The sequence below is a fragment of the Saccostrea echinata genome, unplaced genomic scaffold (genome assembly GCF_033153115.1).
Source record: "Saccostrea echinata isolate AGI-Se365-2 ecotype Australia unplaced genomic scaffold, CSIRO_AGI_Sech_v1 ptg000042l, whole genome shotgun sequence".
Lineage (NCBI taxonomy): Eukaryota > Metazoa > Mollusca > Bivalvia > Ostreida > Ostreidae > Saccostrea > Saccostrea echinata.
The window spans coordinates 2154285-2275780 of record NW_026889791.1 but is presented as its reverse complement, the minus strand read 5'-3'; the positions used below and the strand labels follow the sequence as shown (position 1 = coordinate 2275780).

General features: G+C 32.8%; 7 protein-coding genes, 2 long non-coding RNA genes and 1 pseudogene across 11 annotated transcripts; 3 read left to right on the top strand and 7 right to left on the bottom strand.

The window, feature by feature from the left end:
- Positions 1 to 8133: 8133 nt before the first annotated feature.
- On the bottom strand, positions 8134 to 10695 carry LOC133201148 (putative nuclease HARBI1). The gene is made up of 4 exons (XM_061336931.1): positions 10215 to 10695; positions 9537 to 9649; positions 9204 to 9315; positions 8134 to 8793 (listed from the first exon to the last, which is right to left on the bottom strand). The coding sequence occupies exons 1-4, from the start codon at positions 10660 to 10662 to the stop codon at positions 8402 to 8404; spliced, it is 1065 nt and encodes a 354-aa protein (XP_061192915.1). The 5' UTR covers positions 10663 to 10695; the 3' UTR covers positions 8134 to 8401.
- Positions 10696 to 11109: 414 nt separating this feature from the next.
- On the top strand, positions 11110 to 13418 carry LOC133201019 (uncharacterized). The gene is made up of 4 exons (XM_061336822.1): positions 11110 to 11291; positions 11789 to 11793; positions 12588 to 12737; positions 13044 to 13418. Exons 1-4 carry the CDS (start codon positions 11110 to 11112, stop codon positions 13361 to 13363), a joined length of 657 nt encoding a protein of 218 aa, XP_061192806.1. The 3' UTR covers positions 13364 to 13418.
- Positions 13419 to 14875: 1457 nt separating this feature from the next.
- Positions 14876 to 18349, bottom strand: LOC133201150 (putative nuclease HARBI1; annotated as a pseudogene).
- Positions 18350 to 19862: 1513 nt separating this feature from the next.
- On the bottom strand, positions 19863 to 24124 carry LOC133201166 (uncharacterized). The gene is made up of 5 exons (XR_009723062.1): positions 23967 to 24124; positions 23837 to 23865; positions 23555 to 23692; positions 21435 to 21558; positions 19863 to 19895 (listed from the first exon to the last, which is right to left on the bottom strand). It is a non-coding gene; the product is annotated as an uncharacterized LOC133201166 (long non-coding RNA).
- Positions 24125 to 31968: 7844 nt separating this feature from the next.
- Positions 31969 to 34319, bottom strand: LOC133201152 (secreted frizzled-related protein 4-like). Its single transcript, XM_061336935.1, has one exon. The coding sequence runs from the start codon at positions 34242 to 34244 to the stop codon at positions 33300 to 33302; it is 945 nt and encodes a 314-aa protein (XP_061192919.1). The 5' UTR covers positions 34245 to 34319; the 3' UTR covers positions 31969 to 33299.
- Positions 34320 to 45355: 11036 nt separating this feature from the next.
- On the bottom strand, positions 45356 to 71808 carry LOC133201145 (uncharacterized). 3 transcript variants are annotated; one of them, XM_061336929.1, is made up of 6 exons: positions 65486 to 65673; positions 65234 to 65333; positions 64351 to 64475; positions 57040 to 57152; positions 55263 to 55313; positions 45356 to 46924 (listed from the first exon to the last, which is right to left on the bottom strand). In XM_061336929.1, exon 6 carries the CDS (start codon positions 46863 to 46865, stop codon positions 45726 to 45728), a length of 1140 nt encoding a protein of 379 aa, XP_061192913.1. In that variant the 5' UTR covers positions 46866 to 46924; positions 55263 to 55313; positions 57040 to 57152; positions 64351 to 64475; positions 65234 to 65333; positions 65486 to 65673; the 3' UTR covers positions 45356 to 45725. The 3 variants fall into 3 exon arrangements, 2 of the variants coding, with proteins under 2 accessions (XP_061192913.1, XP_061192912.1); XR_009723054.1 differs by adding an exon at positions 71729 to 71808 and having other exon boundaries at positions 46879 to 46924; positions 55263 to 57152; positions 65486 to 67480; XM_061336928.1 differs by lacking the exons at positions 57040 to 57152; positions 64351 to 64475; positions 65234 to 65333; positions 65486 to 65673 and having other exon boundaries at positions 55263 to 56839.
- LOC133201163 (uncharacterized) lies at positions 58724 to 60326 on the top strand. The gene is made up of 4 exons (XR_009723059.1): positions 58724 to 58904; positions 59541 to 59616; positions 59949 to 60012; positions 60192 to 60326. It is a non-coding gene; the product is annotated as an uncharacterized LOC133201163 (long non-coding RNA).
- A 1716-nt stretch (positions 71809 to 73524) lies between the features above and the next one.
- LOC133201141 (zinc finger protein OZF-like) lies at positions 73525 to 80991 on the bottom strand. Its single transcript, XM_061336923.1, has 4 exons — positions 80859 to 80991; positions 78894 to 78976; positions 76787 to 76851; positions 73525 to 75418 (listed from the first exon to the last, which is right to left on the bottom strand). The coding sequence occupies exons 2-4, from the start codon at positions 78961 to 78963 to the stop codon at positions 74168 to 74170; spliced, it is 1386 nt and encodes a 461-aa protein (XP_061192907.1). The 5' UTR covers positions 78964 to 78976; positions 80859 to 80991; the 3' UTR covers positions 73525 to 74167.
- A 6283-nt stretch (positions 80992 to 87274) lies between these two features.
- Positions 87275 to 113623, bottom strand: LOC133201018 (zinc finger protein 721-like). The gene is made up of 8 exons (XM_061336821.1): positions 113491 to 113623; positions 111572 to 111645; positions 109060 to 109176; positions 102898 to 104409; positions 92790 to 92868; positions 90862 to 90932; positions 89139 to 89255; positions 87275 to 89026 (listed from the first exon to the last, which is right to left on the bottom strand). Exons 1-8 carry the CDS (start codon positions 113555 to 113557, stop codon positions 87878 to 87880), a joined length of 3186 nt encoding a protein of 1061 aa, XP_061192805.1. The 5' UTR covers positions 113558 to 113623; the 3' UTR covers positions 87275 to 87877.
- Positions 113624 to 119300: 5677 nt separating this feature from the next.
- On the top strand, positions 119301 to 120359 carry LOC133201017 (uncharacterized). The gene has a single exon (XM_061336820.1). The coding sequence runs from the start codon at positions 119301 to 119303 to the stop codon at positions 120357 to 120359; it is 1059 nt and encodes a 352-aa protein (XP_061192804.1).
- Positions 120360 to 121496: the final 1137 nt, after the last annotated feature.

Sequence of the window (121496 nt, the reverse complement as noted above, 5' to 3'; positions counted from 1 at the left end):
TGTAGCATCAGTTATTTATAGTATGTGTTGATAGTCCATTTTTATGGCTGAAGTCATGTCAAGATTTGAATTGAAAATAGAAGCTTTTGTACATTATAACAATGTAACATCATACCATTCATTATTGACTTTTCTAACTTTTCGAATAAATTTTTTTAAAGTTAATACAAATGATGAAATGCTAATTGTGATTGCTTACTTCCATTTAAAAACATTCGAAAAGGAACGTCTTGCTAGTGGTACTGCAATTAACGCTGCCAAAGGGGAACTTCTATCTACAAATATACAAATAAACAAATGAGCTTTCCAAAACAGACCTGATTATGAAAAAGTACACGTGCACATTTATGCCTGATTTAAAAAAAATCATCTGTGATTTTTTTTTTATGTGTTATTGTTTTCCCTCTCTAAATGCGCGTATCTAGAGAAAAGGCAATCACTCGATAAAATAAACTTTCAAAATTCAATCTTAATGACTTAATTCAATTTTTAATGAAATTATCACACACACACACACACACACACACCCTCACACATACACACACACACACACACAGAGAGAGAGAGAGAGAGAGAGAGAGAGAGAGAGAGAGAGAGAGAGAGAGAGAGAGAAACGAATTCATGTTATGAGGGAGAGAGAGAGAGATATCATAATCACTTTTTTACATTTATCTTCTTCCACATCTCCCCTTGCTTGTATCAGCTGAAGTAGCACAAAGACCTTAGGAGTAAATAAAATACATAAGCGTTAAGACAAGTTTATGTGTTAAAGAGAGTAAAATTGTACCTCTAGAGACACATGTTCAGACATTATTGAATGTGAAAGGAGTACATCAAATGTTTGATAATTTGAAAAGAAAATTGAAAAGCAAACACATGAACGACTAAGTTCGGAGGATTAACACTTTAACGGTTAGCAAACTATAAGTACACGAAACATTGATATAAAAATAGTACTGAATTATGGTACAATTATTCTTCAAAATTCTGAAAATCAAAAAGCTCTCATAAGTCATATCTGTGGAATTTGAATCGTATGTCTTGAATTTTTTGTATTGGCTAAACGTAAGTAATTTTTGTTAATACTTTGGCAAACTTATAAAGGAATATATCTTTTTTTCGAAGAACACTTTGATTTAAATTTGAAAAAAAAAGCTCTTAAATGCTGAAGGTCGTAATTAGGTATCGATACTACCCAAAAGACATGTATTTATCTTTGTTTTATTCATCTTTGAAACTGGGTTTAAATGTATGATACATTGTACATGCATAATAAAATGATTTTTTCCCCTAATTTTTATTTGCTACTTTAATAAAATGTATTATTTGAATTCTGCACATAGATTTTCTCCAAGTATTTTGAAGAAATAACATACATATTTACAAATATGCATCAGATAAATATAGAGAAACATAAAGGGGAAAAATGTAGATAAGACAGTTACTTACAAATAAAAAGGTGTATAGGTATTGGATCTTGTCCCTTGGGTTTGAAAACAGTTGATGAAAAGCCACGTTCACGATGGCTCCTTAAAAACCATGTTGCTCTAAAATAGAAATTGGATATTATTACACAATGTCTGCAATATTTATAAAAAGAAAGTCTGTAAATAAATTGGATGATGTAAAATGTTTATAAAACAATCCACGCTGTCAGTAAGTGGTCTGATGTTTCCAAATGTAAGACTTCTGTTCTTTACAGATCGCTCAACTTATTTCATAAATAGGATTTCATGACAAAAGAGTCCTTGGAACACTTAAAACATGTGGACAGTATGTCGAATATGAAATACACGGGAAATTCCACCTGTGTTACAATTGAAAAACGCTTACTGGAAAACAACTTTCATTTCATACATGCACATCATGATATATTTTTTTGTACTTGCTGTAGATACTCTTTAACTAAATTTTACTTCTGTAAATATCAGAAAAAGACTCCTTGTCTTGTTTACTAAATTTCTCTTTACTTATCAGCGATTTGTTAATAATAAACCTGTTTTCCATTGTTCGCCAACTTTTCTTTTTGCAGGCCCTTGAGTTCCCTTTAAACAACAAATACCAAGGTTAATAACCACAAAAATGATATTTATAACAAAATTGACATCTTATTTTGGTTTTTCACAGTCTAATAGTATGTTAATTAATACATGCTTGCATGTAACAATCTTCAAATATTTGTTTTAAGAAACGTTTTCTTGGTCGGATTTTGAGTACTTTGATGATTGAATGATAAAATGGAGTGTCTTGATACGAAATTTATTATTCATGGTTTCTCAAATTTCTTCACTGCAAAGGTTATAAAATCATATTTTGGAGGAATTTGCAAATGCATTCGGAAATTTCAAAATAAAAGAAAAGTTTTTATCCGGCTCTCTTAAATATGTATAATTAATTTCACCCACTTTATTACTTCAGAGAAAGATACAGGCTTTTAAAGAGTAATGATAGTCCATGAATATTTAACTTAAATTCATTTTCTTTTCTTATAGTCACGCAATGATCTGGCTCCGGGATCATGAAACTGTCTTAAATTTAAGTCAGACTTTTGACTTAAATTTAAGATTTAGACTTAGCTAAGATCGCTTACTTAAGTGGATCACAAAACGATCTTAGCAAAAACTTAGTTAAGATTTGTCTTAGTTAAAAAACCCTTTATTGTCATAGTAACCCACGCGGTGTTTAGAGCGTATACGGTAAATGTGGAACTCTCCAATGTTTTGGAGATACAATTTTCGTCTGCTTACATTAGTCACGCAATGGATGCAGAAACTCCCAAAAAACGAATAAGAAAAAGTAACTGGGACCCCAGGGAAGAGATTACATTAGTGGAAGAGGTACAGAAGAGGGAGAAGGTACTCTTCGGAAAATTAGACGGGTCAGGGAGGACTTCTGTTGATAAGACAAAGGCCTGGAAAGAGGTCACTGACCTAGTCAATGCGTAAGTGTTGACATATCACATTTTCCCCAAATCATTATACATTGCCACAAAATAAAACTTTGATGAAAACTAATTGAAAAGAAAACCAATGATGTCTTAAAAATCTACTAGACTGTGGCAGTTTAAACGGTGTTCATACTATCAGTAATGCAGCTATATACTGATATATACATGTAGGCCAAGCTGTTATACGACAGCACAACCACTAACGAACTTAAAAACTCGGACTGTGCATTACAACAGCTGATTTTAAGCAGATAACTCATGCATATACAAGATACAATAGTCTCAAGATTTTAAAATACTGTATGCAATTTAGTAGAAAAGCAAAATACACAAAAGGGGAAACCCGAAAGCTATAAATAGATATTGCAAAGCATGTATGTATTCTTTATTATGGAAAATAAAATATTAAAAATTAACCACAATGTAAGAAACATTAAATTTCTATATATATATAGTTTGTTAAATAGATTCATTTTTTTCATAGTGGAAGTACATTTAGTTCGTGCAGAGATGTGAATGAAATAAAGAAGAAATACCAGAACATCAAACAGAAAGGTATGATGCTCTTCTGATAATCTATAAATACATAAAAAAAATATTAGATGTACTTTGTTAAGATATTTAGGTTTATGAGTAATAATTAAAATAAAATATTGATTATATAACAGTGCATGCCCAAGGGATTTTAAGATTAAACAAATTTTCTTATCCCCCACACCAAAAAAAAAAAAAAAAAGAATATATTATAATAAAATAAAAATAATAAATAAACAAATTAAAGAAAATAAAAGCATGGGAATTTTTCAATATTTCTTTCAATTTAATGTCTGATTAGGAAATTCTAATTGTGTAAAATGTTAACATAGAATCTTAAAAATGTTTCCCAGAAACTTTAAATTAACAAAACCTCATATATTTCTAAAACATTACAAAAAAAATTTATTGAACTGAAAGTTGTACATTTTCCCATTTTTCATCAAAGTATGTGTCTTGGTCAAACATAATGTTGTTTATCTAAATAGATATCACTTCTTTAGTGATAGAGGCAACCTATTTAAGCAAATTAAGATACATGTATTTGAATTTTGGAAGGAAAAATTTTGTTTGTTTTATTTATCTTCAACGCTGTATTAATAAATGATGTCAATACTATAAATTTTAAAAATGGGATCAACATTTATTTTCACTACAAAATGTCTTGAATTTAAAACTTTGAAAATTGTCGTCATGCGCAAAATCCCCCATGGGAATTTTCAAAAGTTGGCATGTATGGATTGTCACCATTTAATTTAATATCTCTATTGTAGCAAAAGAAAAGAGAAGTGTGATTTTGAACCCTAAGACTGGGGGAGGGAAAAAACCATCATCTCCGAATGTTAGTGAACAGTTGCTGTTGGACAACTTGGAAGGCAGACCAAGTCTATGTGGCCTTCCGACTGGAAAAGACACTGCAGCTGGTAATGAATAATAATAATAAATGAATAAGCTTTTAATGCACAATAACATTAATGATTAATTTCATTTAGTGTATGGTGAACTATTAAAGTATTAAAAAAAAGATGAATTTTACAGGGATAATTTTTGTTGATAGAGTCATCAATAAAAAAAAAATATGAATGAAAAAAAATCAGATCAATCAATTATCAAAAATCTGAGATATGAATTTGAATGTATATTCAAAAAATTATGTAAAAATATTTATGCCCCACTGCAGGGGCATATTGACACAACAAGTTAAATTAAAAAAAAAAATCATTCTTGCAGAATCAGTTGTGGATTTCTTGGATGACAACCATGCCTTGCATGAATTTGATTTGACTAGTGAGACCACTCAGCTTGAGCATTTGTTTCCACAAACACAGCCTCTGCCCTCCACATCTACCACTTCATCAACAGAGCTTCATTTGAAAGTTACACCAGAAATGCTTCTTCAAGAAGAACTAATCAACATCAAAGAAAGAAGAAAGCTTATAAAAGAACAACAACAGCTTGTCCATCTTCAGAAACAGCATGTAATGTTAAAAATTAAACAGAAAGATCCCTTTTTCAATTTCGAACACCTTATGAATGAAATGTAAATTTTTTTGAATACGTAGTAACAAATACACTGGTTTTTGCATGTGCGATGTGCCTGACATCACAACAGATGTATCAACATCCATGTATTACAAAGCTGCAATGCATGCCTTTAGCTATTTGTATTACTGTAATGGGAGCAGTAATGCTTGGGTGTTGATACATTTGTTGTGACGTATAACATCATAGTTAATTCTTATGAGCTTTTCTGATCACAATTTGTCTGGCGTCAGTCTGTCTATATCTGTCTGTAAACTTTTAACTTCTATTTTGCCTTCTTCTTTCCTGTCCTCTGGCTGATAATTAAGTGTCTCTGTGGTCAAATTAAATTTATTAAGTATGTAAAACGTATTCTTTACACATTGATAACATCCATCCAATTATTCTCATACTGTATGTGTATTTCCAAACATTATGACATCATTATGATATTTTGTATCTACGTACATGCTATAATTGGTTTCTCATAAGTATGTGCATTTGCTATAATAATTCACTGAATGTTTTATTCTTCTTTGTAGAATTTAGGATCTATGACTTTGCATTATTAAATTTGTTTAACACATTAATAGCAATCAATATATTGATAAAATTTTTGACAAGTGGCATTGTATTACTGTACTACTGTTATAACAACTGCAGTATAATCACTAGTACTGGTAAAAAAGGGTTTTCTTGTGGATATGTATAAAAGAGTATCTTCTGCATCAATAATGATCATGTCATTATTCTAGTTGTAGTTTTTGTTACAAAATTTATCAATACCTCATGTATTTTAACTCTACACTGCTTGCACGCTGTATCAATTTCATAATTCAGTGTGATTGTAAGAATAAAAGTATACCATAGAATCAGACCTCATTAGTATGCAGTTTATAGAGGTTCCTTATTTATGAATGATAGTGGCTGTATACTTGCATACATTTAAACTTTTCATGGCATTTTTCAAATATTTATGCCTTACCACCTGCAGTAAAAATTTCTAAAAAGTTAAAAGTAGAGAACTGCATGTATCTTTAGTTCTTTACCATTCATCTTTATTATATGCATTTCTTCTCTCTCTGATGTTGCAATACTATAAATACTATATTTGTACTTTTTTTGGATTTACAGACAAATTGTATACATACTAAATCCATCATTTACTGCTTTGAAATATTGGTAATTCTTGTTGTTGATTCAGTCCACTCTTTTTGTTCAAATTACATTTTAGTATCTATGATATATATGTTTTTGTTTTTCTTGACAATTTTCTTTAAAATTTGCTTCTATCAAATGGAAAGAAAAACTGAGTCTTATACAATAAGCCATATGTTATATCAATTCAGCTTTTGATTCAAGTATCAAAGTTTAAAAAAAGCAATAAGACATATTCAGTGTTTTCTAAAATCCTTCATTGAGCATTGATATCACTGACAATCAACTAACATGATATATGTATAATAAAATTCACAATTTTCCAGTTTGTTTTTTTTTAATTTAACAGATGTTGTACATGTTTATAAATACAGTATAATTAATTCCCATCATTTTCTGTTCTTTGAAATTGTTAAATCTTTAGTGGTATATTTTCTAAAAGTTGTTATTTTAAGAAAAAATATACAAGTTATTATCACTGAGTACAATTCCATATACTGTACATATGTCAGAAACAAATGGGAATATTGAATAAGCTTTAATTTGCTATTAATTGTTATCATTTATCTTGTAATTTTTTTATTTGAACATCTTTCATATAATTATTATTGTTTTGTTTGGATGACAATTTAACTTTAAAAAATGCCCATACACATTGATAGTCAAAACAATATGACAATGGTGATGCTTTAGGTTATGTAAAAAACATAAGGTGCTTATCAATACATTGCAAAATATCCCATTTTAAAGTCAAGAGTTGTTTCCCTTTACGCAGTCATGCATAAGCATGCATGTGCTAAAAAAAAATTGCACTGAATTTAATTAGAATATTTCTCTTATTGAAATATAAAATAATTAAAGTACATTTAATGCATTTGAAATATAAAATAAAGTACAATGCATTGGTGCATGTTAATTGTAAATTGAACTTCATCATGCATCCATTTAGAAACTGTTTAACTAAATTGTTATGAAATAGACACAACAATGAAGGATAAACTTTACAAACTAATATGCTGCATATACACGAATAATCAAATTGATTTGGGCCAATTTTTTTTTTCATAATTCAGTTCAAAATGCAAGATTATTAATTAACTTCATGAAAATCAAATTTTTTTTACATTATTAAGTTACACATTTTTTCCCTCATGTGTCATTTGTTGGTAGTAGATATTTTACTGCATTGTTAATGTTGAAGGAAAGTTAAGCAATCATATTATTATCATTGCTTTCATTGCAATAAATTTGTTTTATTTTCATTATAAGTATCTTGTGTCTCATAGAATGACTCACAGAGTGTCACAAAAAAAAGAAAAAGAAAAATACTACACTGCAAGACAATCCATATTGACACTTGCTGCTTTCAAGAAATATGAGATGAGATATAGAGAGGGAATAATTTTTATGCCCTATAATAAAATATTTAGGAGTATATAGAATATGTCTGACTGGCTGTGTCGCCAAAAATTTTAACTTCATAACTTATGAATGGAGGTGGTATGGTTTTCATATTTAAGATGAATATTCATTATAACAAGACCTTTCTTTCATGTATGACCTCATGACCTTGACCTTTAAGTGTGACCTATCTTTAATGAAAATAACCCACCTCGGCTATAACTTCTGAAGGCTGGTGATAGCTAGCTAGGGCTTTCATGATTCACACATGAATTATTTTTACAAGACCTTTCTTTGGGTATCAGCACTTTTGAATTCATGACCTTGACCTTTGAGTTTGACTTACTTTAACCTCAGCCTTAAGCTGCTTAAAGGGGGCTCCAGTCTTCATAAATCTTATATAATAGGAACCACAAATAAAGGGAAATTTCCTTATTATAACTACATGTAAATAACGGAATATAATATACTGGTTGAACTATTAAGGTAAATATATTTCATATACTGGTAGTTGTAATAATTGCTAAAACGAACACAGAATATTACTATTAATAATAATGATTTATCACACTGACAGATACATACTGAAATGTATTGGTATGTTTGTAACCTTACAACAATACCAATGATGTACTAGGTACAGAGAGTGATACAACAGTGCACTGTGTGATTTAACTGATATTGGGAGAAAACATTAAATAAACTGCAAGCAGTATAAATTTATAAATGACTTCTGCTTTGTGATTATGACTGTATATTATGTAAGAACTGAACAAGTTATAAATTATTATTCTTTCCTAGTTTCTCATGAATTAAGAAGAGAATGGCCTGAGATATTAATTAGTAATCAAAACATTGTCTGGCAATGAGTTCTCTGTATCCAAAACCATTGTTGTTACCGTGATTGATCTCATCCACATCTGGGCCGGCTATGATTAGGTCACGTGGGTCAAGGGACACAATATCTTGCCTCAGGATCCCTATGTTATGCAGGACAACACAGGTTATCACATACTGACAGGCTCTTTCTGGGCTTGTTCTAAGGCCAATGGAAAGGCAAGGGAATCTTCTCTTTAGTATGCCGTATGTCTGCTCGATAAGGACTCGTGTTCTACACAGTGCACTGTTGTATCGCTCTCTGTACCTGACATCATTGGTATTGTTGTAAGGCGTCATTAGATATGTCCGACAAGGGTACCCAGAGTCCCCCAAAAGTATACCATTATGCTGACCTGAAAAATCATGAAATTAATATATTAAAAAAAAAAATAAATTCAGAATTACTAAAAGGTCTGGAAAGCAAAATGACGAAGATTTCAGTATGATTCAGCAGATGTTGAAAATATTTTAACTACATGTACATATACTAAAACTCAAATTGCGTTTATTGTCTGGCCTTTATGGGCCATATGACTTTATCATTTGAAAAAAAAAATACCTTAAATCTACTTTATGTCAGTACATATAATTACTGATAAACATTACAGTTTTTTTCCTGTTCCTTATTTAGTTTTGTTTTATTTGCCATATTTTTCTTACACTTATTACATATATATCTTCAGGGAGGTATAGGAATATCACAGTTAAGTAAAAATATTCTATCAAAATTCAGTTAAAATTAACTGCATGTGATATTATTTACCATTCTCAAACTGCTGACAGAGAACACTTTCTCGGAAAACCCTTGAATCATGACAAGATCCTGGCCACTTGGCAACACAGTTGGTCACCATAAAATTAGCATCACAGGTCATCTGAAATATGATCAAATTAAACATTAATTTATTGTTTGTAAATTTAATTTTCATAATACATGCATGTTATTTATCTTTAAAGTCAATGATTGTGATGGATTCACATATAAGCGGATTTATTGCCTACTTTATTTCTAAATTTAAATCATTGAAAGCTTATTTAGCTCTTTTAATGTTTTTTTTTTTTAATTTAAAATCATTTTGAATCAAAAAACAATTACCATGACATTTAAAGAATGATATCCTTTTCTATTCACATAATCAGGCTCATTTTCAGTAGGAGTTTGGATGCGGATAAAAGTACCATCAACACATCCCAAGACACCAGGGAACCCTACAATAAATAGATTTCATAGATTAATATTTTCATCAGGCCAATAGCAGCAAATATCATAAGTTTTCAATTTGTTTGTGTGAGTAAATATATATACCTTTTGATGATATCCGATTCCCTTTTTATTTTTAAAATCATACAGAAGTTATAGTTATGAACATATCAAAATAGGATTAATTATTTACTGAACATGATAATAAAGTTATGAAGAGTAGAATAGTAAAGATTTCAATGTACAATATGACTGATTTTGGAGTTACCCCCCACCCACCCCCCTTTTCTGTCGCATATTGTATATATACATGTAATTTAGTAACAATACACACTCACTAAAACACACATATATATAATGATTACAATTGATAATGTTCGAGGGATCCTTATTTTTTTCTTAGATGTAAGAAATACATAAATGCATTTAAAACAGTGACTTGAGATATGGGTCGAAAAGGTAGAACCGAAATGCTTATAGAACGAAACGTGTTTACTGATTCAAGGGGGCGCTGTTGTTTGTTTTCAATGCGAAGGTCTCGAAATATGTAAGTGAAAAGCCATGGATTCTTACCTGCGATAGCATGAAACATTCTCTTTACGTTGGTGGCATCCTGTCCAGAAGGAAAGCGAATAAAACGGCCAGCAACATTCGCTATTGCAGATGCCACCCTGCGGATGCATCGTCCTGCCGTGGCTTTGGAGATGTGGATGGCATCCCCCACAAGTTGATGGAAGGCCCCCGTAGCCACAAACTGGAGGAAAACCAGCAGCTGAATCATCGCTGGAAGGGCCAACGATCTCTTGGTAGGATGGGTTATTCTGTCCTGAATGGTGTCGTAAATAAACATTATCGTAGGGCGGCGAAAACGATATCTCTCGAACAACTCGTCATCTGTTCGTAGGTCCAGTGGATTCAACCGATCCCTGAAAAGCCTGGGGCGAGGGAGACGCCGTCTTCGCCGGACAGTATCAACATTTCCCCCTTGAACACGTCTCAAGAAACCAACAACAGCGGCCATTTTGAAAGAACTTAAGATCAATCTTAAAACTTAAGACTGCCCATGAGCAGTCTTAAAATTTAAGACAAAATTCCAATCTTAACTCTAAGTCATTTTTTTGTGATCCACTTTAAGAACAATCTTAAATTTTAAGTGCAAATTTTTGGAGTTAAGTCTGACTTAAGACTTAAGACAGTTTCATGATCCCGGAGCCTGGCTCCGGGATTATGAAACTGTCTTAAATTTAAGTCAGATTTTTTACTTAAATTTAAGATTTAGACTTAGCTAAGATCGCTTACTTAAGTGGATCACAAAATGATCTTAGCAAAAACTTAGTTAAGATTTGTCTTACTTAAAAAACCCTTTATTGTCATAGTAACTCACGCGGTGTTTAGAGCGTATACGGTAAATGTGGAACTCTCCAATGTTTTGGAGATACAATTTTCGTCTGCTTACATTAGTTACGCAATGGATGCAGAAACTCCCAAAAAACGAATAAGAAAAAGTAACTGGGACCCCAGGGAAGAGATTACATTAGTGGAGGAGGTACAGAAGAGGGAGAAGGTACTCTTCGGAAAATTAGACGGGTCAGGGAGGACTTCTGTTGATAAGACAAAGGCCTGGAAAGAGGTCACTGACCTAATCAATGCGTAAGTGTTGACATACCACATTTTCCCCAAATCATTATGCATTGCCACAAAATAAAACTTTGATGAAAACTAATTGAAAAGAAAACCAATGATGTCTTAAAAATCTACTAGACTGTGGCAGTTTAAACGGTGTTCATACTATCAGTAATGCAGCTATATATATAGGCCTAGTTGTGATTATACGACAGCACAACCACTAACGAACTTAAAAACTCGGACTGTGCATTACAACAGCTGATTTTAAGCAAATAACTCATGCATATACAAAGATACAATAGTCTTAAGATTTTAAAATATTGTATGCAATTTAGTAGAAAAGCAAAATGCACAAAAGGGGAAACCCGAAAGCTATAAATAGATATTGCAAAGTATCTACATGAGTACATGTATATATTCTTTATTATGGAAAATAAAATATTAAAAATTAACCACAGCTGGTTAACAGAAATATTAAATTATTATAGTTTGTTAAATAGATTCATGTTTTTTTTCCGTAGTGGAAGTACATTTAGTTCGTGCAGAGATGTGATGAAATAAAGAAGAAATACCAGAACATCAAACAGAAAGGTATGATGCTCTTCTGAGAATTTATAAATACATAAAAATATTAGATATTTAAATTCATAAGTAATAATTAAAATAAAATTGATTATATAACAGTGCATGCCCAAGAGATTTTAAGATTAAATAAATTTTCTTATCCCTCCCCCCCCCCCAAAAAAAAAAGAGAAAAGAATGATAATAAAATAAAAATAAATAAATGAATAAACAAAATAAAGAAAATAAAAGCATGGGAATTTTTCAATATTTCTTTCAATTTAATGTCTGATTAGGAAATTCTAATTGTGTAAAATGTTAATATAGAATCTTATTAAAAATGTTTCCCAGAAACTTTAAATTAACAAAACTTCATATATTTCTAAAACATTACAAAAAATTTTATTGAACTGAAAGTTGTACATTTTCCCATTTTTCACCAAATTATGTGTCTTGGTCAAACATAATGTTGTTTATCTAAATAGATATCACTTCTTTAGAGATAGAGGCACCTATTTAAGCAAATTTAGATACATGTATTTGAATTTTGGAAGGAAGAATTTTGTTTGTGTTATTTAGCCTCAAAGCTGTATTAATAAATGATGTCTGAATACTATAAATTTTATAAATGGGATCAACATTTATTTTCACCACAAAATGTCGAGAATTAAAAACTTTGAAAATTGTTGTCACGCGCAAAATCCCCCATGGGAATTTTCAAAAGTTGGCATGTATGGATTGTCTATATCTTTATTGTAGCAAAAGAGAAGAGAAGTGCTATTTTGAACCCTAAGACTGAGGGAGGGAAAAAACCATCATCCCCGAATGTTGGTGAACAGTTGTTGTTGGACAACTTGGAAGGCAGACCAAGTCTATGTGGCCTTCCTAGTGGAATAGACACTGCAGCTGGTAATGAATAATAATAATAAATGAATAAGTTTTTAATGCACAATAACATTAATGATTATTTTATTTAGTGTATGGTGAACTATTAAAGTATATAAAAAAAAGATGAATTTTACAGGGATAATTTTTGTTGATAGAGTCATCAATAAAAAAAAAATTATGAATAAAAAAAAATCAGATCAATTAATTATCAAAAATCTGAGATATGAATTTGAATGTATATCCAAAAAATTATGTAATTTTTTTATGCCCCACTGCAGGGGCATTATGACACAACAAGTTAAATTAAAAAAAAAATCATTCTTGCAGAATCAGTTGTAGATTTCTTGGATGACAACCATGCCTTGCATGAATTTGATTTGACTAGTGAGACCACTCAACTTGAGCATTTATTACCACAAACACAGCCTCTGCCCTCCACATCTACCACTTCATCAACAGAGCCTCAGGTTCATTTGAAAGTTACACCAGAAATGCTTCTTCAAGAAGAACTAATCAACATCAAAGAAAGAAGAAAGCTTATTAAAGAACAACAACAGCTTGCCCATCTTCAGAAACAGCATGTAATGTTAAAAATTAAACAGAAAGATCCCTTTTTCAATTTCGAACACCTTATGAATGAAATGTAAATTTTATTAAATAGGTGGTAATAAATACACTGGTTTTTGCATGTGCGATGTGCCTGACTTCACAACAGATGTATCAACATCCATGTATTACAAAGCTGTAATGCATGCCTTTAGCTTTGTATTACTGTCATGGGAGTAGTAATGCATGGGTGTTGATACATTTGTTGTGACATACATCATGCGGTAGTTACTATATATAGTAATTCTTATGAGCTTTTCTGATCACAATTTGTCTGGCGTCAGTCTGTCTATATATGTGTCTGTAAACTTTTAACTTTTATTTTGCCTTCTTTCCTGTCCTCTGGCTGATAATTAAATGTCTCTCTGGTCAAATTAAATTTATTAAGTATGTAAAATGTATTCTTTACACATTGATAACATCCATCCAATTATTCTCATACTGTACGTATGTGTATTTCCAAACATTATGACATCATTATGATATTTTGTATCTACATACATGCTTAATTGGTTTCTCATAAGTATGTGCATTTGCTATACATGTAATAATTCACTGAATGTTTTATTTCTTCTTTGTAGAATTAAAGATCTATGACTTTGCATTATTAAATTTGTTTTACACATTAATAGCAATTTAATATATTTATAAAATTTTTGACAAGTGACATTGTATTACTGTACTACTGTTATGGATCTCATTTTTGATTTTGATTTGTTTTTCAATTAAGTATAATTAGACATTTTTATTTTTATACCCCATATAAAGAAAGGGGGGGGGGGGGATTACATTGCCCATATTTTTCTGCAAAGTTTTCTGGTCTATAACTTTGAAAAGTTTTCCGGTCTATAACTTTGAAATGGAGAAACATTGGATGCACATACTTGGAGCAAAGATTGTTTTTGACTTAAAAGTGTCTCCTGACCTTGACCTAAGGTCATTTGGGAAAGTTTAAGGTCACTGGCACGCAAAGTGTAAAAATTCATGTCAGGTCAATATTTTTTAATGGAGAACCATTGGATATCAGTATTTCACTAAAAAAGAACACATTTACTTATGACCAGAGAATGAGTCATATTTTTTATTTTAACCAAGGTCATTTTAGCAAGTTCAAGGTCACATTTACAAAATAAGTGAATGGGCACTGTAAAAACATTGTATAGGGGGATATTATTTTGTTAGCTCGTTCACGGTACCTTTCTTGTACTCATTTTAGGCAGTTGGAAATAATTGCTAAGAAAATGAAATAAATTTAATTTTTGATAATTCTTGAGGACATGATGCTTTATATTTTTACCAGCATACGTGATGAAGCAAATTAGCATTAGTAATTGTGTATTTGTAGTTCATGTGCCACTGCTTTATCAAAAAGTTAATTCATATTCTACAATTTTTTTTAATATATCGGTAGTTGATGTATTAATTTGCAACATATTATGTTATTCAACTATCATTTTGGAAAGGAAAAAAATGATAGCGCTATATTTTTGATATCAAGCACTGTCAAAATCTTTTAATAGGATGTGAACAAAAGTTACAGATTGTACATATTTTCAGTTAAAGAACTGATGAGCAATATATTCTCTGTGACCAAATCCATTTTGGTTCATCATGTGCAAGTTGTCCTCAATGTCAGGACCAGCTATTACTAGGTCGTTAATGTCTGTGATTACAATGTCCTGGCGTAGGATCCCTATACTGTGTAGAGTAACGCATGCCACAACATACATACAGGCCCTGTCCGGGTTGGTTCGAAGTCCTACTGACAAACAGGGGAATCTCCTTTTAAGAATACCATAAGTTTGTTCAATGAGGACTCTTGTCCTACAAAGAGCCCTGTTGAACCTCTCCCTGTAGCGTAAATCATTAGTAGTATTAAAAAGTTTTACAGGGGTAAGCTGAGTCTCCCAAAATTACTCCATCATGTTCACCTTGAAATAATAATATTATTTTTTATTTTGTTGAAGTCTTTAAGGGTAATTTTAATTTTCCCCTTTATTTAAATAAATTAAAATGTTTTTTCACAAGCCTTTAGAAATAGTGAAGGGTAAAAAAAATACATGTACTTAATATGAATTTATCACTGAATTTTACAGTAGATATACATTGTTAATAGTTTTAACTGTAATATGAAAGGCATTGATTTGACCTGGTGATTACAAGAATGTTTGCCATGCAGAAACCATTATATGCACTTTAATTGATTTGTTTATCATTGATTTAATGATTGTTTCAATGTTTTAATATTCTGTTAATTTTTTATGTCCATAGAAATCTGCTGCTTAAATTTCCAATGATTAAAACATACATGGTGAATAAATTGATGTTTGAACTTCTGAGGTGATTTATATACATATGTTTGTTTACAAGCTATAGACCATCACCTTTCAAGACAATTATACTCCTTTCTGTACTGAGGTATTACATTGTATTACCATTTTCAAATTGCTCACACAGCCTGCTCTCCCGAAATATCCTTAGATCGTGACAAGAGCCCGGCCATCTTGCCACACAGTTTGTTACCAAAAAATGCTGTCACATGTCATCTGAAAAATTCAGATGAAAAAAAGATTACCCTATTGTCTTGTCATATCTGTGTTTCTGTTAATTTTTTAAAAATATTTTTCAAGCCAAGAAAAAAAAAGGGAAATACAGTTGAACTTTGGTATCTCAAACATAGATATCCCCAACTACATATTCCTTCAGTATTTTACCCTTGATATCTCAAATACTCAGATATCTCAAAGTTTTTTCTCAGTCCCATGGACTTCGAGATAGCAAGGTTTGACTGTATTCTCATTGTACCTGAACACTCAAGGAATGATAACCTTTCCGGTTCACAAAATCCTGCTCATTTTCTTTGGGTGTTTGTATCCTTATGAAAGTACCGTCAATACAGCCAAGTACTCCGGGAAAACCTTTTGAAGGAAAACCAACACCAGTGTCAGATTATGATCCCTTGGAGCAGGGTACATCAAGCCACAATACTAAGAAGATGAGATCTTTGCATAGGAATACATAGGAATAAAACTTTCTAAGAGTAGTAGGGCCAATTTTAATCACATTGATATTGATATGCAAATATTCCCAAGTTTTATGGGTTGAAGTTTTAGCTCACTTGAGGCAAAAACTTAAGTAAGCTTATCTGATGCAAGAGTAACTGGCATCCATCTTTCTGACTTGTCTAAAACTTTCACATTTTCAACTTATATGGAAATCTGGGCAATTTGCTGGGATCAAAGTTTTGCATAGAAATATATAGGGAAGAAAACTTTAGAAATCTCATGAACAGCAGGCTTATGATTCCTCATATTAATATAATTATTTTTCAAAGGATTTAAATTCATCAAATCACAATATGGGGTCCAAAATTTTATTGGACAAAAATTAATCTTTTTTTTCAGAAAAAAATGCAAGTGTGATGCAGGTGAGTATTATGGTCCCTGGGACCCTTTTTTAAAAAATTATTAGGGTGGGGTTAAAATTAGGCAGGACCATAATTAGTGAATTTAATATGCAGGCATCACAGAAATTGAAAATTCAAATTTGTTTTTTTTTTTTTTGTTTTTAATGGAACCATTTGGAGATAAAAAAAAAATTGCGGGAATATATATATATATATATATATATATATATATATATATATATATATATATATATATATATATATATATATATATATATATATATAACTAACTTTAAAAAAAACTTGCAAGGACCACAACAGAGTAATTTAATTAATTTGCCAATTTACCATGCAAAGATTTGTGAATAGGGGTGTACAATTCTGTTTAATTTTTCTTGGATAAGTCTAAAATGTGGCCCGTATGGGTCTCTTGTTCATAAATTATATTTATAATAATTATTTATCGAGTAAATTCTTATCATGGGAGATATATATGGAAGAAAAAAAGAAAGAAAAAACATCGTATAATTCTTTCATGGAAAAATTCCCGACTAAAAATATAATAAAATATATAAAATGTTATTTTATGGTAAACAATTTCTTCATGCATGGGAGGATTTTGTGTTTTAGACTTAAATGAAAATTAAGTCAATTATAATGGAAAAGGGTCAAACTAGCCCGTTGTTAGAAAAAAAAGGGGGGATCAATTAAATACGCTTAATCTGTTATCTTGTAAACAAGGGACAGGCCCGTAGGAAGAGCCATAACATTATTCAGTTAGAAGTTGAGGGGGGCAGTACCAAAAATTTCCTGACAAGCAAAAAAAAAAAAAAAAAGGTCATTAGATGTTTTTATTGTGGGGGGCACAAGCATATAGTATGTATGTTTACTATAGTAATCTATATATCTGCAAAATTAGTGGGGGGAGGGGGGGGGGTGAACGTCACAAAAAGTGCTTGCTTTATGGAAGAAAAAAGTATAATGCCATTAAAGAGAATTGACTTTTTCCAAAGGTAAACATATTACATGGTTTGCTTTACGAGAGTGTTTACGGTACAGTACATTCTTGCATACAGAGGGCGCTATCGTAACAAATGTGAAGGTCGCATATAATGTTTACAAAGCGGGTTGGATGTGAATTTGGTTGCAGTGTGTGTTTTTGATTCGTGAATAGATTGATACCTGCTATTGCATGGAAATTCCTTTTCACATTGACGGCATCTTGACCTGTAGGGAATTTAATAAATCTCCCGGAAAATCAGTGCACCAGTGCAGCCGCCACTCGACGAATACATCTCCCCGCAGTGGACTTGGAGATATGTATGGAATCTCCTACAACCTGATGGAATGCCCCCGTAGCAACAAAACGCAAGAAAACGAGAACCTGAAGAAGACTTGGCAGAGAGAGGGATCTTCTTGTAGGATGGCGAATGTGGTTGTCAATTAAATCAACAATAAAAATGATTGTTGGACGTCGAAAACGGTATCTCTCGAATAGTTCATCGTCGTCTCTCATTTCCAGTGGATTAAATCTATCCCGAGACAAACGTGGACGTGGAAGTCGCCTTCTATGAGGATTTTGTTGAAAATATCGGCGAATACGTCCAATAAGGTCGGCCATATTTAATGTACTTAACAACAATCTTAAAACTTAAGACTGCCCATGAGCAGTCTTAAAATTTAAGACAAAATTCCAATCTTAACTCTAAGTCATTTTTTTGTGATCCACTTTAAGATCAATCTTAAATTTTAAGTGCAAATTTTTGGAGTTAAGTCTGACTTAAGACTTAAGACAGTTTCATGATCCCGGAGCCTGGAGACCATTTCACTTAAGATAGAAAATTATCGTAAAATGGGATCATAGCTCTTCAGCAAAACTCTAATATTTTTTGAAAATATTAAGATTTATCTTAATCTTGACATCTAGATACCTGTCTTAAGTCTAAAATAAAAATCGTGGCAGGATATCTTTTGGCTATATACCAAAGGATTTATAAAAGAACGGTTTTAATAGAACAATCCTTTTGACTATATCAGGTTAGTCAGAACAATGACCCCCCCCCCCCCCCATAATAATCTTGCCAATAAATACTATACGATGGAAAACATAAAATGTAACTATTTGATAAATGTGCCCCATTATTCTTTTAAGATATTTTTGCTTGGTTGTGCCCCTTTCAAATTGACCCCCCCCCCCCCCCCGAAATTACTAATTATACATGTATGTAAGATCCAGGTATCATTTATAACTTCATTTGAACAAACCTTGCCATTTATCTTTACACATAAAAAATTTATGCAACAGAAATTATTTTGCTATAAATTAACTACAGCTCACAAAATATTGTGTTAAAACACCGATCAAAATCAGAAAAGAAAATCTTATTTTGAAGTACATGTACGTCTATTTCTATATATGTAACTGACTATAAAGAAGGGACAGAACTCTTGTCATAACGGTGAAGTATCGTTGATGGTTAAGTGTAAATCTTATACAGTATTAATTTTGATGCACCAGATGCGCATTTCGACAAATTATGTCTCATCAGTGATGCTCATGCAGAAACGTTGGAAATCCGAAATATTTAAATAAAAAATTTGGAAAAGCTGAAAAAAGGGGTGTCAAAGGCTGGGGCCAAATAGGTCTAAGGATTAGAGGTATGTGTGAGGGAGATAATCCTTAATTTTGAACTTAATTTCTAAATTTTACCACAGCAATAAATATATTTTAGTGCATTTAAGTGCATAAATATATTTTGTGCATTTTTATAGGATTGACTACATTGATTATTTCATTCATCGACAAGTTTGTTTACATGTATAACATGATTGTCAGCACCTCCCAACCTCTTTCCTATTTAAATGCAGATAAATTTAAAAAGACATTTATTGTTAAGCACTCTTCGCATGGGCACTAATTGTTTTTCTCAGTTTGTATATTCCTATGAAGCAGATTTTATTTAAAACTTCTACACAAGAAGGAGGAAACTCTTTATGTGGCATTCAACTCAACATTTAGATATATAACATTTAGATACATCAACAACATATCAATTAACAATAGTACTTTCTTTCATATGTCGCCTACTCATTACAAACTCTGTGTACTCCAAATATAAGACACTACAAATTATGCGCCATCTGTTTCATATTTGGATGTTTTATACCTACAATTTTAATCAAAATTACAAATGCTATCCAATTTCATATAGTATGCAGTCATTTCAAAAAGAAAGGCTGTAGTTAGAAAACATGACATTAGAAGTTCATAAACGTAATGATGTTGTTCATTTATAGTTTTATGTTTCTAATTTTTAACGTATGTTCTTTTTTGATCAATAATAGTGATGACGATATGCTGTATCAACGGTTTTTTGATATCATATATATGCTTCTTTTGTATTCCTGTCGAGAATGTGTTTGTGTTGATTGCTATTTGTAGATTTTGATCAATATCCAAGGAACATATGTCTCATTAATTCGTGCATGCAGAGGATGAGGAAGATGTGTGCCGTAAATGTAAACGTTGCAAATGTAAATTCAAACGTAAATATAAATGTAAACGTTGCGAATGTAAACGTAAATGTGAAATGTTCAAGAAATGGAAGACCACTGATTTGTGATGAAAATCATGACATTATTATGAATTTGGCTTAACGTCGGACAGGGCTGTGTGTCTTGTATGCACAAAGTATACATTTTGATAACATTCTGATTTATTGTGCATTGCTCTGATTTTTATATATTTACTAGATAGATAGTTTTCATACAACGTCTTTCCTCTTCGAGTTATTTCCCTTGGCCGCCATCTTGGTGGTCAACCTGGTAAAAATGTATATTTTTCAGAAAAACAATGCTTCCTACCCCACAATGGCCAGTATAAAAAGTTTAAATTGGTTGAATAAGGAAGGAATATGAGCATGTTGACCTCCAATATGGCGGCCAACGGGAAATAACTCTTGATAATTTGGGCCTACTGAAAACTATCTATCATGCTGTGTATTTAAATATTATCGGACAGACTTAGCAGATAGTTAATGTAAACCCACAAAAGCATGTGTCAACGAACTTTTTGGACTGCCCTCGCTTCATTGCATGTATTCTTACAATATATTAAACAAATTAATATCAATCTCCAGAATTGTGTATGTACGCCTTCTTAAAAATAAGATTGAAGTATTTCTCTTTATGTTCAACAATGCGACTTCGGATTGATAGGATGTTATCAAATATGGTCCCTAGGTTCTTTTTCAATGACTGCATGACTGTCTGATAGCTGCAGATCTGTAGACCACTGGTTCTAAAAATGAAACTGACGACTGCACATTGAATTGAATCCTGTGGCTAGTGCGATACAGATCTGCAGCAAAATGCTTAAAGGTAATTGAACTACGCTGTGACAAATTTCTGTGACTGTGTACATAGAGGAAGTTAATCCCACGAGGAAAAAAAGGTAGATCTACAGTATTCTTTTCTCAAACATTCCCAAGAACAACTTTGATCCTCTATTTCAGCCCAACCCTAACCCGTTGCTGAGGATTTAAAACAATCTTTAATCTAAAATACCTTGGATATTGATCAAAATCTACAAATAGCAATCAACACAAACACATTCTCGATAGGAATACAAAAGAAGCATATATATGATATCAAAAAACCGTTGATACAGCATATCGTAAATAAAATATGAATAATTAATGCCTTACTGTTATTGAGAAAATTTGTTTTCCAAAATATTCCCATGTGAAGTTTTCTCCTTTTGTGGCCCAACTCTATCCCCAGTGGATATAATTTCAATATACAGGGTGTTTCACAATATATGTCACGCACCTAAAGGGAGAAAGAAAACTACAACAAAAGCTACATATACATTTTATATATCATTGTAATCAGCAGATATTCAAAATTATTATTTTAAGTTAAAAGTATCCAACATTCTCCATTTCAGTTTCTATGGCAACGATTTCCTAAAATGTTATACTCCACGTGTTTTCCTTACCATTGTCCTAAATAACTTAAGAGATTCGTGTTCAGAAATTTCTGACTACTGCCTCGTACGTTTCACAGGATACTTGACAGATTTCTTGTTTTATATATAAAACTAAAAAATATAAATATATATCTAGCTTTTTAGAACCCCCGGAAGTGCATATTCATTTTCTTATTTAAAGATGCATTTAAATAAATGTGTCATTTCAGAACTACCGGTACGTGCTGACGTCCACTTCTTTTGCTCTTTCAATCAATTTTGCAAACTTGACCAACTCCGATTGTCAGTTGGCTTTAAATGCTGTAATGCTGAAATCTTGTATGCAGACACACTCAATTTAAATCGAAAATTTCTAAATACACTTGATACACTTGCATTGTCCCAATCCATTTCCCTAAACTCAGATCTAACTGACTTTCTCAAGTTTTTTTCAATGATTGACTTCAATTTGACAATGTCAATAGAATATTTAGGATATCGTGCTTATAATAAAAGTTTACAAATCTCAAATTTTTGTTGCTAGTAGTACTCCATTTTGAGAACGGCTGAAATCATGACAACACTGATTACATCATCAGCTTACTTCATGGAATTATAATTTTCCCTATATTTTGTAATATCATAATTTTAGATTAATATGATTGTCTGTGGTATTTTGGTATTTTTGGTATCATGCTTGATATTCTGATTATGCCCATTTAGATGTGTGACATATATTATGAAACACCCTGTACCTGAATATATACCATCTTGAATCTACACTGCCTGATAATTCTTGCATATTACTTTGAATAATCATTGATCCGCTGTTCCTTAGAAGATTTTAAAAATATTTTTCTTCTTTATTCCGATGTTATAATTTTATTTTATATTGTGGCCCCACCCTACCCCGGTCTGATTCTAAGTTGATTTTACGCTATGTTAAGAATCTTTCACTTACATTTTGTCTTTTATGATACAGTGTTCTAGAGAAGATTTTTTTTAAAGACATCCATCTTATTTTTATCTTTTCTTGATTACTGTAGATCACTAAATTTTCGTCATTTTATTTTAGCGAAATAGTCATTTAATCTTTATTAGCGAGACAAAATTCTCACGAATTGTGGTTTTTGCTCTATATAATCCTACGGAATATTAGTCATTTAATCTTTATAAGCGAGACAAAATTCTCACGAATTGTGGTTTTTGCTCTATATAATCCTACGGAATACTAATATACGGGAGAATGAAATTTTCGCAAGCACATTGTCTCGCGTAATTACGCGAAAATAAAGTTCCCGTGAATAAAGAGTGATTTACAGTATCTCCCCTTTCAAGAAAATGTAGTCATTTATTCTCTTTTATATTCTCTTTATTCTTTCTATTAAGATTGGATTATAATAGTACGGTTCTAGAGAAGTGTGAAAAATTAACATACAGACATACGGATGACAAACACATTTCGACTAGAAAAGATCGTTACGGATTAAAATAAAAGACACATTCTTTATAAAGATAATAATTACAAACAAATAATTGGTTATAGACAAATTATACATTTAAAAAAAAGACCTAAATATTAATTATACGTACAGTGTATTTTTCTAAGATAATACTTATATGAAGTTTCACAATGTATGATTGTAAAAAGGATAGTTAAAATTAAAAAAAAAAAAGGAGAAACCATTTCCATCAATAGGGTTCACTGTTTTTTTTAGTATGACATCGTACAGTTCACATCTACTGCACCAAGAATGTCATAATTACCTAGTAAGTCACTACTTATGATAACAAGTGTTGTAAAGCAACATTATATCATCGCTTTTAACAACAAACAAATAAATGTGAAAAAATTACCGTTAAATCGCCACTTTATGTACCGTTGCAGTAGAAACACCTATACAGTGAAGACTTCTACACAAAGCGTAACAAGAACTCCATCAAACCGGGATTGTCAGTCGGGTTTTTCTTTCAATTGGACTAAAAACGCAAAATCTGAATAGAAGAATAAATGAACACAGGGTCTTTTCTTTATCTCAGATATGAAGAAATAATTTCATTTTGATTGAATTACGTTTGCCATGATTGGTAAAATAATATTAATTTTGGCACTAATAAGACAAAACAAGCTTTTCTCACCTTAAATAAAGTATTTCTTATCATTCATTCTAAAAGTAAGAAATAAAAATAATAAAAAAAACAAGTTGTCAGCAGAATTAAAACATTAAGTATCTTTGAATTTTAAAATAATCATAATTGTTTATATTACATTGGAAACAATCCTCTCTTTGCCAGTCAGCCTTGCATCCGTCTGTTCAGAACCATCACGTGGCTACAGTTACGTGTCACGTGGATACAGTCACGTGTTATCCAACAAAATGTATTACATTCCTCATCGTATTTATCTCCAAAATATCTAAAGATACAAGCTGGAAAAAAATAACTCCTAAAATCTCGAAGCAGGTCAAGGTTCCACATGAGTACTGCAAAAAATCGAAGGTTTTAGCAACATTCCACTAAGGAATATTATTCTCCTCAATAACTCGTATGTGTTGTAGTAAAAGATGAAAGGCACACTTGTCAATTGAATTTAATGGCATCTGGGAAATATATTCTATTACTGACTCATCAATTCCGAACAAAAATCAATTTGTACGTCAGTTCTGTATCGCATAAATTAAAAGGAATGTACTCAAATTGAAATATTCTTGATCACAGCCATTTCTTTGAGTTCCGTTCACGTGATGACATTGCTTCGGTATCTCCCCCCCCCCCCTTCCCCCCAGAATTTAAGACCATATATATATTAAAGCATGAATAATGCACCTCATCACACTTTTTTGCATATATTCTTGATATCAACCATCTTTCCAGGTTCCGTTCAAGTCATGACATTGATACTCCTCTTCCCCAGCAATATTAAGACCAAAAGAGTAGTACCGGTGTCGTATAGTGAGACTTCCCCCATAGTGAAGCTTCCCCCGGAAGGCTCACTATATAGTGAGTCTTCCCCCCGGAAGGCTGGCTATATAGTGAGCCTTCCCCCCGGAAGAATGGCTATATAGTGAGACTTCCCCCACGGAAGTTTCACTATATAGCCGTTCTTCCGGGGGGAAGGCTCACTTTATAGCCAGCCTTCCCCCACTCATAGCGAGACTTCCCCCTCTTATTATAGTTTCCGGAACATTGTTTTATTATTTAAAAAAATTCTAACAGTGTTAATTTATGACGAAATTATCTTCCATATATATACATGTATTTATAAATTTATTTTATATATGCATGAACAGTTTGAATATCGTTTTAACTGTTTGATATCCATTATAACATACGCATGTACATTGAGATGATATAATATATATAATATGTATACCCTTTCCTTTACATGTATTGATAACGAATAATCTTATTAGTTCACGAGTCACTTATATGGAATGTTCTGATTGTTTTCAGCATATGAATAAAAAAAAATTGATAGCATAGTTTTGTTTGTTTGTTTTTCTGTTTGTGTACAAACATTAGCTATTTACACATTAGATATGGTTCAACTGATTTAATAAAAAATGTAGCGAAAAGAAGAAAAATTTATAGTACTTTAAGACTATGCGAGAAATAAAATAATTGTGCTCGAATGTGAAAAATAAAACATGCATTCCAAATCTCAATTATGATTTTCTTAGTTCCTAGCTATATTTATCGAAAGTTTCATGTACATAAAGTTTAAATCTACTTTAAGGATAATTTTAAGCATCATTTAATAGATATGCTGAAATGTAAAATTGATGGGAAAATATTTCATTTACTTTATCCACAGGGACGTTTACAATATTAAAGACTTCATAGATCAGTGGTTCGACAAAAATTTACACTACAGCACATAAATCTCAGATTTTTATGAAAGGTCCGTAACTGATCATGATTCAATTTGCTGAAATCACGAGAGAGTCAGTGATTTGAGCGCCGTGGTCGTTTTTCTCCAATTGACGAAAACCAGTATGCACGCATTTTATAAAACAAACTTTAAAATTATTACAACTTTATATATTAAATATAAGCAGATAAAACCCGTTTTGATAACAAAAAATATTGGAAAAGTAATAGTTCACCGATTTTCTTGAAATAATATATTATTTAACTCAGGATCAGAGGCGCTTAGATTTATTTTTATTAAACACATATATTTCAGAACATATACGTAATTTTATTTAACCTAACTGAGGAATTTAAAATTTTAAAAAAATTTAATACAATATAGGAATGACTAAAATATACATGTTCAATATGTATTTTGCATTTAATTTTATTGAATATCTCCTCCCCCCCCCCCTCTCTCTTTCTCTACTAATATATGTGCATGTATTTCTCTCATTGTGATTTTTTTCTGTCTGTCCGTTCGTAATACAGTCCATGTTTTTCGTTCTGTCTATTCCTTTTTTTTTCATTTTCTTCGTCCGCTGTGTGTTATTGCGAGTTAATTAATTAGATAACTAGTATTAAGAAGGATTAACTCTTTACAAGTAGGATTTTGAACCAAATATCGCGGAGGTACGTTCATACTCCCTCGCTCCTGACTTGTCATGATGATCTAGCCTATGAATATTTTGCAAATATAATTAATTTGATATGGAATATTTTTAAATAAAAAAAAAATAAATCTTATATTTATGTAAAGACAATAAATTTGATTTTAAAAAACATTTTTTAACAAACATTTTATTTCATTTGCATGTTTATTTCATAAGATGCTCATGTTCAGTCAGTAGACGCTGCCTGGTGATGGTCATCAAGATGATCTCCAAAGCCCATCAATCCAAATAAAGCCCGGAAACTTCCAACAAATTGGAAGTATGCTCCAGGAATGTAAATATCGCCTGGCTTCACATGTTTTATTCTGTTTTCAATTTCGAAGGTCAGATCCAAAATAAAGTCTGCAAGCTCGTGGTCTTGGGGGTTATCATAGACACACATCAAATCCTCCAAAGCTTCGCATAAGACAAGTTGGAAATAACAGTTCATGTCGTTACCATCCATTTGTATTTGGTAAATAAGGGACATTAGCAAATCCCTTATCCATAGGATTTTTTGTTGAAAAGTATCAACACCTTCAATATGAAGTATTTTGACATAGTTTCGTAGAAACAAACGTCGTCCAATTGGTTGGCAAGATATTTCTCTTGCGTATATTTTCTTTAAGATGCTCATTATGGCAATAATCATACAGGATTTTGTTCTCAACATGTAAATGAAAAAACCGAGTTTGAGCTCCCTTTCAAAGTAAATGATCTCCCCTTGGTTGTCTTCGTAGTTCAATGTTGAAAGAATTAAAATGTTTATTCTGAATAAATGCCTGTGTCTCTCTTTCTGAAAGTATTTTTGTTTGTTCTTTTTTTTATAATAAAATTTCTTCTGACTCATACTGATACATTTTGTTAGAAATTTACTGCGGATTTTTGTATTTTTTATACGTGTATTCAAACATCCAATCGTCCAAACCCAGTTTAATAAAATATCTTTAAATAAATAATTTTTAAAACACGACCAAAATGAAAAAAATAATTGTATGAATTGATGTATGGGTGTGATGAGCAGGGGATGCACACATTTTCATGCAATTTTTCAGGTTAAAAAAAAAGGGGGGGGGGTTTAAGCCCAATCCATGCATCCGGTGCCTTTGCTAAAATATGCATGACAGTCAGAATTTGATTTAAACTGTATTAGAACTCAAATCCATCTTATTTGATTTATAGTGATGTAATTTCATTAATATCAAGCAAATTTCAAAATGAAATACAAATCCTAAAAATACTTCATAAAATTTATAAAAGTTAAAAGGTCCCTAAAGCATACAATAAATATTTAATTATGTCAATGTATATAAAATCCAAACCGAAAACCGAAGGGGGAAGACTCACTATGGTCATTATGGGGGGAAGTCTCACTATATAGCCATATTTCCCCCCAGGGGGAAGACTCACTATATAGCCAGACTTCCGGGGGGAAGTCTCACTATGGCGGAAGTCTCACTATATGACACCGGCGTACCGGCAGTCTTCGTAAAAACTGTCTATATATACATATATATATATATATATATATATATATATATATATATATATATATATATATATATATATATATATATATATATATAATGGTATATATTGTTACTTCGGATTACTTTGGAAAAAAATAAATCAAAGGTCAAACAAATGCGAGTTCACTGAACATCGTATTTTATAAAGCCATTGTGCCTTGGAATTCTTGAGCAAAATATCGAAATCCTTATCTCTTAAAGTCACAAGATATAAAGTATAACGGACAGACAGACGACGGGTAAAGTGACCCCTAAGTTTCGCTCTGCTGTACAAACACACAAAAAGAAAATATAAATAGACCACGCCATTTTTTTCAAGGATTGGCCAGAGCTTTCTTTATACCAGAGAGATATTGTTTTAGTGGGTGTTTTCCATTTCATAAAATCAAGAAGTGAATTTTAAAAGTTTCTATCGCACAAGACTATCGAGGGGCATTTCAAAAGTTCTGGCAACTGGTATATAAAATTTTAAATACGTTACGGATTAAAATGACTCTGATACCACCGTAAAGCTTAGGCAAATATGCATTAGTAGTGACGTCATTTTACATTCAAAATGACGTATAGGTCTGCTAAAATGACGTCATAATTAGGTATACTCTGTATACTGGGCGTAAAATGACTGATAAAGAGAACAATTTTTTTGTTGAGCAAAGAGCGTATTGCAAAATTCGCTCATTGCTTGGCTTTACGGCAACAGAAATAAAAGCAGATTTAGATGTAGTATATAGAGAGCATGCTCTTTCATATCGAGCAGTAGCAAGATGGGTAGTTCAATTTAAAGAGGGTAGAAAATCAATTGAAGATGACCCCAATTCGGGGAGTCCAGTTTGTGCATATGGCGAAAAAGAAATCGTCGCTGTTCAAAATACGATAGCTGATGGTGCTAGATATACAGTTGAGGAAATAGCAGACTTAACTAACATTAATTCGTCAACAGTTTTTCGTATTTTAAAGGAAAACTTAAAGCTTAGGAAAGTCTGTGCTAGATGGGTGCCGCATCTTCTCTCGGAAGAGCAAAAGCGCATCCGGGTAGAAATGGCTTCACAGTTACTAACAATTTATGAAGATTGTGACCAAAGGCGAATAAATGAGATTGTAACTGGTGATGAAACATGGATATATTTTTTTGAACCGGAAACTAAGCTCAATAATAAAGTTTGGATCGGTGAAAATGATACAAGGCCTCAAATTGCACGCAGAAATCGGTCTGTCCGGAGATTAATGTACGCCATATTTTTTTATTCTAAAGGCCCTGTTGCTCAAGTTCCGGTTCCAGAACACAGCAGTGTTACTGGTCAATTTTATGCAGAGAATGCCTTGTCTCAGGTTGTAGAGCGCTATAAAACGACCCGACCAACAACCAGTACTAGAGGAATAAAGCTCCTCCATGACAACGCACCTACCCATAGATCAGAGGTAGTAACCAAATATTTAAAGGAAAATGGTATTGCCGTTTTTACCACATCCACCCTACAGTCCTGACCTAGCTCCATGCGATTTTTGGTTGAATGCCGTTATCAAAGAAGCCCTCCTAAGACGTCGATTTGAAAGTCGTCATGCAGTCGGAAGTACCGTATTCAAGTGTATGAAGCGTATACCGAAAGAGGACTATAGGGCAGCATTTTCCACGTGGATTTCAAGACTGAAAAAGTGTGTCCAGGTCAACGGAGACTATTTTGAGGGATTGATATAATTTAATTTATGATAATGACGCTCTTTAATTTACCGCACACCAGTTGCAAGAACTTTTGAAATGCCCCTCGTATGTTCATTTCATCTAGATTTATACATTTACCTTTCATGGTGTCTGTGTAGCGGTAATTCCCGGCAATGATGGAAACACACTCAGTTGTAAATTTTAAATTATTCTTTTATTAAGGTGACATAGTTGATGATAGATAAATGGATAATATGGAAATGTCCTGCAATATACAAATTGCGTCATAAAAATATGTACAAAATATATATCAATTATCTAATATTCTGATCTAAAAATAAAACAAATTATCTGTCTTCCCTTTTACAATTAATTATCATATTTATCAATTTCACCCGATATGATAAAATGAAGATATTCTATACAAGGGAGTTAACTCTTACAACATAATTACTCTTGATAGTCTTGTGAAGAGTTATCTTTCTTTTATGTTTCTTTACAAATCATAAAAATATATATATACAGATAGACATACCAATTTATGGAATTGAACTTTCTCCAATTTCAATTATTTGTATGGTTTACTTATGGTGTTACCTATGTACAATAAATAAAATAATCAGGATTTGTTCTTTACAAATACCTTTCTCATAACCAATAGATATTTAAATTAGTTTGATTACCAAAATATTCACAGCAAAATATTTCTAGGTATATATACAAATTAATTAATAAGAAAACTCCATCAGATTTATCTACATCTGATCATACAGACAGATAATTCAATATGTTAACATTTAAAAGTAAAATATTCTGTTTTCCACCTATTTCACATAAATTATGGAAAAACATCTCATAGGCATAAAAAGGTAAAAAACTTACATTTTCAGGAACTGTCTTAGGTCTTCAGAAATAAATAAAGTCAGCAGCTTAAACTGTATGTCTTACACCATGAAATCTTGAATAAAACTCAGTACTCCACAAAGACCAAATCTACAACCAATGAAATCTAACCATTTCAAAATCTGACCAATAGATGTGTGTGTGGTCATGTAAAAGTACAGGTGTGGATCCAAAGGGGTGTATATCTATGTCACTAAATACCCATGTTAGTAAAGAATGAACAGAATGAAACTTTAATGGAAACTTATCATTTATGCATTTCTAACATATTTAATAGTTTATTTAGTTTATTTAATTTATATCTAATATTTATTTTATTTCATTTAAAATCATTTCAACTTTTATTATTTTTTAATAAAAGTAACTCTACTACATCTGCATAAAAATAAATTAAAGAAAACTGAATGCGGATGTTTTGCATATTTATTCAGTGTTACCTTTATCCCACAAGAGGTCTTCCTAACAGGACTGCAGCCTCCCCGGCATTGGGCGGTCGTTTATGACTGAACAGTGTCCTCTACATTATCCTTACACTAAATATCAAACTTCTCAGGAATACAACCTTTACTCTAAGAAAAAATTCATTTATGAATACCTCAACTGCATCAACAAGGTGTTTTGTCAGCTGTATACTGGGCCCTTACTGGGACCTGATTGAATCCCTCTAAAGTAATTTTCACCGAAATTTTAGTTTTGAAAAAAATGTAAATAAAGACCAACAAATTACCTGTATAACTTGGAAAATGTTCGTGTGCACCATTCATTTTCGAAATACACATAAATTATTGCGTTAACCAGTAATATTTTGCCTTTTCTCAAGAACAATAACTTAATATCATTCTTTTGTCGCAGAGATTTTTTTTTTTTTGGCAACATTTCAAAAAGATTGTAACTGTTGGGTCACAACCAAATCGTAATTATGATAATATTTATATTACTAGCAAATATGTTTATATCTAGTTGGAAAAAACTCTTTCCGCAGAGTGTTTTTTTTAAATTTATATTAATAAGACAAACACAACTCAAGGTAATGTGATTTCTTAAATCCAGTTTAAAACAACCAGGCAACCTTCAACTATATAAATGATCTTGCTTAATGTATTTTGGAAATGTAAATTAATGGGATATCATTTTTCCTCGAAATCAATTCCAAACTTTGAATGTATATTAAAAGTATACATGTACCTTCAGGACAAAGAGTCTCTGCTGCACAACCATTAAACCATGTCCGATTGAAAAAGCGACACTGCCTTTAAAACAACGTCCATATATTTCTCCAAAAATCCAGCATCACACGATAAAAGAAACATAAATTTCTCCTCATTGGTCTATTCATAAATAATTTTTGCTTTATGAAGTATTGAGAAAAAACGTATGCAAAGCTACTGTAAAATGTGTATCTACCTAAACATTTATAACGTATCCCTTTAAAAAACATTTTCTGATTTACATCGAATGCCCAAACTTTTAAAATTTCTACTTCCCGTTTTAGACATTTTCCCATTTCTTCATTAAAAAATGTGGAGATCATTTTGTGCGCATTCTATCTCCTATCTCACTCTTTTGCAATCGCATATGCATTCACACACATTGACAAATAGTTTTGGAAAGTGAAGTGCTAAATTTTTTATTTGTACTGGAATGAATCTTCTATTTTCACATAAAAGTGGCCTTTTCATCATCTGTTAAATATAGAAAGTATCTTACCTTTCAATTTCAATACTTACTTGTACGTTGCAATTTTAAATCATCAAACTGTTCCATAATTTCATCATAAATTGTTTAAAAATCAACAGCAGTTCGATCTACGTTGTGAAGTAACAGACAACGTACATTGGAGAGCGCTACGGATATAAGCACCCAAAAGGGTAACAACAGCTTGAGAGATTCCGGTTCATAAATATATTAAAATTTCGATGTGCAGAAGTATGGACCTTAACGAATAGACAACGATGTAATGACGGTATTATCAACAATAATTAATATAAATACTAATCTGATACCTCTGTTTGTTACTTTCATGTAATCTTTTGTAATTATCATTACAAATATACTTTTTATATCCGTAGAATATTAAACAGGATTCGGCCTTCCCTTTTCAATATTTATGAGACGAATTAAGTAGTATTTCAACATAGTTTTAAAGTTAATCCATTAATATACAGCAAAGCTTTTGGCCTTGATGTTTGTTGAGTATTGTAAAATGCTTAATTATATGGCAGATAAGACTGACATCAAAAACTAAATGCACTTAGAAATTAAAAGGGCCTGCACCTTCCTATAAAAATGAAATGATGCAGAAATGATTCATGGATTGAAAACAATGCATTTTCTAATTTTATAGGTGAAACATGTGCAGTGGATAGAAGAGCTTAAAAATATTTGAATAAATACGACACAATGAATTCAGAAAGACGTAATGCCTCCAGTTTTTCCTCCTATCCATATACAGACCAAATACAATCTTAGTATGTTCAAATAACCGAGAAATCTTTCAATCATTAAAATACATTTTACATATATTTTATCAATTACCAACGGTCACTGTATAAACGATATTATTTGAAACACGATGTATTTCGACGAATATATGTACTGCAAGCAAAGTGATTCATAACATAGAAATAGGAAGCGATGCGAAAAAAATTAAAATGCTTGTTAAAGAGGTTAAATTTTTCAAAGCAGAGTATATGCAATGACATTTGATTGAAAGAGAATCTCTCTCTCTCTCTCTCTCTCTCTCTCTCTCTCTCTCTCTCTCTCTTCCACATTGCTTACAATTTGAATAGAGAAAGGATCCTTTCAAGCCTCTTGCATGAACATGCATAAGCGATTTTATATTTCTGTTAAATTAGATTTTTTAGAAGCAGCACTGTATAGACAATTAAATCTCACCAAAATGCCTGTATTTTAATTTAAGTATATTTTGTCCTGTCTTTTTCACTTCATACTAAGCTATAAAAATAATGATATTTACCTCGTTTTATAGAAGAATGGTTGTTTGATTCTATTTGATCAGGCATATTTTCTTGAGAGCATTTACCACTTTCTGGAAGTTTTTCACATGTTAAGCTCTGTGGCCACGGAAATCCAAAACTCTCCAATACCTTCTCACAGTCCTTTCTAACGTCTTTACAAATGAAGCGACAGGGTTGAATAGCTTCTCCTTGTTCTGTGCACATTGGTACATACAATGCACATAGAAGAAATTTAAGCTTAGGACTGCATCCATATTGTATAAGAGGGGTGAACGTTAACAGCTGTAATCTAGCGTCATCTTGGTGTTGGATGTTTAAAATATTTGGCAATATTGTATAATTGTAGGGCATGTCTTTGCACATGTCTATTGAAATCACTTGGCATTTTGCATATGGCGGAGACAATGTTTGAGGACTCATACTTGTATTTCTTTCTTTGACTGTTGGAGAATATGTGGCAATTTCTTGAGGATGAGGCATATTATCTCGAGCACATGTACGATTTTCTGAAAAATTTTCACAAGCTAAACTCTGCGGCCATTGAAATCCAAATTTTGTCATCAGCGTTTCGCATCCAGATCTAGCATCGTTGCATATGGAGCGACAAGGCGGAATCGGTTCTCCTTGAGCTGAACACATCGGTAAATACAGCGTACATAAGAAAAACTTCAGCTGAGGACTGCATTCGACTTTCACAAGGGGGAAGAACTGATGTATTTCTAATCCAGCGTCCTCTTGTTTCTGATGGTGTAAAAGATTTGGCATGACAGTATAATTGTACGATAAATCCTTACACAGAGGAACCGAAATTTGTTGGCATTTTGGATGTGGCTGAAACATTGTCTGTCCATTTTTAATTAAACAGTTCCACAGAATAAGGAAGAAAATGGATCTTGTTTTAATGTCTGCCATACTCGAAAACACGGAAATTAGTCGTTTGGTTCAGATATACGAAAACTAGTTAACAATAACTTGGAAAAGGTCCTGAAATATTCAGAATAATTAATTTAAAAAAATGAGGACTAAAAGATGACTAATTTCGATTTCAGTGGAATGATATTATACATTTATTGCATGATCGTGAGAGAAATAGGAAGATTTTTTCAGCCAAGAAAAATCATATTCCCTGAGGGCTTCGCCCGAGGGGAATATGATATTTCTTGGCTGAATAAATCTTCATGTTTCCCGAATATTCATGCAATAAATTATTATACCGAAACAAGCAAAAACTTTAAAAATAAACACAAACTTTCAAATTCGGCACTGCTCTCAAATTCACTTTCAGTTTTAACGTAAAGTTACTGAAACACTTCAGCACTTCTGTGACGTGAACCAGGCTATTGTGACGTCTACTACTCTCGGGAATTTTCGTTCAACGAACGATAACTATTGCGGGAAAATGCACTAGGTCTCCGAAGAGGTTGAATATGATGAAAAGCATGGCAACGACAGGGAAATATGAAGTTTTATGGCCCTGTCATGTGATAATCTAGAACTAATCAAATAACGCGTTTTATAGAATTATAATAATGAGGTATAATAATATAATTTATGGATCACGAACTGAAATAATACATGACACATTATTTTTAGTACAAGGAAAAGCAAATATCATCAACACATATTGAAAGTTTTCAAAATATTAAAATTTAAGTAAAAAAAAACTTTCTCTTATGTACACGTCAATTATAAGACCGCAACTTGAAAATACCTCTGTGGTTTGAGGATACTGTCTTACCAGTTATAATTAAAAGCAAAGAAAATTACATCTTTATGCTGCTAGAATAGTAACAGGTTTAACAACAATTACGTCCAAAGATTAAGGAAAATGGTTAGTTGAAGAAGAGAAAAGGCAAGATTAAGAACAATGTACAAGATACATATTAACCCATTGCCATATTATTTTAACGAACATACTTCTCAATATGAGTTGCAATGCATTTAGTTTTTCTACGATTAAATATGGAGATAATGAACTGTATTCAAGTTGAAAAGTCCATTCAAACAATACAAATCAGGAGCAGAGCAAACACGGACCTCCAAAACATCAGAGGTGGGATCAGTTGCCATGGTCACATCCGCCTTGTGCTCTTTGTCATGATCGGGAAAAACGGAAAAATCCCGTAGGCAATTCAGTGTGTAATGGCCTAACAATTAGTATGGAAAACGTTTGGCTTAATGATAGATTGTATTTGCTGAAAAGGTCATTGTATCGACCATAGAACTTGCGAAATGATTGCTTTAAACGAGGCTGTTGATATTCCTGTTTCATCAACTTGTTTGTCAATAGCTTGCTTCGTTTTAGAAATTGTTCGTACGTAGAGCATGCTCTTGTATATCGAACCAACTTGGAGACAAAAACCCTATATGCAGGTGATATATTGCTACATAAGTAAGGGAAGTTTACAATTGAAAAGTTGAAGTCATCACGTTCATCATAAAGCTTGGTTGCTCGGTTACCATTTACGTCTTTTTCTAGTAAAATATCCAAATATGAAACAGATGTGTCAGACTCTGTGGTATCTTTTTTATCAAACTCACTGGGATATATCGAGTCAACATATGAATGGAAGTGACTATTGCTAATTTATAATACGTTGTCGATATTGTTAATGAATGGAACTTATTACAACTTGTTAGAAATAAACCATCATTTTCAAGTTTTAAAGCTAGAATTAGCATTCTAAAGTTTGTCCCACCTTAATTATTTTTTTTTTCTGGAACAGACGTTTGAATTTTCTTCATACCAGACTTCGACATAATTATGTACTAAATACTGACCTGTATAGATACAATCTAACTGCAAGCCCTTTGTGGTAAAGTAGACGATGCATATCATTGAAGCCAGAGAAGATTTCGTTGACATTTTTTTTTTCTCGATTAGATAAGATTTACATTTTTCATGTGGACAGATTTACTGAGTGCTGCAAATAATGAATGTCTTTTTTTATTGTTCAAAATTTTATCAAACAGTCTAGCAGATTTACTGTTTCACTAGAAAACTGAAACGTCGTCTAGTGATTGCTCCGTGAACCCTATGACCGCACAGTAAAATTCATTGTATATTTTCAAAATTTTCGTAAATGGACCTGATTTTTTACATACTAATAAACAAAAGATAAGAATTTAATCAGATATATCTCATGCTTCAAAGTACACAATAAATTTTCAGTAAATCAATTTGTCCGCGGACTTTTCTAACAACCCTCATACATTGTAATGATACGCATTGACTTTTTTACACCGACATTTAGTCATCATTTATTTCTTATCATTCCTCATAACCTCAAAAGGGGTAAAAATGGCCGTCCAACGATTTATTATTTAAATTTATTCATCTTAATTTCAATTTTAGGAACTGATAAAAATGCAATTTATAATAATTTTTCTTGAGACAGATTTTGTACGTAATGATTGATCATTAACATACCCCCCCCCCCCTCCCCACTCCCCCGATCAAAAAAAAAAAAAAAAAAAAAAAAAAAAAATACTGTTACAGTAAATATAGAAGCAAGGAATATAATCACTACTTTATTAGCGACATGAAATTAAACTTTTTTTTCATTTTGTATATTCAAAAATTAATTTGTATCTACACCTGGTATTTTAAGAAGTTGGAGGTGGAGGGTGGGGGTGGGGGTGGAAGGTGTAAATGTAAAGGGAGTTATACTTACGTACACCATGACTATGGTAACAGGACTATGGTAACGGGATACACCCTTTAATCAAATGTCGTTTAAAAACAAGATGAGACTTTCACTGCTCCTTATAACCCAAAATAATTCCTCAACAGGTGGATGATTATACATGTAGATAAAAAAAATAAATAGGTAAATAAATACATGTATACAAATTTATTAATCTTTTTTCAATTAATTATTGAATCGTATTATAATTTTCAAAAAATTAAGCGGCAGCCCAATTGACGAGAAAGAGGCCGCTGCTTACTATACCTATCAAACAATAATAACTTTATAATGTTAAGGAAATTTAGAAAAACAAAAGATGTCAAGGAGTAGAAATTCAAAATGCAGATTTCAAGGTATTAATGAAAAAATATGTTCTCGTAAAAAAGTTTAGACAAATAAATGCGAATTACAAATGATATGATAGATCTTATGGGTTTTTTTTTTTGTTTTGTTTTTTTTTTTTTTTTGGGGGGGGGGGGTTGTTTTGTTTTGTTTTTGTTTTGGTTTTTTTTTTTTGTTTTTTTTTTTTGTTGTTGTTTTTTTTTTTAGTTTAGTTTTGTTTTGTTTTATTTGTTTTTTGTTTGTTTATTTGTTTTTGTTGTTTGCTTGTTTTTTGCAACCATACGTTGGAAACTTTTCAAGTTCTTGTGTCAATGATATACATTCAACCATACGTACAGACAGACAGGCAAGGTAATATGACCCTAAACTCTAAAGGTCGAAAGGATGAACAGACAGATACCAAAATCTATTGGCGTGTTGCTCTTATAGTAAAGTTCTTCTGTACAAAATTTGAAAATAATACATTGAAAACGGTTTCAGTTGTCGCATACGAGGGGTGATCAAAAAGTTCGCAAACTATCTCTATATTTACAAAAGTGATTTGTGACAAAAAATGGTTGACTCAGTCGTACTCGAGCAACGAACGGCTGTAAAGTTTAACGTATATCTTGCAAATTCCTTTGCAGTAGAATATGATATTATGTACAAGGTTTATGAAGACTAAAGACTTACTAGAAGTTCACTCATTAATTGGATTGATTGTTTTACTGAAGATGGTTAAAAATGATGTTTGTTCTGTTGCCCAGCGAAAGCAAGCCGGGGAAAGATGTGTCCTTAGTTGAGCAATTTGTTATGAAAGATCGCCAAGAAACAATTAGAAAAATAGTTGAATTTCTTCACAATAATATAAGTTCATCCATATTTTATCCACATTGAATAAACGACGTTCCCGAGACAGAGGACTCGGGTTTTGATGATCACCATGATAATTCTGGGAAGGGATGTCCTTATCCACCCATCCTATTGCCGAGATTTGGCCATTTCTGGCAGATGGACTGTTCTCGTTATAAAAAATAACTTGCATGGTAAGAAATATAAGACTCGGAAAAATCTTTTAGCTTCTATGAACAGAACGCCACGGAGCATGTCACGTGACCGTCTGGATCACGTTATACGCACATGGGCAGAACAATGGCAGATGTTCATAATAATCGGAGAGGACTACTTTAAAAAATAATGAGCATAGTAACCTCATTTTATATCTTTTAAGGAAGTTCAATTAGTTCGCAAACTTTTTGATCACCCCTCGTAACAACAAAATGTCATGGTTATACATTCAAACATATGCATAGACAGGCAAACGAAGTGATATGACCTCAAAATCTATAGGTTTCTTGCTTTTATAGTAACGTACTTCTATGCAAAATTTGAAAACATAACTTGATAAACTGTGAGAGTTATCGCGTCCAAAAAAGTGCCACGATTATACATTCAAGCATACACACAAACAGACAAAATGATATAACTTCAAAATCTATAGGTGTTTTGCTCTTATAGTAAAGTACATATGTAAAATATTTGAAAACATTACGTTGAAAACTGTGTGAATTATCGCGTTACAACAAAAGTGATGAGGGACAGACGGACAGACGGCTAGACGGACGGACAGACAATTCCCAAAACGTATATGTGTCTTGCTTATTGTAAAGTACTTATGTACAAAATTCGAAAACTTTCCTTGAAAATTGTTTGAATTTTTTGTCACAACAAAAGTGTTGGCGAACAGACAGTCGGACGGACAGAGAGATGGGCAATTATGATTCCTATAAGGCTCCCGCATTTTCATACAGGACCTCAATAATAATATGCATGTACGTATATGTATAACTTTCGATTATTTGATTAACTAATACTTAATTCAAACGTATTATTTCCATATAGGGAGAAGATGTAGTAAGTTTTAAGAACTTGTACACAATCCCAATGTATCTTTAATTACATTATAAAATATGTTCAAATCACATGATACACTTCCCAGCTTTTCTTTTATTGTTTTAAAAAGCTTTATTAAGGTTGGGATTAAAACTAAATAGAATCACATCTATGTTATACAAGTTATACAAGAGTTCTTTTTTTTTTTTTTTAGAATTGTCCCCGCCCACTCCCCACAAATACAAAAAAAGTGAATTTTTTTTTCTAAACATTTAAATATCTTTTTAATATTTCAGTATTTCACAAATGATAATATCGGGAATTTTTTTCCCCGATTCTTGTAAGTATGAAGTCTAATAGAAGTGATGTGTCCAGCTAAGTTTGAAATTGTTTGGATTAGCCTCTCATTCTTGCTTGTATATAGCGTATTGAAAACTTCTTTATATTTTCTACAGAACATTTCTACTTTTGAATGAATAATGACAAAATTATTTGTCTGTTGATTGTATTTTCTTATGACAATAGAATCTCCTTGTATTAAGGATATCCGCTCCTCAGCCAGGAAGGAAAACTTTTAAAATTATTATTTAATTTAAAAAGTCTCAAAGTTAAGCTTGAAATTGAAATCTTTTCGTGCAACAATTTTCATTTCAGTATGAATTAAGATTTTTTGAAGTTTTTAGAAATGGTCTTGTAAACATTTGACTTTTTTTACCACATGAAGTACAAAAAATAGATGTATTATTGTAGAAATCATATTTCCTTTAATATTGCCTTAGATACCAATGTTAATTAAAATGATATGAAATTAGAAGTTATTTCTGATGTCTTACAATGATAGCACAAACGTTTTACACTATGTATTTAATAATAATTGAACTAAATAGAAGAACGAAAGTACCAAAAAAGTATGAAAAACATGCAATTTTCTCCAAAAGCCTGGATACCTATAATTTTTTATCGTACATGTAAAATATATTTGTTGGTCAATTCTCAATTAGAAAATGCATAACGGGTACTTTGATTTGCATTTCCTGAAAATATAATTTGAAATTTAATAATTTTTCCTATATAATATGATTAAGTTTAATTATGAACTTTGAGGAATATTATGAGTAAATACACATCATTTTAAGAGTTCAGAGACATTTTTGTGAGCATTTTAAATTACACAACTCCTGATTTTCAGAACCTGAGGATCGGACTACCTTAAGTATCTTCGGTCTAGAATTGACTGTGTCCGATTTCTAAATCAATCCAGGATTCCATTTAGTTCCGGTTATTTTGATACTCATGGCTTTGAATTAAATGACATCTTTAGGATAGTTCAAAGCCACGTATTGTATTATACATGTATTTTGAAACAAGGAATACTGAAACCTATATTTGAAACAATCATTTCAAGATCTCAAATTGAAGTATTAATTTACATGTGTATTTGAAGAGTGTTTTTGCAATGTGACATGTAAAAAATTTATGACATTATATAGTATCATTAATTATTCGCCCAAATTCAGTTGAGATTTGCCAAAGCTTTAAAAAGAAAATCCACGATATTTCATACATAATAATGTGGCGAACATTTTCGGTAATTTTCTGATTGTCAACACTTGATTAAAAAGAATATTTGGATGAAAGATATTATACAAGTATTGCTGTTTTTGAGGTCAATACGATACGATGATTTAGCCACCTGAGGAGTACAATATTCACCGAACCCGAAGGGCAAGGTGAATATTGTACTTCGAAGGTGGCTAAATCATCGTATTGACTGAAAAATCAGCAATAATTGTTTTATAATTGTTTTATTATATGGTTCATTAAGATTACAGTAATGATTCTTATTAAGCAATCCATGTCATCTTACTTTTTTACATTTGCTAGTCATAGCCAAATGCAAAAAAAAAATGTTTTAAAATAAACATAACCAGCTAGTTGTATTAATTTAGAATTCTCGAGTCTACTTTAGGTTTGATGTGAAAAAAAGTGTAAGACACGTATAGAAGACCAATTTTTAAAACGAGGGTATTAAAATGTGAACAAAAAATGATGACTTACATGAAAAAAAATCCTTGATAGCCCCCCCCCCCAAAAAAAAAAGAGGAGAAATCTTCCAAATCCAAATTTTATTTTTTTCTTTTGGTGGGGGGGGGGGATGTGTTAAGGTCCATTAACAGAGAAGGGGATTTCAATGAACATTTTAAACTACATAAGTAAAAATTTACGTTCATAAAAAAGTGTGATGGAGCCAGGTCCTTTGCAGCCACCCTCCCCCCTCCACACCCTCCCCTCACCCCAGATTCTACGTGCCTGAATGATATGTTCACCTGAATGGAAATCAGGTGCAATTAAGTGAAATAACTTTCCAAACCTATTTGTATCACTTTGGAGTTTCCCAATCTATTTTAGTCCAATGTGGAAAAACATAAATCCTTACAATTACCTAGAAGGTCACATGGAGGTGATTATAAGGAAGTATTTTTCTAACATTGTTGGATCTCAGCCAAGCAGAGAGATGGGAATTATTCATTCATTGGAATTCTTCTTCTTCTTCTTTTTTTTTTTTTTTTTTTTTTTTTTTTTTTTTTTTTTTTGCATTTGTAGAAGACAGAAAATACATAATATCTCACAAAACCAATTCAACAAAGAATTATACCATTTACATTATTTTGTATTCACACCCTTAGTTTGTGACATGAGTTTTCTGAGAGTTTTTTGACACTTTTATGTTTCAAATAACTTTACAATTATGTATGTTAAACCATACTTATAACGAATACGCTTATAATGAATTGACGCTTACAGCGAGGTGATTTTCACTCCTCGTGACTTTTAAATATTTTGGAAACTTAACGGATATAACGAATTACGTATATAACGAAACAGAATCGTGCGTCCCTGACATTTTGTTATAAGCGTGTTTTACTGTCCTTCATAGTGAAATTTATTTTGCTGGTAAATATATCTTTATTCTTTGCAATGTAACACTTTTCTCATATTTGAATCACTTTAAAGGTAGCGTTTTGTTTGTGACAGAAAAATTAAGATTAGCACATTTTAAAGATATACACGCTATATAAACGCGATTTTTCATGTGAAACAAAATGATTAAATGATTTGTGAAACATGGTGTGTAATAAAAAATAATTACTTTCCACCAAGTTTTACTAAATAAGTCGTTGTAATTACAAAACAATTAAGCAAGATCTGCAATTAAGAATTCAGCCTATCATGAATATTGATGAAGGAAGTGCGTAAACAGTATATAGACAGGCATGTTCGCGGGAAATCATAAACAAGGTACGTTGCATTTTGACTACGATTTTGAATAAAAGTTAATATCTGTCATTACAGAGTAAATGGTTAATACTGCTTGTTTTCAAAGATAAGCATATTTAAGCATAAAACGTATGCCGTCCATGTCAAAAGTTATTTTGTATACCAAACGGCCTACCTAGTTTTCTTGACGCCATTTTTGTTTATCAATCTAAAAGTAGCGTCGGTGTCACATGATGCATGAATTTAAATATAGGCATTACTTTCCTAGCAGGATAATAAATAATTATAATTTGAGATCTTCATAATGCGTTCATTTCCAATTGTGTAATTTACAATATTTTCTTAACTTTATTTGGTAAACAAAATAAATAAATTTCCAACTTTATTTTTAACTGACGCAAGTTATAGCGTGTATATCTTTAACTGAATCTTATATATGTAATATTTATGAAAATCATTCTGAGCAACCATACCCGTCAGAGACATAATACATCAAGTCTTAACAGGGGACAAATAGTCAGAAAGTCGAGCTTTAAATTTAATATGTAAAAATTCGAACCGAGTTTTTGAATATGAAAAAATCAAAACTTACTTGAAATATCTTTATATAGTTTTCTGTCCATTCGCGCTAAAGAAGTTTCACAAGATCTGTGGGCTAATTTCCCTATACACTTGTAAATTTTCTGTGTAGACGGAAGATTTAAGTACATTATAAGTGCATATTTCGAAAAAAATTAATTATTTCCGTTTCCAATAGATTTCAAGCAAATCTTGATATTGAACTCATAACCTACAATACTATACACTGTATATACACCGTATACTATGTAAAATCACATGTTTTCATGGGGACAAATTTTCGTGGTTTGAAGAAAAGATTTGGGTTTGCGGGGATTTAATTTCGTGGAAAAACATGATATTTTACATTTCGTGGTGGACATGAATCTTCATACCTCGAATATTAGGACAATTAGTGATTTCACAGTACTCGCCTATAAGTCGGATTATGGGGAGTTAGAATTTGGTGCAAAACTCTATCCTTGCATATTAATTTTACTAGTCATGGCCCAGAAGTTTTTAAAGATATTTTTCATATATATTCCCATGTTCCACTTCATATCATGGCCACACTACATCCAGCGCCATGATTTGACTAAAATTGAAGATTTTTTTTTTTCTTTTGAATACGGTTAACGTACTTTTTTCCACTAGGTCACAATTCTGCGGAATCATAATTTTTGTTCAATCCGCGAATATAAATTTACGTAATATATGTCCATAATGAAATTGAAGTACGTTGTGAAAAATTACGGCGTGACTGCATACATAGCGGAAGTTAATCCCATGCGGAAAAAATTACGTCTAGAGTATTCTTTAATCAAATATTCTAAATTATGGCCCAAAATCAACTTCATGGCTCATGAGTTAAACAATCTTTAATCTGGACTACCTGAGAATAACTGCAAAATATATGAATAATCATAGCCTTACTCTTGTTAAGAAGATTTTGTCCTATATATTCCCATGTTAAACTTTCTCCTTTTTGTGGCCCAACCCTATCCCAATAGGATATGATTTGAACAAACTTGAATATTTTTTCACATGCAAAACTCGAATCCCTTATTTCAGCTCCATTCTACCTCTGGGGACCATCTTGAATCTTCACTACCTGAGAATATTCTCATATTACTTTGGATAATCATTGATCTGTTGTTCTTGAGAAGATTTTTTCTTTTCTTTTCTTGTATATTCCGATGTAAAAATTTTAATCTTAAAATTTGATTCTACACTATATTAGGAAGCTTTCGGTTAAGTTTTGTCTTTTCTTATACAGTTTTCTTTAAGACACCACAACACTTTTTTGTCCTAAGTTTTCTTGATTATCTACCCTTCCAAAAAAGTGTTGATCTTTACCCGAGGATGTTTTGTGCTTAGTTTGGGTGATATTGGACCGGTTCTGGAGAAGAGGTCGAAAATGTGAAAAATTAACAAACTGACGGACGATAAACTTCGATCAGAAAAGCTCGTTAAAGAGCTAAAAAAAGAAAAAAAAATTGTGAGGCAACTTCTTAAAGTAGCAGTATTTCAATCACAAAATCTTGGTAAAAGTTATATATTTTTGAGGAACGTGTCGTCTGACCTTAAGTAACATTTCCATCCAACAAGGCAGTATGGTTGTTCTCCAATATATTCTCCAGCATTTCTCCTGTACTAAGGTTATTTCAAATATTCTCATATTATAATACAGGAAATCCTTAATGTGTGAAGGTTTGTTACTGTATATATATATATATATATATATATATATATATATATATATATATATATATATATATATATATATATATATATATATATATATATATATATATATATATATATATATATATTATTGATCTGCCCTTAGATGCATTTATAAGCTAGAATAAACAAATCCATTTTTTATTAACGCTATGTGCGTCAAAAAAGAAGACGTTTTATAATCTTCATCCATGGAATGCTTCAAGGTACAATGTATACTCCCCATGGGTCAATAGGGGCGTCTAGACCCCCTGGAATTTTCAGAGTTATCTAACTTATATGCTAAAAAACAGAAAAATTAAACCCCCTTCTTATAACGGTATGGAGGGTTATCTATCTGGAGAAAATTAATTGACCATGGAAAGCCCCCCCCCCTTCCCCCTTCGAAATAGGATTTTTAGGTTTTTGGATTTGGGCAAGTTGTCTCCCTTATTTCCTCTTTTAGGCCGAGTCTGGCATTTGTAAGAGTTAATGTGGAACCCTATGAAAAATGAATCTGGATCCGCCCCTGCTTCCACATCTGAAATAACTAGACTTAAAAGAATTATAGTTATATTTATTACCATATATAGATGGCACACGATACAGAGAAAAAGTAGAAGTAGTGATATTTAAAAAATGGAATAAAATAAATTTATCTGTCAGTTAATACAACTGCTCATTCCTTCGTCCATGGTTTACTAATATATTTACACTTTTTAATTTGCATGGGCATATAAATTACTTTTTTAATTTGGACATACATGTACATATTACTTTTTAATTTGGACATACACATTAAAATACTTTCTCAGAATTTGATTCTATATACTGATATAACTATTAGATATATTACAGCATATTTAGTAACAAAGGAAAAGAAAAAAGAAAACTGCTATTTCAAAGACGTCTCTTCGAAAAATGCATCCTTTCAAATAAAACTAGCCCCGGCCGTAGAATGCACACAAGTCCATTGCATAAAAATGGCACACGCATAAAGGATTAGATTTGCAGAGAAGCAGGTATTGCCATTGTTTGACCCCTTTGTTGAAGAAACAAACGTCACAAACCGTACTGGTATAGTTGCATTGTATACATGTTTTTCTCCTTCGATTACAGGAGAGCGGGTTGCAGTTTCTGCAGCATTACTTGTACTAGAATAATAATCAGGCCCTGACCCTCTTTTTAGAGGAGGATTGGTAGATGAATCTATTTGACGAGGCATAGCTTCTTGAGAGCAAGTACCACTCTCTGGAAGTTTGTCACATGCTAGGCTCTCTGGCCACAGAAATCCAAACCTCATCAATATTGGCTCACAGCCGTTTCTAACTTCATTACAATTGGAGCGACAGGGTCGAATAGCTTCTCCTTGTTCTGTACACTTTGGTAAATACGATGCACATAAGAAATATTTCAGCTGTGGACTGCATCCATACTGCACAAGGGGGGTAAATGTAGACAGTTGTAAACCAATATCATCTTGATTTTTGTGGTTTGGCAATATTGTATAATTGTAGGGCATGTCTTTACACATAGGAACTTTTATCACTTGGCATTTTGCATATGGTTGAGAAGTTGTACTAGAACTTGTACTTCTGATTATTTGAGGATGTGTGGTAATTTCTTGAATAGGAGGCATATTTTCCCGAGTGCACATACGATTTTCTGAAAACTTTTCACAAGCTAAACTCTCCGGCCATTGAAATCCGAATTTCCTCATCAGTGGTTCGCATCCATCTCTAGCTTCGTTGCAGATAGAGCGACAAGGCGGAATCGCTTCTCCTTGTGCAGAACACATCGGTACATACATCGTACATAAGAAAAATTTCAACTGAGAACTGCAATTCACTTTGACAAGGGGGAAAAACTGGTGTACCTCTAACCCAGCGTCCTCTTGTTTTTGATGGTGTAGAAGATTTGGCATGACAGTATAATTGTACGATAAGTCCTTACACAGAGGAACCAATATTTGTTCGCATTTTGGATGGGGCTGAAGCACTGGTTGACCATTCCTAATAAAACAGACCCACATAATGAAGAAGGGAACAAGCCCTGTTCTGATGTCTGTCATTTCTATAGAATAAGGAAGTAGGCTGTTCGGTTCAAATATCCAGGAATTTGGAACACTTCCTGAAAATACACAAAATTACTCATTTTGAGTATAACTTTACATAACAGAATATGTTTATATGTCTCCCAGTTGATTCCATACGCAAGAGCATGCTCTATATATGAACAATTTTTTGAAACAAAAGAAGCTACTGGCAAATAAGAAGAAGAAAAACATGGATTTCAACGGATTCGTTCAAAGTCAACTTTTCGCAAATTATATGGTTGATATAATGTCAACAAATACAATGTAGCATAAAGTCGAATGTTGACCTACGTTTTTCATACAAATTTGTTAGGCATCTATTTTTACACTGAATTGTCTACGAATTTTTCCATTTACCCAATCTTGACAATGAACACACGGCGGGTGTGACCGGTCGACAAAGGATGCTTATTCCTCCATTAAACACGATCCCACCTGTAATATTTTAGAGGTCTGTGTTTGCTCTGCTCCTGATTTGTATTCTTTTAATTGACTTTTTAACATGATAACAGTTTGTTATCTTTATACTTCATATTATATATGTTACCCAGGAATTTACATCCACACTAAACCAGTTTGTTTGTTTAACGTCCATTTGGAAATATTTCACTTCTATTAAAACACTACCACTTGCCCTCCTAAGGTTGCAAATTTAGACCTGCAGTCTGCCATTACGACCTTTGAGAAGCAAGGAACTTTTTCATGCCAGCACGTATTACGACATATGACCACTGTTGAAACATTTCATTGGAAGGACCGGTCTCCAAGTCACTCAGTGGATTAAAACCCTCGACATAAGGATCATTACCTTTACTCAGTCCCCTGCGTGGCGCAGTGGTAAGAGCGTCTGCTCTAGAGTCGTGAAGTAAAGAGTTGATCCTTACGTCGGAGTTGATCCTTACGTCGTGGGTTCGAATCCCACTGTGGGACGTGGAGACCGGTCATTCGGATGAGACCGTATACACTGAGGTCGCGTGTCGCAGCAGGTGCTGGCACGAAAAAGATCCCTCACTGCTCAGTGGCCCTGAGTGCCGAGCATAGGTCAAAATTTGCAGCTCTCCACCGGCAGGTTGTGGCGTCTCCATATGAGTGAAAAATTCTCGAGAGGGACGTTAAACAACAAGCAAACAAACGAACAAAACCTTTACTCAGCGACTCTGGCACAAACATTCTAAACACTACGCCATGCAGACCACCACATGAACCAGTAAAACTTGTATTATCCACAAACATTGGACCGCACGAATTAAAATGTTTCCAGAGAAACTATATTATTAGAATTCCAAATAATTATTTTTTGAAATAAAAAAAAAATTTCTTCCTTTGGTTGGAAATTAAACCCGAATTTTTCTTTATTTTGTTATTTGTTGATGGAGAACTTGAGGTTCGTACACTCCCTGCTCACTGAAAATATAAAATTGTTGCTATAACTCTTGATATTAAAAAAAATATTATACCCCGGTATAAGCAAAATACATGCAATTATAGCATAGCTTACTTGGCATAAATGGAAAAGACATTTCAACTTAATTTATAAAGGAGTTATCACTCTTTTCACAGTATCGATGACCCTTAACACATCTTAGTTATATTTTCCCATGTTTTACTTTCAAAGTTATTTGCTTAGTGGTCATTTGTCCTTTCATTACCGAAAAGGGCTGCTAGAATTATTCTTGATGCAGCACCTGACCAACCACCTAAGCCTTTGTTTGAAAAATTAGGATGCTTAAATGTATTTGAGTTAGTTACATTTCATTAGTGTATTTTATTGTATGAAACTTTTTATGGTATGAGCCCTGAATATTTCCGGGATATTTTTATTTTTCATAGCTCCGATTCCTATTCATTGCGTTCGGAATTAAATTATAATCTTCGATTACCAAAGCATCGAACAATTCTATTTACAATCTCTCTTCAATATTCAGGCGTACAGTTATGGAATAGCCCACCATTATATGTTAAATTATCACCATCTTTACTTGTTTTTAGAAAGAATTTGGAAAAAATTATAATTAGCCAACGTCTGTAATTTATTATTATAAATGTCATCGTTGTTATTATTGTAAACCACGTCTTCTAAGTTATGTATATTGACTTATTTATTGTCCTATAATTTCATTTATTTGTACAAATAATGAGCTTATCTTTTTCATGTACAGTGTATATGCTTGATTGTACCGTTTGATGTATATTGTTTGAATTGTAGAAGGCCCCGGGGAAGAATAGTGCTTTTTACTAATCGGGTTACCTTCTCTAAATAAAGCATTATTATTCTTATTATTATTATATTATTATACAATATCTAATTTTAATGATATATTATATAATTGACTTTCTAATATCTTAAGTAACTAGATCCCGTTTTGTCTTGGTTCTAACTTTAATATGTGACAACATTATGAAATAAACGAATTGCATCAAAGACTGTCACAACAAATATAATGTACCATTCTATGTAAAAATCATGCAATAGTGTTATATAAGCGATACACTGAAGTTCTCAGAATTCGATAACTTTCCACATGCACATAAATTTCTCTTGCACTATGATCCTTGGATGTAAAATAAAAAATGTTTTGGATCATGTTCACTATGGAAACCTGGTCAAAGAAGTTTCCTTGGCAACCAGTAAATTTTTCCATGTGCATGGACAAGAAATCACTAATTTTTAAAATTTTAATTAGATATTAATACTTTATCAATTATTCTTATTTTCTGGTATAATAAAGATAAACATTTTAAGGAGGGATTCTTCTCATAAGAACACTTATTTCTCATATTTAAAAATCAATGAAATCTTCACAGAATCAAGAAGACAATATCACTAAGTGATGGTATCAGTTGGATTAAATTTGACCGTTTTATATTAGAGGCAAGGTCAGGTCAAGGTCAGTACCTTTTCCCTGGACATTAAGAATAAAAAATTACTGTTACCAATCATGCGATGCCTACTTCTACTTCAATAAATTAAATGTTTTTCTTTTTGCATAAAGAGATATTACCATATAGGGTCTATAAGATGATATTACCAAATTTACATAAATAATTTAACTAAAATGGATATTGGCTAATCCGAATTTTCTCTATTTTTCTTAAAATTTTAAGATATTTTAGTTATTTCTATATGCTTCCTATATTTAAATTTTTCTTATTTTCACATATGAGCCGTCCCATGCGAAAAGGGCCCTTATGTATTTTGACGTCATAATGAGAAAAACGCCGGTAAAGATAACGTCATAAAATGCAAGTTGCGTATGTTGTATATTTTTCGGCAACATTTTAACCTGAGCGCTATCAACTTATTTTCATTGTTGTTTATATCATTTAGAGCCAATAGAATATCAAGGAAAAAAGAAAATATGAATTTTTAGAGCTAAGTTCCATATAAATGGACATTTCCAATGTAGAATATTAAATTTTGCTGATATATATATTTAGGTGTAGTTTTTTATCCAATTTTTTATACATTGAAAGCGATTGTACATGATGATCGATATATACGTCTGCATGTACACATCCTTTTTAACACAAATACATAGTAACCGAATTAAAATAATTAACAATAAATAAAAAAAAAATCTTAAACCAGTTTATATATGCAATTAAAATTTTGTTCAGCTCAACATGTAGCAAATGACGAAGTTTGAAAAGGTTGATTCCTTGTAAAGCATTAAATTTAATGAAAAAAAAATCTGATTTTTTTTTCAAAACAACATTTATTACGTGTGTATAAAGGCGATTGACGATCTGCCTTCGTCACGGTCATTGTGTTTGTTGTCTCATTCAAGTAAAGAAGCAGTTTTTACTGTTTATGGAGACAGCCTAGCTTGTGGTTGAACGAGAGTAATTTGTTTGCTACGATATATATTTCTTGAGATTTGAGAATAAAATCTAGTATCATTTGTTAAAAGTCTTGGACCAGGCGGAAAAAAATGAGGAAAAAAAAGTAAATGATCCAAACGAAAAAAAAATTGATCAGATTTTTTTATGCAATCTTTGGGAAGATTTGAGTTTGCTAAAAAGGGGGGGGGGTTGCTAGAGGAGGGTGCAATTAGCCATTCAGTAAACATCTTCATTCTATATCATTCAATTACCAGTGAAACATTATGTATGGAACCCCCCCCCCCCCCCAAACAACATGCCTGCATTTAATTCCTAGTAAATAATGAGTCAGTATTTATAAAACCCCAAAAGCATAATACGGGGAAATTAAATCTGAAAGATTGAATATAGATTTATTTCCCTGTAATATTGCATCTGATTATTATTTTAATTTCTTCCAAAGATGCAGTGTTTGTCTGAATTAAAGGTTACGAAAATAAATACTTTTTTGTGTATGAAGGTTTGCAATAAGTTCAGTTTAATCTTTAATTGATAAATAGGAAGAATGACTGCTTATTTTTTTAATGAATCATATTTGGCCATTTCTTTAGGCATGTACGTAACAACGTTTTTCAGAAAGGGGGGGGTAAAATGACAAGTTAAATATAGACCCCCCCCCCAAAAAAAAGAAATGTATTTCGGTAGGGGGTTAATCCCTTTTCGACCAAAGAAAAATGAGCTAAAATGGCAGTGCTCAGCAATGTCGGCGATACAACCAGAGGTTACTCAGTTGATAGATACAATAATATCAAATGCGTACAAATTTATAGACCTCGGGTCAAGGGGCATTTCACAAATACTAGTACAACATGTCAAAATTTTATGAGCTTGTTAGTGTCAGTGAAGAAAATTTGATTTCTTTTTAAATCTGAGATAAACACTTCTATCACCGTGCAAAATCGACTCTTAAAATAAATCTTACTTTGAATATTATTTAAAACTTATATTCTTTTTATCAATTTTAATTACAAATATGTATTTAGTGTAAATTGCCCTCAACACTTTTTAAAGTCCTATATAAAAAACATTCAAGTAATTATTTAATTTAAACTTCTTTCATGTCCTTCTTATCAAAGCTTTTCACAGACTTTGTAATTTACTCGAGGCATGTCATTTTATCAATTCGCTAATTGTTATCAAAGAACTCTGTTATACACCAGTATCTAAATTGTATGTGTACGGAGGCCCGACGAATTTACTGACCACTTCCGTCTGTGTCCCTGCATGTATTTCTTGAAAGTTAAAATTGCCGTCCATCGTTAAAAGCTTTCATAAACTCAGAAACTGATTTACTCATTACTTTGGATTTATACATGGTAATATGTGATTTCGGGAAGAGTCCTAGGAATACGGCACAACTACTTCCGGCTCGCAGCGCCACTCATTCCTTCTTTCCCGATCAACTACATATCTTATTGGACCTAAACTATAAGCGGTCATAATTCCACAAAATTTGAGAACCACAAAATGGATGGAAGAATATGTAGGCTTAAGCTTATAATTTTTTTTCTTCAAACGAAATTTAGCGAAAAAAAGGGGGGGGTACATTATGAATCATTATGACATAAAAGAAACTTCAAACTTCAAAATATATTCTGAACTTATAATGACCGTATAAGGGTATGATGATAATATGAAAATTATATCCTCATCCTTAGTTTTTGTGAGATCACATGTTCACTGCAAGACATACGAATATTGACCCGCTTATAAGTCGGTACAGTGCAAATAGGCGGTGCAAATATTGTGACGGTTTACGCCAATATTGCAGGGAATACGACCAACTTTAAAATAATGTTTGTATGCCCTCTTCCGACCCAGGACGAAAAAAGTGGGTCGGTAGGTAGGTGAGAATTTTTTCCCCCAGAAAATTTTGATATGAATGCTGAATTTCCAAAATCTGTTTTCCGAAATGCAATAAAAAATGCTTCCTGGCAGCTTAAAAGAGTTTTGAGTCGGGCCATTTTTAGCCGGCGGAGAGGGCAATCAGCCAATTTTGACAGATGGTCTAATATGTACAATATCGTAAGAAACATGTATTACCCATGTAAAGTGGGGAAGGGATTGTCTCGGCACTTATTATTTGCCTGTAACAATATTTACCAATGTAGGACTTTGAATACATATATGTCCAGTATAGTAGGTACATATCCCCATTCCCTAAACTTCATTTAATTTGTCAGAAATTCTCCTCAAACTTCATTCTTTAACTTGTCAGAAAATTTTAACTGGATTGTGTTACTGCAGATGCCCCCCCCCCCCCTCTTGCCGATCAATTTTCTGTATCCGCCCTTCAAGCTTAACTTTCTTTCACAAATTCATCTAGGTCATGAATAAAACAACAAAAATTATATCCTTATGATGAAAAATTATCAAACAATGAACTCTACAACTACAAAGAAGACGCGATGTTATCAGTTTTATCTTACGGATTCTTTTTAAAATTTTTGAACAAATTGTTTTTCATAAACTACAAATAAATAAAATACAAGTCTGTAAAACATCTAAACACATATCTTTTATTTGTTTGTTTTTTATTTAATATTTACTTTTCTCTGAATCGTATATCAGAGCAATATTCACGTCTACAGTGTAACATGACGTCGCGAGTGTATAACGTTATTATTTAAAAAAAAAAAAGCATACCGGATATTTACCGATATAAAACCATTATCTGTGTTTTATTTAATTTTTTATCGGATTTTTAAAATCATGTCTTTTACAGTTGACCAAAATGGACATTTATGTGACATGCAAAAATGTACATGTAACTTACGTCTAATACAGAGTCCAAAACACCTCTTCTTTATAAAATTAAACAAATAACAATGAAACGGTTTCGACAACTAGTATATAATTTAGATATAATACTTTAACGAGAACAACTATATCAAATATTGCATGTAAAATAAAGGCAGGAGATTTATTCATAAATTTTTCATGCATATTTTCGTGTGATAAAGTAATGTTTTTTTTTAATCAGATACATATTTCAAATATTTCTGAGAGGGATATACAATGTAAAAGCGTCAGTTTGAACGTCATTTTTCAAGGTAATTTTAACATTTTCTTAACCTTTGATTCCCTATATCTCAGTAACTATTCTGAATATTTGAATCAAACTTTATATTTGGTTATTTTACACTATAATCTACCTTAATCCATTAAAAAGTCAATTTTGAAAATTTTTACCTTAAGGGCCCTTTTCGCATGGGACGGCTCATATGGTAAAGTTGTCACATAAAGGTACAAAATGATATAAAAACAAAAAGTTTTGACCGTTTAGTAAGAGAGAAAAAACACTTTTTACGAATTTTTGTCTCAAATCTGAACTTAGATTGGAAGTTTTTAAAAGCTAACATAATTGTAGTTTGCTTGGAAAATCATATTCAATTGATATATTTTAAAACTTTAGTCCCTTATTATTAATTTCACTTACATTTAAAAATTTTTCTAAAAGTCTTTGATCGTGTAAAAATTATAACTAAATTCATTGTTCTATAATTATTTTGAGAGGCAGAAAAGAAGATATTTTCATACGCCGCCATTCCGCCAAAAATATAGTCCCTGCTAGATTTCAAACTCAGTTTACCATTTCTATTCAAAGTTGTACAATTGTGATGAGGAAAGAAAAATATGATCTTTTAAATCTCTTACATCTAAATATACAAAACATGTAAGCAAATATACTTTGAATATTTCATCTAGTCAGAAACCAGACAAGAATCCCTCCTTAAGTGTTTAAAACAAACATCGATATTAAATTCAAAAATAGTTCTGTGATATATATTTGAATATATACGTTTCTGTGTTTTGTTGTTTCAACGTCACGTGCAAGAGTACATTAGAAGAGTGGCTTTGTAATTTTGCTGTCTCCATATTCTTATAAATTTGAATATCAGAAAGCTGTAAATGACGCATGATAGAAAATTTATACTTATATAATGAAAAAAGGGTGGAGACACTAAAGAGTGGTCGATCTCCTAAAAACTTCAAACAATATAAATCTGGGAATAAAGAAGACCCCTAGAAATTCCACAGGTAGGATCAGGATACCTAGGAGAAGTAAGTTTCCCCTGTTAACCAGTCACATCCTATGTATTGATCAAGTAGACTGAACGTTAATATTCCGTAGTCAAATTTAGTACAAAAAACAGACGTCTGACAACAAGTATGAAACAAGCAAGCCAAAATACGACCCAGTGACCCATACGACCCATATTTGCTAATATGGTCATTATATCAATCATTATATTTACGAAATGCTGACTTTAAACGAGGTTGTTGAAATCCCTTTAACATCAACTTATGTACGTACGTGTGAGTAGCCTACCTTGGTTTAAAAATTGATCGTACTCGGAGCATGCTTTTGAGTAGCGAATAAGTTGGGAGACATAAGCCATATCCAGCTGATAGCGAATATTACTTCATAAACAAAGAAATCAATAAAGCAATAAATAAAATTGTGACAGTTTGTAAAAATTTACTTACAGATACTTGAAATATCTTTTGTGTGCGTTTCCAGTCCTTTTGCGGAGATCCCTACAAGTTTCACACGATAAGTTGGTCAGGCAAATTTCGCAATACATGAACATTTTTAGCATAAAATAGACACTATATATATCTAAAGTACATAACAATTAGTTATATCTTCAGCCAAGTGTGTTATTTCCGTTTAGCTTATTAATTTTACAAAATCTTGACACCGATCTTATGACTTTAACACTCCACACATAAGTATTCTAATATCAAAGATAGAACTAGATTACTGGTATATGTCATAACCTTTATTTTGCCAGTGTACATTTTTTTGCCGTCAAAACAGTCCGATACGACAATGGTTTCAAACATCATAAATCTTTCATATTTACACGTACGTCAGGGTTAGCAAAGGAGCACTGCCTCTAGGAAATACAAGTTGGTTTTTAAGGGCGCTTTAGTCAGGGAAGCAGTCTACCTCAAGGTCTCCCAACGCAACTTCCTGAGCGTTTATTACAAGCAGGGAAAACAACCTTAAATGCCTTACGTATGCATCCAAGACATCCCCCCTTTTTCATAAATTTAAAACAATTATAGGAAGCCTCTTATCTTTGGAGTCTAGAGCTAAACTTCATTGAATGTAAAGATATTATCTAAAATATACTATAGAAGGGACACTCAACTCTGTCTATCCAATATCCGAATAATAGGAAGCTACTCCATTTTTTTTAGAAAAAAAATAACAAACATTCGAGGTTTTTTTCCGAACTTGTGGAAAGGGTCAGAGAAGATGTAATTGTAAGGTCTTTCTTGTCCTTCGGTTATAAAAACGGAAAAAATTAAAGGAAACTTTTTCCTTCTCAAAATTAAAATGGCTTTTACGGAATAAAAATAAATAAAATAAAAAAATAACTAATTATAAATTGCTCCAGTGAACGCATTTGGCGCCTTCTATCATTAAAGATAAATATATGTACTAGTAAGCAGATTAAGAGTGGTCAGCTATTTATTTGCGTATCACCTTTATAATTTATGCATTTACCTGCAAAGAAAATGAAAATTGAGATTGCAAAAGAAAATCATTTTTCATTAAGTGTTAAAGTCAAAATTAATATAAATATGATTTTTCAAAGGTTAAAGTGTGGTCAAATGAACGGCTTTTTTGGGGGGGACGAAATACATGTAATGGTCATTGCATAGCCCGACCCCACCCCCTTCCCCACCGTATCCCCCAAATAAGAACGGAAGTTTAAAGTATCCTTTGGTTTGTTTCATTTAATAACAAATAATGCAGAAGTTTCCTTTCTTTTACCAAGCTCTTGGCTTTTAACTTATCATTACCGCCAGTCTTAAAAATATTTTTGTAAGTTATATTTTAATTGGTGACTCTCATAAAATTTTGCTGTGTTCTGCTCCATCTCTGCACAGCTGTAAAAATGACATATAATAACTTATTAAATCATAACAGTCACATGATTACCACTTGCTGAAAAGTATCATACTGCCACAGCTTTAACCACAAACAAAATAGAACTATATGTAAAATTATTTCCTTTAAAACGTTACTTCAGAAACGGTAATACTTTTACATATAGACAAAGATTAATCAAATCGGGATAAAATAATCTTTATTATTGCACACAAAAGACAATGCAACCTTTTATTAACTTGAATATTTTTTTACTATCATTCATCAAAGGTTAGAAATAGAAATATACCAAAATCAAAAGTTTCAACAGGGTCTAAAAACAGTAAGTATTATCGAAATTCAATTATCATAATTACAGACCTGCTTTGCCAGTCAGCCTTGCCTACTCTGTACAGAAAACAGTCAAGTGGTCACAGCCGCGTGTTTTCTTGCAAACTGTGCTACATTTCTCATTGCATTTATCTCTAAAATATCTAAAGATAGAAGCTGGAAAATATAAAAATACATAAGATTCCGCATAGATTCTGCAACACTTCGAGGATTTAGCAACATTGTAAATAGGGTATATTGTTCCCCTCAATAACTCGTATCTGCTGTCGAAAAAGATAGAAAACACACCGGTCAAGTGAATAAACTGGCAGCCGGGAAACATATTCTATTATTGACTCATCAATTCCAAACAATCAAAGTACTCAGGAGTACAGAGAGCCGGGCTCATTTACAGAGTAGAATTTTTTACGTGAATCATACATGTACATTGTATTAACAAATAATAAGAATTTAAGACACTGGGAAAATACGTAACACAAACAATTAAAAAAATGATACTAAGAAAAGTAAGGGCATCAATGACATCTTATTTAAAAAAAATTTTTTTTTTAATTTTATGAAAAATTTATTTTAAAATATCAATATGAATGATAAACAATCAATTATGGGACCTAATACCACGGTCCGAATTTATCAGGGTCAGAGTTAACATGGCACCACCGCATGTAAACAAAAACTGGTTCTCTCTGTCTTTGCAGATTGATTGATTGTATGTTGTTTAACGTCCCTCTCGAGAATTTTTCACTCATATGGAGACGCCACCACTTGCCGGTGGAGAGCTGCAAATTTTGTCCTATGCTCGGCACTTACGGCCATTGAGCAGTGAGGGATCTTTTTCGTGCCAACACCTACTGCGACACGGGACCTCGGTTTATACGGTCTCATCCGAAGGACCGGTCTCCACGTCCCACAGTGGGATTCGAACCCGCGACGTAAGGATCAACTCCTTACTCCGCGACTCTAGAGCAGACGCTCTAACCACTGCGCCACGCGGGCGACTGTCTTTGTAGAGAATTAGGCTACGACAACATTGACCATAAAAAACCTTACGCAAATGAACTATGGTGTTTGACCTAGGACTGAAGTTTTCAATGTCATTACTACTAATGTTTATTTGTATAGATAAAACTTTTAATTTTTGTTGCTTTATTTAGCGATTGTGTTATCTCAAAAGTGGTTGAGAGTAAGTACTATATTTTTACATGTAACTTTAATTTGGCGGTGGTGGGGTCGACACTTCCAGCCTGAACAGGCTGTCAATAGCTGGCAACAGGGACCTATATATAGTATATAGGTCCCTGCTGGCAATTGCTCTTTGAGCAATAAGCCCGGCTAAAAATCAATTTGTGCATTGTACCCTTCCACAGAAATCAAAGAAATGTATCCACGCAGTACAGTTAAGGCTACACATGAAGATAATATGGTAATGAGGTCATAATGAGGTTTGACGTCATGACAGTTGCTCCGCCTTGATAGATCCGTATAAGGAAATAGAGCTCAAAAAAGCTATTTAATGATGATTGCGAGAATTTGTAATGAATGTCTGATTTTTCAGGTTTAAATAAATAAACATTAGTGATTTTCTCTTATATAGTAACAACACGTCTTCGAAATAATTCTCTTTTTATTGTGTCGTTTGGCTGCATTCGGCTTCAGCCAAGCGCTTGCACTCGGTGACACGGAATGTTGTTTACGTCTAAAAACGTGGCGACAGCAGCTGAGATATGCAGTGGATAAATGCAACAATCAGGCAATCTTTAAAGAGAATAGGGATAAAATAAGAGACCTGGGCCTTGTTTATCTTTTTGATGAGAAAATGATGACGTTATTTCGGGAAATCATGGAAAACTGAGACGATCCGCACTACCTCCCTAGGTCCCTTTCTGTTCATTAAGGTGTGTATGTGCATAGGTATTAACATGTAGACATACTATTCTTTACATCGATGTAAAATAACCTTGAACATGTACAATAAGATGTATTGTTACAGTCCGTCACAAACTGCAATGCAGTGCCTTGTGTGTACCCCCCCCCCCCCACACACACACACATACACAAAAAAACACACATTATGAAAGTTCCACACTTTTAAATATGCAATGATGTTGTCCTTTGGCATACATGTACAAACATGTAACATAATATAAGCACAGCACGTCATGATATCAAATAGTATAATTTAGATGCAGTCACACTTACAGTGTATTTGTGAAGTCAAACTGCACAGTATACAATGTATGTGCACTGTACATACAAGAGTATAAGACCCTATAAATTTTAATTTTTACCTCTGGCAATCAAAAATATGTGAATTTTAAGATTTCAGTTTTTACCAGTGCTTCATATTTTAAATTCATCATAGAACTTGTACTATCTATATCACTAGGCTGTAAATTTGTAGAATTTCTACATTAATGAAGATAAAATGTTTGAATTTTCATTTGTCTGACTACATGTACATTAAGTCAGTCTTATATGTATATACATGTTTTTATGTACTGTTTATATGTGTAATTCTTTTGTCATTGTAGCTGTCACAGAACTGGTTAAAACTAGCATTTACATCAGCTAGAACTATCAAAATAGATGCATCAATTTCTCCACTGGGTATGATCACACTAAAGCATTTCACATTAATTTTATAGTATGCCAGTGTTGAATATTTTTTTAAATGTTGCATAGGTGAAAGAATTAAATGTTATCTCTAGTATATTGATTTTTTTTTTACTTAAATTAAGTATAGCTACCAATTCTACTTTTGCAAATGTCATAGGTTTCAATTTCCCAGAAAAGTTTTGTATCAAAAGTTTGTTTCCATCTATTTTATGAATTTCAGGTAATATAGTATAGCATGGTTTGTTTTGTACAATGCAATGTCATTTCATTCTACAATAGTAATCATTATGTTTTTCACTCATTATATATATATTGTGTTGTAGCTACTCCCAAACAATTTGAACAATTCATTCAGGCAGCAAGTGTTTCCACCAATAAAATAAAAAGGTATGCTCCATATAAGCTCTAAACCATACATTTTCCTAGCAAGATTATTGAAATGTTTTGATAATAAAAACAGTAGAATCATGTAAATGCTTTCCATGTTACTCAATGCATTGTTTTGAGTATCACTTTTTTTAAAACACCAATGAACCTTCCATAATGGTATTTCATTTTGTTTTCAGAATTGATTTCATCCAGAAGAACTGTTTGAACTGTGGACTGTTTGAAATATTTTGCACCTGCTCAGAAATCCCTTCACAGCTTGTCTTTGAATTTGAAAGGCTGTTTTTAATTAAATAAATTTTCTAGATAACTAATACTTTGAATTTTTAACAGTACAATGGTGTGAAAGTTTGAAGGCTGTTAAGATCTGAGTATCTTTACTTGCATGTATTCTGACAGGCGCGTAGCTGCTTATATGCAAATATGCAGGTGCGTACACATCGTTTACAAATTTAAAAAAATGGGGGGGGGGAGGGAGAGATTTGTGAGAAGAGAAAAAATATCAATACCATCCAGGAAATATTTGTGTTTCAAATTATTTTATCTCATACTGTTTCGATTCAAATTCAAATTCTATATTACCATGTCTTTATAAAAAAAAAAATTAAAAAAAAAAATTGTAATGTTTTATTAAATCATTGCCAAAACCAAATAAAACATTCATTAATTTGTAATTCTTCTACAACACATTGATAATTTATTTTAAGAACTTAGAGAAAATATCAACCGTTGAATGCTGTGATCCACTAGAATATGATTTAAAATATTATTTTTGTTAAAAATTGAAACTATTAATTATATTTGTTGCCGAAGGATGATACCAATATATCTTTTTAAAAAAAATATTCAGCCTCTACATGTACAATAAATTTGCAAGGAAGTATTTAACTTTGTGTTAAAAACAATATTACTATGTCTTGTATTTTCTAAAGAAAATCGAAATGGCATGATTTTGAATGAAATATTTGATAAAAACCATGAGCTTTCAGGGACTTCGCCCCTGGGCCCTCATCTGGACCCACTGGGGGTCTCAAAGCGGACCCCAGCCGTTCTCTGCGTACATTTCACTTCCATTCTGGTATGCGCCTGTCCGTGTTTTGTGGTACAACAAGATCTAAATTTTAGTATGTATATTGTGTTCATCTGTTCTTTAACAGAGTATCTGTTTCTGTATTACAAAGTTTTTACTATGATTATCTTGTTTGCGCATTGATTGATAATTACTCAAAAACATGAGACTAAAGCCCCCCCTTCCCCCCTACGCCGATATGATTTGTGCTACAATACCCAAATAAGTAAAACCTGATGTGAACACTGTTTAATAATTTATTTTTAACATGCCAGTAAGTATATGGTATCAAAGGAGCCAGAGGCAAACTGGTGATGGGGGGGGGGGGGGTTAGATCTGTAGAAAGGAAAACAGGTTATTAAATACAGGAGTAAGCACCCCAATCCCTTCCTTCTGTTCTTAAAACTTTTAACGTAGTCTAGAATCCATAAACAGTTGAAGGTTTGATAACTAAAATAGTCACATATGAAAAAAAAAAAAAAAAAAAAAAAAAACTACTAAGTTCTGTTGGAGATATTTTTCTGTGTGTCTACTGAGGAAGAATAAATGTTTAATCATTGATAGGGCTGTTTATTTTTTATTTTTATTACAAATGACTGAATCTTTCAATATTTTTAACCATGGGCATTTTCGAATTTATTTACATGATGGATGTTGCGGCAAATTTTAGGCGAACGGAGGAAATGCGGTAGGTGTCAAATACGTCTTGTGTAGCGTATAAAAGAACGAAGATATACAAAACAAAATAAAGTCAAAGATTTTTTTATGCATACTGTTTTGATTTAGTGAAATAAAGCCTAGCGCAGTCCGTAGGTATTTGTTTAAAATTTGCGAGGTGCACAAACTCTACTAAGTACCACAGAGTTATCTCCCATGCTGGGTCAATGATGCGTTTGAAAACTATATTTAGAATGAATGTGTTAAGATGTCAATTTTTAATAAAAAAGTGCAAGGGCAAGGCGACAACCCAAGAGGTAGGTTTTTATTTTAAATTCTTTATTTTACTGTATAGTTTTTAAAAAGTGATGCTCATTTCTTTGTAATTCATCAGGCAATTTAAAATTTCCGATTAAATGATGAAAAATACCCTATTTTTGAATACTGGTGTTTGTTTTCAATGATTAACTTAAATATCTCAGAAATCTGACTGAATGAGCATCAGTTTTTCGATAGGATAGATACCAAGGGACACAATGAAACCTTGTGCAGTTCAAATATTGTTTGCCTTGCCCTTGCACTTTTTGGTTAAATTTGACATTTCATATTTTGACCTAAAATCGGAGCTCACGTGACTTTAGAGGGTCACATGATGACAAAAAATACCGATGTGAAAAGCGATGGACAAACTCTTCATAAAGCCATTAAGATATTTCAGATAGAGTTTCATGCTAAAAAATAAGACGGTTGAACTTTAAGTGTCTCGTTTTGGTGCCTTTTTATAGAAAATGTTGCCTTAACTGTACTGCGCATATCAAAAAAATATTGATATTACTACAAAATGCCAACACGATGGCATTGGTCCATCTTTAATTTGCAGATTTAAGTCCCTTTTCAAGAAAATGTTTGGCTCATATGAAATGTAACCGGATGCCAGTTAAGGGCTTCACTTTTAGACCTTTACTAAGAAAGACCAGTAATTTTCACTTCAATTAGTCCCGAGCGCTTGGCAAAGAAACAGGTTCTGTTCTTAGCTACGTCTACAAATATGAATGCAAAAAGTGACACTGTTACATAATTAATATCCAACATTAGGTGTGCAAAAATTTCTTATTATAGAAAATAATCATTTGTCTTATTTAGACCTCCATGAAACAAAAATAAACTTTCATGATGTTTTCCCACTCTTTAAATATTCAATAGAATTATGGAAGGTGTCTAATAACGTGACAAAACTCGTGCCAATATAATAAAAAGAATGTTACTATTTTGAGATTGTTATAAAGATAAGTACAAACGTATGAAGAATATATTGTTCATGAAGTTGATATACTTTGAGAACCTTCATGTAAAATATATTTAGTAGCATGTTTATTGTCAAAAATATTGCATCATAAACACTGTACACAATCATCACACTTATCAGTACATATTCTTAATCACATCCATCTCTTAAAGTTCCATTCACGTGATGATATTTGATTCTGGACCCCCCCCCCCCGAAATTAAAACCTTATTTACCCTAAAAATGTCCTGAAAAGGTCAAGTCAAAGCATCAGCCATTTCACAATAACTGCGGTACTGGTCTCTTGCAGGGCAATTTAATAACGTCTGGAAAAGATTTTTTTAGAGTTAAAGAAAATGGCATGTATTAAACAATTGCTGTTATGTCATATTTCACCAAGCTATATCAATTTGTCCTTCAAAAGTACCACAGTTATCGTAAAACAGTCTAAATGATGTATATCCCCACTTCAAATTATTTTGAAAAGTAGGTCAAAGGACAAAATTAAGGGATACGAGTTCACTGAACAATGTATTTTATAAAACTATTGTGCCTTGGAATTCTTGAGCAAAATATCTAATCCTTATCTCTTATAGTCACAAGATACAAAATATGACAGAGAGACAGAGGACGGGTAACATAACCTTCAAATTTCGCTCTGCTTTACAAACACACAAAAGGAAAATATTTTACACCTATTTACTAGCTATGAGGAAAATAGCAAATTTATCGTCCCCCAAGACAGCAACTATCTTCCGAGGCGCAGCCGAGGGAAATAGTTGCTATCGAGGGGTACGATCGATAAACTTACATGTACTATTGTCCGAAGAGTCAGTAAATAGTTGTTTTGTTATACCTAAGCCGACTTTACTTTTGTTATGTCACAATCCGGATAAAACCAGAGGAGTTTCAAGACGAAAAGTGAGGGAGACGGAATGCTGCCGGTGGATAGTTTGATGACTATTTTCATCATGGGCAAATAGCACAGAAACTATTCCACAAAAGGACTGTTTAAGAAAACATATATTATAAGGTTTATTCGTCATATTTTTTATATTGAAAAAAAAAATCACAGAGGTATAATAAATATATAAATATATAGACGACGCCATTTTTTATAGATCGGCCATAGCTTTCTTCATGTCAGACAAACATTGTTTCAGTGGGTGTTTTCCATTTCTTGAAATCAAAAATGAAGTAAAAAAAATTCCGTTGCAAAAAAGATGTTCACTTCATCTAAATTTATATATTTATCCTTCATATTGTCTGCACAAAAAGAATTAAAGAAAACTGAATGCTGATTTTTTGCATGTTTATTCAATGTTACCTTTATCAGATAGGAGGTCCTCTCAAACAGGACAGCAGCCTCCCCGGCATTGGGCGGTTGTTTATGACTGAGCAATGCACTCTATATCATCCTTACACTTAATATCAAACTTCGCAGAATACAACCTTTACTCAAAGAAAAAATATCAATTATGAATACCTTAAATATCAATAACTGCATCAACAAGTTGTCTGCCAGCTATTAACTGGGAATCTGGTTGAAATCCTTCAAAAATAATTTTTACAGAAATTTTATTTTTGAAAAAAAATGTAATAAAGGAGGGGGAGGCACAAATACCTGTATAATTAAGGAAATGTTTTGTACACCATTAATTTTCGAAATACACATGAATTATTGCGTTAACCAGGTATATTTTGCCTTTCCTCAAGCACATTTACTTAATATCATTCTTTTGCCGCAGAGATTTTTTTGCAACATTTCAAAAAGATTGTAATTGCTGGGCCATATGTTCATCCAAATCATATGACAATATTTAGCAAACGTACTTATATCTAGGTGAAAAAAACTCTTTCTGCAGATTGTTTGTAATTCTTGTGACAGGTATGAAATATATGGAAATAACGAACAGTGTTCAAGCTCAAAAGTCCATTTAAACAATACAAATCAAGAGCAGAGCATACATGGACCTCCAAAAACATCAGAGGTGGGATCAGGTGCAATGGAGGAGCGATCATCCCCTGCTGTTAATAAGATAAACACATCTCAAGGTAATAATATTTTTTTACATGCAGTTCCAAACGCCAGGCAACACTCAAGTATTAATCAACTTACTTAATGTATTTTGTAAATGTAAATTAAAGGGAAAACATTTTTCCTCGAAATTAATTTCAAACCTTGAAATAGGCATTTATTGAAAGTATACCTTCTGTACAAAGAATCTGTGCTCCACAACCATTTAAACACGTTCGATTGAAACAGTGCCACTGTTTACCGTTGATATAACTTTAATACAGCATCATACTCTAAAAGAAATATAATTTTCTCCTCTTAGACTTATTCAGAAATAGTTTTTACTTGACAAAGTACTGGAAAATTATGCAAAGCTACTGTAAAATATTAATCTTTACTTAAACATTAAATATGTATGCTTTTGAAAAAAAAAAATTCTACTTACTGCTGTTAACATTTTCCCATTTTTTCATCAAAATTTGTGGAAGTGAATTCTTGAAGTTTGCAGTTTGTCTATCTTATAACTTAATCATTTGCAGTCGCATATGCATTCACGGACACTTCTGGGAAATATTTTTCAACATTTCTTTGTAAACAAAAGAGATAAGTTTCAAATCAAATATTGATGTATTTTGAGGAAGTATTTCGATTTGCACAGGAATGAATCCTCTATTTTCACAAAAAGTGAATTTTTCAGCATTTTTCACATTAAAAAAAATACCTTACCTCCAAATGTTAATGATACTTACTGATATGTTGCAATTTTAAATCATCAAACTGTTCCATAATCTCACCATAAATTGTACGTTCAAAAAATTAACCGAATTTCGACCTTTGTAGTAAAGTAACAGGCAACGTATACATTGGAGACTGCTACGGATATTAACATTCGAACCGGTAACAACAGCTTCAAAAATACCCGTTCATAAATATTTTAAAATTTCAATGTGCCAATGTACGTAAATTAACGAATAGAGAACGACGTATACGTAATGACTGTAGTATCAATTATAATCACTGAATATAATCTAATACCTCTGTTTGCTACTTACATGTAAGTTTTTATGATTATCATCATGATCATTACCAATACAATTTGTATATCCGTAGGATATTAAAACAAATGGAAAATAGAAAAAAATAGAAACTGTGAAGCTGACTTTATCAACAAAGGAAATAGTTGACCATGTATTCGTTTTATCTTTTTCAATACTTTTCTTTTACACCTTGCTCAGAATTTGAATAGAGAAAAAAGGTGTTTAAGCTTCCTGCATGAACATGCTTACATGTAAGCTTTTTTATGATATTTTTGTTAAATTAAATTTATATAGATAAAATCTATAGCAACCGAAATCTAAATTTGTACAGATAAAATTTCACAAAATGCCTGTATATTTAATTAAAGAATTTTTGTCTTGTCTTTCTCTCTTCATACAAAGATATAAAAGAAAATATTATATTTACCCTCTTTTACTGAAGGATGGTTGTTTGATTCTATTTGATCAGGCATAGATTCTTGAGAGCATGTACCACTCTCAGGAAGTTTTTCACATGCTAAACTCTCTGGCCACAGAAATCCGAACCTCTCCAATATTGGTGCACAATCGTTTCTAACTTCGTTACATATAGAGCGACAGGGTTGAATAGTTTCTCCTTGTTCTGTGCACATTGGTAAATACGATGCGCATAAAAGAAACTTAAGCTTAGGACTGCATCCAGATTGTATTAGAGGAACGAATGTTAACAGCTGTAAATCCGCGTCATCTTGGCTTTGAAGATTTAAAGTATTTGGCAATATTGTATAATTGTAGGGCATGTCTTCGCACATGTCTACCGAAATCACTTGGCATTTTGCATATGGCTGGGACAATGTCTGCAGGCTCATACTGGCAGAACTTTTATAACTTGTGGGTCTTTGTTTGATTGTTGGAGGATGTGTGGCAATTTCTTGAGAATGAGGCATATTTTCTCGAGCGCAAGTACGATTTATTGAAAAATTTTCACAAACTAACCTCTGCGGCCATTGAAATCCGAATTTGTTCATCAGTGGTTCGCATCCAGTTCGTGTCGCGTTGCATATGGAGCGACAAGGCGGAATCGGTTTTCCCTCTGCTGAACACATCGGTAAATACAACGAACATAAGAAAAAATTTAATTGAGGACTGCATTGGGTTTCGACAATGGGGAAAAACTGCGATACTTCTAATCCAGCGTCTATTTGTTTCTGATGACCTAATGAATTTGGCATGACCGTATAATTGTACGATAAGTCCTTACACATAGCAACCGAAATTTGTTCGCATTTTGGATGGGGCTGAAACATTGTTTGACCATTCCTAATAAAACAGATCCACATAATGAAGACGGGAACAAGCCCTGTTCTGATGTCTTCCATTTCTAAAGAAGTTTGGTTCTAAGACCCAGTAACCTATACAGGTTCCTGAAATACCAAAAAACAAAAAAAATACTAAGTATGATCAAAGTTATACATAACTGAATAATGAATTATGTTTTTGAGCAAAAGTAAGACTTGAAATGTCTAGCCAAAATATCGTATTTAATAGTTGAAATATTGTCTATGCAACCTATCATCATTATGCTGAAAGCTTCATTAAGAATTTCCTATACACTATAGAAAAAGATGCTCTTACAATTATATCAGATAAAAGTGTTAATATTGAGTTAACCTATTTCATTTTCAAAATAGGGTACCAATACATATTTTTTTTCCGAAGAAATCGTTGAAAAACAAGAAACAAAAGATGAAAAAAGCCGTTGCTGCATTGCTAAAGGGAAAATGAATCTAAATGGTCAATTCACCTTGGCTTATTAATAATCAAATGTTGAATAAGATTTAAATTTTTTCTTCAACATTTTACAAAAATGTGCTATAATTTTTTTTAAAAAAAATTGTATAGATTTACAAGAGTGATGACAAATATGTAAGAGTCGTAGAAAGTCTTGAATTCCTTACTTTTTAAAAAGATATTTAATATTAATTGGAACATTAATAACTAAATATATGTAATGGTTATAAGCCGAAAACTGTCCGTTATGTCAGATATTAGACGGTTCGAGGTGCGTTAGCGCCGAGGAGAGTCTAATATCTGATATAATGGTCAGTTTGAGGCTTATAACTTACTTAAAACATTTCACCAATGTCGAACACTCCCATTGTTAACTTATTGGACACATACAGGTAAACCTCGTTCTGCTTTAGTGACTTTATTTGGCACTGTCCATTAAGTTAAGCCAAAGAAAACGAGTTATGTATTTATCACCGTTGTAGGAATCATCGAATCACTGATTTATTTGGATAAATAATTATGTACATTAACTTTATTTAGTCTTATTTATCAGAACTAACTTTTTACGCATGCGTAATCCATAGTTTAAAATGTTGACATTTTAAACTATGTATTACGCATGCGTAAAAGTTAGTTCTGTTAAATTCTTGAAAATTTATTCATTTTACAGCGCCACACTAATGAGGACGTACATTTTTAAACAACTTCAATTCAGGTATTCTTGATATTGTCATAAACGCTAAATTTAAATGCAAGCTAAAGCTTGAAGTTTTCTACTGAAAAGTCCGGAGATATTTTTACATTTCGGAGTTTGCAATACACAGTTTTCTTGATTGATCAAAGCAAAAGGAATTGAAGGATTTTACTCCAACCACTCCTGAAGCTTGATTTTTCCCAGGGTAATATCGGAGATTATTTTTGATATTTTTTCTCTAACAGTTCCAAAAGTTCCTTTGCTTGTGCGTAGGTTTTGTTTTGAAGGATTTAACTCCAGCCACCCCTTATAAGCAACGACAGAGACTCGCTCAGATTGTGTGGGACTGACAAGGCAACTGGTCACCACTAACGAAAATACAGATTTACATCACAGAATAATTTGATACTTGGTGAGTGGTATAGTTAAAGGAAGAAAAATGGATGTTCAGCTAAGGAAAAAAGCCCAAGGATGTGTGTAAGGAAACCATACTCGTACATATGATTCTTCGTTTGTGTCCCCAAATTCTGAGAATGTTTCGTGTATCAATGTAAAATAAAGAGTAATTAACGGTGAATTAATAGAAATTAAAGTTCGATGCCATTGATTCCTCAACATTTCCTTTGAGGCATTCTGTTTACCACATGGATTATTCATGCACATTTCAGTAGGATTATCTTGTGAAATATTTATAATTTACGCTGCTAATTTTCTACATTGCTCATATTAAATTGTTTGATTTATCAGACCGAGTTTTTTTTTCAGTGCTGTTTTTTTTTTTTTTTTTTTTTTTTTTTTGTCTGTTTCGCCCTTTCTTTTTTATTTAAATGTAACCTGTAGCTGACCGGTAAGTTGAATCTTATTGGACACCTACAGGTAATTTATTGTACGGAGTGCAGGACAATAAGAAATTGACTGGACGAGGTTTAACAAAAGGTGACGTCACAAAAATGTTTTAATGAAAAAATATATAAGGAATCCATGCATCAATTTTTTCGTTAGTTAGCTCTGTCCTTAAAGTGATTGATCAATACATTAACTATTTAGAAATGTAGGAAGTTTTCTTTTATCTTTTTTATTTATTTTGCTAAAAATACAAAATACATAAGAAACCAGATGTTTATAGGAAGGAAATCTTTGATCACGTAATTACAGTAATTTACGGTTTCCGGTCTTGGCCTCCAATCAGGTAATTCATCAGACCTGTTAATATTCCACATAATTTATATGAAAAAATATTTTCAACATAGGTTTGTTACTGTTTTGTAGAAAAAAAAAGAATATGTAAATTTTACGACTAAGTTTCTTTTGTTTTAAATTATAAGATATGAAATACGTGAAGATAACGAAATGTGATCGAACTCAAAAGAAATCTACAAACAATACAAATTTGTGAACAAGGCATTAAACACGGAATCACGGAAATTCCAGAGGTGGGATCAGGTGCCAAAGAGGAGTAAGCATCCGCTGTTGACGGGTCACACCCGCCGTGAACCCTGTGTATGATCACGTAGACGGAACATTCCATAGTCAAATTTAGTATAAAGACAAATGTTTAACAATTGGTATGAAACACGTCAGCCAAAATACATCCCAATCATAGGTCATATTTGCTAACGAAGTCATTATAACGGCCATAAAATTTACGAATTGCTGACTTAAGACGAGATTTTTGAAATCCCTTTAAAACCAACTTATATGTCTGTAGCCTGCATCGGTTTAAAATGTTATCTAACTCAGAGCACTCTCTAAGTTGGGAGATGTAAACACAATATGTAGGTGAAAGCGGAATATTACTTTATAAATAAGGAAAGTTGACGATGGAAAAAATGAAGTCATCTCGTTTGTCATACATGTACAATTTAGTTGTTAGGTGGTTTTTATCGTCTATAGTCGGTAAAACATCAAAATATGAAACAGATGTGGTAGATGTCTTCATTTTAAGTTCTCTGGGATATATGGAATCGACATATGAATGGACGTAATTCCTGTTAATTGATAAAACATCGTCAATACATCTGATTTTTTTTAAAAATTTCTTAAGTAACTTCAGGTTCCATTAGGTCTCGGTTAAAAAACACATGGCTATTTTGTAACGCGTATGAAAAACTAAGTAATGTAACATGTCTGAAGGAGTATTTATTAATTTTAATCTCATGTCGCCTACATCTCTCGATGAATATTTGAATGCATTTGAAGGGTGACTTTAAATTTTTGTTATTTTATCAAAACATGACTTTTTTTAAAGTACATGTATAAATACATTATTGCATCACTGAAAAATATTTTAATTCAACAATCCCTGTCAGGAAATTAGAACGTTAAGCTGAAAATACTTTTCAAATTCGAAAACAATAGATATAACACGATTTTAACGAAGTGCCAGGGACGGACGATTCTATACAATTATTGACTTTTGATGAGGTCTAATCGTGATTATATGGACCTGGTCAGGTATTGGTTGAACGAGTCCGAAGGCCCAGGTTAACAAATACTTGATCAGGTCCGGTTAGTCACGAGTAGACCGAATTCTAAAGTCAATACCCGTTTTATTAAATGATCAGGAATTTTACAACATTTTTAACACTTAAGTTCTTGTCTCCATCAAATATAAATAGATATAATTATAATGCGTAGTATAATAACACATTATAATTATATTTTAACAAACAAATGTTTAAAAGTGGAAAACAATATTATTACACAAAAATACTCTATTATTTACTAAGAAAGGAGTTTAGTCTCTTCGGCACTGGCAGTCTGTCATGTTTACATTCACAACGACACATGCTTTAAAACCCGCAATTTTATTCTTCCCAAAAATATAAGCAACTCTATGGTTAGTCAAGATGGAAAACCCGAATAAACGTCCCGGAACCTTATTTTGAGGTGAACTCACGCTGAGGTACACCTCAGAAAAGAGCGTCTAGACCAATTAGAGAGCATCAAAATTCCTGATCATTTAAAAATGCTCGTTATTTGCGTAATTCGTTACATCCATAAGTTTTCTAATATATTTTAAAGTCACGAGGAGTGAAAATCCTTTTAATGTAAGCGTCAATTCATTATAAGCGTATTCGCTATAATAAGCGTGTGCACACGGATTTGGAAACGCTCTAGCGTCAATAAATTTCTATTTTGATGAATTAATAAATGTGTTTTTGGAATGTAAAAAAAAATAACTTACTTTAAATATCTTTTTGTGTGTGTCCGTCCTTTTGCACGGTGTTTGCTGAGTGTTTCACTCAATGAATTGACCAAATTTCGCAATACAAGCAACTGCATGTTTTTTTCGCACAAAAATAGACATAAGATAATAGGTATAAGTTCAAAACAGTGACTTATTTTATTTCAGCCAAGTGTGTTATTTCCGTTTCTCATTCATAACAGCTTACTTTACCATACGACTTTAAAAGTCTACATGTACAAATAAGAACACGAGATCGTGTATTAGACTTTTTTTTTATTTTGCCAACTAAAGTAGTGTACTTTGATTTTAACTGTACACACTTTACGTGGTTGTTATTGTTTGGTTTTAATATTTTATATTAGCAGATATGAAGAAAATTTTAATTTTGTCAAAATATCTCTGGTATCTGATTCATTTTCTTTCATATTTTAATAAAGAGAGAGTTTATGCATATTTTCACCAAGAGATTTGTATGAAGTTCAAATAACTACAATATCGTATTAACTCGCTGCCCATACACTCTAGATTTTACTTGAACAAACTTGAATTTCCTTTCCCCAGAGAACATTGTTTAGATTTAAATTAAATTGGTTGAGTCGTTCTGGAGAAGAAATTGCTAAAAGTACATAGAGGACACACAACCAACATACGCTGGACATTCTTTCATCAGCCATTGAGCCTAGGTCTCTGTAAAGACAGAGAACACAGTACTCCATGATATTGGAAAGCACTTCAGGTATCTGATCCCACCTCGTAATTTCAAGGGTCCGTGTTTTATGCCCTTTTCAAAGATTTGTATTGTTTATAGATTTTTTGGGGATCGATCACTGTTCACTTTCTTTAACTTTTTCATATCAAAAAGTGATTGATTGTCACTTTACTCAGTATACATTTACATCCTACACAAGCCCTATGTGCATGGGCTGAATTGTAATTTAAATTTAAAAGAAAAATGAAAATTCGAAACATTTTTTTTTTTACAAAAAGACTTAAAAGTACTTCATTCAGCAATATTTACATCTTGATTTTTGGTGTAATTTAGCATAAATGTACAGGTACCACTATCCAATTCATGAATTTGGCATTATAAATTTTATCATACTTACGCATCGCTGAACTTTACAAATATATTATAAATTTTCTTTTCTACATATTTATTCATAAAAATTCAACTGAATACAGTACATTAAACTACAGAACAACGAAGTACAATTGACAACATTTGAATATACTTCAAGCATAAACCACATACAAATAACTAGTTTTACCCCAATTCCTTTAACCACAGAAAATTTTACAAAAATGTGTATTTTCAACAATATTACATCTTTGTATTACACCTAGATAAAATTCATTCATAGATTTTACTTATCACTCTTCTTACAGATAATTCCAAATATCTTCAAGATGCACCTGTCTTTAAAGAGGAAACTTTTATTAATTATTAGGTTAGTTACAGACTATCTACAGAAATATATTGGGTTAATCAACCTCAGTAACAAATCTATTTGTGATTTTTTTCTCTCAAGAATCATCGTGTAGAGACACTGTCAAAATGGGTAGGGGAAGGCAAATAATGACCAAAAAAAAAAAAAAACCGCAGAAAATAGGATGGGGATAGAATCTTTTTTAAGTTTTGGGTTTGTTTTTTATTGATGCAATAACATGGCATACTTTCCACCCTACTGTATAAAAAAGTGTGTGTCTTGGGGGATGAAGGGCATATAAATGATATTGAATCTACAGCAAAAGATTCTCCATAAACAATGAGAGCCCCCCACCCACCCACCCCAAACCGTCTTGTGCCACAGGCCCTGCAAAAATTGATGATCAATATGATTGAATCCAACATATTTTAATTCTATTCATTTAAGATTTCCTAAACATCAACTACATGTACCCAGTCTGGTATAAACAAGCTCTTCAAAATTATCAATCTCACCTTTTACCATGTTTACTGTGAAGATATCTTGAAAAATATTACTTTTAATTGTTTTTGTTTGATAAAGGTTTTCCTCTCTTGTTTTAACGAAACTCGAGACTACCATAACTTGTGAAGCAAACACATAAAATCTTCCGTAATTTCTTAAAATGGCCACTTCTCCATGTACTCTGAATTCAAAAAGAAAACTACATCCAAAGTAATGTTAAGGTCAAAGAAAAGGTAAGGTCTGACAATTTAGCTGCTGTTGAAAAGCTTACGTATCAGCATTGACATGAGATAAAGTTTGGTACAAATTTCTTGAGTTTGTTTGAAACTGACCTTTATGCAAATTGTCACTGATGGGCAGACAAAGTACAGAAAGATGGAAGGACCAAACTTGATAAACAGTGTATGCTCCACCCATATTCATGGGAGGGGCATAAAAAACTTTTTGTAGCACGTGGCCTTAAGAAATACTTGTATGTCTTTAACAATGAATATTTTAATTTCTCTCATACTTTAACATGTTTAGCATGTTTAGATCTTTTACGTTTTTCACCTCTATGCGTCTTCATGTGGTCCTTTAAGTACGCTTTCATTTTAAATGTTTTTCCGCACTCGCCACAGTTGAAAGGTTTTTCATCCGTATGCGTCACAACATGCTTTTGTAGGGTACTTAAAACAGTGAATGCCTTCCCACATACATCACATTTATATGGTTTATCACCTGTATGTGTCCTCATGTGACTATTTAGAGTACCTGATACAGTGAATGCCTTTCCACACACTTCACATTTATAAGGTTTGTCACCTGTATGTCTTCTCATGTGTCTCTGTAGGGTGCCTGCCCCAGTGAAAGCCTTCCCACACACTTCACATTTATAAGGTTTATCACCTGTGTGTGTCCTCATATGGATCTGTAAGTTACCTCTCTGGTTGAATGCTTTCTCACACAAATCACATTTATACGGTCTATCACCGGAATGCTTCCTCATGTGTATCTGTAGGTTTCCTGATTGGTTGAATGCCTTCCCACATACATCACATTTATAAGGCTTATCACCTGTATGTGTCCTAATGTGTATCTTTAAGACTCCAGAATGATTGAAAACCTTCCCACACACATCACATTCAAATCTTTTCTCTTCTGTCCCCATAAGTCCGGGTATGAGGCAAAGTTTGTTTGATGCCTTCCCACACATAAAACAATTTTGAGGATAAGTACCTTTATAAGGCATCAATTGTCTATCTTCATCTGATTTTTCACTGTATGTCTTCTGACAAATTTCACAAACCAAAGGTTTATCTAAATGAGTCTTCATGTGTTTCTGCAAGGACGTTTTCTTACCAAAGGCCTTGTCGCATAATTCACAATTATGAAGATTTTCGCCTGTATGGATCCTCATATGGTAATTAAGGGATGCTTTGACGTTGAATGCCTTTCCACACACATCGCATTTAAAAGGTTTTTCACCTGTGTGTGTCCTTATGTGTCTATCTAAATCTGATTTGGCACAAAATGCCCTCTCGCACAAATGGCATTTAAAAGGTTTATCACCTGTATGTGTCCACATGTGCCTCCGTAAATGTTCCGAGCGAGTTAAAACTTTCCCACAGATGTTACATTCATGATGCTTTTTATTTACATTAGTACTGATTTGTGTTTCTAAATTCTCTGTTTCATTGTCTTCAGCGGTAAGGCTTTCAGTTCTTTCAGCATCACTTTGAATATTTGAATTGGTCAAGTGAGCTGTGGGATCCCCCTGTAAATTTGAGAAAAACAATTTTTATTTTATTTTGCTTTTGTTTTTTAAGGAGAAATAACATACAAAAACAATTTCTTCCAGAATTTAAGTATCTTTTCTTTAAGGATTAATAACACAAACAAACTTTTTTCAGAAATCAGCACTGAGTGGTTTATGTTCATATGGATAATCTGAATAATGTTTACCACAGTAAATGTAGAAATTTTGTAAGATTTTGTAATACATATAATATCATAAAATGTGGGCATAAACTTGCATAGATTTATACAGAAAATGGCACACATTCTCGAACACCAAAGAATACTTAGCATTTCTTAATATTTCAGAAATTATTATCATGATTATTTGTGTAATTTCTAATCAAAATCAGTCAACAAATATATATGAACCCATGTATCAATTTTTTGTTTGTGTTATTTTTCCTCAACAGGTGCCTCTCTCACTAAAAGTACTAGAAGTAATATTTATTTACTTGAAAAACTTTATGCTTGTCTAAGCCACTGGCAAAAATTGGTAAAGTTGGAAAATGCAATATACAGTTCAATATAGTTCATGAAAAGTTAAAAAAAATATTATGATTTTGTTTCTTAAAGTTTTTGGGAACATATTTTCTAATAAGATGTCTATTGAATGATATACACTGTATTGAAAAAATAGCTATGTAACTCTTTCGTATTAGATATAAGAAAATTTGTTTGTGGTATTTCTCTTTCAAAACATTCCGGTTCGGCCATATCTAAATTCCATACTTAAGAAAAAAATTATTTATTTCTTTTTTTAAAACAAAGTAAAATCTCATTAATTACCTGGATACATATTAAGACTTTAGATGGGATACAAATTTCTGGTTGGGGTTATAAATGAAGGGTAAAACCAGAGACCTCGGAATGGAATACTCGGAAGTCTCTGGTTTTATCCTACCCCCAACCGGAAGTAAAATCTTAATATGTATCGATGTAATTTTCGAGGAATAAATGAGTGGTTTACAATAAAAAGGCTCGACCAGAGACGTCTGAAAGGATTAATTTGACAAGAAAAAAGTCTTTCCAAGCAAACATTATAATTTTAAAGTCGGTTAATGATTGATATATGAACAAAATACGAGCTTGAAGCAAGGGTGCCTGAAATTGAGTTAGGTACCTTGTAGTAAAAATAAGTACGAGTGCCCCGTATATGAAAAAAGTGCCTGTGGGTATACACAGAGACTAGTAAGTAAATGTCAATCAAGTTCTATCACCCAATGATGTACCTTAATGCACTTGATTGACAGGGGTACACTGACCAGGTATTTTTGAAGGCGGTGCTTAAAATCTCTGCCTTTAAGGACACAATAATTTTGATCCAGGACCAAGAAAAATTATATACCTTCTGCTGTTGATTTTCTTCTTCCTCATTTACCGGGTCAGGGTTCCCAACTGTCTCTTTCTTTTCTACAATCAAAACAAATAATCTGTGTAAACTATACAAATTCTTGTTATCACAAGGGTGTAATCCATCAATGGGACCAAGTACACTGAAGGTCACTGGGGGCACCTTGAAGATGGTAGCAGGTATAAAGTATGGAATCTACAATTCCACATCACAATACGCAGCAACAAAATCTAAAAAGGGTGCTGCAGAAAAAAACTCTCGTCCACTCATCCCGGATGAGTGAAAATCAACTGACAAAAAGTATGTATGCATAATCTGCTTGTCCCTGGTGACAAGTAAAATTTTTGGCATGATAATTCTCTTCTGTTTACATGTATATCCAGTGATAACATCAAAACAATAGGCACATGGGACACAATGCTCACCTGAGTCACTTTGACCTTGCTTTTCTTCATCAATGTTTTCCCTTTGTAATATTTTGATTCCCTATACATTTCAATGTAAAACTTTGATTCCCTATTGTGGCCCCCTAAAACCCCTCCCCCCTTTAGGCCATGATTTGAACAATTTATATCTATACTATCCCCAAGAAGCTTTTACACAAGATTCACCTTTTCTGGCCCTGTGGTTCTTGAGAAGATTTTTCCTATATATTCCAACATATTTCAATGTCAAAATTTGATTTCCTATTGTGGTTGGATAAGATATTTTATCCAATGAGTTTAGTGTTTCTATCCCTGAGCCTCAACTTGGATAAAAACATACCAGTATCAAACCATGGGGGATTCTTTTTAACTTATTTTAAACATAGCTATTTTGTGCTTTACACTGTTTTATATATGTAAATCCACATTGACATTTATCTCACACACAAAAATGATTGAACATAACAATTATGGATATGAAAATGATATCCTATGAGCTGTATCACTGTATTAAAAAGGAGTAAAAATGTGATAATATGTAAATACTCATTACAGTACAGGAAACTACTAGTAATTCTTAAGTAAAACTTTCATCCCCCATTTCATGCCCCCAGTGGTTATGACTTGAACCAATTTGAATCTAAAGAAGTTTTCCTATAAATTTAAACTTTTTGGGTCTACCAGTTCTTCATCAGATTTTTGAAAGACACCCCCAAATATTCACTACTTCTGAATTATCTCCCCTTGAAAGAGGGAGTGGCCCTTCATTCAAACAATCTTGAATCCCTTTCACACAAGGATGCTTTGTGTCAAGTTTGGTTGAAATTGGCCCAGTTGCTCTTAAGAAGAAGTAGAAAATGTGAGAAGTTTACAGACGGACAGACGAACTACAGACAAAGCTCACTTGAGCTAAAACAGAGAGATTAATCAACAGATGACAAATAAACTTCCATTATAGAAGCTCACTTGTCTGGTCCTTTCACTCAGGTGAGCTAAAACTGCAGCACTATAGCAAACATGAGAGGAAATCTATTCTTTCTTAAATCTGCATTTGAAAAGACTTTCTGAAATGCTGTTTTATATTTATTGAATAAAATTTATATTTTGTTACTGTGTGAAAGAATATCAGATTAAGAAGTAAAACCCTAGAATTTTGTTTCACGAATAATCATGATAATGTGGTAAAAAGTACTCCCTAGCAACAATTAAAACTGCCAAAGTTTCTCCAATTATGTTGTTGAAATCCATGTTCACTATCATAGTTTTCAATCTCACAATTCACTACACTATGACTCCCTACCACTGAACTATGATGTCACAGCCTATGACACTGTCTTACAAAAAATAAAGAGAGATAAACGGGAATCATAGAAAATATAACAAACAGAAAATTCAATATTCTATAACTAAAGAATTATCAAATTTATTTCACTTGTTAAACAGATCTTTTTTCTTTTTTTTTTTTCTTTACATATTTTCACTCGCACTTCACACTTGTGAAAATATATAAAAAAAAAACCTGTCCCACGTATGAAATAAATTCCAAATCCAAAAACAAAACAATAAATATCCTCCATGAATTCATCAATATCAATCATGAAGATGTGGTATGTGCCTTAAATTTGGTAATACTGAGAAAAATTGTACAAAGGATTTTTATTCATATCAATACATACCAGAAGATTCGTCATCAGATACTGGATATTCATGACAAGGTATATGCCAGGACCTGACCTCTGACATCATGCTGCTCTAAAACCTGTAAAAAAGCAAACAAGTCATTAGTTTCAATTTTTTCAAGAATCAAAAACATTTTTTTAATCAGTCAGGCGCATGATGGTCATTGCATGAAGTTATTTTTGAAATTATTTGTTGAATAGTTATAAAATGTCATTATTTTGGGTTATCTTGCCCTGATTTTGTTTATCTTCAGTAACTTATTCAGGTTATTAGAACACTTGTACTTTACTACTCATTATTTTAAACCTATTGGTATCTGAAAAGCTTTATTCATGCTATGCTTGGGGTATTTGGTAAACAGAAAAGGAGTCATGGCAGTGAAATCAATCTATCTTCAAAATTTCACATGTTGAAACTCAATATATCATAACTTATTTCAGTTATTTCACCCTTAACACTCCTCAATTTAGAACTCTTGCACGAAAATCTACAGTTTTGCACAAAAAATGTATCACATACAAATTCTACATTAATAGCCAAGGATGTTAGGAAATTATTCTCGGAAATGTCCATGAAATGCAATTAATTTTCCCTGAAAAATATCATGATATTTTGATAAATATCATCCTATCTGCTCAGGAGATATCAAATCTGTCAAGTCTAGCAACAGAAGTACATGCATTTACAACTTTCTCAGCCTTACATATAACCTTAAATCAACTGCAAACTCAATATATATATTGATGTTTTTTGACAAAATTGATAGGCTTTCTAGTTTTAAGAATTAACTCAAATAAGTTATTTCTTTGTTTAGCCATAAATAAGTGAAGTAACTTAAACAAGTTATTTTAAAAAAACAACTTGATTCCATCATGCCCGACTACCTTAAGTTTGTAATGGAAATTTAAAGTGCTCAAGACATCATTATTGTACAGTTGAACTTCGCTATCTCGAACTAAAATATAGGATACAATGGATATGTTGAAGTGAGTTGAAAGTCCCAACAATGTTTTCTTTACTGAATTTACCCTCAATACCTCGAATTCTCGGTTTTCTCGAAGGTTATTTTTGTCCCATCAAGTTCGAGATAATGAGGTTTGACTGTATATACTTGCCTTTAAGTAGGTTCACTTTTACATAGATTGCATTATTCAGATTATATTGAAGGATTTTGATATTAACCTATTTATCATGTTATGTCAGAGCATTAATTTTTTTTCCCCAGAATCAGTTGTTAATTTCAAATATTACAGTAATTCTATTGTATTTACCTGTGTTGCAATGTATGTTTTGGAGTATAACAATGATATTTGCTCAGTTTTCTCTGAAACACCTTTTGTGATTTTATACCATGAGTTACTTCAATGACATTACATTTACACCGAGTGGTATATTAAATTGGGTCATCTCTCTAGATCAAGTTTCATTCACTCACAGCAAACAGAGAGTCAGGGTCAATTTCCTCTCAGACTCTTTTATGATTTCCTATCTGAAGACCTTTGTCTTTGCATTAGCCATAACACTGAACAGAAAAAGTATTTGGGTCATCTCTTTAAAACAACCTTTATTTTATTCCAGAAATGCAAACCCATGGCAGCCATACTACCCACCTCTTCTGAGGGAATCAGAAATGTGTTACTTATTCACTCCCTTCCAAATACACACATAGATTATTCTAGCAGTAAAATATTATGCTTTCGAACCTTAGCTCTCCACCCTTTATCAACATGATCAATAGGCCTAATTATTTATTTAAAAAATTTTAATACACTGATACAATATTTGATAAATTCCATGGATAACCTCGACTCTCTATGAGCAAACTATTTAATCAAATATGAAAGCTAATCAAAAATAGGCTGACTACGACACGTACGACATTTCGTTTTATAAATCAATACTTAGGCCTACGCGTCATGACGCGAAATCAGAGCAGGGTTGACTTCTCTCTGAAACATTACCTTTTCTCATATCCTTCTCAGCAATATCTTTATTCGTGGCTATGATATATTTTTACAGGGAACAGGTTCTCGCAAGGATCAACGGATTTTTTGTTAACAGCTCAACAATATTGACAAACGCCTGGACCTTTGTCGGCTTTTGCCCTCTTTGTGTACACAAACCGAAATGCCGATCCCGATATTTATAATTATAATCACAGTACTGAAAGTACTGACTCAAGGTGAAGCTTCAACATTTTCAATTTGAAGTTATATAATTATTGAAAAACTGAAAAAAGCCTTTTAGTAAACACTGATAAAAATGAATAATACTTCAATATAAAAGAAAAGAAATATATTTTTTTAATTCATTTTTTGACTGTATATAATTAAACTGCTACTGCATTCAATTTTGTCGCTAGTTAAGGATTTTTCTGCTGAGATATCTTGAAATACAATTTTCTATTTTGGCACTTAAACTCAATGTATTCATTATTTGAAACAAAATACGAAAGAGAAATTCAACTTATGATAGTAAGCATTTTTTTCTGAGATGAAAGACGTTGAAAATATGACGAGAACCCATACTTCTTGGGATTTTTCATAGACAATGAATGAAAAAAATCTTGTTCTGAAAACTTAAATATTCTGCATGGAATTTAACTTTTCTTCGTATATTTTTAGAAGACAATCATGACTAAATAATGTAGTCAAAATGTGAATAGATAATGAGGGATAATAGTGGCCAGGCAAAAATATTATGCTGTATTATAATATTATAATTTAATGAATGAAATCAGAAAAGTTCCATTAGAAGCAGAGGCAAATTAACACCTTAGTGGAGATATTACTGTCTTATGACAGCATCTACTTTAAATGGTTTCCGTCCGTAATTCAAGCTTTTCATCCGTAATTTATTGATGGCATAATACATGATTTTTTTTATGAAAAACTTTTAAACGAGAATGGTTTTTAATTTTTTATATCCGTTTCGCCAGTTTCCTTATGCAAAAATGTCAATCCAAATCTATATTAGTGTAATCAAAGTTTTTAAGTGAATCCGTATTATTGATATCATATAAAAACGACGATCAAAGAATTAAAATTCGGATCCTACCCCCAGAAGCGAAATTTTCCAATTCGTAATCGCATTTTCAAGTAAAAGTCCGGGATAAATAAGAAATTTCCGTAATAGTAAACAGCTTGAAAGGTGGAAAGTGATTGGCCAAAAATGTTCTAGAAAAACATTTTTCATCAATCACATTCCGCGTTAAATCTTGGATGCTGTGTCGAGCGAATTTAGTGGGCGACTTAATTATAAACTACATCAACTTCAATGACAGGATATCGGGTTTGTTAAACATGACTCATAAATGCTTCTTAATGGATCGTGATAATACTTTTATTAAAGAATTACTGTTAAATGATTCCAATCTATTTTAATTGCACTGGCTGCATCATATTTTATTGAAAATACGGAAAGTTGTTTAGTTTGATCCTGGCTAAATTCGGCCCATAATTGTTTCCCTTTTTGTAGATATAGTGATCAACAAAAATCAATCATAGTGTGTGGCTCCTGCATTATATCTGTTTGCCAATTCAAAAAAAAAAAAAAAAAAAAAAAAAAAAAAAAAAAGCAAACATTTACACATTTCTTCAAAATTATCATATACATCTACAGCATTCAACCTAATGAACTTTGAATCAATTGTATCGTTATTTTTACTAATTTTGAATTATTAATCACGTTTTATCAAAGAATTAAAAGCATTTTCTTTATATGTTTCTTTATTTTAGAAAAAAAATCTTTAAAAGAAAAACATAATTCTTATTGATGAACGCTTTTTTCCTTAAAAGCATAGATAACAGTCATATTCTGACTTTAATAGCAGCAAATCGTTATGTTTTTTTACCTGAATTTGTTTTGTTTGACATTATATATCATATTTGTACATACCTCGTTTTAATTTTCTGTTATAAATTATTTATCTTTGTATTCACTGTGTCAAATTTCTTCATATCATGGTTACATATAACAAGGGGCCCAAGGGCCTTAACGGTCACCTGAGTATAAAACAACAATCCAAAGAAGATCCATAGAGTATAAAATAAACAGATAGAAAGAGCTTTTGTAAATCTTTGATCGTCTATTGTGGCCCCAAGCTATCCCCAGAGTCCAGATTTGAACAAATTTGAATCTATACTACCTGATGTTTCCATGTAAATATAACCAATCATGGCTTTGCTGTTCTTGAGAAAAGAATTTTTTAAGATTTTTCCTACATATTCCAATGTAAAACTTTCATTGTCCATTGTGGCCCACCCTACCCCTGGGGATCATGGTTTTAACAAACTTGAATCTACACTACCTGAAAATGTTTCCACATTTCATCTTTCTTGGCCCAGTGGTTCTGCAGAAGAAGATCTTTCCATTAATGTATTCCTATGTAAAACTTTGATCATCCATTGTGGCCCTGCCCTACCCCTGGGGGTCATGACTTGAACAAACTTAAATCTACACTACCTGAGGATGTTTCCAGATAAGTTTCATTTTCCTTGGTCTAGTGGTTCTGGAGAAGAAAATTTTTAAAGATTTTTTCTATGTATTTCTATGTAAAACTTCGATCATATAAAAATGACTAATCATGGCTTTGCAGTTCTTGAGAAGAAATTTTCCTATATATTCCTATGTAAGACTTTGATCCTCCATTGTGGCCCCGCCCTAACCCGGGGGGTCATGATTTGAACAAATTTGAATCTACACTATCTGAGAATGCTTCCATATAAATATGACCAATCAAGGCTCAGGTATTCCTGAGAAGAAGATTTTTTAAGATTTTTTCCTATATATCTCTATGTAAAACTTTGATCGTCCATTGTGGCCCCGCCCTAACCCGGGGGGTCATGATTTGAACAAACTTGAATCTTCACTACCTGAGGATGCTTCCATATAAATATGACCAATCAAGGCTCAGGTATTCCTGAGAAGAAGATTTTTTAAGATTTTTTCCTATATATCTCTATGTAAAACTTTGATCGTCCATTGTGGCCCCGCCCTAACCCGGGGGGTCATGATTTGAACAAACCTGATTCTACACTACCTGAGGATGCTTCCATATAAATATGACTCATCACGACTTTACTGTTCTTGAGAAGAAGATTTTTAAAGGTTTTTCTTATATATTTCTATGTAAACTTTGATCATCCATTGTGGCCACGCCCTACCCCCGGTGGTCATGATTTGAACAAACTTGAATCTACACTACCTGAGGATGCTTCCATATAAATATGACTCATCACGACTTTACTGTTCTTGAGAAGAAGATTTTTAAAGGTTTTTCTTATATATTTCTATGTAAACTTTGATCATCCATTGTGGCCACGCCCTACCCCCGGTGGTCATGATTTGAACAAACTTGAATCTACACTACCTGAGGATGCTTCCATATAAATATGACCAATCAGGGCTTAGCTGTTCCTGAGAAGAAGATTTTTAAAGATTTTTCCAATAAATTTCTATGTAAAACTTTGATCTTCCATTGTGGCCCCACCCTACCCCTGGGGGTCATGATTTGAACAAACTTGAATCTACACTACCTGATGATGTTTCCATATAAGTTTCATCTTACCTGGTCCAGTGGTTCTTGAGAAGAAGATTTTTAAAAGATACCATTAATTTTTCAGTAATTCTTAATTATCTCCCCTTGGAAGAAGGCATGGCCCTCCATTTGAACAAATTGAATCATCTTTACCCAAGGATAGTCTGTGGCAAGTTTGGTGGAAATTGGCCTAGTGGTTCTTGAGAAGAAGTCAAAAATGTGAAAAGTTTACGCACGACGCAAACACGCACGCCCGCACGACGACGGACGAAAACAGAAAGCAATAGGTCACCTGAGTGACTCAGGTGACCTAAAAAATCATTTCTGACAAAATATACTTTATAACTTTTTTCCATCTGAATTACAATGGTATATGTTCTTTATGAAAATCAATGTTATTTGACATTTTTTCCGTTAAATTTATAGCAGAGGGTCGGAACCCCTTAAATCTCCTTTTCACTTATGTAAATTATATTTTTAAGCTCACCTGAGCTAAAAGCTCAAGTGAGCTTTTTTCCCACATTTTTTCCCCTCTGTCCGGCCGCCCGCCCGTCCGTTCGTCTTTAAGTTTTCACATTTTCGACTTCTTCTCCAGAACCACTTGGCCAATTTCATCCAAACTTGCCTCAAAGCATCCTTGGGAAAAGAAGATTTTAATTCTATTCAAATGAAAGGCCACACCACCTTCAAGGGGAGATAATTAACAAAAAGGAAAAAATTGGTGGTATTTTTTTTTAAATCTCCTTCTCAAGAACCACTGGGCCAAAAATGTTGAAACTTATGTGAAACTTTCTTTACATAGTTTAGATCCATCTTTTTTCCAAATCATGAGCCCCGTGGGGTGGTTGGGGCCAAAATGGGGGATCAAAATTTTACACAGTAATATATACTTACAAATCTTCAGAAATCTTGTTCTCAAGAACAGCAAAGCCATGTTTAGTCATATTGATGTGGAAGTATCCTCAGGTAGTGCTATAATGCAGATTTTAGTTTATTCAAATCATGACCCCCTGGGGTAGGATGGGGCCACAATGGGAGATCAAAGTTTTACATAGGAATATATAGGAAAATATATCTTAAATTCTTCTTCTCAAGAACAGCAATGCCATGATTAGTAATAATGATATAGAAGCATCCTCAGGTAGTCTAGATTAAGTTTGTTATGTCCCCTGGGAGTAGGATGGGACCACAATCCAAGTTTTACATAGGAAAATATCTTTAAATTCTTCAAAAATGATTCATACTGGTATGGAAGCATCCTCAGGTAGTGCAGATTTAAGTTTGTTCAAATCTTGGTCTCCTGGGGTAGGGTGGGGCCACAGTGCAATATCGTACTTTAACATACGGATGAGTAGGAAAACAAGAGGCCCTGGGGCCACATCACTCACCTGATCACTATGGCTAGGAAAAAAGCAAAGATCAGTTTAGTTTTACAATGGTTGAATGCATAAGTGGTCCCGACCTACTCTTAAAAGAGAGGGGAGAATGATTTGAACAAATTTGAATCTACACTAACTAAGGATGCTTACATATAAATATGACCAATCATAGCTTTGCTGTTCTTGAGAAGAAGATCTTTGAATATTTTCTCTATGTATTCCTATGTAAAATTTTGATCGCCCACTGTGGCCCCACCCTAAGCATGAGGGTCATTATTTGACCAAACTTGTATCCACACTACCTGAGGATGCTTCCATGTAAATATGACCAATCAAGGCTTTGTTGTTCTTGAGAAGAAGGTTTTTAAAGATTCTCCCTAAGTATTCCTATGTAAAACATTGATTGCCCACTGTGACTCCACCAAACCCCCGGGGGTCATGATTTGAACAAACTTAAATCTTCACTACCTGAGGATGCTTCCATAAATATGACCAATCAAGGCTTTGCAGTTCTTGAGAAGATTTTTTAAAAGATTTTCCCTATGTGTTCCTATGTAAAACTTTGATCGAACACTGTGGCCCCACCCTACCCATGGGGGTCATGATTTGAACAAATTTGAATCTACACTACCTGAGGATGCTTCTATATAAGTTTCATATTTTCTAACACAGTGGTTCTTGAGAAGAAGATTTTTGAAAGATGCCATCAATTTTTCATGAATTCGCAATCATCTCCCCTTGGAAGAAGGCGTTGCCCTTCATTTGAACAAACTTGAATCCCCTTTACCCAAGGATACTCTTTGCCAAGTTTGGTTGAAATTGCCCCAGTAGTTCTGGAGAAGAAGATGAAAATGTGAAAAGTTTACGACAACAACAACGACGCCAACACCAGCAGACAACGGACAAAATTTGATCAGAAAAGCTCACTTGAGCCTTTGGCTCAGGTGAGCTAAAAATATTTAAAATCTTTTTCTCAAGAACAGCAAAGCCATGTTAGTATCATTGATATGGAAGTATCTTGAGGTAGTGTAGATTCAAGTTTGTTCAAATCATGACCTCCGTGAGTAGGGTGGGGCACCAGTACTATATCGGATTTTAACAAACGAATGCATAGGAAAGAAATCTTTGAAATCTTCTTCTCAACAACAGCAAAGCCATGTTTAGTATCTTTGATATGGAAGGGTCTTGAGGTAGTTTAGATTCCAGATTGTTCAAATCATGGCACCTAAGGGTAGGGTGGGGCTACATCTATAAAAATCTTGACACCTTTGGTATGGTGGGGTCACAACAAGGATCAAAGTTTTACAAAGGAATATTTGTTAGAAAAGAATCTCATGATGAAGAAAAGCAAGATCATATTGATGCCTGTGAGCATTATGGCCCATGGACCTCTTGTTTATCTTAAATCTGCATACCCTATCATACATGTATATCTTTTCAAACTTCCTTCTTCCAAAAAAGTTTTCCACATTAGCCACATGTAAGAAAGTTTTCCTGTATTTTTGTGTCTTTCTACACCCTTTGAATAACTTTTTCACACACACCACATTTATTTTACATTTGACACTGTTTTTCTATAAAATATACACATGAGGTCTTTCTTCTGAATGTATTTTTATACATTTCTATTCAGTTTTTGTCTTTCAATGGTGTCTTTTCAATAATTACTTTTCACATAAACCATGCAATTGAGGTTTCTCCTTTGCATTTATTCATGTTTCTGTACACCTTTTGAATAACTTCTTACACATGTCTTACATTTCCACACACATCACTTTTTTAAAAAAATTCTCTATGTTCCTGAACTCTTTTTCAAAAACAATCACATTCTGTGGGATCTTTATCAGCATCAATATTTCTGTAAATGTTAAGCTCGATTGAAAAACCTTCCACTGTTGCACACAGAAGGTTTCCCTACAATATCATTATATTTTCTTATCTGTATATTTAATTTCTCTGTCTTTCATAGGCTTTATCTTGACAGGGAGTTTCACCGACATGCATCTTCAGGTCTCTTCATGTCAACTGTCCGACTGTACAATTTGCTTTAAACCCCATAATTTTATAGTTTATCATCCATGTGTGTCTTCATGTGTCTCAGTAAGGAATCTGATCTGCTGAGTGACATTCCACAAACATCACAGGTATAAGGTTTATCCCCTGTATGAATCTTTATATGTTTCTTCAACGCACCTGACTCAATGAATGCCTTCCCGCACACATCACATTTATAAGGTTTAACACCCATATGTATCCTCTTGTGTCTATGTAAGGCTAATGATTTGTTGAATGCCTTCCAACACACATCACATTTATGACTTTTATCTTGTCTATGAGTCATCATATGTATCTGTAAATGTTCTGAATAGGTAAAAGCCTTCTCACACACATTGCCATTAAAAGGTTTGTCACCTGTATGTGTCTTCATGTGATAGTGTAAGGTACCAGATTGCGAGAATGCCTTCCCGCATACATCACATTGATAAGGTTTCTCACCTGTATGTGTCCTCAGGTGTCTCTTTAAACCTGCTGATACCTTAAATTCCATCCCACACATTCCACAATAATAAGGCTTATGACATGTATGTTGTTTAATATGTCCCTGTAAGTTACCTAATGCCTGTCCACACACATCACATATAAAGGGCTTATCACCTGTATGTGTCCACATGTGTTTCTTTAAGATACCTGGTTTGTTGAACGTTTTCTCACATACATCACACTTATAAGGCTTATCACCCGTATGTATACTAATGTGACTCCGTAAAGAGGCGGAAGAGGTGAATGCCTTCCCACACGCATCACATTCATAAGGTTTAACACCTGTGTGTGTCCTAATGTGTCTCTGTAAGGCACCTGACTGGTGGAACCCCTTTCCACACACATCACATTTATAACGCTTATTATCTGTGTGTGTCCAAACATGTCTTTGTAAGGTACTTGATCCAGCAAATACCTTGCCACACACATCACATTTATAAGGTTTCTCACCTGTATGTATTCTCTGATGTCTCTCTAAGTTACAAATACGCCTGAATGCTTTCCCACAAATGTCACATTTGTAAGGTTTATCACCTGCATGTGTCCTAACGTGTAACTTAAAAACTCCTGGGTCACAGAAAAACATCCCGCACACATCACATCTGTTAGCTTTATCACCTGTATGTATCCTCATGTGTCTATTCAGATCTGATTTTTCACAGTTTGCACTCTGAAACGAACAACATTTAAAAAATTTTCACCCATGTTTACCAACATGTGGTCCTGTAAATGATCTAAAGGTTGTCCCACAGATGTTATATTCAGGAAGCTTTTTTTCTTACTTGCATACTGATGTGCCTTTCTCCATTCTTTGTTTGATTGGCATAAGCCCTTTTGCTGGGTAACTTCAGAGCATCGCATTCAATATACACACTGGATGAAAATGCTGTTTTCTGCACCTGTAAAATTGACAAAAATAAATCTTTTTAATTCTAAATCAAGGTACTAGTTTGTTTGTTGGTTTGTTTAAAGTCCCTTCAAGAATTTTAACACTCGTATTGAGATGCCACCATCTGCTAGTGAAGGGCTGCAAGTTCAGACCTGTACTCAGATCATAGGGCCTTTGAGCAGTGAGGGACCTTTTTCGTGCAAGAACCTATTGCGACATGAAACCACGTACTATATGGTCTCATCTGAATAACTGGTCTCCACGTCGCACTGTAGAATCCAACCCATGACGTAAGGATCAACTCTTCACTCCATACTAGTTTGTTGATATCAAGTCAATGTATCCATCATAAGACATAAATGATCTAGCAGAATGCAGACTATTGTTCTTCTTTATCTTAAGAATTAATGCATTTTCATTATATGGCAAATAGAGCCCTGTTGTAACACTGAAACACCTGAATCAGGGGCCATGAATTTCATAAAATTAAGTAGGGGGTTCAATGATCATTATAATCATGCTAACAGTTTGACTGTCCAGGAGTAAAGAAGATTTTTTTTAAAGATTAAATTTATTTTGATGTTTTTAGCCCCACTCCTAAGGGGTAGAATTCACATTTTCTCCCTTGACCCAAAGATGCTAAATTAAATATCAAAATTGGTTGAATTCATTCAGTGGTTCTAGAAGAGAAATTGAAAATGTTCAATTGTTAATGAACGATAGAAAGGTTTTTTTTAAAGAGAACATAATTGTAGGAGGAGTAATCTTTTAAAGAATTTGGAAAATTTCTACCTTTACTAATTTTAGTAATCATGGCAATAGAGTACAAGTACATTGAAAATAAAATTCAGATACACAGAATTTTGTATCTTAGTGTACTCTACTTTGTGTACCAAGATATATTGGCAGAACTGTTAGTGGATACCTTACAATAAAAACAGACAGACATACAGACAAGAAATACATTGTGCAAAGAAAAACAGTACAGGGTTACTTTTGTTAGATAAGTCTGTAGTGGGGTGCATTTGTCCAAATGATTTTCTGTACATTCTTTCACACTGCAGCTTTATGTTTATATTTTTATTACAGAGTGGGGTGAATTTCAGTATGGGGTTCCTCATGTCCATAGCTACTATTGACAAGTCCCATAACATGTCTGAAAATTCTTATGGGGTTAATTCTATTTTTTTTTTTAACCTAGCACAGTCAAATCAAACATAAATAAACCATGTTATTGTTTTGTTAACCCCAGAATACAAAAATAACCCCAGAATGCTGGAAAATATGCGAATTTTACCTCACAGTGTAAATCTGGTAAGAGCAAACAGACAGACAGTCTAACAGATGAACAGATGGACAGACAGACAAACACCTGAATATCGTACAAGCTCTTCTTGTACCTGACCAGTTGAGCTAAAGATATGCTGCTTAGAGGGACTCAAATGTTGTCTTTTTCTATTAAATAGTTTTTTGAACTTACTTATTAAGTAAAGCAAACTGGAATAGACATATTCATTTTGTTTTTTGAAAAAGGCATTTACTCTGACATCTAGAGGCCAGTAGAGGGAACTACAAAACACCAGAATCTTGATACAGGGCTCTATAAATTTAATTACCTTCAACATTTCCTTCTGCTGATCTTCTCCCTCATTTACAAGGTCAGTATTCCCAAAAGTTTGCTTCTTTTCTACAACAGATTCAGGTAATCTATAAGGACAGTAGAATTTTTTTTTACAAGTGTGTAAACAATCAATCTTTTGGTTAATCAGGGCACCTTGAAGATTGCAGCCTTTACAAATAGGGCTCAGCTGTACATATATTGGGTTGAAGATTTCAATACAGTGCAATTTTATTTACATTCAATTCTCAGTACTTCAATAAAATATCTGTTTTCTTTTTGTTTTTTTTTTAGCCAAATACCAAATCAACATAGATTTTAGTATTAACTGTATAAAACTAGCTTTCACTGTAAAACTAAAATGTATAGTACATGTAAATGGGCAATGTTTGATTTGATTTGTTAATATAAGAAATTTTAATTAGTATTGCTATAGCTGTAATTGTGAACAGTTGGTATTTTGGGAAAGGTGCACAGTGAGTGTGTGGGTGTGTATGTGTGTGGGCGTGTTTGTGTGTGGGTGTGTTTGTGTATGTATGTCTGTGTTTTTTGATCTTATGTATATGAAAACTTTTTCAAAAATAAAGCATTAAAAAAAAAGATTTTAGCATTAGCAGTTATTTTTGTTTTAAATTTTTTACAAGATAAGCAATACTTCAATTAAACCAAATACTCTCTCTGGTTGTTAGTGCAGGAATAAATGTTGCAGCTATTGTAGAAAAAAATAACCCTTGTAAGCTGGTTATGCATTTCTAATTAATGTTTTAACATTTTAATTAACCTCAGAAAGAACATTGTTAGCTGCAATGTTAATTCCCATACTTACAAACAAGGAAATTCATTTTATTGATTATATTTATATCTGTATAAATACGTGTACTAGTAACCTTATATAGTAAAACTTATTATGTTAAATATTGTGTCACTGATATGTATGTCATTATATGTTTCATTGATGGAAGAGCTGCTGCTCAAGAAATCTATACAGGTGGCTGCTTAGCAGTATTTACTGATTGATTAACAACCATGGTTTTCATATAAAGGAGATAATATTCAGTGGATGTAAATATATAATCAAAAAATCAGTTAACAGAAATGACTAGAGCTCTCCTCACAACTTGGAAGAAATATTTACTATCAAGGACTTGAATATGGAGTTTTGAGACATACTGTTGAACTTTGGTATCTGGAACACTGACATCTCGAATACCCTGGATATGTCGAAGTGATTTGGAAGTCCCAACCCCTTATTTTTTAAGTATTTTACTCTGGATATCTCAAATGCTCAGATATCTCAAAGTTTTTTCTCAGTCCCATTGAGTTCGAGATAAGAAGGTTTGACTGTATTTACAAATTCAATCCAGTCGCCTGCATGGTGCAGTGGTTAGAGCGTTTGCTCCAGTGCTGTGGCAGAAGGAGTTGATCCTTACATCTTGGGTTTGAATCCAATGTGCGATGTGGAGACTGGTGAGACCATATAAAACAAGTACCTTTGTTGTCTTATATTAACATCATTAAGTGCTTCATATTATAGGAAGCAGTTTTTGATGTGTTTTAACCAATGAGATTTGTTGACGTGTTAAAATGACTGAATTTAAAACAAAAGTTAAACAAGTTAGAAAGTTGAATGCATAATATTTCTAACTAACATCGCTAAATATAGAAAGCGAACCTTGGGGCCACCAATGGCTAATCTGATGCACCAATTTTCACTTCAATGCGACTTTGGCACATGGCACAAGTAGAAGTCAAAAATGTGAAAAGTTTACAGATGGACAGACAAAAGGGCAAACAACACCGGACAATAGGTGATCAGAATAGCTCACTTGAGCTTTCAGATCAGGTGAGCTAAAAATGTTATATTATGAATTACTTTAGTTATATTTTAGTTTACAAAGAATCTTTATCATGTATTTGTTTATATACCAGTAGGTTCCTCTTCCATTTCAGACTCTTGACTTCTGGAATGAGATGTTGATGACATCTTGTTCTCTGACATCAAGATCTAATTATAGCTCATTAAAACCCTGTAACAAAATATACAAATGATTTAAACAAATTAACATTTTTCTTGAAAATAAGTAAAAAAATATTTGAAATATGGTAAAATGACTATTTGTGTTTATCTTGATAATATTAATTTGTTTTGAAGAATTCACAGTATGAGGACTGAGGAGGCTTACAATTAAATCAGCAGGTACTTGTACCATGTGTACTAATATAGACTACTTTTACAATCAACTTGAGCTTCGAAACAATGCCCACATATATTCACAGCACCATGAAATAGATAATTGATTCAGAAGTGGCCCAACACCTATATCCCATATTTATTATCTGGTGTTTGGACAAATCCCAGTGGTTTAGACCGTTTAGCCCCCGCTTCCCTGCTTGCCCCGAATTGTTCAGCCCTATTTTCTATTTCTTTGGATAAATTGGAGTAAATATTCTTGTGTTAGATTGTTATCCAGAGAAATACTTGAAGACTTTTTTAGAGGTCAGCCCAGGTTAAAATGGGGAAACGCAGTTTCAATTGAATGAATAAACGAATCTGGTAACAAAGATAACACAATTAAGAGTTCTATTGTGATAAATGCATGTGTTTTAAGACAGCAGAATGGGTATTTTCATTGCAATATAACATCTGCGCATCCAAAATATGTCCATTAAAATATTCATTGATATCACATCAGACCTAAAACCTAAAAGTGGGACCCAGTTTGGTTCTACAATATTTGATTTAGGCCTATCGTGGAGAAGTTGAAGGGGGTGGGGTGGGGGTGGTCAACTCCTCAAAAGAGACTAGTTTCGCCCTGATTCGTTTAGCACTTATTTTTCTTCTTTAAAAAACAAAAAACAAAAAACTCTATCAGTGAGAAATTCTCAAAAATTCCCGTAAACGGTGAGGTTTCTTTCATTACTTGAAAGAAGAATCATTCCATCTAGTCTATTTAGGTTTAACAAGTATGCTCAACCTGTTATTGTAGGGGAACTCGTAAGTCGTAAGACTACCCCATTATCTCTAAGGCAATCAATTTTGGCAATATCCACAGGGACTCGTCAGGATTAATTTGTCTTCTTTCTATTCGACCACCCTTATTAAAATACACACAAATTAATCGTGACGACCCCCTGTGCAATATCTTTATTCCTTGCAATGATAATTTTTATAGCAGTTTTGTACAAAGATCAACAGCAGTAAATCGTTTCTTTTCTTTTTTTCAAATAATGAGAGAAAATACCTGCTTTATCATTTATGTAGGCATACCCTACATTACACTACACAACAGGTTACACACCATTCAGTCCATGTATAAATGAAGCGAAATGCCGATCCCGATCTTTATTGAGATCCTAAAGTAAAAGAAAAGCCCCCGAATAAACTATCTTTTTTTAAACAGGTAGAAAAATCTAACACTAGTAATGAATGAATGAATAAATAAATAAAGCATACAAAAAAATAAACAAATAAATAAAGAAAGAAAGAAACAAATAAATAAATAAATAAAGAAATGAATAAAGAAAGAAATATTCTAGTCAAAGTCTAAAATTAAGCTTCTTCGATCCGCGCCGTATACAATCTGTGCCAGTGTAACACGGAAGCAGGTGTTTGTCTATCATCTATTGCCAACGACGATGATGTCACAAGGGTTTGTTATGTCTGTCTGAATCCTATGAAAATAAAAACAAAAACAAAGAAATCCCCGATATTTGCTTTAAAAAAAAATTAAATTTATTTGTACATTTAAAAAAAAAACACACCAGTTTTTAAAGTGCAATGTACGCTTATTTTCAACAGCAAATATCGGGGATTTTTTTCCCTTTTGCTTTAATTTTTATATTAAAAAAAATTAATGCGTCTGATGTGATATGACCTATACTATAATACATGATGCAAAAAATTAATGCTAATCGTTATCTACTTTGTTTCTTTTAGATATGGATGAGCAAGAAAAGCATTATATTAAAAAATAATTGTGTTTTATTAATAACTATACCAAACAGTTCAAGAGGTCCATGAGCCACAACAATCAACGGAGTCACCAGAATTTTTTTTCGAAGATATTTTTTCCTTCTTTAATCATTGTTAATCAAGTAAAAAAAAAAATGATTCTTTAAGGCCAATTTTCAAATAAAGTTTGTTTGCCCTCTTCTGACTCAGAATGGGAAAAAATGGGTTGGTAGGTAGGTGAGAATTTTTTCCCCCAGAAAATTTAAATATCAACGATGAATTTTCAAAATCTATTTCCAGGAATGCATAAAAATAATTGCTTCCTGGGGGTTAAAAAAAGTATTTAGTCGGGCCATTTTTAGCTACATAGCCAGTCGGTCGGGAAAGGGCAACCAAACAATTCTTAAAGAATAGTCTAATATATATCCCCCATCCAAGCCTCAGTGAGTAAAGATTTCACCAAACTTGAATCCACAATAAATATAAATGAAACAAAAACATCCTCGCAGTTCTGGACAAGAACACATTTTATGAAAAATTTGATGCCCAATTTTAATGTAAAGGGTGTATTTTTTAAAACCGTTTTTACACGTTATTTCTTTAAAAAATGAATATAAGGAGAAAAAAAAAAAAGTTTGGTAAGTTATTTTGCTGTACCGTCGCCTTAGACTGCGTAACCACGAAACTGTTTATGTATATTAACTTTTTTTTTTTTAATCTTGACACTGTGGTCATTTTATTATCTCTAAACAAATTCTGCGTGTAAGCTTATTTTTCAAAATTGTGTAAACTTTTTTCTGTTTCCCGTGTTGAGTCAAATTAAGCCGGAGGCTCGACTCCTGCTGTTGCCCTTCCGTCAATCCCTTTAAGTTTCAGCTTTGCAAAAAACTGAATTAAGTTAACTACTTTTTCTTGTGGTATAAAGTGCTGGAAAGTTAATAGTATATTTTGCAATCACATTTTACTTTTGCTCCACACGGATTAGAAACCCTTGACTTGAGAAGATGTTAGTAATCATGCAGGACATAAGGGTACATGTATACCGAACGCACCATATCCTTGGTTCGCAAACGTTGTTATTGGCCGACCATGGTTAAGGATATTGAATCAACTGCAAGAAATGTGAGAGATATTCAGTCGCCAAAGCCCCTCTTCCGAAAACCTGACCAATCTCGAGCTACTCACAAGTAATTCAGAGGGAGGGGTGGGGTCGAATCCAAAGCCAATGATTAATAATAGACTGAAAGTTAAAACTTAGATTTTAGAAATCATAATTTTTAAATTTAAAAATAAGTTTGAAAATATTACTAGCTTCTGAAAATTAAAAAAAATCAATAATAAAGAAACCTGATTTGTTTTGTTATTTCAAGCGTTATGCATATTTTAATTTTTTGACAAAAATGTTCTCAGTTCATGATCATAAGGTCCGGTCTGGTCCATCGCATACTTAGCTGGTAACAAGTTAGATTTGAACATATTCCATTAGCAATCTGACATCTCTATCAAATATTGAAAAGAGTCTGACAAGGTTATACTTATAAGTTAATGGGGGAAATATATATAAACATATTCTTCTTAAACGTGCAACATTTTTCATTGTAAACCAAAACATTCAATTATGTAAGATTTTCAAAATTAACCCGTACGGCATGTAGTTTATATGACCCCCTTAAATATTGTTTTTAAACCCTTTCACATTCAGACATTTTTTGAAAAGATTTTTTCGAGGCTGAAGATTTTTTAAAAGGCCTCCTAATCAAATGAGAGGCCAATGGGCCGCAACGCTCACCTGAGTCACTATGGCCATTCATCAATAGATTTTTTTCCTAGGTATATTCCTATGTAAAAAAAAAAAAAAAAAAAAAAAAAAAAAGGTCACATATAATGGTTCTACCTATGACTATTCAGGCCTTCGCTAATCTTGCTAATCTTGAGAAGAAGATTTTTAAAGATTTTTTCCCCTACATATTCCAGTGCTGAACGTTGATTATCTATTGTGGCCAAACCTTCCTCCGGGGATCATGATTTGAACCATCTTCGCTAGCCAAGGGTTTCTGATACGCTACTCTCCTCATAAGCCCTTGGCATACGGTGTTAAAAAAAGTTGGGATTTTTTTCTCAAGTTGTGATTGGAGTTGATCGACATCGTTCGACCAATCAGCAATTGTTTTTTGTAAATAACGATATATGCGTTCGGGATATATCTTGACTCTTTAATATCGGTAATGTAAAACGCAAGTAAACAATGATCCGTAAGATAACATGCCATTCTATGAATAGCTATATGGTGTCATCCAATATAAAGCTACGTGCAAACTATGTGATTAAGAATATATACTGAAGATGTAAATTTGCACTTTTACATGTTTAAATAACAAATCAACATAACTCGATACCTTCTTGTTAATTATTCTTTAAAAACAAAATTTTTTTAAATATGCTTTTTAGCTCTGTCGATGACGCAATCTGTGCGAACCTGGTAAGAATCATGATCACGTGACAAAAACAATCCCGTCTTTTGTCAGCACCGTATGCCAAGGGTTTATGAGGAGAGTTGCGTATCAGAAACCCTTGGCTAGCGAAGATGGATTTGAACAAACTTGAATTTACACTATATATTGAAGTTTTCACAAAATTTTGAACTTTTCTGGTCCAGTAGTTCATGAAAAGAAGGTTTTAAAAGAATTTTTTTCCTATATATTCCTATGTAAAACATAATTGCCTTTTGTGGCCCCTCCCTACCCCCGTAGGAGTAACGATATGAATAAAATTGAAACTACACTACTTTAGGATTCTTAAAAATCAGCATGACTTTTCATGCCTTTGCTGTTCTTGAGAAGAAAGCTTTTAACAAATTTTTTTCTATATATATATTCCTACGTAAAATTTTGATTACCCAAAGTGGCCCCACCCTACCCCGGGGGTCATGATTTGAGCAACCTTGAATCTACACTACCTGAGGAAGCTTCCACATAAATACGAGGAATCTTGGCTTTGCTGCTCTTGAAAAGATTTTTAAAAAATCCTTTATTTCCCTGCATAACATTTTGATTGTGCATTGTAACCCCACCCTACCCCTTAGGGTCATGATTTGAAGAAATTTAATTCTACACTATAAAACGAAGCTTTCAGGTAAGTTTCAACTCTTCTGGCCCGTTGGTTCCCGAGAAGAAAGATATAAAGGTATGTTCTTATATATTCTGGAGCAAAACTTTGATCGCCTTATGTGGCCCCACCCTACCCCGGGTCATGATTTGAACAAACTTAAATCTACATTACTGCTTCCACATAAGTTTCCTTTTTTTCTGACCCAGTGGTTCTTGAGAGGAAAATTTTAAAAGATGACATCAAAGTTTTACTAATTCTTAATTATCTTCCCTTGGAAGAGGACATGGCTCTTCATATGAACAAAACTGTTGACAACATTCTTCGTTTAAACATATCACTAAGATCCTATAATTATAAAAATACATATTACAGGTGATTTTATCGCTAGAATATTTTATGTGTACATTTGAGGAAAAAGATGACCTTATGTATTTTATTGATATATGACGCTTTAGTGTCACTACTACTATTCATGGGATATGGACTAGAAATACGAAACTAAAATCTTTGTTCTTCGGGTGATTTAAATTCCCAAAATATAAAATTTGGAGAAAAAAGTATATATTAAAACTATTATGCCTGGCGTCCAAGTGTTTATAAACTAATACACTTATTGAGCTCAAATACAAAGGGAATGTGTAACTTTGGAAAATATACATTTTTTTGCAAATAAATTAAGAAATGAAACGTGGATTTTTAAATGCTATATTTATTCATACTTTCCATCATTAGTCATTAATAGTCCTTTATGTTGATGTGGAAAGTATGAAGATGTTTATCATTTCTTTTTTGCCTGCAGAAATTATCCAAACGCGAGGAATCATCTTTTTAACCGCCTATTTTTACTTGACGAATTGGTCACTATTGACACAATTTTTTTTTATTATGGGGTGATTTAAATTTGCCTTTACAAACTAATACAAATATTTTTGCTGCTGTGCATAAATTTATTGATGAAACCTGTAGATTATTGATGAAACCTGTAGATTTTAAATTTGCTATGTTATTGAATAGATATTTCACTTGTATCACTTTTTAAATTTATATTTCTGTGTACTATTTCAATGGCATAACATATTGTTAAATTCAAGGAGAGAAACTAGTAAGTTGTAAGAACTTGTTTCCAATCCTTTTGATTTATTCAATAAAATATGTTCAAAACATTCATATTTAGAATTATAATTTATATTTTATATATGAAATGTTCTATTGTGTACTATATAATATATAATGTGTTATTAACTATGAGAGGTATACCTCTCAGTTTTAATAAAATCCAAAAATCAAAAATCTAACATATGCTTGATCAGAGGTGCTCTAACAGCTTCCCACACTGAACTCATTAATTAATCTTTAACCGGATGCATATTTACTCATTACTCCTAAGGGACAAATGGATTTACACTATCTACTGTGTGATGCACTGTGAGTCTGCAGTACAATAGAAATGCATATTTGTCATTCTGTTGAGAACAACGTTTTCAAAAGAAGCTGCGAGAATTAGACGAGCCAGATATCCATGCCTATTTTGCAGCTTTGCATGTGCGTATATTGGAAATATCTCAATTGTACGGATTTATGTAGGCATTTAAATGTGACAGGACTTGTCAAAATGAAGATATGTAGATTTTAAACATTTTCAAGCTAAACACGAGACCTTCATTTTCTACCACAAAATGTCTAACACAGGCAGTGACTTCTATTCTGTAATCTGTATATTGAATGTTAACACGTTCTGTGAAGATATTATTAATACGTATACATTTAAACATTGTTTAAAATGATAGTGGTGATCCTTTGCTTATTCCAGTATTCATTATAATTTTAATCCGGCATTTTAGATAATTTACAGCAAATGGGTTCATTATTAAATATATTTTACTTGCATTGAAAATTTTTCATTCCTATAGGAACTTTTCAACTTAATTATAAAGTTAAACTATTAAAAAAAATAGAAATAAAAATAAAACGTCAGAGCATTATTCGAACACTTTCCTCAATAGACGTCCGCTAAGCAGCTCCTTGCTGACCACAGACCACTCAGTAACATATACAAGGTCATTCAAATTGCAAACAGTTCTTCGTATTTGGACTTAGAATTTTTGAAGACCATGGCAAAAATTTAGGTAAGTAAACTTTATTTCTTATATAGAGTGGGTCTTCGTGTCAATTTTTTGCAAATGTAAAAAGAAACACATTTTATTGCTCTTCATTATTCTCAAAAAATGGAGCGATGACCCACTCTTTCAAAAAATATACTTCTTTTGTTAATCATGATCAATTTTGCAGTTACTGTATTCACGCATTATCAATTTTGTATGCAAACGATAATAAACTTTACCTAAATTTACCAAACTGTGGAATTTGTGAGAAATAAATATACTGATTTTTTATTCGTCGTTGTGTAAGCCCGTCCCCCCCCCCCCACACACACACACACACCAGTGTCTTTGTTACAAAGTTTAATAAAATGAAAATAAAGAACTGTGTAATCTTGATGTAACATATGTTTTAATTAGGCTACTGCATGACTCTTAGATTTGTAGGGATTATCTACCATAAATCCTTTTTTAAACATTTGATTTTTTTTTTAGTTTTAGTGCTGGTTTTCGAGCTACATTTCATATTTTTTTACAGGTGTAACAAACTGGCAATTTCTAAATTGTACATGTTCTATGACTCAAATCTACATGAGCCCAAAATGACCAAGTCACTAAAAAAAAAAAACCACCTGTAAAATGTAGAGAAACTTATCCAATCATAATGAAAATAACCAGGTGCACATCTTTATACGGTGAATAACGTGTTACAATTTTTTAGAAAAATCCCTGCAATAATCTTCGGACAAGTCCGGACAAAATCCTGTCTACAGACAGATGGACAGGTGGAGATGCGGATTCCAATACATCTCCCTTAACTTTACTTGCGAGGAGTATAATATCGTTTGTATAATGACCTTGGCTTGAGGATTTTAAGAATTAAGAAACCAATGTTGTGTCATAAAAGTGTATTTCTAGGATTAGTAGGTCTTTCCTACATGTTCTTGTTAACTGAAATACGAAAAGTTTTAGACATACTTGAGTATATAATCTTTCAAAAAAAGGGGGGGGGGTGAAGATCCTATCACATCGAAAATTGTATTATAGTGTGAAAAATGATCATTTTTGTCCTCTTCTGTGTACCTATGCCATTTCATAAACTAATAATTTTGATCTTTGAGACATAGTCGAAAGTTGTGGAGATTTTACAGAAAATATTAACTAATGCTAAATGAGATATCAAAGAAAGTTGTATCGTAGTTCACGGATATTTAATTTTTCATTTTTTTGTTTCTCAAACGATAGCCATCATACTAACTTGTTCGCCCATCTTCTTTCATAATAAAAAAAGGCATCTTTCTTCAACGCATTTATTTGTCAAAGATCAACTGAAAAAAAAAACAGCAACACAGAACATTCAATTAAAACAAATACAAATTATATGAATATACATCAAGCATAAACCAAAAATATACAAGTGATTTTAGCTAATTTCATTCATTTCAACTAAACGTCATTAAGGACAATCACACAAATAAATGAAGTAAATGAAAATCTTCAATTTCGACTCAATTGTATTTAAATGATACATAAAATTAGCTATTTACTCAGACTTATTGAAGTTATTCTCACAGGATGTCAACTGTCTATGAATAAGGACTTTTCTAGGTTTATCAATGTTAGCACAGCACAAATTTTGCTCGATAAAAATTAGTAAAATTTAGGTGACAATCTTAGGATTGAACTTTTCTGCCCATATTGATTTTATAAGGGTTTTTAAGTCTTACAAGAAATATGTGGAGATAACGAACAGTATTCGAGCTCAAAGTCCATTAAACATTACAAAATAGGAACAGAACAAACACTGACCCCTAAGACATCAGAGGTGGGACCAGGTGCCATGTAGGAGTGAGCATCCCATGCCATATATGTGGACATATGTGCATCTGTGAAATTTCTCTTGGAGAAAGAAAAGTGGATGGAAAATATTTTGTTCATGTTCCTAATGTGTAAATTACTTTGGTTTCTCAGATACATTCTTAAACAAGAGGCCCATGGGCCACATCGCTCACCTGAGTAACTTTGGTCATGCTGTTCTTTACCAGATTTCCCCACTTGTAATATCTATTGTGGCCCCGCTCTACCCCCGGGGTCATGATCTTAACAATTTAGAATCTACACTACACCAGGATGCTTCCACATTTGTTTCAGCTTTTCTGGTCCAGTGATTCTTGAGAATAAGATTTTAAAAATTTTTTCCTATATATTTCAATGCATTCCCTATTGTGGCCCCGCCCTAACCCTAGGGATCATGATTTTAATAATTTAGAATCTACATTACCCCAGGATGCTTCCATATAAGTTTCAGCTTTTCTGGCTCAGTGGTTCTTGAGAAGATTTTTAAAGATTTTTCTTATATATTTCAATGTAAAACTTCGATTCCCTAGGTCATGATTTAGAATCTACACTACCCCCACGATGCTTCCACATAAGTTTCAACTTTTTTCGGCCCAGTGGTTTTTGAGAAGATTTTTTAATGACCCCACTGTCTTTTCTTGATTATCTCCCCTTGTAAGGGGACTTGGCCCTTTATTTTAACAATTTAAACTCCCCTTCACCCAAGGATGCTTTGTACCAAGTTTGGATAAAATTGGCCCAGTGGTTCTTGAGAACAAGTTAAAAATGTGAAAAGTTTACAGACAGACGTACGGACAGACGGACGGATAACGGGTGATCAGAAAAGTTCACTTGAGCTTTCAGCTCAGGTCAGCTAGAAATGGGGCTTTTGAACTTCATGTATCCTCTAGTGGTCCTTAATGTATGCTTCTGATTCATCTTTCCGCACACATCACAATTAAAAGGTTTCTCACTGGAATGTGTCACCATGTCTTTCTGTAAGTTACATCAAATAGTGAATAATTTCCCACAGTCACACATCACAATTCTTTGGTTTTTCACCTGTATGTGTTCGTATGTGTAACTTTAAGCTAAATAATCGGTTGAATGTCTTTCCACACACATCACATTTAAAAGGTTTATCACCTGTATGTATCCTCAGATGTGTATTTAAATCCCATTTCTCTCTAAATGTTCTTTGACAGAAATCACATTGATAAGGTTTCTCACCAGTATGTGTTCTCAAATGTCTTTTTAAGCCTGTTAAATATTTGAATGTCTTTTCACACACATCACATATATAAGGCTTCTCACCTGTATGTATCAGCATGTGTCTCTGTACGGTAGCTGATTGGTTAAATGCCTTTCCACACACGTCACATTTATAAGGTTTCTCACCTGTATGTATCTTTAAATGTCTCTGTAAGGAAGCTGAATTGTAGAATGCCTTAACACATACATCACACTTGAAAGGTTTATCACATGTGTGTGTCAGCATGTGTGTCTGTAAGTTACTGGATTGGTTGAATGCCTTTCCACAGACATCACATTTATAAGGTTTCTCACCTGTGTGTATCCTTATGTGTTTCTGTAAAGAACCTGCTACGCTGAATGCTTTAGCACAATAATCACATTTAAAAGTTTTGTCTTTGTGTTTATAGTCACCTGTATGTGTCCTCAAGTGTGTTTTTAAGTGAGCCGACTGGCTGAACGCCTTCCCACACACATCACAGTTATAAGGTTTATCACCTGTATGTATTTTTATGTGTTTCACTAGGGTACCCGATTCTTTAAATGCCTTTCCACACACATCACATTTATAAGGTCTATCACTTGTATGTATTCTCTTATGTTTATGTAAGCTACTTGTCTGGTTAAAAACCATTCCACAAACATCACATTTAAAGGGTTTATCCCCAGTATGTATCCTCTCGTGTTTGTGTAAGTCACCTGATTGGTTGAATGCCTTTCCACATACATCACATTTAAAAGGTTTATCACCATTATGTGTGCTCTTGTGTTTATGTAAGCTACTTGACTGGTTGAATACCATTCCATAAACATCACATTTATAAGGTTTATCACCAGTATGTATTCTAATGTGTTTGTCCAAGTCACATGATTGGTAGAATGCCTTTCCACATACATCACATTTAAAAGGTTTATCACCAGTGTGTGTCCTTTTGTGTCTGTGTAAGCTTCTTAACCAGTTGAATGTTTTTCCACACACATCACATTTCAAAGGATTATATCCCGTATGTGTCATCTTGTGTGTGTGTAAGCTACTTGATTGTTTGAATACCACTCCACAAACATCACATTTAAAACATTTATTACCTGAATGTGTCATCACGTGATTCTGCAAAATAGCAGCGGATTGGCTAAATACTTTACCATTCCCACCAATGTTACATTCATGAGTTGCTTTGTTTGCATATGTAATGGTGTTTCTTTCTAAATCCTTTGTCTGATTTTCAATGGCAGTATAGCTGTTTAACTTTTCAGCATCACTTTGAATGTGTAAATTGAATGAAAACGTCCACTTTTCCCTCTGTAAATTTGACAAAAAAATTCGGTTACTTATTCGATAAATCATAGTTGAAACATTAGAGATAAATGAATGAACACGAGAAGGTGGATTTTGGTAAAGATCCATTTAAGTGTATATACTTATAATGCAGTGTACTTAAGCTATATTCTAAAGTTATTGCATAAGAAAAAACATAGGTAATCAGAGATTACAGAGCTCACCTCAACGAATGTTGTCTTTAAGTAAGGCAAAGTCCCACACTTAACTAATAATCTAGGAGTGTGCATCCCTAGATGCAACATTTATGCAATTTTGGTCTGATAGGGCTTGCAGTTACTTGGGAATAGACTTATCTGAAAACTTAAAACTAGTCACTCATCCAGAAAATGCAAGTCAAATCCAGCATCCAAAGCAAGTTTTGAGATTGTTCGTCCCTTGATGCATCATCCATGCAAGTTTGGTTCAGATAGGCCTTATAGTTACTTGGAAATGAGATTTGCTCCAAAAACTTTAACCTGGTTACTCATCCGGAAAATGTAGGTCACATCCAGCATCCGAAGCAAGTCCAGTAGTGTGAATCCTTTGATGTATCATCCATGCAAGTTTGGTCAATATAGGGTTTATAGTTACTTGGAAATGACATCTGTTCCAAAAACTTTAACCTGGTCACTCATCCAGAAAATATAGGTCAGATTCAGCATCCTAGGCAAGTCCAGTAGTGTGCACGTGCATCCTTAGATGTATCATCCATGCAAGTTTAGTCAATATAGGGCTTATAGTTACTTGGAAATGAGATCTGCTCCAAAAACGTTAACCTGGTTACTAATCCAGAAAATATAGGTCAGATCCAGCGTCCGAAGCAAGTCCAGTAGTGTACATCCTTAGATGTATCATCCATGCAAGTTTGGTCAATATAGGGTTTATAGATACTTGGAAATGACATCTGCTCCAAAAACTTTAACCTGGTCATTCATCCGGAAAATATAGGTCAGATTCTGCATCTGAAGCAAGTCCAGTAGTGTGCATCCTTAAATGTATCATCCATGCAAGTTTCATCAATATAGGCTTTTAGTTACTTGGAAATGAGATCTGCTCCAAAAACCTTAACCTAGTCACTCATCCAGAAAATGTAGGTCAGATCCAGCATCCGAAGCAAGTTCAGTAGTGTGCATCCTTAGATGTATCATCCATGCAAGTTTGGTCAATATAGGGCTTATAGTTACTTGGAAATGAGACCTGCTCCAAAAACTTTAACCTGCTCCAAAAACTTTAACCTGGTCATTCTTTAGCTGAAATTGCAGCATCTTAAACCTTGACTGGTACAATGAAACACACTAGAAGCATCCTCCATGCATCTCTGACTAATATAGGCGATAGAAGTACTTGAAAAGAAAACTGCTCCAAAGACCTTAACCTGGGACGCCAACGCCGAGGGTATTACATAAGCTCCCCCAACTTCGTTGAGGTGAGCTAAAAAATTTGCAAAAAATTAAACAAATAAATACAAATTAAGAAATAAATAAAATGAATAAACACATAACAAAACAAAGTCATTGATCCCAATTATGCAGTCAGTTAACATGCAAAGGATTCTTTGGTACAAAAGTAACTGTTCTTTATTCTTTATTCCCATTAATTTTCCCAATGTAAGTAAACAACAATGATTTCTGTTCACGAATAGTCCATTGTCTTTGAACATTTTTCTTGCTTAAATAAGGCGGGTACCCTATGTTGAAAACGAACTAAATAGTCTCATTATGCACACCTGTATATGATATGCTTTTCTCCAAATCCAAAAAGCACTTTTTGTTTTTGTTTAGAGCCTCCTTAACTATAGTAAAAAATCTCATTTACAATAATAATTTTTTCACTAAAGTAGACCTTGTTTACTTTCATATTTCTTAGTTAGGAAAATGCCTGACATAATGCTGTGCGATTACAGGAAAAGATGCTAATAACAAACATGCTTATAATGAATTGACGTTTACAGCGTGATTTTCATTCCCCGTAGCTTTAAAATCTTGTGAACTTAACAGATATTACGAATTACGTTTATAATGAAGCAAAATTGTCCGTCTCTAGCACTTCATTATGAGAGTGTTTTACTGTAATGCATTCTGGCAAGATGAAAATAATTAATTTAATACAACAGATATTAATCTTAAATATCTATTAATTCTCATTTCAAATTTTGATAATGAGCTGTTCCTCCCTAAATGTTCTGTAAATATGTCTTTTCATATTTTTTGCAAAACATATTTTCAACATAATATACAAGTTGTTCTGCTTCCCATCTTTTAATGTGTTTCTGAACATCCCTTGAATTTCTCTGCACCTTTATACACTCATAATTTCATCACTATTAATTCATGTACTAGTAATATTTTCGGCTTACTTTTCACAAAATGTGCCCTGAAACAAATGACACTTTAAAGGTCGTTCATTTTAAAGCATAATCATATTCTATTCAAATGTTCCTTTTGAATAAATTAAATCTCGCAGAATGTTTTTCCTCGGTATGTGTTTTATTTGTCTTATAATTATTCTTTGTCAACAAATTCTTTTCCACACAGATCACTCACTATTTCACATAAAAGTGTATGTACTTTCATGTGTACTTTTAACTTTGTGTTTTTGATGAATTTCTATAAATGCTTTTTTTTTTTTTTACATTGACTACTTTTTAATTTCACCTCTTTGTATCTTCATGAAACTCAACAAATGCTTTTCAACATACATCACAGAAAGTAGATTTCTCTCCTTCCCGTTTTTCCCTGTGTTTCTGTACAACATTTAAATATTTCTTTCCCAAACACATCACGTACTTTTAAATAGAAAAAAATGCATTTTCATGTTACATTTTTTTATCAATTGTGGTTTTCAAGTGAATGATGACAGTAAAGAACGAACAAACAGTTATCAAGATCAAACAATACAAATTGTGAGCAGAGCAAACACGGACCTTTGAACAACAAATTCTTTTTCACATTCATATCAAAAGTGATTTTCTTCTCCAATGTATTTTCATGTGTGTTTGTCTTCTAAATTACTTCCAACTTTGCCACACACATCTTGTATTATTTTGTCACTCTCTGACTTTCTGAACGCTTTTGCACATGCATCAAATCTATCACGATCTTTTACCTGTTTTCAAGTGAATCTGTAAATGTTCAATAGGTTGAAAAACTTTCCAGTGTCCCAGAAAAAAGATTTTCCCATATACCAATATGTGTAAGGTGCCTATTTTAAGTACTTGTCTATTGAACATGTTTTCCAAAATAACTTCACCATGATAATGTGTATCACTGAGACGAATCTTCATGTCTTCATGTCTTTCCAAGACAACCAAATGACTGTATGCCTTCCTATATACATAAGATTTAAATGGGCTATCACCTTCATGTGTCCTCGTGTCTCTGTAAGCTATTTGATCTGTTGAATGTCCGTCCACACACATCACCTAGATGAGATTTATCATCTGTGTGCGTCCTCATGTGCATCTCTAAGTTGCCTGATTCAGAGAATGCATTTCCACACAGATCACACTTAAAAGGTTTTTCACTTGTATGTGTACGCATGTGTTTCTTAAGTTACTTGATTGATTGAATGCCTTCAAACACTTATCATATTTAAAAGGTTTATCACCAGTATGTGTCCTCATGTGCTTCTATAAGTTCTTTAAAAATGCAGATTGCCTAAATGTCTTCCCACACATTATGCACTGGAATGGTTCATGCTCTGTGTGTGTCCTCAAGTGTTCCTTTACCCTAGTTTTTTTTCATTGAATGCCTCCCCACACAAATTACCTTTAAAAGGTTTATCTCCTCTGTGTGTCTTCATGTGTATCTGTAAGTGTCCTGAATGGTTAAACGCCTTTCCACACACTTCACAGTTAAAAGGTTTCTCACCTGTATGGATTCTCATGTGTCTCCGTAATGTACCTGATTGGTTAAATGCCTTCCCACACACTTCACATTTATAAGGTTTTTCACCAGTGTGTATCATCATATGTGTCTGCAAATTGCCTGATTCAGAGAATGTCTTCCCACACACATCACATTGATAGGGTTTATCACCTGTATGTGTCCGCATATGTTTCTTTAAAACTGCTGATTCTATGAAAGCCTTCCCACACAAACCACAATTATAAGGTTTATTGCCTGTGTGTATCCTTCTATGTATCTTAAAGTTATACAATCGTTTGAAGGCTTTTTCACACATATCACATTTATAAGGGTTATCACCTTCATGTGTGCTCAGGTGTCTCTTTAAAACTGCTGATTCTGCGAAAGCCTTCCTACACAAACCACATTTATAAGGTTTATTGCCTGTATGTATCCTTTGATGTATCTTTAAGCCATACAATCGTGTGAAGGTTTTTTCACACTTCTCACATTTAAAAGGTTTATCTCCTTTATGCATCCTCATGTTTCTCTTTAAGGTACTTGATTGGTTAAATGCCTTTTCACATGCATCACAATTAAAAGGCGTATTACCTGTAGGTGTTCTCATGTAACTATTAAAGTTTTCTGGGTCAGAGGATGCCTTTCCACACACTTTACAATTCAATGATTTCTCACCAGTATGTTTCAAAAAAACTTGTTTCTCAATATGATCTGAACAAGTCGAATCTTTCCTACTGATGTAACATTCATGAGGTTTTCTACTTACATCTGTATTGCTGTGTCTTTCTAGATTCTCTGTTTGGTTTCCATTAGAACTACAGTCCTTTAACCTTTCAGCATCTCTTTGAATATTTGAATGGGATGCAAAATCTACCTTTTCCCTCTGCAAATGTGACAAAGAAATTACTTTTATTGCTACATCAAGTTACTTGTCTGATGATATTACATGCAAGGATAAATTCACACACAAACACACCCCTACTTATGTGTTTGGAACCTACTTTTTTCGGAATTCTACTAGGGAAATAGGATAATCAGGGATCAACAAAATAATTAGACTGGTATTAAGTTAAAAAAATCTTAAGGTAGATCTGTGTATTTGCCTGAACTTGCCCCCATTTGTCACTATCACCATTCTTACTAAACAAAAAATTAGGTTGAGCACTTTCAGAAAACCAAGCTTGTTCCCTCTTACATTCTCATTTTTTTTTGTTCTTTAAAACATGTAAGGTATTCCTTTTTTTAAATTGATTATCAGAGGCATACATGTTAACTCTTCCACTTATGGCATAAGTCAACTGCTTTTTCCCGCCTACCACAAACCTCCATGATTACATTGATCACGATAAATTTCGTGGACATCCCCGCCAAGAAAAAGGGAGATATGGTAATCTAGAACTGGATGAAAACTTTTGACATCATCCATAAAAAAGAATCAGCATTCATTTAATACTTTATCTTTGCATCTCTACTTTCGTTTTCGGTCATTGCTAAAACTCCAATTCTTTTTATTGAAAGATAGGAACTAGTTTTAGATCTGAATTAAACAATGTCATTATGTGCTGCATTTGACAACTGAATGAACATTCGGAATTATTGCTTCAAGGCTATATAAACTTGCCATAACTTGGCCATAACTTTTGAACGGTTGGTGCTAGGGCTTTCATACTTCACATATGTAATCCTTGTTACAAGACCTTCCTTTGGAAACCATCGACTTTGACCCTTTGACCTTGACCTTACAGTTTAACCTTGGACATAACTTTTGAATGGTTGGTGCTAGGGCTTTCATATCTGACATGTCTATTCCTTGTGACAAGACCTTCCTTTGGATACTGACAATTGTAATCCATTAACCTTGACCTTGGAGTTTGACCTACTTTTGAAAAACTTGAACCTTGGCCATAACTTTTGAACAATTCGTACTACGGCTTTCATATTTCACATGTGTATTTCTTTTGAGAAGACAAATTTTTGGGCATCATTAATTATGACCATTTGACCTTGACCTTGATGTTTGACTCACTTTTGAAAAACTTTCACCTTTTCTATATCTATTCAATGGTTACTGCTAGGGCTTTCATAGTTCACAAGTACATGTATATTCCTCGAGACAAAACCTTATTTTGGGTACCAACATGTTTGATATGCATTTGAGAAAGTTTAATCTTTGCTATAAGTTGCCAATTTACGGGGGCATCAGTGTTTCACAAACACATCTTGTTTTACTATAAAATTGATAGAGCCCCGCACTAGCACCAAAGACTCTAGATCCAGAGGTCAAGAAAATCGCAGTTTTGGAAGAGGCACCTTTGCTCATCATAAGCATCCTCTTACCGGTAGTTTGTTTGCTAAATACTCTGGAGCAAAGAAGATTTTCAAAGAAATAATGTTTCAACAGAGCCCCACACTAACAACAGAACCCTGGCCCAGGGGCTATGAATTTTTATGTACTTTTTAACCCTCTACATGTGGTATGAAACAAGATGTGAACTTTATGACACTCTCGCCATCATGATTACTCAAGTTTGCAGTAATTTGACGTCATATTTCATTATGACGTCATATTTTGGTAATTCAGAGAAGTGACTGCATAGGATGTACTGTGATATTTTCCAGGAAGTCATAATTTACCTGCATGGTCAAGACAGGAATAATCCAAATTACGTATTTTTCTGTAAGTGACACTGAACTTGATCCAATGACCTTGAGTCAAGATCATGACTTGTCTTCAAGTCATAAGTAATTCTTGTATATAGTTTGAACTTTGAATGTTCTCCATTAAGAAGCTGTGTACCAGACAAATTTTTACTTTTTCTGTCAGTGAGTTTGAGCTTGTTGAAATGACCTTTGGAATGAATATTGTACTGAGAATATGTTTTCAATGATTCTTCATTACAAAATTACTGCCCAGACCAGACTGCAGGGTCAAGTAAACAGATGGACAAAGTAATTCCCATACCCCCCCCCCCCCTTAATAAAGTCTGTTTAAATATGCATTCAAGCAGTAAAAAAGAGGATTTTCATTTTTGAATAGAGATTTAAGATATTCAGGTTAACTCCTACATATAAAAATGGACATGCACTTTGTAAATACAAACTTTTATCTAATTTAGTTATGCAAAAATGCAGATTAAAAATGTGGGTCATTCTAGCAATCATTTTGAAAGTTGATTTTGTTGCAAACTTTGTATGTTGTTAAGATGGACAGACAGATGAATGCAATGATTACTATAGAACTCCACCATCTTGATGCAGAGTCCAAAATATTGACTTACCTTCAATATTAACTGCTGTTGATGTTCTTCTTCGTCATTCTCAGGGTCAGAAATCATGAATGTTGGTTTGTTTTCTACAACAAAGATAAATAATATGTAGGAACTGTGTAAATTCTTTTTGTTACAATCAACCAATAGGATAAATATCACTAAAGGGTACTTGGGCACCTTGCAGTGAGTATAGCAGCTACATAGCATTGTGTACATGATATGATTTAGTACACATTTTACCCTCCTACTCTTGAATGTAAATTTTTGAATCCTGATTACAATGTTCAACTTTTATTACCTACTGTAGACTCACTTCAAGCCCTGAAGGGGCTGTGAATTGTACAAATTGAAGGCTGGTCAATTTTTAATTATTACTCTTCTCATTCAACCATTGGCAGAATGGGAAAGGTTCATAAATGTGGTGATGATAAGCAAAAATACAATATTAATTTCAAAGCATAAAAAGATAAAAGTATTAAATTAAATTTTCTATCATAACAGCATAACTTAGTGATAAAAATTAGAAGAATTATACCATAAATGGAAGGGTAGGCAGGACTGTACTTAGAAAGCTTCTACTTAAGTTTCATTTCTGATCCACTGGTTCTTTAGAAAAAATACTTTTTTAAAATACAAATCCTATTTTCCCTTTTCTTAATTATTTATTTTAACAATACATGGCCTTTCATTTGAACAAATTTCAATGCCCTTTATGGTAAGTGTGCTTTGTGTCAAGTCTGGTTGAAAATGGTCAAGTTGTTCTCAAGAGGATGTTGAAATTTTTTAACAAGAGGCCCAAGGGCCTTAATGGTCACCTGAGTTTAATGCAACAATTTTGAGATGAAGCTTTATTGCTCAAAAGCAAGAGAAATAGGATGATCAGGATCAACTAAATACTTAGTCTAGTACTCAGTAACAACTCATAAGGTAAGTTCTAGCCCCCATTTATCACTATCGCCATGCAGACTATTAACAAATCATTAGTGCTTCAGTACTTTTTTTTAAACTCCTTACATTTGCCTCTCTTGGTCTTTGAAGAACATTTAATAAGAGATGTTATTTTTGTCTCATTTTTATTTATCTATTAATTACAAATCTGCCTGATAATTAAAACTATAAAACTATAAAAATACTTTTTGTATTAAACAATAAAAATTAATTCATAATTCTCGTATTCTATAAACCTTTCAAAAACATTATTAACAGTGATTAATTATGAAAGGTGAATGGCAAAGGGGAATAAGTTCCCTCTGTAGTCAATAGAATACAAATGAAAAGAGCCCTGCTCAGAACCAGAACACTTGACAATATGGTCCCGAATTTTGAAAAATTAGTACAAATACCCTTGCTTATTAAAACTTTTACCCATTTTGCCCCAAAAACCCAGAAGCAGACATTTTCAAAGAAATAATGAATTTTCCCTACTGATTCAACACAGCCCCACTCTAACACCAGAACCCATGACCCAGGGTTATGAAATTAGAGATACTCTTGTTCATATTATAATAACTATGCTGATGATTTTCAAAGAATTCAAGAAATGAAAGATTTTCACTATGTAATCAATATAGCCCCCCCCCCCCCCCCAAAAAAAAAAAAAAAAACAAGAACACCTAGTCCTGGGATCACAAGTTTTAAAAATTCTAGAAGTACCTTTGCTCATCGTAACTTTGCACTTGTTTATCTCCTCAATATCAAGGAGCAGACAAGATTATTTAATAGAATGAATACTTTTTTACTATATTACACTACCAACAGAGCTTCATCCTTGTTATCAAAGTATCAAGAGTCAAAGTACTGAGTGGTTGGGAGTTGGGACAGCCAATTGAAATAGCTTCAATATCTCCCTTGTACATCTTGTATTTGAGATACCGTGTTCCAGTGAATAAAGAATAAGAGTATTACAGAGTTTTCATTTTTATACATACCAGTGGATTCATTATCAGCTGTGAAATCATCAGAATGAGGTGTATCCCAGGTCCTGACCTCTGACATTATGACCTAATTATTGAACTTTGACATCAAGACCTAATTCTTGAACTCTGATATCATGACCTAATTATTGCTTTAAAACCTGCAACAGAGTAAACAAATAATTTATTTGCATTTTTATTTTCAAAAATAAAATAAAACAAACATATTCACATATTCAGTATGTTCATAAATATCCTAGTTATGCCATTTTAAAGATCTCATCATTATTTAATCAAAAAATTGCTCAACTTTAAGAACAATATTAATTTAAGTTTGGGTAAAACCGATGGGAGCAAATACATATATTCTCAAACAGGTATTAATAGGGGCAAAACCACTCTGGGTATACCAGGAACTGGGGTGAACATAAGATACAGGATTACTCTGAGAAACTCAATGGATAATTTTTACTTATTTTTCATCAAACATGAAAGCAAATCAAAAATAGTCTGACTGTATGCCATATGATTTTTGTTATCATTTCTTACTGCCTGAAAAAGATAACTTCAGAACTCAAAGGGAGGCAACTACAGGTGTTTCAGCAAACATTAAAAAAAAAAAAATAGTTGTCGTATTTATGAAAAGAAATTTTTGTTTGCAAAAACGTTAAGAACATAATCCTACAATTTTTGTTCAATATGAAGTTTTAAACAATTCTTGATCATTTATTTTGAAAACATCCATTTTCAAAATATAAACATAAGAGGCAGTTTTTCATTTAACGTCAATTTATTATGTAAGTGTTCCAAATGACTGCTATGTTTCTCAATCACCCGACTCATTTTTTCTCTGAAGTCCAACACTACCCATATTGCTCTTAGAATGTCAGATACCCCGGACTATGGGCATTTATGCCTTATGACACTCTGGCCCAGACAACTTGGTCCAATATATTTGACACAACAGCCCAAGATTAACAAGAGGCCCATGGGTCACAATGCTCACCTGAGTCACTATGGCCCTGCTATGTTTCAATAGCAGATTTCTATCCCCTAATGATATATGTATTTTTATGTAAAAATTTAATCACATATTTTGGCCTCAATCTATCCCCAGGGTCAAGATTTGAGAAAACTTGAATCAACACATAAGGATGCTTCCGTTTAAATCTCCAGATGTATCCATATAAATACATGTATAACTTTGCTGTTCTTGAGATGCAGATTTTTCCTATATATGCCTATGTAAAACTTTGATCACCAATCTTGGCCCCACCCTATCCCCAGGGGTCATGTTTTGAACATATTTGAATCAACACTATCTGCAGGTACATCCATAAAAAATATGATTACATGTAATCATCATGGAATTTTTGCTCTCAAGAGAAGTAGATTTTTAAAAGGTTTTCCTAATATGTTGTCCTATGTAAAATTTGATCGCATGTTGTGGTCCCACTCTACCCCAGGGGGTCACACTACCCTAGGCTGCTTCCATATAAGTTTCAGCTTTTTTGGCCTGGTGGTTCTTGAGAAGATTTTTTTTAATGACCCCACCCTATTTTTGTCTTTTCTTGATTATCTCCCTTGGAAGGGGACTTGGCCCTTCATTTTAACAATTTAAAATCCACTTCACCCAGGGATGCTCTGTATCAACTTTGGTTAAAATTGGCCCAGTGGTTCTTGAGAAGAAGATGAAAACGTAAAAAGTTTACAGACAGACAGGTGGACGAACAGACGGATGACGGACAACAGGAGATCAGAAAAGCTCACTTGATTTTCAGCTCAGGTGAGCTAAAAATGATATGAATGGTTGCATTTATTGACTAAATTGAGCAGTTTGCTTACTACTAATTTTTTCTATAGAAATGAACCATAGTACGAAGTATTTGAAGCAGACTATTGCTGGAACTCTTCAGCATCGGAGGTTTAAACGAATAGCTTATTGCTATGAAAAATCAACAACTTTATATTTTGATGGATTTAAACCTTTCAGAGGTAAGAAATGAAAGTTTTATGGTGATAGGGAATTAAAAGGATGTCCAAAGCAAAAAGTTGAAGCGGACAGCTAATTCATTTCAGCCCGTATTAATCGAAACAAGCGGTCGAAGTCCGGGCATGAAACCCCGAATGAGATACTGGTCTGAGATCCGTAGAGATACCAGACCAAAATATTTATTCTCTACGGATCTCGCTGAGATTAATTATCATCATGATCATATGTAGCAAATATTATTTATGTGTGTGGGAAAAAACTTGAACATAGCAAGTATACCTAACAAGTCAATCTCTACCCAGAGTTATCGTTCCCGCTACGCTCCACTTATACCTCTGTCAACGTCTAAAAAAGTAGTACGGAAGGCAGAGACGCGTGGCCTTTATCACAGGAAGAATAACAAGCGTATTACCATCACTTTTCTGTGTATATGTCAATGCTGCAACTAAACCATGTTGATATTTGTCGGCAATCCGTTTAAATAATTAAAATTTCCACGTTCTCCATATCTGTCTACATGAGTGATGCAATATTCCGCCGAGAAATAATCCCATGTAAGATACGGTGATACAGATTTATCTCTTTCTAATTTTCATGCATAAACTTTTCTTTAAATTTTAAAGCTAAAATATATAACTTTAAAATTCATAATTTGTTATACAATAGTTCAGAGTAAGTTTTGCCAAGAATCTTGGCATTTAGACGTTGACAGAGGTGTTGTAGCGAAGCGTAATACGCCCTCTGGTGAGAGATTGCTAACAAGTTAGAAGCAATTCTTTTTGGTGAAATGTAGCATTTTCTTTCTTTATTTTATCTTAATATTTTTTTTTTAAATCGCTGTCCGGTGCGGAACAATCAGATTCGGATATTAAAAGTTTCTTGATTAATATTTTTTTTACATAACATTGTTGATATATTTATGTATGCATAAATGTATTTCAAAGGAAAAAATGTGCCTGACAAGTATGAAGCGATCATGTACAGTGATCAAAAGAAAACCGAGAGAGTCGGGACTCAGCAGTACTAGATTTACCGCTTGCCGTTGGGCCAATACTTCTGCCTACTAACAGTTTCCTCACATCTGTCACATTAATATCTTTAATCGTTGCATTAACGTATTTTTATAAGGAACAGGTTTTTTGCACGGATCGATGGATATTTATTAAATTTGAAATACAGAAATTACCTCAGTTATCAATGATCTCGGATCTGGCTTTGTGTACATAAATCGAAATGCCGATCCCGATCCCTATTATTGTGATGCAAATTTATTTCAAAGAATACTATGACATAGAAATATACGTTTTTTTGTAATTCACTGGTTGTATTTCTTACTTTTAATTTCATTAAAGTTTTTCAAGATATAAAAACATTGTGAAAAGTGGATGGGGTTTATATTTATGGGCCAATCGACAGCGCTTTACCTGAGTCATGTGGCGTTGTTTTTCTTCACAAGAAGTGTTTTTATCAAAATTAGACAGTTGACAGTATCGTGATATATGTAAATAAGGACCATGTATGATAAGAGTAAATTTTGGCCCTCCAAAATGAACATTTCAGAATGTGATTCAGATATGTATATTAATTGTTCTTTATTTTGCAGAAGAGATTATATAGGAGATATTGGAAGATATTTCTGTAGTAGTGTGTGAGTTGATTTATTTTAACAGATTATAAAATAAATTTAATTTAAAACATTTATCATTTACAGTAACAGCTTTCCATAAATTTATTCTCATTCTATTTAAATATGTCAGAAATGGATTTCCATACCAGTTCTGGTCAGTTTTTCATGGATCATTGAATTCTTGTTTTGGTTGGCTGAAAGTTTAAGTCATGTGATTTTTATCTTGAAGTTTCTATTAATATTATTATTTTTCAAATTGAGTCTGGAATGATCAGTTTGGTCATTCAGTTCTTGTGATATATTGATCTTGGACTTTATTTATCCATAGAAGGTCAGTTGATTTTAATATTATAAATACATTCATTTGATGAATAGTAAAAGTGAATGTGTGAATCATTTTTTGTATAAATTAATAAGTAAAGAGTATATTATGATATTTGTTATTATTCAGATCCACTTGATATGATGTACATGTAGCTGAATTGCTGTATATATAACAAGGGTCTGATACCATATATTGGGTAAGATATGTGATGTATATGTTTGTATCATGTTAGGTGTAATGTGAGTCTGTATATTATGTATTTACATTCCATTGCTATGTGAATCATAACGGGAAACGTATCTATTTCATTAATAGTAGTGACTTACATTTGAATATCTGCTGTCGTATTTTATTCACTGAAGTTTACAAGAATTACGATATACAAAGAAAGTAAATCATATACAGTTAATTATAGTTTTTGTAGGAATAATCTCAATATTATACTAATATGAGAAATAGTTTTTATGCCTGAAATATTTATTGAATAGTGAGTATTAAGAAACAAGAAGAGTTATCTCTCTTTGTGTATTTTATATGTGTGTGTGTTGTTGTGTGTTAAATAATGTCTGTGTTTATTTCAGACTGTTGAATATTGAATATTGAATATTGGATATATAAAGGATTGGAACACCAACAATATTTGTTACTTTGTGAACCCGGTAACAAATGGCGCCCATGTAGGGACTTTGGCTCGACTTCGACTACGACTGTGAACGAATCGCCATTTCGGTATTCATCCGCCAGGAGTTTTCCCGCAAAGTGACGTCATTCGCCATGGTCTTCAAACGGAAGTGACCTTTAGCTGAATTTCCGGAAGTTCCACATGTAAACAGTGAAGTAACCGTGAACTGTGAACCACATTGAATTTGAGGTACTGTTTTATTAACTTACAGCGTGTGTTACAACGTAAGTGAACTGGTGGACAACAAGACCGAATGATTAAACTTATGGATAAAGTTCAAGACTTTTAAATTTATTTTTTTGTCTACATTTGATTTTTGCTTGCAAACTTGCAGGAAAGACTTTGTCATTTGACATTTCTTATATTGATAATTTAGCATACACTTTGACCGTGTGTGTAGATATTGGTCTACACTATATTGTATACATATAGATTGATTTTTCTTTTGCATGAACTGATATATTTTTGTGTGTGTGTGCATTAGAAGGTTATAATATATAAGCATCTGTTTTACAACTTTTTGGTGCAATATGAGCATGTTTATATGCTAAGATTATCTACTCTGAAGTTGAGTGACCTTGACCGGAAGTAACCTGAATTTACATTATTGACAAAAGGCCTGGTATTTCCTGATTGAGAACCAACTTGTACATATTTAGAAAGCAATTATTAGAATTTATTTTTTTTTCACTTGAGAAATATTTTACAAGCAAAGAAGAATATTGCTATTTAATTACAAGGTGTTGATAAGAGTTTAGTATCAGATACAGTCTGTAGGTGTCATATATAAAGGAATTAATTAAGTAGTACAAAGTTAGTTCAGTTGGTGTTTATTTTTATTTGGGTTATTGCCAACTGAGGTGTGTCATTTACATTGAGTTTATTTTTTTTTTAAGTTTTCAATTGGTGTCAATTGAAAACTGATTGTTGATTTAAAACTTAGTTAAATTTAAGTGAACTTGGAATAACTTGATAGTAAATCAAATTAAATTTAAAGACAGCTATTAATAAATTTATCAGGATATAAAATAAAATTTAAATAGCTATACTAAATTGAAATAAATTAAACTTTAATTAAATACATTTAGTCGAGTAAAATACAATTTAAAATAGCAATGTAAAAGCAATATTAACCACCAGACCCTCAAGAACAATTGTCCATATCAACTTTTGAAATAACCCTACATAACTGTACAAAATGGGAACGCCAGAGGAATACCAGAAATTAGTTGAAACCCTTCAGGGTATGGAAGTAGTACCAAAAGCTGATTCTAAAGAAGAATTAATCAATTGGATGAAAGCGTACCTGGAAAAAGAGAAAGTGGAAATCAAGATTGAACCTGGAACTGGTGCGAATGCTGGTGCCATTCCTAAAACGACTACCTATATTCATCCTCCTGCCATTAGTACATTTTCAGGAACAGATCCAACAGGAAAGAGTGCTACTACATTTGACCTATGGCTGTATGAAGTCAAGTGTCTTATGATTGAGAAAACCCATTCACAAGAAGCAATTGCTCAGGCAATTAGAAAATCATTGAAGGGCGAGGCAGGACGGACTGTAATGAGACTTGGACCTAAAGCAAAGATTCCAGAAATATTGGATAAACTTACAAGTGTTTATGGAGACGTAGATGAGAAAGAATCTATCCTTAGTGAATTCTATGGTGCAAGGCAGAAACAGACTGAAAACATCACAGAATGGAGCTGCAGATTGGAAGATATTCTGGGAAGAGCGATAATGACAGGTCAAGTTTTTGAAAGCAGTTCTGACAAGATGCTACATGATATGCTATGGAAAGGATTAAGACCAGATTTGAAAGACATTACACACTATGAGCGAGAGAAATACCACTCATTTGATTCACTTCGAGTAGCATTGAGGAAAATTGAAAAAGAAAATCAACAAGAAAGTGAAGGGAAAATTTCTAAACAGCTATCAAAGAAGGCCATTGTTGAAGATACATCATCATCAGATGAAATAAAAGGAGTATTAAAGCAAATTACACACAGATTAGAAAATCTAGAGACTGCACAACGAGGTAGATCAAAATTTAGAACACCATTCAGAGGATCACGATATCGAGATCAGACCTACAGGGGTAGAGGATTGAGAAATGATTTTACTCGAACGAAGCAAAGCAGTAAGGAACATTTTACTTTTCCTAGCATTACCTGCAGACGTTGTGGAAGAGAGGGACACATCGAGAGAGGATGTCGTGCCAACACTGATGTCCATGGAAAGAATTTAAACTAGATGCTGTCTATGCGCTAGGGTCGGCCGTAGACAAACAACCTAAGGACCCTTTGATTGCAAAAATGGCTAAATATTTACCACCTGGAATATGCGGTAAACCTACAGAAACCAGTATTATTATCAACAAAATAGAAACTCAAACACTTTTAGACACAGGATCAACCATTTCGACTATCAGCAGAAAGTTTTATGAAGAAAATTTGAGCAACATTCCTATCCAGAAATTAGAGTTATTACTTGATATTGAATGTGCAGATGGAAAATCATTACCCTATGAAGGATTCATTGAAGCTGAATTAGAAGTACCTAAAATCAGACAAAAATTTAGTGCCATTTTATTAGTCATTCCAGAGAGTAATTACAACAACTCAGTACCCCTACTGCTTGGAACGAATGTCTTGGGTGTGATTATGGAAATACTTCAACAACAAGAAGGTGAAAAATATCTACAGAAATCTAACTTGACAACCGAATGGTACCTTACATTTAGATCCATACACTTACGAGAAAAAGAGTTGCAGAGAAACAGTTCAAAGTTGGCCATTGTGAGAAATGCACAAAAGAGAATCATTATTCCACCAAACAGTAATATAACTTTGACAGGATATTTGGACAAGAAGATTCCTTATCACCATACAGCAGCTATGTTACAGAGAACAGAAAGATCAGTAGTACCTGAGGATTTAGATATTGTACCATCTCTTATGGAGTACAGATACATGGACAGCAACTTGATAGAAGTAGAAATCAGCAATATAACAACCAGAACTGTATCAATACCAGAGAAGGCTATTATCTGTGAAATACAACCAGTATCCATTGTACAGAACTCCACCTATGCTACTAACAATGAATCACTACAACAAATGGATAAAATCACCATAGATGAGAAAACTTTGACAAAGGAAGAACTTGTTCGAGGAAGAAATATGATATACAATTATGCAGATATATTTTCAACAGGAGATACTGATGTTGGACATATAAGAACAGTACAACACAGGATTGAGTTAGAGGATGAATATCCATTCAAGCAACGTTATCGAAGAATTCCACCATCAATGATAGGCGAAGTTAGACAACATCTGAAATTATTACTACAATCTGGCATTATTAGAAAATCTCATTCTCCATGGT

What these genes read in the sequence shown, in the direction of transcription:
- LOC133201141 (XM_061336923.1), bottom strand. Translation starts at nt 78,963, where the DNA reads ATGATGTCAGAGGTCAGGTCCTGGCATATACCTTGTCATGAATATCCA. An exon ending in ATCTGATGACGAATCTTCTG is followed by an intron (nt 76,852 to 78,893) that starts GTATGTATTGAT and finishes TTTTGATTGTAG; the next exon opens with AAAAGAAAGAGACAGTTGGG. An exon ending in AAGAAAATCAACAGCAGAAG is followed by an intron (nt 75,419 to 76,786) that starts GTATATAATTTT and finishes TCAAATTTACAG; the next exon opens with GGGGATCCCACAGCTCACTT.
- LOC133201148 (XM_061336931.1), bottom strand. Translation starts at nt 10,662, where the DNA reads ATGGCCGCTGTTGTTGGTTTCTTGAGACGTGTTCAAGGGGGAAATGTT. An exon ending in AATGTTTCATGCTATCGCAG is followed by an intron (nt 9,650 to 10,214) that starts GTAAGAATCCAT and finishes TATTTATTGTAG; the next exon opens with GGTTCCCTGGTGTCTTGGGA. An exon ending in ATCATTCTTTAAATGTCATG is followed by an intron (nt 9,316 to 9,536) that starts GTAATTGTTTTT and finishes ATCATATTTCAG; the next exon opens with ATGACCTGTGATGCTAATTT.
- LOC133201018 (XM_061336821.1), bottom strand. Translation starts at nt 113,557, where the DNA reads ATGTCAGAGGTCAGGACCTGGGATACACCTCATTCTGATGATTTCACA. An exon ending in AATGGAAGAGGAACCTACTG is followed by an intron (nt 90,933 to 92,789) that starts GTATATAAACAA and finishes AATCTGTTGTAG; the next exon opens with AAAAGAAGCAAACTTTTGGG. An exon ending in AAAGGCACATCAGTATGCAA is followed by an intron (nt 89,027 to 89,138) that starts GTAAGAAAAAAA and finishes TGTTCGTTTCAG; the next exon opens with AGTGCAAACTGTGAAAAATC.
- LOC133201019 (XM_061336822.1), top strand. Translation starts at nt 11,110, where the DNA reads ATGGATGCAGAAACTCCCAAAAAACGAATAAGAAAAAGTAACTGGGAC. An exon ending in TGGAATAGACACTGCAGCTG is followed by an intron (nt 12,738 to 13,043) that starts GTAATGAATAAT and finishes TCATTCTTGCAG; the next exon opens with AATCAGTTGTAGATTTCTTG.
- LOC133201017 (XM_061336820.1), top strand. Translation starts at nt 119,301, where the DNA reads ATGGGAACGCCAGAGGAATACCAGAAATTAGTTGAAACCCTTCAGGGT.
- LOC133201152 (XM_061336935.1), bottom strand. Translation starts at nt 34,244, where the DNA reads ATGGCAGACATTAAAACAAGATCCATTTTCTTCCTTATTCTGTGGAAC.
- LOC133201145 (XM_061336929.1), bottom strand. Translation starts at nt 46,865, where the DNA reads ATGACAGACATCAGAACAGGGCTTGTTCCCTTCTTCATTATGTGGGTC.